Below are 144,179 nucleotides of genomic sequence, written 5' to 3' on the forward strand. Positions count from 1 at the left end.
GCCTCGGGAAGGCCTGGATTATTATCCACCAGCCCCTTCTGTCTCTTCTAGAGGGCTATTTATAGGAATGCCAAGGGGAGGAGCAAAGACCTCCCCCTAGCTCAGCCAAGTGTAGATAGACCCTTCCAATCACCTTGTAACCACATATGTGGTCAAGCAATCCTCTAATGCAGCCCCGCTGGATGAAGCAAGCTCAGATCTCACTAGGAAACCTTTGTGGGCCTCCACAGCTGATAGATGAAGGGATATATTGCAAGCCCTGAAAGTGGTACTCATCCATGTAGGCAGGCTATGGCAGGACACACATGACCCCGGCTGTGGGTGAGAAGACATGTATCTGAGGTTGAGCTATTTGCCAGAAAGAACTTGCCCTTGTAAGGAAGGCATGACAGCACAAGAGAAAGGAAAATCAGCAAGGACTACTGCGGATGCTGTTCTCTGCAACAGCCACTGATGAGGCAGAAAAGGTAAGAGAAGGGAATGAAATGGAGGTGTCTTTGTTCTTACAGCCAATGGGGCCTGAGAGAGAGAGAGAGAGAGAGAGAGAGAGAGAGAGAGAGAGAGAGAGAGAGAGAGAGAGAGAGACAGAGAGAGACAGACAGAGACAGACAGAGAGACAGACAGAGAGACAGAGACAGAGAGAGACAGACAGAGAGACAGACAGAGAGACAGAGAGACAGACTAGTGATTAGATTTGTGCTAAAGAACGCTTCTTCAGGGAGATAAGAACTTGGAACCCAGCGGGAGAATGGGACAGTGAGGGAGAAGAGACTAAGGAAGATGTATTAAAAGATGCCTGTCAGGGAGCTGGGGCTGTTGCTCAGTGGCAGCACACCTACCTAGCATGTGCAGGCTCCTAAATTCAATCCCCAGTACCGCTCCTCCCTGTAAATGATCATTTAAGCCAGGCATGGTGGCATATACCTGTAACCCCAGCACTTGAGTGGTAGAGGAAAGAGGATCCGAGTTCACTGTCACTCAGCTTCATAACGAGTTTGAGGCTGGCCTTAGCTGTATGGGATCTTGTTGATATATGCCCAATCCAACCTTTATTATGGAGAAAGGGAGAAATCTACGAATCAGCATTCAGATGACGGCCCTGATCTTGTCTGGTGCAGGAAACTATGATAATCACGCAGTGTTCTGCTTTGAATTGCTTGAACTACGAGACTTTAAAACAAGAAATGAAAAAAATCTCCCCCGTCCTGGCTTGTGAGACTGTGGGACGTGGGGACAGATGAGATATTTGGAGGGCTATGGAGGTGGGAGGCTAAGTAATGAGACAAAGGCTGCATAATCTAAGGCAATACATGGGAAATCAGTTCTGGCTGAGGTCCCCGTGTGTATCAGGGACTGGAAGACAGTAGTGGAAAGACAGGCATCACTGAACTGGGCATGAGAGAAGCAGTGTTTTAGGTATAATCCATGGTCCAGATAAGCCTGGGTTCACAGGAGAGTTAAGACAGAAGTTAAGTCAGCAGGAACCTCGAGGCTGGTATGGGGCTTCAGGGACTTGACTGAGGCACGTGGTAAGTAGGTGATGCCCTGGCAGATCTGTATGATTTAGACTGGCATGTAAATTGAGCTTATCGTGTCCTGAAGCATGAGCAGGGCATGAGAAGGGAGGAAAGCTAATGATGGGAGCTATTCAAGGTCGCTCAAAAGCAAACCTAGCAAGATTTGTGTTGAGCCAGAGTTCCTAGGGTGTGTGGTGGGGGAGGTGGGGAGAGGGATAATAGAAAGGACTAGCGAGCACTGGAAGGCTTCACATCCGGAGCAACAGTTCCTCAGGGTGATGGAAGCCAGAGCAGTGCTGGTGAAAAAGATTGAGCTTGTTCTGGAGGTGGTGAGTAGATGGCCAGAAGATGCTGGGTGGTATGAGTGGCTGACAGTTTACCCAGCCTAAGGCCCTTTCTGCAGGCAAGTTCAGTCAATAGAGAGTCAATGCACAGAGCACTGCCTGGCGTCTGTCAGACTCAGGGAACCTGTGCCAGCAGTGTGCATGATAGGTGAGGGCATGGCCTGTTCCCAGTGGTTACGGGCCAGAATGAGGAGCATGCTCTGTTCTTCCCTAGTCTGTCGGGGGCGGGGGGAGCATGTGAGAGAGACCTATGGCAGTACCCCAGGATGAGAAGGCCACGTTCATGGACAATGACTGGATTATTGAGTGCTAAATGGGGTCCATCCATGCAGCTAGGCCCAATATTTCTCTCTTGACAGAACAACTGATGTGAATAATGAGATGGTTTTGTGGTAGATTTGAATGGGATAACACTTTTGTTCTTATTTTCTTTAATTAAAATTTTGAGGCAGTATAGGAAGTAATGTGTTTCATTATACAGTTTCGTACATATGTCACTTTATTTATTATTCACCCCCTTCCTCCATTATCTCCTCATGTCCTCTCTCCCCCTCTTGTTGGCTCCCTTCCTTTCCTCAAACAGTTGATTTTTATGCTTTTATATCATGTGAACCCCATCACCCTCTCTTTTACCTCCTCCTTTAGGACTTTAGTAGTTTTCCTCCTTTCTCATGGTGGTCCTTCTATTTTCAACACACACACGCACACACACACACACACACACACACACACACACACACTTTAAATCTAATTGCTGTATATGAGAGACAATATGTAGCATTTTTGAGTCTGGCTTATCTCACTTAACATAATGATTTCCACCCATCTGTTTCCCTGCAAATGTCATGATTTCATTTTTCTTTAGAACTGAAGGACGTTCCTTGTACACATGTACCACATTTTCCTTATCCATTCATTAGTCAATAGACATCGAGGCTAGTCCTGTTTTCTACTGTGGACAGTGGGTGTGTAGAGTATGTACCACATTTTCTTTATCTATTCATCGGTCAATAGACGTCGAGGCCAGTCCTGTTTTCTACTGTGGACAGTGGGTGTGTAGAGTATTTTCTTTATCTATTCATCAGTCAATAGACGTCGAGGCCAGTCCTGTTTTCTACTGTGGACAGTGGGTGCATAGAGCACAGGTGGGTCATACTGCAGTTCTAGTCATTAATTTATTGAAGAACTTCCATGCTGCTTCTGAAGTGACTACACTAAGTTTCCACACCCACCAGCAGTGGAGAAGGGTCCCCCCTTCCCACATCCTTGCCAGCATTTTCTGTCATTTGTTTTCTTCACCATAGCTGTCCTGACAGGACTGAAATTACTTTTAATTTGCACTTCTCTGAGGGCTAAGAGTGTCAAAGACTTTTGAAGTGTTTATTTGCTGTCTGTGTTTCCTCTTTTGATTTTTGTTTTTGTTTTTGTTTTTCGAGACAGGGTTTCTCTGTGTAGCTTTGGTGCCTGTCCTGGAACTCACTCTGTAGCCCAGGCTGGCCTCAAACTCACAGAGATCCACCTGCCTCTGCCTCCCGAGTGCTGGGATTAAAGGTGTGCACCACCACTGCCCGGCCATATTTCCTCTTTTGAGAACTGTCATTAAGTTCATTAGTCTATTTATCGATTTGATTTTTTTGCCATTTACATTTTGCAGTTCTTTATGTACCCTGGCTATCAGTCTCTTGTCTGATGTGTAACATAACAGTAGCAAAATTACAGTTATGAAGTAGCAACAAAATGATTTTATGGTTCCAGGTCACCATAGCAAGAGGGATTGTATTAGAGTATTGCAGCATTAGGAAGGTTGAGAACCACTGTTTTGTAGATATGTTTAGTTCTTTTGATGTATGGTGTACTCAGAAGTGTCTTCATTGATTCTTAAAATGTTTTTGTTTTGTTTGGATGATGTATGTATAAATGAGAGTGGGTTATTGAAATCATTCACTTGGGAGGATGAGTCAGGAGGATTGCCATGCATTTGAGGCCAGTCTGGCTTACAAAGCGAGTTCCAGCTAGGGCTTTAGAATGCAACTCTGTCAAAAAAGGAAGAATAAATGTATAAATAGTAAATGAATGAGGAAGGGAAACTAAAGAGGAAGCAAGGTTAAACGAAGAGAAGGTAAGAGAGTGGAGAGGAATGGTATAAAAGGGAAGAGAAAAGAGCAGGAAATGCCAAAAAAAAAAACCTTAAAAAGAACAAAAGAAAAAATTCCTAATAATAAGAATGTTTGAAAGCAAAATATATATAGATAAATATAAGGAAGAGAATAAAATATAAAAATATAAGTTTAAAATATAATAAAATAAATTAAAAACTAATAACCATTTAGTGGGAGGGGGAGCAGAAACACAACAAAGCGGGGAAGTGGGGGGAAGATTGCCCAATAATGAGAAATACTGCAGAAACCGATTTTGATACATGAAGAATAATTTTTAAAATTCTGGGGACTCCTCTGAGAGATGGCTCAGAGGTTAAGAGCACTGGCTGCTGCTCTTACAGCAAACATGGTTTTGATTCCCAGCACCTACATAGCAGCTCACAACTGTCTGTAACTCCAGTTTTAGGGGATCCAATGCCCTCTTCCGACCTCCACAGGCACCAGACAGGCATGTGATACACAATTATACATACAGGCAAAACACTAATATAATTAAAATAAAATAAATAGATCTTAAAAACTGAAGATATATAACGAAGGGGCTGGAGAGATGGCTCAGTGAGCCACCCACTGCTCTTGCAGAGGACCTGATTTTGGCACCCAGTACCCATACGCAGGCTCACAACCATCTGTACCTCCAATTCCATGGTATCTGACCTTCATGGGCGCCAGGAAGACATACAATGCACATATGTATATGCAGGCAAACATTCATACATATAAAATAAATAAGTAAAAAAAAAAAGTACGGCTAAGATGTAGGGGGTTTTGTTTGTTTTTTTTAAAGCAAAATATCAGTGCAACTTCTTTTTGGTTGCTCAGAAATGGAAGGCTGCATTTTCTGCATGGGCAGGTGGGGATTTTCAGCTGAACTGGGGGGGGGTCTCTTATTTTACTGTGGTTTATGCTGTTGCTGTGTCTGTATTGGGTAAGTGTCCAATGTCTACTCAAGCTGTCTTCACTTTAAAAGGTTCTCTTCTTTTTCTACCGGGGGCCTCTGCAGACTTCACTTAGCTTCCCAGTCTGTTGACTGCAGAGATTCTCCCACCACTTTCCTGTGCAGGTTCTCCCACCTTCCTGTGCAGGTTCTCCCACCCTCCTGTGCAGGTTCTCCCACCACTTTCCTGTGCAGGTTCTCCCACCTTCCTGTGCAGGTTCTCCCACCCTCCTGTGCAGGTTCTCCCACCACCTTCCTGTGCAGGTTCTCCCACCTTCCTGTGCAGGTTCTCCCACCCTCCTGTGCAGGTTCTCCTACCCTCCTGTGCAGGTTCTCCCACCTTCCTGTGCAGGTTCTCCCACCACCTTCCTGTGCAGGTTCTCCCACCTTCCTGTGTAGGTTCTCCCACCCTCCTGTGAAGGTTCTCCCACCTTTTTGTGCAGGTTCTCCCACCTTCCTGTGCAGGTTCTCCCACCACCTTCCCGTGCAGGTCCTCCCACCCTCCTGTGCAGGTTCCTCCACCCTCCTAAGCCTCTCAAGACTGTCCCTGACAGGGTGGCAAAGTGCATTGGGAATGTGGTAAGCAACTGAGCACTGAGGCAGCAGAGACCTTCTCTGCATTTTTGAAAGTCCTCCTAAGTATTCATTACCTTGCTGGAGAGATGTACTTTATAGTTCTTGGTTTAATAAAGAGCTGAATGACCAATAGCTAGGGAGGAAGAGGCAGGACTTCCAAGGACAGAGAGGACTCTGGGAAGAAGAAAGGCAGAGACACTAGGAGATACAGAACAAGCAGCATGTGCAGGAGAGATAACAGCCACAAGCCCCATGGCAGAATGTTGATGAATATAAATGAGTTAATTTAAGTTATAAGAGCTAGTTAGAAACAAGCCTAAGCTATAGGCTGAGCTTTCATAATTAATAAGTCTCTGTGTCATTATTTGGGAGCTGGCGGGATAGAGAAAGACTCGTTTACATCTCATGGCATGTCCTGAGGGCACGACTGCCTCTCTTGTCACCAGAACTAGCTAGCTTACCTTTTGGATGACACTTCTTATGGGAAGCTGTGCTGGCTAGTTTTATGTCAAGTTGACATAAGCTAGAGTCATCTGAGAAAGGAGCCTCAGTTGAGAAAATGCCTCCAGAAGATTGGGCTGTAGGCAAGCCTACAAGGAGTATTTTCTTAATTAGTGATTGATGGGAGAGAGCCCAGCTCATTGTGGGTGACGCCATCTCTGGTCTGGTGTCCCTGGGTTCTATAAGAAAGCAGGCTGAACAAGACACAAGGAGCAAACTATAGCAGCACCCTTCCATAGCCTCTGCATCACTTCCTGCCTCCAGGTTCCTGCCCTGCTTGATTGAGTTCCTGCCCTCACTTTTGAACTGTTTTATGGGACTGTGAGTAAAATAAACCCTTTCCTTCCCAAGTTGCTTTTAGTCATGGTGTTTCATCACAGCAACAGTAACCCTAATTAGGACAGAAGCCAAATGACTGGAGCTGTGTTCAGCTTGGATTCCTCTCAACACACGTCTTTTTCTAAGCACATTCCAGCTATTTTCCCATTGCAGTTGTAGATTTCTCAAGCTCTTGTTCTGTCTCTTTGAAGCAGACTCCAATCTTATACTAACTCTTCTCCTTAACTGAGCTAGACAGAACTATCTTACTTTAGCTGCTGAATCCCAAGGCCAACTGGCACACGCTTGAAATGGACAGTAATCCGTGTAAAAAAGTTTCATTATAGAATTGTAGTCTTTGAGTGTCTTACAGATTTGCTGCTGAGGGAGAAGTGTTGCACATAATACTTTGGAGTTATGGACCAGCATGCTGCACTACCATCTTCCAGGCAAGATGGACCCACTGGTGCAATAGTAGCATGACCATTACTGGTGCAACCAACTATCTTCTGGCTGGATTTAAAGCCCATTCCACAGGAAGGGACTCATGTCTGGTACTGTAAGCCAGAGTGAGGGAGGTGAAAGATCCCAGTAGGGAAGTTCCTGCTATTGTTTTCAGTAGCTGTGATGTGCCTGTTAAACTGCCTTCTAGACAGTTCTTCACAGCCACAGATTTCTGTTGTTGTCAGCCTTGGTCAGCTCTGGGCAACAGTTATTGTGGAAACTTGTAACTGGTCAAACTGCTGAGAATCAATGATTGTTGCCATGCACAGTAGCCCAATGCTGAACATGAAATAAAAGGAAATAATTGTGTTTTTATTACAATTAGCTCAGAGAAACTCAAACCTACTCTTATGTGGTAAGAAGTAAACACTCCCATAATTTCATTTGGCCTTCGTTGGAGATAAGGAAACCAACAAAACTCTTATTTTATTTTTATTTATTAATAGTAACAAAAATCAGAAATTACAAAAACAAGTTAAATGAAATATGGAAGCACACTAAATACAAATGAATTTTCATAACCACATGGGCAACAGAGATGTTGAAATTGTTTCCTGAAGTTTAACTATTTAGATCATAGGCATAGAAGGAATTCAGACTGTTCACATGGACTTGGTTACAGAAGGAGCCTGCTTTCCCAAGACTGACAGTAGTATCCAGAGTCATGGCATATGTATATGGGAAAACCTCCCTCGGCTTTGAATCTTAACAGACACTGTTGTTTATTAAAACAAAACAAATCTCAGAAAGCCCAGGGAGCCTGCAGTCTTGGCCTATAGGCTTCTGGAGGACTGTAGGAACTGAACTTGATGCAATCCTGTTTGTTGGTCCCATGCAAAGCTCTACCTAAGGCTCCCCAAACTAGGCTACTTAGCAGCTTCTCATGAATGGTTTAGGTATCACACGAATCTATGGTGGTGTAGACAACAGCTGCCTTCCTTATACAGAAGTAGCGGGACTCAAGAGGAATGTGAGCTTGCCCTTGTGTATTTAGTGTTACGGGGTGGGATAGTCTTGGTTGAAAACCACTGTTCTAAAGATGACTGGTGAACAGACACTGTAGCTACTTGCTTTGAGCAAACTGATATTCCTGCCCTCTCCCGTCATGTCCAAGAACTGGCAAAACTTTTGATTAAGGCATGCTGCTGTGAGTTCTCCAAGGCACTTGGAGAGGAAGCTGAAATCCGGACTGTACAAGGGGTTCAAGGAGGTGTTGAATGGGGTGGTACAAAAAAGCACAGGCCACTCAGCAATGTGGAGCTGTCTCCTTTCAAATGAGAACAGGAAAAACTATTTAGGAGGAATTCTGCTTCTATCCCAACTTTCCACACTTGCCTATTCAGGAAAATCTCAGTAATTTATTTGGAGGGTCTATAGTTTGAGTTTTGCAAATGAGATAAGGTTTTGATTTTTGTGTGTGTGTGTGTGATGTTAAATGCACATGAAACATGGCAATAAGGGAGTTTAAGAATCAGAGGTCAAAAAAAGGACTGACTTACAATAACTGAGTAGTTCCCCTGCCTTAAGTGCTAAGGTTTAAGATTTAATCTTCATTTTTAACTGCATTCAAATCTGAAAACTTTTATCTTCATCTGTATGGGGAAATCTCTGACTCCAACCAGAGATTGCACTCACGTGCACCATTTCGAGAAGGTTGGAAGTTCTCCTTCACACTCTCTTCTTGGGCAAATTGATCCATAAAGTCCTCACCCCAGCCACCTGAAAAGATCATTTAGACCAAGGCAAAACCTCATCATGCTGTTACTGGCTGTCTTTTCTTGCTATGTGGTTTCATCTATCCTAAGGAGAAAGAAGGGAGTCACAGGACCCTAGCTCCCTCTGGACCAGTTACCCAAACCACAAACTGTATCATTTCTTAAATCCCAAGATGCATTCTTATCAAGTTTACAAAGGAAACTGACATCTAGAAGTAGGAGCAGACCTAGAGGGCCCCAGCCACTCTGCCAGTTAGTCACAGATCACAGATCACAGAGTGTTGGCAGGCTGGGGTAGCCTGGGGTTCTGTCCTTTGAACTTCTTACAGGAAACAAAAATGAATTCTTTGGATCTCAACAACTGTCTATGAAGATGCTTCTTTCTATGGCTTCTGTCTGAGGCACCTCACGCATCTTGGCATGCAGCTGACCTTCTGGAAGCCTGCAGTGGGGTGGTGCAGCTCTGGGTTGCATCTAGTCTAGTGTGTGACAGGGCAAAGGGCCTTCTTTGTTACAGGGCTCCCTGTACCCAGAAAAACTCCCAAACCCTTTCGCTTCTGATATGGAAGGCTATTGAAAAAAAAAATTACAAAAGCTTAATATCTAGTCAAGAAAATGAAATACTAAAAAATGACAATAATATAATGATAATAATTGAGGAATGAAGTCAGCTTGCAAAAAAAAGTTTTTTATAGAGAAATAGCACCTTTGGTAAAAAAAAAAAAAAAAAAAGTCTTCTAAAATTTTGGTTAGGTCTCCATGGCGCTTGAAGTATCTAAGTATCTGCATCATTTAAACACACCCTCCTGAAAAGTCCATCCAAATTTGAGGGACACAGGTAACTAGTGGGGATGGCTGTGCATTCAGGTGATTGTTGGGACCAAGGGGGAAAGCGGATATGCGGCAGTCTGTCATGCTGACAGTGTTTCCCTCTCCACAGAGCTCCCCACCCTTCCCCCAGCAAAGCCAGCTCAGCTCTCCCCTGCAACATCACATGCTTTTCCTGTAGCCTCCGCACAGCTGCTGTGCACCCAGAACGGACTCATTCAGACCTGGGTCTGCTCCTCTGCCAGCCTGATGCAGTTTCCTTCCTTGCTTCCAGCCCCAAAGTGCCCTTTAGTGTCTCTTAAAGCACTCCTAGAAATGGAGGTTGTGGCCTTCCCTCACTAGCCAGCCAGCCTCATTTCCTTCATTGCAAAACAAACAAAATAATATTCATCGCCATACAAGCAAATACTGGTGGTTTGGTGATTTCAGCAGACGCTCGTGTATACTGGACTCAGCGCTGAAGAGGAGGCGCTGGGCTCCAGACACGGTGCTGTGTGCGCTTGTTAGATCTCTTTGGTGTTTACCTTCTTGGCCTTTTCAGCTGTTTCCTTTGAGATGGAAGAAAAAATAATCATTATGCAAATAATAAAAAGTTGGTGGCATCTATTCAGATTCCCCAGACTTTCTATAACATCAATAGACACATGATTATGCTAGATTTTAGTTGTTTACTTATATGGCTCCTCCTTGTGTGATAAATGGCATGAGGCTATATCCAATTTGTAGCATGGTCATTCATGGGTAGTTTACTGAATTAAGAGCTGATCCTATATAAACATCTTATAAGAGATGTTCCGGTTTTAAGGATAAAGGATATTAAAGGGGAAATGTTCTGAATTCATGTCCCACAAAATTACTAAAATCAATAGGTCCCAGAGTCAATAGGTCTGGGCTTGAATTTGGCTTGTTCAGTTTTCCTAGTGTCCTTGGGAATATTTTGAAATCTACACCTTAACATCTTTAACTATAACACTAGGGCAACACTGTATCAGCTCTTACAACAGTGCCTGACATATTTGTCCAAAGAAGATGTACAGATAGCCAATAAGGACACAACATCATGAGACATTAGAGGAATACAAAAGAAAACATAATGAGATACCATGTTGGGGAATATTATTTCAAGGTGTGTTACTTTTGTTTATGTTGCATTTGTTTTAACTCTCTGAAGCTGTGTTACTTTGCCTGTCTAAAATATCTGATGGTCTAATAAAGAGCTGAACAGCCAATGGTGAGGCAGGAGAAAGGATAGGTGGGGCTGGCAGGCAGAGAGAAATAATAGAAAGAGAAATCTGGGAGAAGAAGGATCCAGAGAAGGAGGAGGACATCAGGAGCCAGCCACCCAACTACACAGCAAGCCGTGGAGTAAGAAACAAAGAAAAGGTATACAGGAATAGAGAAAGATAAAAGCCCAAAGGCAAAAGCTTGATGGGATAATTTAAAGTTAAGGAAAGCTGGCTAGAAACAAGCCAAGCTAAGGCCGGACATTTATAATTAAGAATAAGCCTCTGTGTATGATATATTTGGGAGGTGGGTGGCAAGCTGCCCAAGAGAGTCAAAGAGAAAAACCAACCAACAACAATACCACTACACATCCAGTAGGTCAGATGAAATAAAGAACAGTAGTAACAGATGTTGGCATGGATGTGAAGAAAATGGAGTCCTGTTGGGGAGGATGTACCATGAATGGTGTTTGGAAAGCATTTCGGCAATCCCTTAGGGATTTAACACAGCCTGAATTCTATTCCTAAATATATAGAGGGAGTGAAAACATGTCCACATGGGAACTTATACAGTAATGTTCATAGCAGCAGCATCTTTCAGAGCCAGAAGTTACCTAAATATCCATCAACTATTGAATGCATACACAAAATGTCATATATATATATATATATATATATATATATATATATGTCATATATGACTCACATAAAGAGGAATGATGTAGATTCATGCTACAAGAATGAACCTGAGAAGCACTATGTTAAGTGCAAGAAGTCAGACAGAAAAGGAGGATTCTATACGACACGCCCAGATCAGGCACATCTACAGAGTCAGAAAACAGGTTAGCAATTGCCAGGGGCAGAGGGAAAGGGTGGAAAAAAGGAGTTGCTTCTAGTGGGCATGGGGTTTCTTTGCGGGGAGGTTACAACACTCTGGAATTAGACCATAGGGGATGGCTGACAATCTTAGAAATACACTGAAAGTCACTTGGTTGCATACTTGCATATCTTAAAGGGGTAAATTTTATGACATGTGAATTTGACTTCAATTTAAGGACTGACCCTAGGAAACTGCCTACACCATTGGCTGGCACCTATCAGGCACAGTTGGTACTCCACGTCCAGCTGCCTTGCACTGAATGTTTCACAGTGAACACTGGCTTGACTTCTCATGGCCTACACCTGCTTCTCCACCTCGGGGCTTTCTCTGGTCTTAGGCATCCTACACTGCCCACACATGCTGGAGGACAGAAATGCTAAGAATCATTTCCTGGTAGCAGCTCTCAGATGATGGCTATTGGAGGTTTTGTAGAGACACCCCAGTCCCTCCCACCTCCAGCACAGTAACTCCTTCAGGGAACGGTCTGTATCACAGTTTGGTAGTGGAGGTGAGGTAGCATCCTCTGGGATCTGTGTTGAACAAAGCGTGCTTCCCTCATCTCCTGGGGGCACTGGACAGCTTCTGAGTGGTGTTAAGAGCCTGGTAGCAACAGCAACCTTTGAACCAGCACTGTGGCTGCTCACCTGGTGCTTCTGGAGTTCCTGGACATATCTGGTCATCTCCTCCTCTGTCTGGGTCTGGGCCCCCTTCTGATTCTTTCCTGTAAGAAGAATCAAAGTTCAGTGCAGTGGGGGCTGTGGTAAGCCAGGGAGGACTCTACCTAACAGACTTTCCACTTAATCCGTGGAGGAGAGTTGAACTGCCCACCTCTCTCTGAGCATTAAGGCATCCAGGGTAATACAAATAAGCAATCTATCACAATTCCCTGGCTTCTGTTCCTGCTGTTCCCTTTAATTGGAATCCACAAGACAAGCCAGTCCTACAGAATGCAATGGCGACAACCTGAGTCCTGGCTAAGGAAACTCCTCCCGGGTGGTGATTCTCAACAGTTCCCACACCCTCACAATGTCCCAGAGAACAGTTGCAAATATAATTTCCGGCTCAGGATGTAGTTCGTTGGCAGAGTGCTTGCCTAGCATGCAGACCGTGTACCCCACCCCCATGTTCAACCCCCCAGAACTGCAAAACAAAAAACCAAACAAACAAAATTTCAAATCGCCTGGCTTTTAACTGTAGAAATTTTGATGTAATTGATTGGGGTGGGAGGTAGCTGGGTACCAATGTTTTTGCTGTTTGAAGGAGTTTTGTACACCCAGGGTTGATAACTACAACATGTAACAAACATTTCTCAAGTACACAGAAAAAAAAAAAACCAGTAAAAAACAAAACAAGACAAAAACCTCTAACAAAATAAAATAAAACGAAACAACAACAAAACCAAAACAAGCAACCAAACAAAAAAGCAAAAACCCTACACAGGTCCCCAAGATGTTCTTTTTGTAGATTACAGTCTAGAAGGTTTGGAAGGGTGCCTGGGAATCCATTTGCTGAACACAACATTTACCATTAGGAAACAATAGACACAGGTGTCCGTCTGTTCCTCATAGCCAGTTCTCATGGCCCTGGCCCTTTCTGGTGCTACCTCAATAACCTGCTTGTCCCTACTGGTAGTTTTGAGATACTGGCCTGAAAAATGCCTCTTCAATTTCCTCTTACGTCATAGCCTGTACACCAAGATGTGTTGAGGCCCCATAGGCCGAACTGTCCGTGAGGTTGCGCAGTCCACAGCATGGCTATGGAAACTAAGTCTTATGGGAGTGATATGTTGTCTGAAGCACAGTGATTGGCTTGTTACCCAGATGTTTATGTTTAGGGTTCCGTAAGTCAGGGCACACTCACTCCTGCGTCTTAGAAATGGAGGAAGAATACCTTTCCAAAGTGAGAACAAGAGCAGTTAGATACGTGGAAGAGAGTTTGGGGAAGACACATTGCTTCCTGGTTGAGGCGGGCTCGGTCCCATTTAAAGATGCCCTCTGATGGCTTCAGTGGCTATTGCGCGTGTCTGGCTATCAGTTCCAGTGTCTTTTAGAAAATTCTTGTCCTTAAACAGCCTCTTTCGCTTTCTCATCCACCCCTGCGGGTAGGCTGGGCATCTATTCTCTCACACTGAAGCAGACTCGGACCTATGAAGGTCACTGAACCTATGGGTAACACTGGCTCCCACGTACACGGCTGGCATTCTGAGCTCCCCGGCTAGAGAGCTTCCTGGGTCTTTGCTGTCTCTCAGTGGCCATCTTACCCAATCCCCCTGAACATAATTTTAAGTACCTACTTTTTCTTGCCTCAGTTAACTTCTTAAAATACAACCTCAGGGTCATTCCTGCAGGTATAACCTTTAAGTCTGGTTCCACTGTGTGACTCCCACTCTGGACCTGCCTTTAATACCCTTCTCTGATTTGCTTCTATCCGACTCTTTGCTTCAGCCTGACTTTCATGTAAGTTCCCTCTTGATCACTGACATCACTGTAGCTTAGGTCTCTGATGGGACGTGAGTGGTTCCAATGTACTCTTGGACCTCTGCTCTGTCTCCAAACTCCGACACCTATATGTCCCCAACTCATCTTGCCCCTGTCTCTCAATGATCTTAATTTTTAAATTTTTAATTTATTTTTTTACATTTTTTCATTTACTTTTTTTTCCTGCATGGCATGGAAGATTAAGTCCTTCTGACTTCTGACCACCTGACTCTTTTATATAGAGTATTTCCTTAAGTATCATAAGGATTAAGTTGGTTAATAGGCATAGACCGTGGAAGGTTACTGGTACACATTTCTCACCGATCAGCGCTTTCTTTCATGATGATTATTTCAGTCTCATATTGACATTCATTGGTGCTCTGGATCACCATTCTCTCTCCTTTGATGCCTCTTGATTTTCACACCTGAGGCATCTAGAGCAAATGCTCCACCCACCGTGCTCCCCAGGGGGGCTGGGGGGCTGCCACTCACTTCCAGTCCCTGGCCCACCACACCCATGTCATCTCCTCTCATTCAAGTCACGGCTCTGCCCCCTCCTTCTGCCCTCAGTATGGCTCACCATCACAGGTCATTGCAGTGCAGACCCAGTGTCCACAGGAACAGACACAGCGATTACAGTCTACCTCCGTCTCAGCTCCATCTGCATAGGTTTCATCCTCCAGGGCACACTCTGTGGGACCATAGACAAAGGCAACAGTTGGGACACGAGGGTGGGACAGGGTGGTGTCTTTGATACAGTCTGAGCACCCATGTCCCACTTCCCAGACAAGGACTGCCTTGTCCCTCATGGTCAAATGCCCCATAAACTCATGGCCTTAACCTCATCATAGAGACGATGGGCTGATGACAGCCCAGTATCATGGATGGGGACTAGCTCCGTTATCTCTGGAGAATTCTACCAGTTATTTCTGGCTTGCACCTTCCTTTCCCTGTAATGCTTCCATCCCCAACAGCACTCAGTTTCTAGATTAGGCATACTCTTCTCAGGAGGGTTGAAGGATGGGTTGAGGCACTTGAGGAACTCCTGGAAGCTGAGTTTCCAGTCAGCGTTCTCATCAGACAGTTCAATGAGAGCATCAACACAGAGTCCTCTGAAACAAAACACAGGAGAAACACCATCAGCAAGGCCTTGGCTTCTTCCCTAAGAAAGGAATTAAGCACAAGGCTCACAGACAGCTGGAGCCCCAGGCAAGACGACTGTCCATGTCTCTCTCCTTTGACCTGTCACACCATTACCCAGTTACTCCCGGAAACATCCAACCTTCAGCTTCTTAGACTGGATATCACAGCACGTAGGCTGTTCAAATGCCCCCTCCAAGACAAATAAAGTTTTGTCCACCTTTATTAGCAAATGCTCTCACTATTGGCCTATCTTCCTCTAGATTGCCTTTCCCCATGGCATGACTGTCAAATCAACCAATACAGAAAAACCAAAGCAGAAGAGAGATGGTAAATGACATGAAAAGGAATACAGGACTTGAAAGAATATTAACTTCAAGCGAGAATCAACACCATCACCATTCTAAAAGGAGTTCTTTCAGAAGATTTTTAGGACTCTGGCTCCATCACCCCCTCTGTTGACTAAGACTTAGGCCCTGGCTCAGCCACTTCCTACTCAAATGTCCTTGAGCTAGTTATTCAATCTTTTTTTATTTTTTTATTTTTATTTATTTTTTTCTTTTTCTTTTTTTTTTTTTTTTTTTTTTGGTTTTTCGAGACAGGGTTTCTCTGTGTAGCTTTGCGCCTTTCCTGGAACTCGCTTTGGAGACCAGGCTGGCCTCGAACTCACAGAGATCCGCCTGCCTCTGCCTCCCGAGTGCTGGGATCAAAGGCGTGCGCCACCACTGCCCGGCTAGTTATTCAATCTTGCTGAGTTTATTTTCTCACCTCTAAAGGTAGGGGGGAAAGTCCTTCCCTTACTGGGATGTTTTGAGGATCAAACATTGAAATTATCAAATTACCTAAATCCAGGTTACCGAAATATGAGTCGTTAAGGTCAAGGACTATGGTTAGGAAGACTCATAGAAGCTACAATTTGAACTTGTTTTGAACAAAAGAGAGTTAACTTTCCCATGTTTAACTCTTACTGATGTACTAGTGCCATGCCAGAAACTTCTTTGTTTATTAATCTTTATGCTAAGATGATACTAAAAGAAGGGCATACACTTAGAACAATTAGGGAACTCTACATGGAACCGCACTGATCATCTTAAACACCAGGAATGAAATGATTTTAGGTCTACAATGAAAGAATACATTAATACAGTTCCGTCAGAAGATCAATGAGCATCAGCTGCCACACTCAGAAGCAATGTGGGTATGGCATGACCTTGATAATTTATTCCAAAATTAGTCTTTTCTCCTTGCAAGTTCTGACCCCAAACAATAACTGCTTGATCAGATATGAATGTTGTTTGGTATCCCAGTTTTATAATGTTCACAGACTAGATCACGACAGAAATCCTTCTTTTCTGTTTCTTTCACATTGGCACTGGCAGCTTCTCTGCTGGTGGAAGCGGTCCAAACCCTCTCTCCCAGGCAGCCCTCCCTGGGGACCATATGGCCAGGCCCTCACTCCCCACCTGAGCAGTTTGTTGTTCTCCTGATCAGCATAAGTGGTGATGTTGATGGCTGTTTCATTCTGCTCCACAAATTTCAGGAATTCACTGGAGTCCAGGTGAGAGTCACCATTATCAAAGTTCTAGAAGGAGATGAAGAGATCTCTCAGGAGTGTTTAGAAAGCCCGTTTTATTGGTGCACCCTTGGCCTGACCCCCTCAGTTCATCGTGTTCTTAATACACTCCAACCCTGCCCTCACCTAGCCACAAGGAACTACAGTAGTAATTAGTGGCTCAGGTTGGTGGATACCCAAACTAGGAAGTGGTACTCCAAGATGAGCAAGCGAAAGTTCCTGATTAGAAGCCATCAGGGGTGTTCTTTCAGTATGGATCCTGCTCAGGAGGGCAGCATGAACAGATGTCTGCATTACCTAAGAAGACCCTGTGACCCAGTCCCTGACACTGTCCTCCAGGCCATTGATAACGTCATTGCCTCACACCTTAGTGAACACATAACAAGGTGTGGCATTCTAAGCAGTAAATGAGAATCTGGGAGGTGGAGCCCTGGGTGTATGATCCTAACAGGCTGCTCAGGAGAAGCAGCAGTGCAAGAGATCTTTCAGGCTCCCTTGGGACCCACAGAAATCTATCTTGCTGGTTAAGACCAGCCTCCCTCCTCCTCCGCCCTACACTGCAGTGGCAGTGCCTATGTGTGCACAGGTCCTCAGGCTCCACCGTGCAGGCTGATGACCTGTGACAGACAGCCCAAGAACACAACTGAGCAAGGATTGGTAAACAAGGTCGGGCATCATTCCCTCCAAAGCAAGATGCTAAACCAAGACCTCAGCCACCTGGAACCATTCAACATGCTCAGGGTCTAGCCACAAGGGGAGGCATCAGCTCGAAGGCTTAGACCAAATTCCATGTTGGATGCTGCTGCTATCCTAACTAGCTCTAGGGGGACCCCTTCCTTCCCCACACATTTCTTAGGCTGCCCTGGGAAATGGGCAGCATCCCCATGCGTCTGGAGGAAATGTCTGCCTAGACTCCTAGGCTGGGGGCAACACGTAGTCAATTCACCTCTCATGACTACCATGTGTCACATGTGAAATGTCCTTGGCATAGACAATGCGGGGAACACAAGAGACAGCCATTACGCCTTTGCTTAGGACCTGTCTGTCACGCTTGCCCTGATTCTCAGGGACAGGTCTGAGACGTTCTTTAAGCACTCACTATACACTTGCCCTGAGGAAATCTCCCCACAATTCCACTTGTGAGGTTCTGACTAATTAAAGATGCCCAATTTAATAAGCTTGATCAGACAGGGAGCATCCTGGGGACCAATGTACTTTCCTGAGTACAACCAGAACACACCCCATCCCCATCCCCTGTCTGGTGACAAGTGTGAGCGTAGCTACTGACTGGGCACTCTGGACCTGGTACCAAAGTCAGTGCTTCGTGTGCACACGTCAACTACCAGGGAACCAGAAGGCAGGCCTGAAACTCAGGGGACATCCCAGCTCTTGTCAATCTCATCTCTTGAGTCTGATACCTGCCCAGAAATAGCATTAAACCCAGTGGCACCTGGCCAGAATCCAGCATAATTCACTCAACGAACTGCAAAGGTTAGAGATACTTCTGCATGTCTGTCTGTAGTCAGACAAAATGTCGGAGACAGCAACATTTTTCTTTCTTTTTTTTTTTTTCTGATTGTCGGATTGTAGAAAGGAAGGGAGAGGACTGTTTTGAGATCCATGCTAGGGAATCAGACTTGTATGCTGACAGAGTGTTCAGAGGAGATGGGCTGAGCCAGGCATTCACTCCCATAAAGCAGCTGGGGCAATGGGGTCTATGATGCTAGTGTCAGGGAGGTAAGAAGGCTGACTTCAGTTTTAGTCCTACCCTCTAGGAGTCTCCCATCCAGTGCCACAAGGTATGAAGAGCATGGGTAGGAAAGGCTCTCCCTGCCAGGCTCCCCTTTTATTCTGTTTGGAGTTCATCAGAGAAATGGTGACTGGACCATCGGGAGGGGAAAGGCAGGGTGGGCCTTACTTGAATGCTGATTGGATTTGTCATCCAGCTATCTATGCCAGGGTGGGACGGCATCTCTCTCGGATGTCTTGGAAGAGGAGCTTTGTGTTTGTAAGCTGTGAGCAAGCTTCCTGAGATGGGAGAATGCTCCAGAGAAAAGCTGTTTTCCCAAGTGGCCGTGCTGTGGGGTTTTTCCCCCCCTAGGAGCCTGTAAGAGTGTTACTGCTTGGGGACATGGAAATGTGTTGAGTGGCATTGTGGCCTGGATACTTGGCAATCAAATTTAATAGCAGGTATCAGAAGTGCCTGAGGCCAGCTGCCATCTACAGATGGTTACAAGATCCCAAGTGGCCCCTTGGAATTAGTGTTCTCTGCCCAACAGCTCCATACTGTAAGGACAGGACAGAGGGAATGCCTACAATAAATCTTGCAGACATTACTCATTTGGCTTTGGGAAAAATCATTTTCTTAAAAAAAAAATCAAAATTAATTTATTTACCTGTTGTGTATGTATGTGTGTGTATGTGGGGGTGTCGTGACATAACATGTGTGGAAGTCGAAGGACAGTTTGCAAGAGTTGGTTTTCTTCTTCTACCATGTGTGTCCTGGGTATGGAGCGCAGATCTCTGGCCTTGGCAGCCTGCCAGCCCCAAGTCAATTTCTTTGTTTCTCTCTGCTCATATCTGTTTCTCCTGCTCAGCAAAGTGATGCCGTTTTCTAGAGAAGAGGAATTGCCCATGTCTTCAGTGCTCTGTCACGTGGCAATGGCTGAGACACTGCAGAGTGGGAAGAGCTCTGCTTTCTCTCCAGTGTAAGATAAAAAAACTAGAGTGGAGAAAACTTCCATCTAATAAGAATAATAGAGGAGATGCCTTAAACGATCAAATATCCATTTCAACCCAACCCAGCATCTCTTCATCTGTGGGTGTCCATAATGCCAGCTAAAGATTCCATCCACAGACTAGGATGGTGTGAAACATATTTGCGTGGCCTGAGAGCTTCCAGGAAGTCCCCTGTATGTGTGGAGCTCTAAGTCCTGGCTGGCTAGTTGTGGGGACAGCAGGCATTGTGAGCACGCACTGGGATGAGTGTCCAAGGCGCCAACTTTAATATGTGTATCTTGAAAGCACAGGGACTTGGTGCTTCTGTGGGAATGCAGTACCTGAATGTGTGGCTGAGTGTAAGAAGTGTCTGTGATGGGCATGTGTGGTTTGTGTGTCTGGAATAGTGTAGGTGTGTGTCTATGTTCTTGTCAATTAGCTAGTAAAGTGCCCTTAACGACTTTTCCCAATGACTGTCCAGTCTCCTGAATGATCTCCATGTGTGGTACTTATACCCACTGCCAATGATTTATTTCCTTACTCATGTCTCCTTCAAAAGCAGTATCTTTCTGGGCCTCCAAATGGAACTTTGATCTCTCCTACTTAATACAGTAGATAGCAGCACTATTTGGATTCTGGAACAGTCTCCAATCCCACGTACTCCTTGACTCTTCTCAGACGAGAAGCTGTGACTGGCCAAGTTAGTGACGAGGAGAAATGGGTGGCAAGCTGGGCAGGAAAGATGCTGAAGTGGCCTGGTCTACCAAAGGTGCTCTGTTCCAGCCCCTGAAGCGTTACACAGGGCAGATGAGAGCCTGCCAATTCCCATGGCAGCTCCTTGAGACTTTGGTGGTTCTAAATGCTCAAAGGGAACAGCTCATGCATGTTGGACCCCAAAGGTCAACTGCTGGTCCCCACTGGTCAAGCAGATCGCAAGGCAACTTTCTCGGCTCCATAAAATGACTGGTAATGAGGGCACACTCAGGGACTCTAAGGAACTGTGTCTCCCAATAGTCACAAAAAGGGGAAGAGGGCCAGGCAGTGGTGGTGCACGCCTTTAATCCCAGCACTCGGGAGGCAGAGCCAGGTGGATCTCTGTGAGTTCGAGGCCAGCCTGGACTACCAAGTGAGTTCCAGGAAAGGCGCAAAACTACACAGAGAAACCCTGTCTCGAAAAACCAAAAAAAAAAAAAAAAAAAAAAAAGGGGGAAGAGGGAGAACACTGTTGACCTCAACCCTGACTGATTACCTTGAAGTACTTGTCCAGGATCTCACTGTAGTTGCTGCCTTTAGAGAACCAGCCATCTGGAATGATCTCAGCTTCCAGCCACTGGATGATGCGACGCCGGAGCTCATCACGGTTAGCTTGATAGCAGACAACTGTGGGGGTGGGGTGGGATGTGAGGTGGGTGTGAGGAAGAGAAGCCCGGAGTCATCAGCACCCACTGCCCAGTGTCACTCAGTTCTGCATGTGTCATCCTATTCAGTCTTCACAGCACCCAGAGAGGCAGGATTATGGTACCCAGAGTACAGAAATGTGTCTACCCCAGGAAGCACGCCCACATGTGAAAAACACCCATAAAGATTAGAACAGTAGTTCTCAACCTATGGATCTCAACCCCCTTTGGGGCTGCATATCAGATATCCTGCACATCAGAGATTTACATTACAATATGATTTGTTATATAACAATAGCAAAATTACAGTTATGAAGTAGTGACAAAATTAATTTTATGGTTGGGGGTCACCACAACATGAGGAGCTGTATTAAAGGGTCACAGTGTTAGGAAGGTTGAAAACCACCAGACTAGAAACTTGAAACAATGGTGAAACAGAGGCATTGTTATTTAAGAAAAAAAATAAGGAAGAAAAAAATAAAGGATGTTTTCATGAGTGTGAAGGAGCAAGGGAGAAAAAAAATCATTCACTAAAGTAACTCTTGGTTCTGAGATGAGCTGAAAGTATTAACAAATCAATAAATGAAAACATTAGTTATTCATGCTGCTGGATTGCTGAAATTCTCCCTTTCTCACCAACTGAGCCCTTTCAAAACTTTCTCCCATCATCCTTTAAACAACAGGAAACCAGGCCAAGGAAGGGCCACGCCTCAGCCCTGTTCTGAGCAGCTGTTCTGAGCCGTGTAGGAACAAGTGGGAGTCAAGTGGGCAGAGAGGCAGGGGAGAGACAGCTCCAGCCAAAGGAAATTTCTGGAAGACAACACATGCTCGGACATGAAGAGGGCGGGCGCAGGGCCAGGGAATGAACATACGGGCATTTCCCACTCTGTTCTTCCACGCTGTGTGGTTTAGGGGAACTGACTCAATCCTATGAGCCTTTATATCTAACTCTAAGGTAATTACAGCAAGACCTGCAAGGTTACTGTGAGGTCTGGGCCTATAAACCACGTTGACATTCGAATACATTTTGATAGAAAGCTACAGCAGTTGCCATACTGGAATTTCCAACTGTCCTCTTACAAGAAGAGCCGTGTCTTCTGATTTCACTGGGTCCTCTACAGGAGCATGTCTTACAAGGCCCTGAAAGAAGGGCTGATTGGCTGTCATACAGTGCATTCACCTCTCAGCAAAAATGCAGAAGAGTCAACATTTAGACCCGAACACCTGCTTTGATTGGCAGACACCACAACAAATGAACATTTTAAAAATGCAGGCTGGTGGTCTGACTGAGCCGTGTTGTGCTCAGACCAGATCTGGATCAAAAGTCCTGACTCCACAGATGACCCTGGCAGCTCAGTGGGGACTGTGGAAGACAAGACGCTTCCTCCCTAAGATGCACACACACTGCAGAAAGGTCAGGTACTTACTTGGGCTGGCAGATGGACTCACAGACTTCTTTTCTGCAAGAAAAAAGGAGATGTGTAATGCAAAGTGAAGAATAAAATATGTCGATGATTTTAGAATTAAAACTCTGAAGTCTTGCAATCTTGTCATCATTTTTGTCTTAAATTCTTTTTTAAAATTAAGATTTGTTTATTTTTATTTTATGTGTATGGGTGTTTTGCCTGCATGTATGTCTGTGCACTATTGTGCATGCCTAGTACCTGCAGGTCAGAAGAGGGCATCCGATCCACTGGAACTGGAGTTACAGATGGTTGCTAACTGCTATGTGGGTGCTGGAAACTGAACCCAGGTCCTCTGGAAGAGCAGCCAATGCTCTTAACCAGTGAGCCATCTCTCCAGCCCCCACCTCCAATTCTTATATCCTTTTCTTTCTTGTAGGGTCTGAGGCTGGGATCCTTCCTGCCTGTGGACAATGGATTGCCCTTCCAGATTTCTATTTCTTCCTGCTGGGTTGAGCAGTCCCTGGGATTTCAAAACTTCATATAGAGATTAGTTCTGCACAGTGGACAGAGAGGAGACTGGTGTCTGGGATAAAGCTTTGTGTTTTTCCAGGGAAAGTCAAGGATGGAATGGCTGGGCAGGCTTGGAAAGGTCTGGTGCTTGGGAATTCTCATGCTTGGGAATCCATCTTTCCAACTGATCACAAAGACAAGATTGAAAATAAAGGAGGCATGTTACTAAGCTGAGAAATGCCTACATTTTAAAAGCAGGAAATGTAGAAATTGCTCTACTTTTTCTAAAAGGTGTGGAAATCCTTTTAAGGACAGTTATACCATTATTAATTATTGATGCAGTCACTTTATTTTACTCTCTGGCTGTAGGTGACAGTGAGAGCAGACCCAGGTCAGATGCAGGAAACACAGGGCAAAGGCCCTAGCAGGCTTAGAAATGTTAGGAAGGAGCATCTCCAAACGGTTGTGTGGTCACCAGGCCACATTGCCATGGTTTCTGTCTCTGTCTCCCTATCACAGGACCTGCCATTCAGCAATGATAGCATGCCTTACCTTTGCAGTGTCCGTCATAATCAACCTGGATCTTGGATCCAGTGAGGCAGGCATCTCTGTGGAGTTCACAATGGTTGAGGTAGGTCTTGCCATTACTGCCACACACAGGCCTCTTGTGAGGTTTGCATTGCTGAAACAGATCGGCAGGGGGATGTTTGTGCAGCCATGCAGGATGGAGCACACACTCACACAGCCATCTTGTCAGGTGACTCACCACCAACAGAGACGGAGCATGTATATAATCACCAGGGCCCAGGGAACCCCAGCTCTGGTCACCATTGGTGACTCTACTCCACTTGATACAACAGGCATCCCACCACCTTGAGTTCTCCATGCCCCTCCGTCCATCCTGGTCCAATGCCAAGATGCAAGTACACGAACACCCTCCTTTGGCTGAAATATCGTATTACACGTATCCCTAGTGCAATAACACAGAGAAGCTAGGCTTCCGGGAGATGATGATGTCACCAGAGCGCCTTCCTCAGGAATGGAATTAAGGCCTTTACAAAGGGGTTTCACACAGCATTTGGCCCTTTGGCCCTTCTATCATCTGCCATGTGAGAACACTGTGCTCAAGGGTTCCTTTGCAAGCAGAGACCAGGCCCTCGACAGACATTAAACGAATCTGTTTTGATCATGCATGTCACAGCCTCCAAAATGGGGGAAAGTATACTTCTATGATTTAGAAAGTGCCCAGCTCAGGCATTCTGTTATGGAAACAGAAGCAGAGTAATCCTATTTTCCATGATAGGAAAGAGTCAGAGCTGAGAGTTGGGGGCATGGAAACTACATGCACAAATGTATGCAACCCCATGCCCCCCAATTCTTCCAGGGCCAAATGGCAGGGATTTCTTGTGCTCTGTAGTGTTTGGGAGCCGTTCAGCTTTTGATCTAATTTCCTAACCACTGTCGTAAGGCTGACAATGAGGGTGAAAGGTTACAGGAAGTCATTATGGACAGAAATACGGACTAAAGCTCATCTGGCTTGTAGGCAGACTAGGGCTACTGGAGGTACAAGGACAAGAAAACAGATGTTAAAATGGTTGGACCCCCTTCCTGAGTCAGGAAAGAAGTCCAACCCCTCCATTTCATACATGAAGAAAGGAGAACTTCATTTATTCACTCGGCCAACATTTACTATGGAGTGCTTACTATGCTTTGGGTGCTGAACAAAACCAACATGGGCTTGTCTTTACAGCAATTCCTGGGACTTTGTTTGTTCAAAAATTACACAGTTATGTATGGACAAGCTGAGACTATTGCCAGAGTCTAATTTACGTTACCACATGGTGGTCAGCATCCTTCTAGTGCAGGCTGCCAGGGTGAAGGGATCCCAGTGGGATCAGGTTGTAGGATTCAAGCTGGTACACTCTCCATTTGGATGCAAAGAATCAGGGGCCAGAGACTAACAGAATAGTATTTACAGAAAAACCCATTTCCAGGGTATGGAGCGGCTTGATAGAAAGGGAGAAAAAGCCCATGGCCAGTGCTATTTATATTCACATTAAGAATGAAAATTTATTAAAGTCTTGCCTATTTCTCAAAGGCTCATTTTGCCTTTCAAATGCCATTTAGAAAAAAAACTTCAAAGCCCACATTCTGTCTGATAATTTAAAAATTTGCATATCCTTTGACCCAGCAGGCCCCCAGTGGCCTTCAATACTAAGAAATAAAGGATAATGAATACTAAGAAATAAAGGATACTGGCAAAAGGATGCTGTTGTTGTGGGGGTAAACAACCCAGATAACCACTTAAATATCCATCTCTAAGGAAACGATGAATAAATTTACATCACTAAATATTATTCGGCTGTTTAAAAACGTTAAAATCTGTGTTGATCTGGGAGGCTGCCACAGGCACATCAAAGAGTACAATGTACACATTGCACAGACCTATGTGTGGAAATAGTATTTTGTATAAAATAGTGGAAACTCTGGTATGTAGAAAAGCTGTTAATGCCATTTCCTCAGACTAGTGAGAACTGAGAGTTTTTTGGTAGTACAATGTCTAAATACCTATACTATTTGACACATAAAACAATCCTTAATTTAATACCATCCTTCCTCACCTACTACCACAGTTTAACACAACTCTCTCAACCTCATTTTTACCTTTTAGACCACACCCACTCTTACACCTCTTGTATGTTTTCTTTCTGAGTTTGAATCACCTTACTTAATATCACATCTTCCAGGTCCATCTATTTTCCTACAAATGCCAATTTTCTTGACAGCTGAATAATATTTCATTGTGTTCATGGACTACAGTTTTCATCATCTGTCCATCTGGTGGTGGACATCTAAACTGGTTCCATTTCCTTGCATATATACGTGTGTGTGTGTGTGTGTGTGTGTGTGTGTGTGTGTGTGTGTGTGTGTACACACATGTGCACATGCACACATGTGTATAGCAGCCAGAGGTCCATATTGGGTATTGTCCTTGGTTGTACTCTGTATAATTTTCTGAGATAGAGTTCTCATTAAGTCTGAAGTTCAGGATTTGGCTAGAATGACTGGTCAACGAACTCCATGGAGTTGCCTCTCTCCCTCAGTGCTGGGGTCACAGACTCCTGCTACCACACCAGGCATCTGTGTGGGTCCTGAGGCTCTGAATACAGCAAGCATGTTTCCTACTGAGTTAGCTCTCTAGCCTCCCTAAACATTTTTTTTTAAATAAATGAAAAGCATCTCTTTTAAAATTTAATTAAAAATCAGGGATTTCACTCTTAACCCTAGGGGCAACCTTCCATGTGTCTTTGGGATAGATAAGCTCTGCATTTATAGAAATGATGGGGTCCCTGGAACTTTCCACAGTCGCTGTCCTCCATGCCGGATGTCATGACCTACCTCAATGCAGAGGCACGTGGGCTCCCCCTTCTCTGTGACTGCACATTCCCGGCCAGCTCCACAAAACACATTGGCACAGATCTTGGATTTGCTCCTTGGTTCTTCCTAAAATACAAATCATAAGGGAAGCCACATTACTGAGACGAGCCCACTACAGGATAAAACAATGGTGGTGATGACCTTTCAGGCTTGGGACTCTGGTCTGCCTAAAGCTGTCCTCCAAGAATGGACACTGATCTCACAGGCACTGTTCTGGCTCAGGTTCAGGAACCCCAGATTGCTCCCCTAAGAGCAAAGCAAGAACAACTTTCTTGCATTTTCCCTCATTTAAAAAAGATACGCATTGAGCATCTGTGATAAAGCTAGCCCTGTGCTAAGGGCTGATGCAAAGGGCAGTCTTTGACCTCATGAACTCTGTGACTCCCTGCGAGGAAGTATCTAGAACACGTATGGACGTGCCAGTGTAGCCCCAGGGAGCAGGTGTGTATGAGAGAATCGGGTGAGGCTTTCTGAAGTTTCCACACCCTTAACTGATTCTTTAAGCATGAGAAGACTACGCCAGGAAGAAATGGAAACACTGGAGACACATCCAGACATTTTAACACCAAGAGATGTTCACAGCAATACCATCTCAGAGGCCAGGAGGAGGATGGCTAAAACGTGGACATGCTATTGTTTGATATTCAGCCACTGTATGTGCCCAGGCTATAAGATAACAGGACCAAACCACCCCAAAGAGAGTAGAAGGGCCCACAAGCCTTTTGCTGGTCAGGATTCCTGTTCAGACACATGTAACAGAACCGCAAGGAAAGGAAGGCCTGTAATAAGCCACATGAAAATGCGGCTTTTGATGGGCACCGGTTTGTTGGTGGCACACTCCTTTACTCCCGTTCACTGGTGGTAGAGGGCCAGCCCCACCTTTCACCATTCAGCCCTGCAGTAGTGGTGGATAAACAGAGAACGGGATTCTGTCCTCAGCTAGGCTGGGCAGGCTGAAGTGCTACAAGCTTCTGGGCCTAACCCTGCTGGGCTGGAGCTGGCTCCGTAACAGCCTAGGAATGACCAGGGTGAACGCAAAGTTCATGCTTCTAGCCCACGCCGACCGTGTCATCTAAAAACTCATACCCACGAGGTTGTAACAGAAGATTTCTTAAACGGGGAACCAAGAACAGGTCAAAAACAAACTAAAACAAAGCCCAAAAATCGCAGAGCTTGAGATCCGTGAGACCGGTCCAAAAATAGCTGCTCTGCTGCCACCTGGAGGCTACTTTGCAAACTCCAGGTTATTCTTTTCTCCCATAAGCCAGCTTGCCTGCCGTGCAGGGCTCTCATTGGTCTAGAGCTTATTTGCATTTTCACATCTCATTGGTTTTCCTGCTGTTGCTAAACCAGTTTTTTGTTTTTTTCTTTAATATTGCTAAGTAGAATTCAAAAAAGCTAGCAGTGAAGAAAAGAGGAAGTATTTCTCTGAAGGTTGGAGGAATGGATTTAGAGCTCTGTTTCCTAAACGGGGGTGGAGGGTGGGGGTAGGGAGTGCGAGTGTATGTGGATAAAATCCAGACCGGGCCCCCCTTCTTGTGGGAGCTGTGCCTCGGAGAATAAAGCAAAGCTAGCTGGGAAGAGAAAAAGCGATTGCTGATTGTTGTAAAAGATAACTCGGGTGGTCTCTTTCCCCACCCAGAACTCTTTAACCCATGGGCCCATCAAATGAGCAAGAGATGCACAAATGCACACAACAGTGAGCTTGGCCATATGTCTGCACTCAAATGTGCACTCCCCATGTGTCCCTAATTAGTCCCTCGGATTCTTCCAGCCATGCATTTCCTCATCTGTGAAACAGGAGTAAATATAGCACAAAAAAAGTGTGATCAATGGGAATAGCTTACATGCTGCTTGCAGACGAGCCTGGAGCATTCAGAGCATTTTGTCTCGTGTGTGTGCTTATTGTGTATTTATCTGTGTGGGGTAGGGGTGCACCCGTCAGGGTATGTGCGGAAGTCAGAGGACAGCTTGTGGGAGTGGAGTCTCTCTTTCCATCAGGTGAGTTCCAGGGATTGAACTCAGGTTGTCAGGCTTGGCCGCAAGTGCCTTTACCTGCTGAGCTGTTTCACCCCACCCTTTTTTGATAAATACTACAAACAAAAGCTGTTCTGTGGAGGCTGGACTCAACAGAAGTCATTTGCAGAAGTGGTTCTCAAAAATATGTTTGGAGAAGAATACCTTTTTCTTGCACCCTAACAACTAATATTTGAAGAGTTCGACTAAAACTTGCAAAATGTTTTTATACACACAATTTCACCTTACTGCATGACGAACCCAATAAGAACATGGATAGTATTACTAGCCCTATTTTACAAATGGGGACATTCAGGCTCCAAAAGGTCAAATAATTTACCTTAGGTCCCAAAACCAAAAAAAAAGAGGAGCCTGTATTCAGCTCACTGGTGACTAGGCACCCATTCATAACCACCTGGCATCCTGCAAAGTGACCTACCACAGGTGGTGCTACTTAAGCTCCATAAGTCCCTAATTCTGATGCCATATTCTCCCCATTTTACCGGTGAGGAATCTGACCTTAGAGGCCCCGTTACAAAAAGTGACAGAGTTGGATTTTCCTCCAACCAAAGGGAAATGATTCTTCTATATTTAGTTTCTTTTTAAGTCCATATGACTTAAGGTTAGGGGAATTATAGTGGGGGTATGAGTAATACAATAGGAAGGGTAAGGAGACCGTACTGAGTGCATTAGGCATTTGGAGTTGATACCCGACTCTCATATCCAACCCTCTTCCATATCCGTCACGGCCATGGCCATGAGCAAGGCAGTCTCTTGAAACCTGATTCCTCCGGTGCAAATATGAAATGCTGATGGCTGGAACTGTGCTGCGAATTAAATGGGACCTGCTGTGTGCTACACAACAGGAAGTGGCTGTCACTACAGCGGGTGATTTATTTTCAGTTTTCCCCTTGAAATGCTGTCACGGCCACCTTGGACTGTCATATCCTCATCCTTCCCTGTCCTCACGGTGGAAAGATACCGCTGAGAGCACAGGGCCCAGCAACCCCTGGAGGGCCTTTGACAGAGCTCAGGGATCGGGAAGCTGGGAGTTACACAAGCATTCTCTCTGCAGGTGACGCGTCGGTCAATAGGTGGCAATCTCTCTCTTTGTCTCACACAGCCCAGAGCCGCAATGCGGAAGAGCCTTCCTGGCCGCTGCGGCTCTGAGGGAGAAGAGGGTGACCAGGGGCAGAAGGATGATCTGCCCGTCTGGGGAGGCAGTCTAACCTGTGTCCATGTTGTTTTCTGCATGTGCATGGCAAGTCAGACTTGGAAGGGCTAGTCTCACGGCTAATTTTCACACTACAAATTCCTCTGGGCAAACGAATGCCCAACCGTTCCGCCTTTTACCGGTTGAAAACGTTCTCTGTCAGCTCTTGCATGTTAACGCTGCTGTGGGCTTGCACGGCAATTTTTAAATCAGTTTAAACTTAAAACAGTTTCTAATTTATGCATTTGTGTGTGTGCATCCTGTGTGAGGATATGCTGTGGGTACCCAAAGATGCCAGAAGAGGGTATTGGATCCCCTGGAGCTTGAGTTACAGGTGGTCATGAACTAGCAAACATGGGTGTTGGGAACTGAACTTCGGTCCCCTGGAAGGGCAGCAAGTGCTCTTGACCACTGCTCAGCTCAGGTTATTTTTTCTATCCCCACCCCCCCCCCACCCCCCGCCACCCCTTTGTCTCTCTAAAAGGAGCTTGACTCTAGGCTCTTCCAGATTTGAAATCTTGGCATGATGACTATCCTCAGGTGACACTATGCCCTGGCCTCCAGCTCTCAACTTCAGCCTCTTTCCAATGAACCACTTTGTCTACAAATCAAAGCCAAGAAAAAGATCATCTTCAGCCCGAGGTCTTACAGACCTGCAATGATTTTACGTATTTGTGTATTTATTTATTTGCAAGCAAATGAGAAAGGAGGTTATTTGCAAAACCGGCAGAGGTGATCCTGTGTTTGAGTCTCTGGGCCGAACAGCAGAAAACACACATGGAAATGTTTCTGAAGAGCCTTGCAAAGTAAAACAGTTTCTGCAGGAACCATGTGCTCTGGCAAGGATGGAAGCTCATGAGCAAAGCCATAAATGTCAGCTTAATACAGCATCACTTCACTAATTGGAACTGGGTCAGGACCATCTTCTTAGTTCTTTTCCCCTTCCCAGCCCCCTCCCCCCCTCTGTCTTGCTAATGCCAAGGTGGATATCCAGCCCCATTTGCCACTGTTCTGTGGCAGAGCCGCTGTGGACACAGGAAGGGCTCTCCTTGCTTCGCTAGAATTAGCCATGGAAACTTCACGAGACTCTCAGTGCCTCTCCGATGCAGAGTGCCATGGAGCTGGGGTCAAATGGATCTCCAGAACTGGGGAGACGGGGTCGGGGACACAGGGATGGGATGCTGGCTGTGCACACAGCCCTCCTGGAGTACAAGCCCACAGTAAAGGTGGAGAACGTGAGGGAGAAAATGAAACCTCTTCCAGCTGCTAAAATCTAGCTGGAGCATCCATCACATGACCCCATGCAGTCTCTGCTCCCCTGCTCTGAAAAGGAATGTGCTAGAGCACCGTGGACCGAAGAAGTGCAAGAGAGAGAGACGCTCTACAACAGTAGTTCTGATTGGCTTGGCAGGAACCAAAACATTCGTGCCAACTCCACACTTAAGTGTCCTTTGCTTGGGTGCGTTCCCAGCCAATGCCTTATCTCAAGTTTAACATACCAGGGCCACATGCAGGTTTTGAGAAGCCTAAAAGCTTGAATGTTTGGGGAGGGGGCAGGGTTCTGGGAGGGACTTGCCAAGTCAAAGCACTGAAACAGATGCTTAATTAGCATCCAGCTCAATCCAACTCTCCATTTGCTCCATTGTTTCCTTCTTGAACAAGACCTTTCTAACAATGGTTTGGGCCTGTAGTCTGTCAGAGCCGCGCAGAATAGCCTGTGTACATATGGCTTATCTCAAGCCAGGGCTAAGTGGCTTGCATACTTTGGCTCCCACAGACCCAATCTCAGGGAACAGTTTTCACATCAAATGGCATTTGGGAATACAAAGTTTCAATTATACAAGATGAGAAGTTTCTGCAGACTATGGTATAAATATATATATACTTTAAACTACACTGTAATGGCTGTTTTTAATTCGCCGAGAAAAGGGACTTTCAATCTTCTCAGGGCATGCACACAATAGTAACTACTTCGAGGTAACAGATGTATTAATTAGCTTGATTGTATATGAATATAAAAACACTAGACTGGAGAGATGGTTCAGCTGCTAAAGGCTAGGCTCACAACCAAAAATACGAATATAAAAAATCATCAAGTTGTTTATCTCAAATACATAAAATTTTTGTATACCAAAGTTCAGAATGCCTGGGTGAAACTTCCAAGCACAGAACACTTATCTGTTCCAAATTTTCCTAGTAGACTTTCACAAGAGATTCATTTTCTGTTCTTTAGTCTTCAGTCTAAGATTTTTGTCCATTTTAACTACCAATGTAGGGCGTAGACATAGTTTTCCAGGCTTCTTCAAGCAAGAAGAGTAAATAATTTAAATGTATTTAAAATTAGAACCGATGAATGCCCATATTCATTAAAGAATGGTCCATATTCATTAAAGAATGGTAACAGCACACAATTGCAAACCCAGCACTCAGGAGGCAGAGGCAGGCAGATCTCTGTGAGTCTGAGGCCAGCCTGCTCTACAAGGAGAGTTCGAAGCCAACCAGGGCTACATCATGAAGACACAGCTGGGTATGGTGGTGAGCACACCCGAACCCCCCAGCTCTGAGTGAGGAAAATCACCTTAGTCTGGGAGTTCCATACTAGCTTAGGAAACTGTGGGGGACCTGCTCCCACTTTTCCCCCCAGGGTACTCTTGAGCAGGGAGAAGTGAGAACTATGTAGCTAGAAATATAGAGGAGAGAGACAGAAACACAGGATAACTCGGGAGGGCCTGGGTCAAAACCCACTGGCCCCGTCTGTCTCTTCTAAAGGGCTTTTAAAGGAATGCCAAGGGGTGGAGCAAAAGACCTCCCCCACAGCACAGCCAAGTACAGACCATCCCAGACACCTGGTGACCATGCACGTGGTCAAGCCTTTGTGGACCCCAACAGGAAACAAAGTGACACTCTGCCTCAAAAACAAACAAACAAAAAACAAAACAAAACAACAAAAAAAACCTAATCAAGATAATAGTCTGTGACCAGCATGACACAGGGACATAGCCCAAGTCTAAAAGGAACTGAGGATGTGGCCTCCATCTTTGTGAGGTTGCTAATGCAGCTGGGTGGTGAGACTGTCATGTAGACACCTGCAAGGCTGCAAACAGGGGACCCGCTCTGAAGATGGGGCTCATACTACTCCCTACAGGATGGCAGGGTCGGCCCATAGACCCTGTAGACACGTGGAGAAACAGAGGAGAAAGGATTGGGAGCACTCAGAGACCTCCTCAGGGGAGGAGGGTAGAGATATGGTTGAAAGACATCCAGAACTTTCTAAAGAATATTGCGGCCTGGCAATACACTGGATATAGGGGAAGGAAGGAGTGAGCCCGAGAGCTGGGGAGGAGGCTTTTGGTCTTGGGGGACCAGCCAGTAGAGGAATGTCTCTGTCAGAGATGCAGCCTTGGCAAGAGGGTAGGGTGAGCACCAGACAGGCAGTGATGAGTCAGGTGTGGGCACAAGTCTAAGCAGACAGTAGGACATCCCACTGACAGCTAAAACAGGGACAGAGACGCACATCTGGATGTCATCTGTGTAGGAGTGAGAGGTGGGGGAAGAGGAACACATGGGCTCAGGAGGAAAGGGTAGGGTGGAGGGCTGAGGACAGCTGGGGAGGGAAATCGAAAACAGTCCAAGGATCGCGGAGCATGCGCCTATCAGCCCACGAGGGGTCTCTGCAATTAGAAAGGACACCTTCCCTCTGGGCAGATACAGGAGTGGGCCAGAGTACAGGGCTTGGCAAGCAGAGTACAGGTTGGGTTGCAGACTCTTTCATTTCTCTGCAGTCAACAGCGTGCCCACAGCACGGGGGCTCTGAAGGTAAAGCAACCAGAAAAGTGGAGGAGGAAGATTCAGAAAGATGGGGAGAAGCCCAGCTACTTGAGAGCAAGCTCCAAAGATGAATACGATTGCGTGAGAAGTGATTTGGTAAATGGTAGGATGGGACGCTGAGAGCATCACAGCTCTGAACTAGTCCCCAAGAGACAGACCTGAAGTAGGACTCTAGAAATGTGCCTGCCTCCTGGTGGTGTGACCTAGGGAAGAAGCTTAACATCTTCGAGCCTCAGTTTACCAATCTATGATATGCAAGGGTTGGACATGATGCCCAGGTCCCTTATATTGTTTGAACTCGATTAACTAGCTCACACATTTACCACTCCATGTGAGCCGGAATATCAAATGTTTAATCTCCCAAGTAAGCTCACTAGAATGCCCCCACTAAGAGAAAGGTTTTTCTACAGACTTTTTGAGACAGGGTCTCACTAGGTAGCCCTGATTTACCTCAAACACGCCATGTATATAGGTCAGGGTTGGTACTGAACTAGCAGCAATCCTTTTGCCTCAGTCTCCAGGGTACTGGGATTGTAGGCATGTCTGCCATGACCAGCTTGTATACATGCCAACTTGATGGCATTTCAAAGCTTTTTGCTGGAGGCATCAGAGTAGGTCCTTAGAATCTAAGGACTTCATAAGCAATGCTTTTCCACTCCCTCTTGGATCACTCTAGAGCAGTGGTTCTCAGCCTGTGGGTCATGACCCCTTTGCGGTTGACCTATCTTTTCTCAGGGGTCACCTAAGATCACCCTGCATATCAGATATTTACATTATGATTCATAACAGTAGCAAGATTACAGTTTTGAAGTAGCAACGAAATAATTTTGTGGTGTGTGTGTGGGGGGGGATGGGGGGCGGTCACCACCACATGAGAAACTGTATTAAAGGGTTGAAGTCTTAGGAAGGCTCAGAACCCCTGTCCTAGAGGCAAACAACAATGGATACCAACGGGCTGAGTTCCCCCATGAGGAACCTGCTGGAACTTTCTACCCCCCACTAGCATGCTACTAATTGAGTTTTAACTCGACTTATGTTTGCCTTGTAAGAAAGAAAGAGTGGGGGAAGAAAGAGAAAATGGCTAACGGAAATTCACTGGCGATGCAGAGCCTCCTTTCCTGCCAAGAACCTGTCACTGAAGTATGTCTCACGCTGCCAGGCCTCACATTTACTCCGCATTCATGCTCTAATTATTTCCACATGTAGTTCAAGAAAAATGGTTGGTCGAGAGTTTCTTTTAAAAAAAAAAAAAAATTTCCCCACACCTAAATCCCCAATACTCTCAATTCTGGGTGGTGAAGGCTCCAGGATGGGCTGACTGAGCCATCCCAGACAGCCAGTTTTAGAAGCATCCATCCCCTGCAGTGAGAGCCACATCTGGACCTACATCCCTGCTTGCTCTCATTCCCAAGCTGACCCTCCATCTCCCCAGGCATCCCTAGCCAGGAACCAATTAGCATTCATTCTTAAGAATTCTGAGTGGAATGCAGAGTTCTTTGTTCTGATTTGGTGGGAGGGAGAGGGGAGAGGGATAAAACCAAGAGGCATCTTGCTCTGATAGTCAATTCCAGCAGTACCTGGGTGGCAGTTGTTGGCAACACACACTTGCCAGGGAAGGAACTGGCTGTGGCAAAAACCCACAGTAGCTATCTTGATTGGGGAGTAGTGTACTCTACCCCTCACCCCTATCTGCCGCTTAATTCCATTATCCCAATTTGCATACGGCTCCCTGTCTTAGTCAGTGCTGTACAGCTGTGAAGAGACACCATGAGCAAGGCAACTCTTAGGAAAAAAAGCATTGAATTGGCGGCTGGCTTACAGCTTCAGAGGGTTAGTCCGTTATCATCATGGTGGGGAGCAAGGTGGAAGGCAGGCATGGTGCTGGAGAAGTAGCTGAGAGTTAATGAGACTCTCAAAGCCCACCTCATGACACAGAGGCACACTTCCGCTAACAAGGTCACAGACCTTCTAATCCTTTCAAATAGTGACTAAGAATTCAAATCTAAGAGTCTATTGGGGGGGGCACTCTTATTCAAGCCACCATACTCCCCTATTCTGAAGAGAAGCCACTGTCCTGCAGAGTGGTTCCCATGCACGTTGGCTGCCTGACTCTCATACACCAGTCTTCACTTAAGACACATTAACAAGTTCACAGCATGTGGTCTTTCCCTCTCTCTCGTGTGACTTCACTTTGAGGGTGGTCTTGGCCTCCTTGGCCTCATGGCCTTTTTAGACTCCCTGACTGCGGAGAGCAGAGGGAGGGACCTCGGAGTAGAGTAAGTGGCCAGGACAGGTGAAAGGCACAAACCCGGGCTCTTGGGGGTTTCCAAGTCCACGCGAGAGCTCATTACCCTTTGAAAATGTCGGTGCTATGAGAGATTGCTAGGTGAGTCTTTAGCTTTCAGATGGGCAGAGAATGTCCCACAAGACCAGCTAAAAAAACACTATCACCATCTGGGAAGTCTGATTTATGGTCTGGCTTCCTTAAATTCTTCCTGTCCTTCAAGGTTTAGCTCAGGCTTCCTCCTCAACGAGCCTTTCTTTCTGATTGTTATGAATACCGCCTTCCTTGTCTGATCTGCAATTCCCCCTCATATGAACCTATTTGATAATTTATTTAAAACATTAGTTGACTGTATATATTTTTTTCTTTCCAGCTGAGCTACAACCTTCTGGAAGACAAAAGTAAAGCTTTAATGCCAGGCCATGGTGGTGCATGCCTTTACTCCCAGCACTCAGGAGGCAGAGGCAGGTGGATCTCTGTGAGTTCAAGGCCAGCCTGGTCTACAGAGTGAGTTCTAGGACAGGCACCAAAACTACACAGAGAAACCCTGTCTCGAAAGACAAAACAAAACAAAACAGCGTTAGTGTCCTTTTGTCACCCACGTCACTCAATCAACCCGAAGTAATAGTTAAAGGCAAACTTGGGTGGCATCCCTCTGGGTTGGGACAGCAAGGTTCAGTACCAGCTCCTTTCCTGGAACCAACCCAAGGGTGGATTCTTCTGCAGACTGAGACCGAAGACCCCACAAATCTCCACCAGACCATTAGCATTCAGCCTGGAATTCTACCAATCTGAGACTGTCTGAGACCCACAGAAGACGCTGGCAGGTGTGTGTCTCTGTGGGCACATGTGCACAGATGAGGCAGCTGGAGAGGCACTGGATGGCTGGAATGCCTTTCAGTCATGTCTCTTGTCTATGATTCATGTATGCTCCTGCTGAGACATGCTGAACGAAGAAGAAAGGAGAGAAGGAGGGTGGGCGAAGTCTGGTGGGACCACAGGGTATACATTCGGGCAAGAAAATAGCGGCCTGACACCATGGCAGCCTAGTCATGGGGGAAGGAGAGGCCAAGATAAGCAAGTGAGACGAGGTGAGAGACACAGTGGAATGGGTTGGTCCCTTGGGGCAGCTGTTTGGCGACCTCTTCCTAGGAACCCTGCTCCTTCATTATCCTAGGAAGTAGAAGGGAGCGGACTGCTCAATAAACTGAAACCTGAAATGAGGCTTGCCTTGCTTTGTCCCTTCTTTTGGGGCAGAACATTTGGGTCTCCTGGCTATTGGCAGAACATCTGGGTTTCCTAGCACAACCACCCGACCCTGACTCATGTGCTATCCTCACAATGGGCTGTCGTTTACTGGGAAGAGAACTGGAGAGGAAGGTCTGGACTTAAGCTGAACCTATGGAGGGTGTTTTCCCTGGGATTGGGTACTGTCAAAGGGATTGTGATGGCCACCAAGACTGAGGCCTTCTGTCAACAGCAGGGGCTGGGGCTAACAGGGATGTCAGGGAGGTCAGAGATGCTGAGCAAAATGGATCTAGGAGACCTGGTGTAGTCGGGCAGCACGGGTCTCCGGTTTAAAAATGGGGACAGAGCCCTGAGACTCTTTTGGGGGATGTGGGGTTGCAAAACAGCTGGCAAGATTCCCGTATCCCAACAAGTTGTTTTTCTAGTCTAAAAGTGTCGAAGGGGTTAAAACTCAGAAACTCCCAACTAAATGAAGTCTCCATATGTGTGTGGCTCAGTAGGGTTCTAGGAGAAGCAGACAGATGTAATTAGAAGTGCTCAGACACTGGGTTGCCATGGAAACTGCTGGCCAGGAGAAACCTGGAGTTCCAGGAATAGTCTTCCCGGGAATCGCTTGAGGCAGGTGGTACTCCCGCAGCTTGCCGGCTTCCAGGCTCTTGGGTCCTGTCTAGCTTCTCCCTGTCTCCCTATCCTACCCTTCAGTGATGCTTCCCTTCAGAGACATCCCAAGGAAGGGAGCAGGAAGTTGTCGGAGGGAAGTTCTCTGGGCAGTCTGTTTCCGCTTCTGAGGCTGAGGGTCAGGCAGGGAGGCCAGGCCACAAGCCCCGTTTCTGTTTCATTACAGCCAGGAACTCTGGGAAGATAATACAGGACAAGCCGAAAAGGGTCTGTGGACGTGGCTTTCTGTATCTATCCTATCCACGGAGACAACGGAGCTCCACTCAGATGGCAGGCACAAACTAAAACCCTAATCACATTGATCATGAGGTCTATGAGGGAAAATTACAGAGTCGGAACGCTAATCTCATGTCTGTGGGTCACCAGAAACCCAGTTACAGATTTGAGGACTGAATTTCAATGGGACATAGAGATACTAAAAAATCCCAATGGAACTCTCTATGAACTTAGGAACAATGAGAAATCTAAGCAATCACTTCTCAGGATGTGGACTGCCTCTTGTGGCCCCACTTCAACTAGATTCTTAGAGGTTTTGCTACTGGAATGCTGGGAAATTTGGGTGAGGGGAGCACCTATCCTTCCAGGTCTTTGTCATTATAAATCTTCTCACCTGCTTCTCTAAAAAGATAACCCCATTTCATACATTGTCACCAAAGGAAGATGGTTCCTCTGCACTGCTTCCTGGTGATAAAGCAGTTAATCATTCCCAGCAGGAAGGCTTAATGAATCTCCCCTGAAGAGGGGGCATTTCTTGGGGTACATTCTTGCACACTCCTTAACCAAAAGCTCTGGGATCCTGTGGTCAGGAAGTGCAGGGAAAGGTCAGGGTCCCCCAGGAGACCAGCAAAAATGACTATATTTTAGGCATAATAGATCCAGGCTGAATATTATGAGCATCTGGTTCAGCCACAAGCACAGTTACAAAAATTGTAGGATGTTTAGAGGGTAAGGCCCACCCAGGATGCATCCTCTAGTAACGTCCCAGATGCTGGCCATTCCAGCCATCTATCTAATAGGACTTTCTGGCCTGAGTTACTGCGTAACCATGCTGGTGGTAGCTCTGATCTCCACTCTGGCTTGCGATTGGAAGCCCCTGGGCTAACATCGTCGTTTACCTGTACCCATGCTCAGACTCTCAGACTGGAAAAGGAGGGTACAGATCTCTGCCAAGTCTGGAACTTCTCCAAGATTTCTGAGGTAATAAGGGCGCCTTATGACTTATAAGGATCAATGTTTACCCATTGCTCACTCTCTGCTCGGCCAGGTGGGAAGATCTGGCAGTCCCCAGGATTTTAACAATTCTGATTTGAGAAATGTCCATCTTTCTAGAACCAACGAAAAGCTACATAAAACCAGTTCCTGTGGAGAAAGGGAAGACTCTAAACACAAATGAATCTTTGAACAAGCCTAATGGCTGTCCAAGGTGAAATGAGGAAACTCCATTTCCAAGACAGTGAAAAAACAAAAACACAGGCCAAACAATCAAGCACTAAAATGACAAACACATTCAAACACACACACACACACACACACACACACCACACACTCACACACCACACACTCACACACCACACACACGTACACCACATACCCATACACCACATACCACACACATACACACACATACACACACCACACACACCATACATACATACCACACACACACCACACACACCATCACATATACACCACACACACACCACACACACCATCACATACACACCACACACACCACCACATACACACCACACACACCACCACATACACACCACACACACACACCACACACACACACACACACACACACACCACCACCACCACCACCACCACATACACACCACACACACACCACACACACACACCACACACACCATCACATACATACCACACACACACCACACACACCATCACATATACACCACACACACACCACACACACCATCACATACACACCACACACACCACCACATACACACCACACACACACCACCACACACACACCACACACACACATACACACACCACATACACACCACACACACACACACAACCACATACACACCACACACACACCACACCACACACACACACACACACACACACACACACCACCACCACCACCACATACGCACCATCACATACACACCACACACACACCATCACATACATACCACACACACACACACACCACACACACCATACACCCATATCCTTTCTCCCCCAAACCACACTATGTCCATGTACCGGAGGCTCAGAGAAGAGCACAGCATGTTTGAAGAGCTCATAGTTTGGGTGAAGAGTGAACACAGATGTGGGCTTTCAAGGAACAGAAACACCGTGGTCTAATAATGTGATTCAAGACAAGGCAATGCCAATGCAATCTATGGCTAAGTGATGCTGTAGCTCAAATCTGAAATGTCTCCCACCCCAGGCTCACGTTTTGAGTATTTTGCCCTTGGCTTGTGGCACTGTTTTGAAGGCCATGGAGCCTTGATGAGGTAGGGCCTGGCTAGGAAGTAGGTCACTAAGGCAGGCCTTGTTGATTAGACCGTCCCTGATTTGGTCTCTCCTCTGCTTCTTGGTTGGTGGCCACAGGAAGCCACAGGAGCGAGTTCCCAGCACGAGGGGCTTCTCCTCTGCCACAGACGGAACTCTCTGAAACTGTGCGACAAAAGAAGCCTGTTCTCCCTGAGCTGTTGCTGGAACATTCTAACTTGTCAGGTATGTCTGCTGACCAGAAAAGCAGCCAACGTAAGTGACCGTTGTCTGGACCGCTTCTTAACTAACAGATATGGAATACCAGCTTCAGAATGTTAAGTCGTCTATTAATTCAATACTAGCCACTTTTCTGAAAAGGCAAAAGAAGCATTTTGCAAAAACAAATAGAAGCAAAAAAAAAAAAATTAAAGCCACATTTCCCAAATGTTACCATTTCAATGTATTATTAAGAAAGCTTACATATTTTTTATAATGTATTTATTTTTATTTTATGTGTCTCGGTGTTTTGCCTGCATGTATGTCTGTGTGAGGGTGTTGGATCCTGGAGTTACAGACAGTTGTGAGCTGCCATGTGGGTGCTGGGAATTGAATCCGGGTCCTCTGGAAGAGCAGTCAATGCTCTTAACCACTGAACCATCTCTCCAGCCCCTACATAATTTTTTATATTGTCTTTTGACTTCATTTTTAAAAAATTATTTATTTGTATTTTATGTACATTGGTGCTTTGCCTGCATGTATGTCTGTGTGAGGGTGTTGGGTCCCCTGGGACAAGAGTTACAGACAGTTGTAAGCTGCCATGTGGGTGCTGGGAATTGAACCTGGGTCTTCTGGAAGAGCAGCCAGTGCTCTTAACTGCTGAGCCATCTCGCTAGCCCCAATTTTTTTTTTTTTTTTTGAAACAGGGTTTCTCTGTGTAGCCCCGGCTGTCCTGGAACTCCCTCTGTAGACCAGGCTATCCTCAAACTCACAGAGATCCGCTGGGATTAAAGGTATGCACCACCACTGCTGACTGTTAACTGTATATTTTTAAAAGATATTTTTATTACCTTTCTCTTCTGACAATTTCCCACCCCAGCATAATGCATTCAGGTTGTCTCTACCTTCCTTCCATTCTTTCCTAAATCCCACCCATGCCTGTTACACGTCCAATTCCTGTAAGTCCCTTCTGTATAGGTCTTTCTGTTTTGCTTGGTGATCCACCAAGTATAATCAGGGCGAGCTGTGTGACCTTGAGTTTGGAATTGTCTGCTGGAGCCCGGTAGGACCATGGGTACATGACTGAAGACATTGAGTGCCCTTTCCCCAGAATCCACCAGTTGAGCAGGGGTCGAAGGAATACCTCTGCCATCCCTGAATGATGACTGAGACCTAGTCTTCTGCGGGCCCACTGGAGGCAACCTCAGCTGCCTCGATGTCATGACGGTAACCGCTGAATCCTGCCCAGAAGACAGTATTTTCCGGGCTCTACCCCAACTTCTGACTCTTGCGGTCTTCCTGTCTCCTCTTCTACAATGTTCCCTGAGACTTACAGAGGGTGACATCAATGTCCTGGTTAGGACCGGGTACTCAACTGCTCTAGGAACTTAGAGTAGCCATGGATCCCTGCAGTCACCACCACTCACTGCAAAAAGATGACCCTCGGATAAGAGTTGAGAGCGGCATTTGCCTATGTTTGTAAACAAATATCCTGAAACAGCCCGGGATCATGTAAATTCAGCTACACAACAGTAACTTATCATCTTGGACCTCAGGCCTCCTCAACCGTGGATTTTTAACTGGAATTACAACGCCAAGCATGAATTCCCTGCTGTGGAGCACTGGTGGGCCCATCTCACCTGACAGGCTGTCACTGGGGTCTGTAGGATTCACAGTTGGTTAAGACCACTGATGCCTTTAGCAGCCCGTGGAGTGTGTTTTGTTTTGAACTCTGAAAGCTAGACAGTTGGAAGGAAGCATCCATCTTAGTTACAGTCTGATGTCTCTTTATCTTGCAGTGAAAGTGCGTGGTGCCTTCAGCAACAGGATCTTATCAACTAGTTCTGGTGGGAAACACAGATGAACGGCAAGAGCCTGTATCGTTTAGGGGGCAGGGTGGTTCTGGGCTCATCTGATGAATAACTCATAAGAAGATAATTGGATATTTCTCATTTGAACTAGCCACACCGGAGCAGTTGTAGCTACCTGGTGGCTAGAGAAGCCATTCAAACTAAATACAAATAGCACAGCTCTCAACAGTATTCAGTTCCGACCTTACTGAATCAGAGGAGGGGTTTGCAGGGGAAAGTATGATTTTATGAGGCTCTGAATGTTCTAGAACTGTATATATAACTGAAGTCCACAGACGATATGAACATATGAGCAAGGCGGTAGACTGAGCTATGGAAGTACTGAACATCTAGATTTCGCTGTGGGCCAGTGCCATGGGCACACAAGCCTCACTTTGGCCCTGCTTTCAATGCCCATGGCCCAGTTACTTCAGCAGTACGGTTTCCTCTATGAGAAAAATGTTGGGTCCAGTGAGATGATACAGCGGGTAAAGGAGCTCACCACCAAACCTAGTGATCTGTGTTTAATCCCCAAGCCCACACTGCAGAAGGAGAGACCTAACCAGCAAATTGTCTTCCTGACCTCCACGCAGCTTAGCTCCCAATATGAATCACATAAATAAAGGGCTAAATAAACTACATATTTTGAGGTTTCGTGGACATGACAATGAGGTGGATATACCTTGTCAAAACTCTTCCTCCCTATTGTTTTCTTGGTTATTCTCTTTCTCTCTCTCTCTCTCTCTCTCTCTCTCTCTCTCTCTCTCTCTCTCTCTCTCACACACACACACACACACACACACACACACACACACACACACTGCTGTTAGTGTTCTGAGATTCAATCATTGAAAACACACACATCCTCTTATTGAAAAATTTCTGCCTTGCATTCTTCCCTTGGAAGAAAAAGCTGAAAAATCGACATGGGCCAGTTAATCAGACCAGGCCTCGGCAGACAGGGGGCCTAAAGAGAGAGTGTGAGGAATTTAGTTCCATCGCAGTAAAATCCTCCTTTTTTTTTCCAGGGAGTAAAACCTTGCGAGACCCTCGTGTAGTTCCGACGATGCACGAAGACCTCCGTCTCTGTGCAAAAGGGTAACCACAGTTGTACTGGTTCAGCTGCTATGGCCGGATCTGCAATTATCAGGGAAAAATATCCCAAGTACTATGTAACAAGATAGTTCTGAAAACTACCACTTTGTGTTTAACTGACCCACACTGGAGACATGCCACATATTTAACTGCTTTTGGTTACCCTGAGAGACTTCCAACTCCACTGAAAGGTGAAGCAATTGTGCTGTGGTAAGTCAGGAAAAAAACTGGTCTGTGGGTCAAATGTAAGAGTTTGGAAAGCCCAGGAACCAGATGAGGTGGGGGTTGGAAGGTGCAGCTTCCTGACCTCCAGGTCTCCATCCAGCACTGTTCACTGTGTTGTGGGGTGGGACTTTTTCTGGAATAACGGAATTCTTCAGTGAGACCTGAACGTGTCTATCTGGCACTGCATGCTCTTGGTGTCTTTGGAGACATCACACCCACGGTTGGTGTGACACAGGAGTGCAAACACAAGTATGGCTTCCCCAAGGCGAGGGTCTCAGGACACGGCAAAGTCAGGGGAGAGAGAGAGAGAATAACTTGTGGGCTGCAGGAAAAGGATCGCCAACAACAGAATGCAGCACTTTACTCTATATTCCTGGGGGCATCCGCTCCCTCTGGGAATGGTGCCCAGTTATACCAGAACTGCTGAGCTTGTAAGTTACAGAACAGAAATATTTACTCCTCAGCTAGCCTCTGCTAAAATCTCAGCTTCTTTAGGGCCCGAAAGGCTTAGAATCCAGGTGTCCGGCGAAGCGAAGTCAGCATTGCTAGGCTGCTCAAGGGTAAACAAAGAGTTGATGGGCAGGGGCGGTCAACCGCTTTCCTTGGCACAGAGACACCTGCAGACCAACACAGGGATGGGACACACAATAAAAGGCAGGGCACCACGTGACACAGGACCACAGCCTCATCGGTTGTCCAGTCAGTGGGGAATCCAACAAGCACTAACTAGGCACCGTTATTCAGTAAACACAGCTCTAGGAGCTGCGGACTCACTGGTGAAGGGAACAAACAAGGTTCTGTTTTCAGGGGGTATTATTCTAGGAGGAGGATGAGGAGACACACCAAACCGAGCTCATTTCCCACCAGGGTGTTGGAGGACAACATGGTATGGCTGACTCACGGTACGAAAGCTGGCAAAGAAGGAGCCTTACTTTGTATGCTCGTTAACGTTCAAGCTGAAAACAGGGGAGGAAGGCGCAAAGCAGGATGGGACTTGTTATGCTCCCAGAACAGGAAAAAGGCCATTGTGACTGTGGTACAGGGCACAACAGGAAGAGAAGGGGGCAAGGGGCTGGCAAAGGCCGGGGCACCGAGGGCCTTAGAGCCACTGAGAAGATAAACAGTACAGTAAGGGGCACTGGAGGGCATTGCACAGAAAGCGGCATGTGTAGATAGGGGTTTTACAAAGCCTACTAGGGACGCTGCATAGAGAAACAGATGGCCAGACACTACAAACAAGAGCATCTCGGATGCTCCTGTAGTAGCACTATGATGGTGGCTTGGACCGCAGTCGTGACAATGGAGACAGAGGACAGCCAACACAAGTGATCTATTCTGACAGCAGAGCCCGTAGTAGAATTTGCTAAGAGACTGGAGTATGGGTCGTGAAAATAAGATACCAGAGAAGGCCAGATGTGGTGGCACATGCTGTTAACCCCAGCATTTGGGTGGGTTCTAGGTCAGCCTGGACTGAATAGTGAGTTCAGACCAGCTACAGCTGCCCCCTTGAGACCCTGTCTTTATTCAGAAGAAAATTCTTGAATACTTTCGCTGGATAACCCAAATATCCAGAAGTGGGTACAGACAGAATCATGTGGATGGCATCAACCTGAGTCACTTGCAGAAGACTTTTCCACTGGACTAGCCCTGGGCTCCAGATAGGTCTTATGTCATCCCCATGAAATGGGTTCATTAGGAAGCAAGTTCCCCATGACCTGGGGTTAGATACAGATAGGCTCTGCTTGTAGAAATTTGCCCGGATTCACTCCTGGAACACTAGCCTTGAAATATTCACGACGGTTAGGCTTACTTACACATAATCCTAGCATTTGGAAGCTGAGGATGGAGGATGGCCCATGAGTTTGAGGCCAGCCTGGGCTACAGAGTAATAATGTATATCTATATAATATGTGTGTGTGTGTGTGTGTGTGTGTGTGTGTGTAATTCATGCTAGTTTTTGAAATGGTGTTCTGTGGAGAAATGGTTGAAAATGGTTGGAAAACATTGCTTCCTATACCTTCCTCCTGACGTATCCTGATACTGGCAAAGCTCTGGAACCTAGCACAGACTTCAACATCGCACAGCACACAGTCCAGGCTCAGGCTCCGTGCCTTTTCCTGCGGTTCACTGCCTCCCAGAACTCAAGCAGTGACAAGAGCAGCTGAGCATTGACCGTCCACAAGTTACTTTGAACACATCCCTCCCTTGCTACACCCTCTATACCGGTGGTGTTTTAATTTACAGATTTACTCTATCATTTCCCTTGAAGTTTTCTTTCAGACCATACATTAACTTTGCAAAAACAATCCACCCACCCCTCCTCCCACACAGGTATCTGTCCCATCATTCATTTCATCCACAGTGTTCTCTCACAGTTTATTCTCAGGAAACACTGAAGGCAGATGGTAACTCTTCACTCCATCACCCCCCTTCATTTGTTTAGCCACGGCACCAGCGTTTCCCACCTGCTCCAGAGCATCTCTCTGTTCCCTCCCATCTTCCTCCTCACCATTTTCTGGTTTCCTGTTCTGACGACTGTGTAAAGCACTGGGTCTCACTATGGCAACTTCAGACTTTGCTGGACACTTCTTTTGCCCCTCCTTCCTGGGCCCCCATCTCCTCCGGTTGGCCCCCTTCCACCCCCTATGGTGCCCATCCTGCTCTCAGGCTTCTTATCTGCCCCACCCCACCCCCATTTCAGGGACAAGAATCACCGTGGAACAGTTCAGAATACTCCAGCCCTAGAAACTCTTAACCTTTGTTTCTCCCTTAAAGGGAGTCTTACGGCTTTCTGAATACGGCTCCTGTCACATCTGAAGCCACAGTCTAGAGCCTATAACAGTATCCAGGTACCCAGGATCCAAACACACTCACACTACCCATGAATGAACACGCACGCACGTACACACACACATACACACGAGTCAAAAGGCCAGTCCCCCCCACACACATAAAGCCAGCCTCGCCTCCCCCCCAAGCAGAAGCAGAAAGAAGACATTTCCTATAATTAAAAACCAGCCACCTGGGAATAAGGAGGTCTTCACATCCCAGGTCACTGTAACATGAGTAATTAAAGTCCCCAAGATAATTTACACTGAGCAAAATGACAGTGTCACCTGTAAAAATAATCCAGCCAACCAAGGAAACAGCCTGTGTGGAAAGCAGGCTCCTAATTAAACGGCCACTCAGTGGAACAACTTAAGCAAGATTTGAGGAGCCTTCTGTTTGATTAAACGTGCGTGGAAAGGGATTCTGAGGGGAAATGCAATTTCCTAAGCTGTAAAATGACTGCACCAGTTCAAAATCCTCAAACGTTAGTTGTTCTAATAGGACTCCACTATGGCTGTTTGGGGGGATTAAAAATGCCTACAACAAAGATGTCAAACGCACAAACAAACAGTACCATAGCTCATCCCATCACACTATACAGGTTGTTTTGTAGAAGATAAACAGCCTTTTTCCCAGTTGTATTTCTAGGAGAAAGCTGTTAACTTTATAACTATCCTGAAAGTAATATGGCCACTTAAAAAAAAATTAGGAAATTTTATTAAGAAATAAGGAGCTGGCTAGGCAGTAGAGGCACATGCCTTTAATCCCAGCACTAGGGAGGCAGAGGCAGGAGGATCTCTGTGAGTTTGAGGCCAGCCTGGTCTACAGAGTGAATTCCAGGACAGCCAGGACTGTTACACAAAGAAAACCTGTCTCAAAATAAAAAAAGAAAGAAAGAAACAAACAAACAAAGAAGGAAATGAAGGAGAGAAAAGAAATAAGGAGCTGAAGAGAAAGCTGAGTAGTTAAGAGTGCATGCAGGGTGCCGGGCGGTGGTGGCGCACGCCTTTAATCCCAGCACTCGGGAGGCAGAGGCAGGCAGATCTTTGTGAGTTCGAGGCCAGCCTGGTCTACAGAGCGAGATCAAGCAAAGGCGCAAAGCTACACAGAGAAACCCTGTCTCGAAAAGCAAAAAAAAAAGAGTGCATGCAGGTTTTTCAGAAGACCCAGTTCAAACCCTGGTATCCACATCAGGTGACTCACAACCACCTGTAACTCCAGTTTAGGGAACCAATGCCTCTGACCTCCTTGGGCACTACACACACACACACACACACACACACACACACACACACACACACACAAATGAATAAATAAATAATAAATAATAAATGAATAAATGAATAAAAATTTTGAAAAGGAATAAGCCTGAAGTTATTAACTGGAGTTACTAGGAACATAACCCCAGCCCTGGCAACCCCTGAGATAAGCCAGGCTGGGACTCCCATCCTCAACAAACCAATCACCAAACAAGCAATAGTGGAAAGCAGAAAAAGAAGGAGATTTATTCAATTAGGAAGTGTATTACCCACCAAGTCCATTGTCAGGATCCTAGTGATATTTAGGTTTAAACAGAGGACATAAAGTGTGCTAAGCAATCCAGATAAAGGTGGGGTCCTGCCCCCCATCATTGGCTCCGCACACTCCCGCAAAGTGGTCTGACAAATTGTAAGAACTGTGTGAAGTCTCTTCTAGGAGACAAGGTCCTCCTCCGACTGCCACCAGGCCTCAGCCTTTTCCATCATGAGCTTCCTAGAGCAATTCCATTCTCTTAGGGCCAGTTGTTCCAACAGTCTGATAGCCAAAGGGTAGGGCACAAGTGTGGAATATCGTCATTCCTGCCATGACGGTCACACAGGGAAGACCGAACTTGTCACATCAACCCTAGTAAGCAACTGGATTCCAGCCTCACTCTTCTTCCAGAAGGGAACCGAGGAGGCCAAAGTCAGCGGGTGTTCCTTGGCTGGAGTTTTTCTTGGTTCTCAGCCAGCCCATGGTGCATTGCAGAAATCTTGATGAACAAGATGCAGACACCGACCGACCGACCGATGCAGAAAGAGAAAGTCCTGCCTTTCAAATAAATGCCTACCCAGGAAACCTGATTCCCTGCGTGCCTGTCAGCAAGGTTGAGACAACACAGGCTAAGACAGGAAAGAAAGTGGAAAATGAAGGAGCGAAGAGAAGGGGGAGGAAGAGAACAAGGGGCACATTCACATTCTTCAGATTCTTGGGACCAGAAGAGCCCACAGTTTCCGGGGTAGCCTGGCCCTGCCCTAGTTGACCGTAGCATCACAGCTACAGCATTTTGAGAAGCCTGTTCACACCATTGGTGAATGAACTGGTGCACACATATGCCTCACGCCTATAGAAGTTTTTGTGAACTGGGCTGGGTCAGCAAGAAGCTATAGCTTCCCTGGGTCCTCAAGGCAGAGGCAGTGTGTGTGAAGGGGACCTGGGTGTGCGAGCGCCTGCACATCTGCTTCACTCGCTGCAGCTGTTCCAGCAGAAATTCCTCCCATATCAATACCACCCCAGGGTTTAAATGATCCAAGCATCCCTGTGACAGTAACCAGGAATTCCTCAGGACATTCCTCGGGACTGTCCCTGAGTTCCTTATCCATGTTCTTGCTCTCTTACAAATGTTATACCCCAAACATGGATCCCTTGCCAAACTTAGTTGGCTTAACTAATTGCAGGCATTCTGACCATTTTTGGTTAAAGTAGAATGACTGACTGACTGACTGACATGCGTTCACTAGCAGTCAAATTTCATAATCACAAAAATTAGCGCTGTACTTAGGCTTAGAGTGTCGACATGAAGTCACACAGTAACACAGGGCAGTTAAACAGAGGAAATTCCAATGCACACTTGCCTCTCCCCATTAGTTTCCATAGGAATTGGTTGTTGAGGTAAGTCTTACTATGAGATACTGGCAGATGGCTGTGTTCCCCGAGGGATGAAATTTAAGTCAGTGTGCATGGGTGTGCATGTGCAAATGCGTGTACATACATGTGTCCAGTTCTAACCTATACAAGAACCCTTATATATGTGTAAGGACACATACACTGCATGAATAGCCCCTACTCAGGACCAGAAGTCAGGGCAATCGAGCACCTGGCTATCTACTAGGGCTTAGAAACAGGACCAGGGCAAGGCACCAAACACGTCGGTGGGACCGAAGCATCCATGTTGGTCTTGGCTTCCTTACGAAGGTCACTCCAACAAGTCACTTGATTTCTGTGCCTGAGATAGTCACAAACACTCATCGCTGACTCATAGATCAAGGCCAGGGGATCAAGGCAGGACATTCAACACCTGTTCAGGAACTCCTGGATACTGGTCAAGGGCCAGGCAACATGGTGAGAGGTAAGAAGGATTCCAGGCAACTTTTCTACACAGCTATTTTGTAAGCCATTTGCAACATGGCACCATTTTTGAAGGAAAATGTGAACATTTAAAAAGTCAGAAGAAAGTTGCTTTTGTCAAGAAAATCTCACACTGGGCAGTTGGTGGCGCACGCCTTTAATCCCAGCACTCGGGAGGCAGAAGCAAGCGGATCTCTGTGAGTCTGAGGCCAACCTGGGCTACAGAGCTAGTTCCAGGACAGTCAAGGCTACACAGAGAAACCTTGTCTCAAAAAACCAAAACTAAAACCAAACAAAACCTCAAATTGCACTCTTTAAATTTTAGATTGTTTTGCATTTTTTTAAAAAAAATCTTTCCCCAATGCCAAGGGGATTTGGCATCTTCCATTTCTTTCTTGGTGTTGATTCACAGTGTTACCACTTGAAGTAGAAAATCAAAGGATGCCTATCTGTAGAGTAGTCAGGATTAAGGATTCTGGGCCATGAAGACTTTCAGGCACCACACCCTGGACCTCTATGCTGCACTCAATAAGTAAGAGCAGGACCCAGAGACCTCCTGCTTTCCTTATCCTGTTTTCTTACTCCTTAGCCAGCCTCTCTTCCCAGTGGTTCCCCATAGATGGAAAATTAAGAGCTAATCAAATATTGTCTAAACAGAGTATTTTGACAATCCAAAATGGGTGGATTTTAAACTGCAGTTCACTCTCACTCTTTTTGGGAGATGAGGGGCTAAATGTTTGTCTCCGTTTGCCCTTAGGGCGCCACTGGGTCATTCATTCCAGCCTTCTCTGGCCAAAGATGGAGGTTCCCTTGAAGCTAGTTTCCATCAAGGACACTTATCACAGCCATGTTGCCAGCCAGTACTTCTCAGTTCAGAACCTCACAAGGCAGCCGAATCCCTGGGCTCATAATTCACACTCCCTTGCTTCCTACGTGTGTGGGTACGTGCCAGCCCCCCAGCCCCCCAGACAACTCAGGGCTGACTTGGAGAAAGGCAGGAAATGAGCAAGGAGAGGAACCAGAGCGATCACCACTGAGGCAGTCGGGGCTGCAGAGCCCTGTGGGCTGCTGGGAAGGCACGGTGCCAAGCAGACGCTGTCTAGACTTTCGCTGGCCTCTCCCAGTGGAGGGGCGAGTGAGGGAGGAGGGGAGCCAGGCCAGCAAGCCTGTAGCTCTTTGTTCGGCTAATGCAAACACATGACACAACCTCTGGAAGGTTCCAGGCTGGGGGCTCACTCTATCTAAGACATTTCTTCCCAGGGGCTGGAATCCAGCTATAAGCCGAGGAAAGTTCTGGTAATCCATCCATCAGAGGGGAGCTGGGGATGCTTTTCTTAGTTCCCGAGAACTCACAGTTTCTCCACCCAAACTGAAGTGAGCAACAGCCAAAGGAGGCACTGTGTAGGGGCGAAGGACCATGCTTTAAAATTCTTTCCAGTTGTGTTATTTTAGCTTGTCGGTATGAAGGACTGGCTTTCAATGGATGGAGGCCTCAGGACTCTGATGAAACCGGTTGATTAAAACTGGTACAGACATAGAAATGGCGACCACAGTCCAACAAGCTTAAGACTCTGAGGTAATGTTGGCTTTGGGAAGCTTTATGAACCAGTTGGTGGGGAAAGAGGCCTTTTCTGCTGGGTGGCAGAGGGGCCCTGTGCCAGGGCCCACGGCCCAGTGAGTACAGTGCAGGATGGAATTGGCCCCCCTCGGGCCCCTCAGCCAGGCATATTTGTGCAACAGCCATACTTAGCAACTAGATCGGAGCCATTTTGCAGTTTGGCCTTAATGTGGTAAGGAACAGTTGTGAGGACATCTCAAGAACAGAAACTCCCCTTAAAATATCCTGAGTCACTGGCCATTAGCTGCCAATGCTCCCAAATAATAACTGCAGTTCAGCATGCATCAGAGAAGCAGCTGGGGCCGGACTCAAGCGATGATCACATTCACGTGGTTGCAGCGGGCAAAGCTGCGGTATCAACTCAGGTACTAGGACCGTTCAGCAATGACGTACCTTGGAGAGTTAGTGACTAGGTCTGTACAGGGCTGAGTCCATACGACCAGCAAAATCTTTGGTGTGTTTACAGAGTCTGACTTCCGGAAACAAGACACAGTAGCACAGACCCCTGAGCTTTGACGTTGGGGGTTCAAGCCCCGGGTTTACATCCTGCCTCTAGCTGAGGTGGGGCAACTGAATAGTTTCTTCATGAGTAAGATGAGGACTTTTTATCAGTTTGTGAGAATTGCGTAGAAGCTCTTTCTCTTTCTGCCTGAGCTACACAGCAGGCCCCTTTCCAAGCTCAGCTGCAGGCTACTTCTGAAAGGCTTTCCTGGACCTCAGCACCGGGAGATTCTCAGCCCTGTCTTGCTGTTTCTCACACTGGACCGCCATGAGGCTGTGGTGATCCCTGCCTACATCCCCTACTAGATGGAGAGCTCCTGTGAGGGCCTTCTTCACCAGCATTAACTTAGTGCCCCACAGGGGCCCGAGTGGGTAACCTTTGACTCTCTTTCTTGTGGACTTTGAGAGAATAAATTGTTTCAGATGAGTGATAAAAGCAGCCCGTAAGGGTTTGCGGGTTTAAACTGTGTGAAGACAAGCAGGAGTCTGTAGGGATTTGGTCAGTTCCAGCACCCCAGGCATTTTGGGGTGATCGCTAGAAGGGAAGCAGGAAGAATATGATGAGGGGGCAGGTGAGACAAAAGAGGTGAGAGGGAGGGAGAAGAGGGCAAAGAAGAACCCTGGCCTGGGACTGGGTAGCTGTGAGCATATAAAGCCAGAGTCAGGCCAGGCTCTGGATGGACCATGCTTTCCTAACAGGCCCAGTTTCCTTCAGAGAAGCAGGTACTGTATTCCAGTCAGGAAACACTTCCCAGGACCTCCATGCCACGGACTGTTTCATTACACAGTCACCTTTAATAACAAAAGCGCTCTGTAATAGGGTCTGTTTAAAAGACAGGCTTGGAGGCCAGACATGGTGGCACCAGCCTGTCATCTCAGCATTTGAGATGTAGAGGCAGGAGCATTACAAATGCAAGGCCAGTCTGAGGTGCGTAAGCAAGATTCTGTCGCAAGGGCTGGGGGACATGGATCGGTGGTGGAGCTCTTGGCTAGGTTGAGTTAGGCCTAGGGTTCAGTGCTTTCACATAATGAAAAACAGATAGACGACAGGCAAAACAGACTTGGAGGTACCTAGTTTGACAACAAGAGACAATGAAGGACAGCACTCGGGGAAGAACGTCTGAATGACAAGAAAACGGGAAAACATCAGGGCAAAGAAGAGACACCATTTCAGATAAAGTTCTGCACAAAATGTTGCCACAGCTTGTTAGAGTTTAAAGCGGGGGTGGGGGTGGGGGTGGGGGCGTGGGCATGGGGGGGGTCATGCCATATAACAGGGCTTACATGGGAGATTTATTGGAAAAGGAGAAAGAAGGGGCAGAGACCGGTCCCTAGTGACAACAGCGGCGGAAGAGAAAGAGACGGGAGATGGGCAAGTCCCACTTTTTTATAAGTGAACATAGCGAGTACCCACATGAGTGCTCTTAGTGGCTGCAGCTGAGGATGTATCCTGTCAGGACCCCAAGAGCAGGCCAGTTCAGATGCCTGAATGCTGCCACAGCGGCCACGCTGATACAGAAGACAAGGTCGGAAGGCAGAAATGACACTCTCTGCCCAGGAGCAACCTCTGGGATTATGGGTGGGCAGGGGCCACGCATGCCACTGCTGCGTTTCAGAACTGTCTAAACCAGGGGCAAGAGGTGAGGAGGGGCTGGCTACTCATGCCGGGGCTCCCTAATGGCCAGACCCATTTGGGCTGTATACCGTTGGTGACGGAGGCAGCACCTCCAGGAAAAGACCCGTATAGTGAGTGATATCGGTCTCCCACTGCTGCTAATGGGAAGAAATGTGATTGATATCACACCCTAGTAAGGGCCCGAGGCTTCTGCGGATTAATAAGTCATATTATTAAGGCTCATGGAAGGATAAATGAAAAACTGGGAAAAGACATTTTTTTTCCCTCACACACAGGATTTTAATTTCGAAAATAACAAAGGAGCAGAGTCACTTTCCCTGTGTGGATTCAAATATCCCATTACATACACACACACACACACACACACACACACACACACACACACACACACACACCACGCACGCATGCATGAGCCTGCAACACAACATAGCTTTTGCCATATATCACATGATTCGTTTGGCAATGTCCTAATTGGTCACAAACAGTGCCTGGATTATTCAGGACATATCAGGTGGCATAAATTCAGACTTAATCCTGGGAATAGCGTAAGAGCGATTACTTCCAAATGAGGGCATAAAAAGTCCGTGAAGAGATTACACGGAAATCTTTCAACCACAGCAGAAGATGCAAATTTATAGGCTCTATTTTGTATTATAACTACCCAGAGAACATTCTATTAGCAAGTTATGGCCAGACCCTGCTAACGCAGAAGCTGCTATCTGTGACAGCTGCAGCTCTTTGAGGCTTAACCAGAGCCAGCATGTATTTCATTAGGGCAGCCAAGACAACTCTCAATGCCACATCTTCACTGAAAGCCAACGTGAAAGGGTTTGGCTTACTTTGAGGTGTTTACAGTCACCCAAACAACTTAGATGCTTGGGCCAGAAACTGGTCAGTGGCTTCTCTTGACACTTTCAACCTCAGGTCCATCACCTCTTGCTCACTGTGTCAGGCACACCACCCTGAACTCAGTCTTCTTATTATCCTTCCTTATCCTTCTTCTTATATTTCAGTTAAAATTTGTCAGTGCTTGCCAAACTGGATTGAGTGTTCCAGCAGGAATGACAATTAGGCTCTGACTGATTGCTAATGGAATACTGTTGAATAAGATTTCCAAACCTCCCCTGAATTCAGTAGGGAAGAATTCTACAATTGATTAGTAATGTCTGCATGGGTAGGGGCAAGTCAGGCCTGCATGTATACTTTGTTCATGCCATCTCAGCAAGCCATTTTTTCCAGTGTTGGGAGGTACTTGTTTTCACTGCCTACGGTGTTTAATAAGATCATCATATACTACTAATTTGATCAATTCTCTGGAAGTTATAGAGCATTATCCACCATATTCTCTTAAAGCAATCCCTGTTAGTTCTATTCTTTTGATATTTCATCTAGGGCCTTGACATTGTGAGGATTCCTGTGACCTCCAAGAGGAATTTATCCTCCTAAGGTCATTTTACTTAAAGAAAAAGTTAATGCTGGGCTGGGGAGATGGCTCAGTGGAAAAGCACTGGCCATGCAAATGTGAGCAATGGAATTCAGATGCCCAGAACCCACATACATGCTGGATAGACATCCAGCATCAACCTTGGGTCTCCACACACATTCAGACACATATACATGACACCCCATCAAGTGTCCACACACATCAATACCCACCCATACACACAGATCACATGCACATAACGTGAGAAAAAAAAGTTAGTATTATATTCTCATGAGCCATGAAGCTAGGATACACTCATAAAAACTTAGAAAGTGTACGAAAGACTAGAACAATGAGTAAAATTACCCTCAGTCCCACCACTTACAGGTAAGGTTTTGAAGCACAGCCAGAGTGGCACAAATGGCGTGCCCTCCCTTCCCCTATTAGATGTCAGGGCAGTTCTAAATTTACAGCTGTTCTAAATAACATGATTAGCATCTTATGAAGACTCTCTTTAAATATAATAACTACAGATTCAAATACTTACAAAACATCTAAATTGCAAGACTCCTGGGAGAATTAATTAGCCTTTTCACTGATTCGTAAAAATTCATTATTGCTAAAACATGGACTAAAAATTTGCCAAACATTTCTAGACACTAAGAGACTGATTAAATGAAAACCACTGTTCAACAAGGATTGATTAAACGTATGCTGGGCCGAACCCTTTCACACACTATTTTTACTGTGAGTCTTTTTGACCCTGAACTTAACAGTCTTTCTTCACCAACTCCCTGTCTTCACTGGGTAGTGGCTACCTGAGAATGTCTGGGTATAAAAGTTTATCAAGCCACACATTATAGATGTGTATATTATACTAATGTAGAGGAATTTTCAGGGGCTGGAGAGATGGCTTAGTGGTTAAGAGCATGTGTTCTCGCAGAGGATCCAGGTTTGATTCCAAGCACCTACCTACATGGCAGGTTACAACCATCTCTAACTTCAGTTCCAGGGGATCTGATGCCCTTTTCTGACCTCTAAGGGCACCAGGTTCACAGGGGGTGCACAGACATACATGCATGCAGAACATTCATACACATAAAATAAATAAATCTTTTTAAAAAGGAGAATTTTTTTTGAGACAGGGTCTTACCATGTAGGTCTGGCTGCCCTAGAACTCTCTGTGTTGACCAGGCTGTCCTTGAAATCACTTGCTGATAATGCTATTCTAACCTACATTTTATCTGTTAGCACTTAAAGCTCCTGGCCTGCCAGTAGACCTTAAGGAATTGGAGGGCAGAGACCAAGCTTTGCACATCACCCTGGATTCTGCTCCATGCACATGTGCAGGGCGAGCTTGTCCTGAACCAGACAATGCTACGTCTGACGGACACAATCAAGGGAAGCCCTGTGCTGTCCATGGATCACTCTTGGAGAAAGCACCCTTGCCAAAGCCACGGGGTTTGGAATTGGGCAACCGGGAAAGAGGTACGCATTTCACTTTCAAGGTCACTCACCACCTGACTTACAAAATGCACATATTACATTTTTTCTTAATAATATGATATCTGATATTATGAAGCCAATAAAATAGATGTCTGTGGTTCCCCTGGATGTCCAGCTATTTGAAGAAAGAAACTCTCACATTTCCAATCCACCAATGTGGCCCTGGGTATTTACAGCTTATTGCTCACTTTTTCTTCTTTCCCAGGCCTGTGCTGCTGCCTAGCTGCCCAGTTCTTTGGGATATACTTCTGGGGTCCTTATATCCGCCTCAGCCATAGTCCCAAGCCTCTTCCTACGACAGCTCTTCAACTTGTTTGCACGAGCTTCCTGTCACCCTACTCACTAGGACAGGAACTGTAACAGGTCCACCTTCTGAAGACACTGGCAGCCGCGCGGCGCCTCCATCTGCCAGGCGCTTGCCCATCTGTTTTGGCTATTCAGAGGTGTCCCTGCTATGCTTTAACTTCTCAATTCCCAACAGTGCCTTCAGAATCACGGCAAGTGGTTTATTTGCTACAGGATAAACAGGAGATAGTTTTGGTGGCTGATGTGCAAGCCGCAAGTGCTCAGGACCTGCATGCAGTTGGGGGGTGTGGGTTGCATTGTAGGCTCAAGAAGAAGTTCTATAGAATGCAGAGGCATTCCCAACCCTTCCCAGCCCGGCAGACACTGCCCTAGTGCTTAACTACATGCAGGTGGGGAGGTGTAAATGACACTAAGCAGTGTGGCTTCCCAGGGACAAAGCCCCGACAGTCTGCTCGTGTGGGATGCCTACAGCTAAGCACAGGGCATCTGTTGGTAGAACTGTTATTGCTTCTCTACACCAGTCTCAAGAGACGCATTCCCAGCTCACAGCTCAAGTGTGGATCCTCTGCTGGAATGAGTGATCTCCTCTGTAAACCTGTTCCTTGCATATGTGATTTAAAATAATGAGTTTCTAGACCTTGAATGCCGGGAACCACAGCAAAAAATAAGCCAGGGCGCACACACTGAGGGGCATTTGGACACTTCCTAAGACGGTCCTCCTGGAGCTGGCAGTTGGGCTATGTGTCCTCTGTCATGTCAGAGGAACTGAATTACACTCAAGACTCCAGAGGCCCACAAACTGCTGCCTGGAATCCTCTCTGTCACCCCTCTATTGCATTACCAAAGCTTCCCAAAGAACTGTGGTTATTCTCGGTGGGAGGGGCCTGGAAAGAAAGAGCAGGTGGGTGTGATCATTGGTAGAAGCCCCCCCTCTCTGCTGAAGCCCCCACCCCAGCCTAAGTCCTGTGTAGCTAGAGGCGTGCAGCGCTCTGAAGAACCCGTGTGTGTGTGTGTGTGTGTGTGTGTGTGTGTGTGTGTGTGTGTGTGTGTGGTAGAATTCTGATGGAGGCTGGCTGAAGGAATACCCTGGCGGTAAAGTGGTGTCAGTGCAGAGGGAGGGAGGGAGGGAACAACCACAATGTCACTACGCTGAGGTGCTGGGAAAACACCGAAAACAAATCTCCCTTACTGAGCTTTTGCGAATAGTTTTTCAAATGTAACCAAACAGATTTACACACTAGCGTTAAGATCATACTAGCCACCCTTCCCCGAGAAGGAACAGCTCTGATTCTGAAAGGTGACACCCAAGGCTTTGGGTTTTTCAAAAAACCAACAGGAGTTGTAAAACCATCACCATTTTTTTTTAAGTGAATTAAAACCTTGGGTTTGATTATTCCAGTAAAAAAAAAAAAAAAGCACCAAGAAAGTTCATTTTATTGTCTATGTTTCATGTTTTGAGAGTTCAACCATATCTGCACAATTGCAGCAGATCTACATTTTACTAACATGGACTCATGCCAAAAGACCAGAAATACCATATTTGAGTGTTTGCCGAATGTTCTTATGGTTAACAAGGGGGAAAAAATTCAACTGCAAGTATCATTAACTGCAAATACAGTGTTTAAAATGTATGCCAAGTCACGTCTCCCATAGAGAGGGTTAATTTACTTTTTCAGCCATGATTAAAGATGCAGGATTTAACACGTGCACTAAAACTTGCCAAGAGTTACCTGAAAGGTCAGGCAATAAAGGCTGAGTTGATTATAAGATCATAATCCTTAATAAAGTGAGGTCTTGAAATACAGCGTGGCCGGGGCTCACGTCTGAGATCCCTCTCCATGGTGCATGTGTCCTGACTTCACAGTCTCTTTTCTGCACCAGCTCCCTCGGTTTTCATGCCTCAGCACTTCCTCTGCTGCCCCCCTCCACCTCTACCCCTGCAGGTTTTGCCTGGGAACTGAATACTGGATGTTCTTCCATAGAGCTCCAGCAGGAAACTGCAGCTGAGGGCCTTACTACCCGGGGTGAGCTTTTTCCTGTTTCCTGCAGTGCAGTGGGATGAGGAAGCCAGTGTGAAGTGCAGGTTACCTGGGACAGGTCACAGACCTGGGGACACACAGCCTTGTGCTAATGAGTCACTATGACTGCACCTCTTACCTCTGCAAAGATGATCCTCATTTCATGAACTAGTTGGCGCGTCTTAAACTGGCTGTGAAACCAACCAGGGATTCACCTCATCTATCACAGAACAGCAGCTGTCTTTTTTTTATTTTATCATTACTATTATTATTATCGGAGACAGGGTCTCACTATGTAGCTCTGGCTGTACTGGAGAATACACTATGTAGACCAGGCTGGCCTCTCAGATATCCACCTGCCTCTGCCTCCCAAGTGCTGGGATTAGAGGCAGGCATCCTGAGGGCCATAACAGGGATGGAGGAGTAGTCTTTAACCAGGGCTAAACATCGGGGCTACTTCCTCCATTCAAACTCTGAAGAAAAATGGATGCCGAGCAGGCTGGGGCTCAGAGAGGGTTTGCGGGTAGAGGGAGCTGGGCACACACTGATTTACTTGCAGGACTCACCAGTTATACGAACGTGGACAATTTAACTAGTTGCCTTAACTTTGTTCCCTGCTCTGCAAGATGGAACTAACAAAGCCCACTCCCAGGGTTGTTAAGGCTTTAAAAGAAATGATACAAGTGATACAAGCAGTCAACCTCTGATGTCAAAATACTTGGCAAAGTTCTAAAGCCTTCATGATTGCTCGCAAGTGGGGTCAGGCAGTGATTAAGAGTCTGGGGTCTGGAGCTAGAAGGCTTTGGTTTCCATCTTGCCCCCACTATTATAACTGAAGGTATTTGATAAGTTACATAAACTTCTCTGGCTCAGTTTCTCTATGATTAAAAGTAGAATTTTATCACAAGTGATAGCTACCTAATAAATACTTGCTGCTTTTATTTCACTGGGGGAGCTTGTTTCTACCTCGATCAATGATGCAGCGAATGAAAGGAGACATTAGTACAGTGTGTGCTTTTTCTTTTTCTCTCTTTTTTTTTAAAGCAAGAAGACTGTATGCATTTATGAATTCTGGGGCAGACTCATGCTGTGATGTAAAGGGTGGGGCTAAACTGTAATATGAAAGGAAAACTCAAAAAGGGGCTGTAAACCACCCACCAGGGAGCGATTTCTTTTGTAATGTGCATTCCATTTCTTCTTTCTCATGCTTTTTAATTCCTTCCACATTTCCTGCCGTAATTATCAAATGTTTAGTTTCTGACCTCACTTTTTCTGGAGACTGGAGCCCTGGGAATTTAGAATTGTTTATTTTCTGTCCATAAACCTTTGAGTTAATGGAGGGGCTTGTGAGCGTAGGGGTTTGTTGGTTTGTTTGTAGTGCCCCAGGAGGGTCACTGGAGTTGAAAAGAAAACATTGGTGGGTGGGGGGGGAGGGAGAAAGAAAGAAAGAAAGAAAGAAAGAAAGAAAGAAAGAAAGAAAGAAAGCGAGCTGCTGCATGTTTTAACTGGAAACCAGAGGCCCCCAAAGGCAGAGCCGCAGATTCTCACACTTGCTCTACTGAGTTTAAGGGAAAATTTGGACTGTAAAAGGCACTTATGGAGGCCAGATAATAACAAAACAAACAAACAAAAAAAATCCAGGACATTTTACAAAGAAGAAAACGCATTTTGGGGAATCACAGTTCACTCTATAAAAGAGAAAGAAAATTTCATTTTGCTATTAAAAATCTTTTGAATCCCCCCCCCCCCCCACACACACACACACACCAGGAAAGACTTGGAGAGGAAACGTCCGTAACTGTTCGCTGTTTCCTCTGAAGTGAACAGAAGAACTCCAGGCGCCTTTTTGAACTCCGCTGCAGCTCCGGCCGACGCCTCTGCTCCTATCCGCCCAGCCCGTGCCCTCTCCCCACTCCCCAGCTTCCCTCCATATTAGGCGTGGTGGGGCTCCAGCTCAATGGCCCAAACTACTTCAGAATTGAGATTGAAGTTTGTTAAGTAGAATTTCTGCTCGGAGCGCCCCAGACTCCCACTCTATCGCAAGGATGGGGACCCCAGCCCCACCCCCAGAGAGCATCCCAGGGGCGCACGCCGGGCTGCCGGGCGCGCAAACCCCAGAGACCGGTCACCTACCTCGCCGTGGACCAGGGCGACGGCCACCAGCGCTAGCGCCAGCCAGCGTTTCCACATCTGCGGAAGAGAGCAGCGGGTGAGACTGAAGGCTCTGGGCCCCGCGTGGACCCTGGAAACTTCCTCGGGTCCCGCAGACTCGTCCCCTCCTCCCAGCACCCTCGGCGCCCACAGCCACCCAGCCTCCTCGCCGCGCTCACCGTGCTCGGGTCCGGGGCTCCGGAGGAGACGGGCTAGGGCAGAGAGCTGGAGTCAAAGATGGGATCTTCGCTGATCGCCAGGCTCCGAGGAAGTCCGACCTGGGCTCGCCGCCCCTTAAGACCCCTCCTTCCCCGCCCGCCGGCCCCCCAGCTCCTCCCCATTCTCCTCCCCTTCTGCAGCGCAGCCCCCGCGAGCGGCGCTCCCTCCTCCCGGCCCCCGCCCGGAGCCCAGGAGCTTCCGAGCACCGCAGGCATCCCTGCCCTCTCCCGACCCTCACCAAGGATCCTCAGGCATCTCAAGAGAAGGCACGAGGTGTCCATGTCTCGGTGGGGGACCCTGCAACAAAGGCGGGCGAAACCGCGGAAACCCCATCCCCGGGAGGGGCGCTGGCCTGCGGCAGTCCGGGTGACACTAGGAACTAGCTTCGGGCTGCAGAGCCAACCTGGTGGAGAGCACAGTGGGAGCCCATTCCGGGCCTGGTACTGGAACCTAAGCATCCCAGAGCTACCCCCATCTGTGAAAGGGATAGAGAGAGCAGAGGATGCGAGGGTGTTACTACAGCCCAAGTAGAAGGAAGTGGGCACTGGAGCTCCAGAAGGGCTGGTGAGCAGAAGGCTACTTTGCATTCAACTGTGGGTGTACTGGATAGAGGGCATCACTGCCCTGCTCTGCTAAGAGCCTGAGTGCAACCTTTTTAAAACCTTCCCTCTAATTCAGGAACGTGGTCCCCTCTCCTCCATCCACTCCTTACCAGTGTTCCTGTTAGTACCCTTGCCATTTCTGGTAATTTTTTCCATATTTACTCATCCCATAGTGGTCTTCAAAGGTGTGCCGCCTCTATAAGGGTGCTGACCCCCTATGTTAAGAATCTATTTCCTGCCTTCACTTCCCTGTCTCTGGTGACCAGGAATAAATCTATGTGTGACACTTCAGACCCAACATCTGGAGGCTACGCCCCACTTTCCCCCAGTTCAGGGGTTCCAGTTATCACTTCTTTCAGAGCTTGCCTCCAAAACCCCTGTGCTTTTCCCGTACCAGGTTTGTCACCATAACCTGATCGGTTCCCCGCAGAGATCTCCATGCGGCCTGCAGTCCTGTGCACATGTCTGCTTCCCTATCCCAGCCTCTCCTTCCTCGCTCAGAAATTCAAGAAGCCGCCTCTGATAGTGGATTGACTCCAGGCATACTCATTCTTGTCTGCACTGAAAAAAAACATTGACTCCAGGCATACTCATTCTTGTCTGCACTGAAAAAAAAAATTGCCATTTTCTTTCACTCTGGGGTTGAGACACTCAGGTTTCATGTCTTCATCTACTGAGAAATTCCATCCACGTTCTTCTTCACATCAAATCCAGACTTTCTGCCTTCCTTGTGAGCACTCCGTTACTCCGTGTGCCTAACCTTATCTGTCTTCACCCTCTTCACCACACACCGCACTGCTCACATCACACCAGGTTTCATGGTGTCCTCTGAACTTGTCAAATTTGTCTTCTACCAATACCTACTGCTGAATTTTTAGAAGGTTTCAAAATCATGCCTAAATTCCACACTGAGATAGTTGCAGGTATTACATGGATGGAAAAGAAAATGTGAACTCTGTTGTTCCTGGTCAAACTGGAATGTTGGCCGCGGCTCTAGAGCTGACAGGGCAATGGGTCTGCTAGTGCAGAACCCCAGAACTGAACAAACTCCACAGGAACAGGGAGAGTTGGAAAACCTGCTTGCGTAAAATCAGCGGCATGAGGAAGCAAAACCAAACAAAAACAAAAACCACTTGCTATTCTCTAAGAGGGATGTCCTAGTTCACCCTGACTATTGACTTGACACAGCCTGAAGTTGTCTAAGAGAGAACTGCCTAGCTTAGATGAACGGGTGTCTGTAGAGACACTGTCTTCATTAATAAATTGATGTTGGAGGACCTAGCCCACTTGGGCAGCACCGTTCTTTGGGCATGTGGTCCTGGGCTGTAGAGGAAAGCTAGCTATGTATGACCTGCAAGCAAGCCAGCAAGTAGCATTCCTCCGTGGTTTCTGCCTCAGGTTCCTGCTGGGGGTTCCTTCTGCCATGACTTCCCTCAGTGATGGACTGAGACCTCTAAGATGAAATAAACTCTCCCCTAAGTTTCCTTTGGTCCGGAGTTTTATGGCAGCAACAGAAAGGAAAACCAAACAAGGGGAGAGTGACGCGTTCTTTGACGCACAGCAGTCAGATATTGATGGAACAAGATGAGTAGGAAGCAGATGACCCCCACATCTCCCCTGCCTGTCATCGTGCTGGGGTTGAAGGAGGGAGCTCGGATGTACTAGGTTTTGTTACTGTCCTCTAATAGTTAACAATGCTTTGTTCCCTTCTAACCTGGCAAAGCCCTTCCTCTACTGAAATTCGCTTTACTGTTTTCAGAACCCAAAGTGAGTTTCACTGCATCTCTCGAACCTTTCTTGACGACAGCTTGGGGTAGCGGAAAGTACTTGAGTTTGAAGTCAAACCAACCTGGCTTTCTATCCTGGTATAGTACTCGCCAGCTGCTAACTTTTGCTCTGTCCCATCCTAGGTTCCGGCATCTGACGAATGACGGTGATAATGCCCTTTAGGGGCTTGTGAAATTTCAAGTGCAAGGTTATAAAAAGTGCCTGGCAGATAGATAGTAGCCATCTATAAACGGTAGCCATTATTACTTCATCGATCTGCCTTGCATCTAAATTGTACCCGGTACTATGTGCCAGGTAAATGAAAGTATCCGACGTTCCATATTTTTAGTTCACTGTTACAGTAAACTTGGAGGCTTTTGAAAAGTGACTTCTATCTTCCCATAGGAAAACTGAATATAAAAAAAATTCAGATATTTTCCCAAGGTTAGATAGCTTTGCAATTTGGTGTTTATTGTGCATTATTATTCTCTGTTTAATACTTAGGACATAATTGTTCTTGATTCAGGGTATAAATATACAAACAAACAGAGCCAAAAAGAAATAAAAATAACAGCAAAACAAACTATAAGAGGGAGTTGACAGTTGTGTTTGGTGAGGGATATTTTTCACTGTGAGTGATAGATACCTATGTGGCTTCTCTGAAGAAGCCAATTTAAATGAATAGCTGTGCAATTAACTGTTATTTAGTGACCTGTGTAGCTGAGAAGTCCCAGGATAATGGCTGGATTTAGGCAAGTCTTCACCTAGGAGTTCAAACATGTCCTCAAGGACTGATGATGTATTACATCCTTTATTTCTACCTTCAGCCTCTGTTTCTTTCCTGGGTTTTACAGGGTGGTCCTGAGAACTGCAGTCTGCAGGGTGATAAGCTGACCTGTAGTGGTCTCATGGAGGGGAGGGAGGTAGCCTTTTTCTGGAGATGTCATAGAAGTCTTAAGACATGCTTCTACAGTCCAGGGAGTGTTCCTTGTTCTATTTTTCTCTTCCTCCCTCCATCTCTTCTTCCCCCCCCCCCTCTCTCTCTCTCTCTCTCTCTCTCTCTCTCTCTCTCTCTTTCTTGACAGAGTCTCACTTGTTGTAGAATGTTAGTTGAAGATGTGTTACATTTGTTCATGCTGTGGAACATTTGTTTAATGATGCAAAGATGTGTTGCATTCCTTTATGATGCATTTGTTTAATTCTGTGAAGCTGTGTTACTGTGCCTGTCTAAAACACCTGATTGGTCTAATAAAGAGGTGGATGGCCAATAGTGAGGCAGGAGAAAGGATAAGTGGGGCTGGCAGGCAGAGAGAATAAGTAGGAGGAGAAATTTAGGAAGAAAGATCAGGGAGCAAGAAAAGGAGAAGGAGAGGAGAACTGGATGAATTTCAGGCCAATGTACAAAGTGGACAGTGTCTGAAGAATGTCATCTGAGGCTGTTCTCTGACTTTCACATGTACTCACACACACATGCATGCACACTCACACTCATGTACACCTACACACATGCACATACACACAGAAGTAGAGTAGAAATAATTAAATGAAGAACAATATGATAAGAAGATAAAATGCATTCTTTGGTCCTCACGCATGAGTGGGATAGTTGGTCTCCCATGCCTCTAGGTTTTATAGAAACAGATTCCACTAATCACTAACAGAAATATTCAGGAAAATGTTTGCACTGGTAATGAACATGTTACAACTTCTCAACCTTGTCATTGTTCCCTAAACAATGTGGCCTAATGGCTAGTTGCAGTGTTTATATTTTATTGGGTACTGTAAGCAATATAGATATGATTTAAAGTATATGGGAAATTATAAAATAGGATATACATGTAAACACTGCACCATTTTATATAACTGATTATCTATGGATTCTGGACACTTCTGAGAGACCCTGGAAACACTTTTCCAGGATAACGAGGGATAACTGTATATGAATTACTGTAGACAGACAAAAATAAAGGAAAACAGCGACAACAAATACTACAACAAATTTTGCCTTGTGGGAGATTTGATGTAAAGTAAATAAAAACAGGACTGTCTCAAGTGTTCCTGAGATTATCGCACTGGTTACCTCCAGGTTCAGTAGTGAAGTCTGCAAAGAATTGCTATCTGATGAGCAATTAAGGAAAGCAGTCGCAGGATAATGTATTCTTAATAAGGCACTGCACCTTTAGTGGAAACAGTATTTCTACAGGAGCTATGAGAATAGAGCCACACAGGAGAGGCTTCCAGGCAGGGCCTGTGGCCAGGCTCAACCCTGAAACCTTCGCTGTACTATTCAAAGAGAAGGGACTACAGCAAGGACCCCAAGGCTGGAGCTGTGCAGCATGGGACAACAGCCACTGATATGGTTAATGTGACAGATTTCATACACCACCACACGGCAAAGTATTTGTCATACTTAGTAATGACATGAGAAGTGACTGGAAATATTTTATCCGTATTGATGCTCCCAGACGATCTTGGGACAGAGGCTTGAGATGCTGTGAAACTTGAAAATCTGCATCTTTATTTGACAAAAAGACAGCTGTTCCCAATTTGTTATTGTTTATTTATGTGTCAGCATGGTGCTCCCTATCAGATTAAAATAAACCCGCACACAATCCATCATTTCAGGATAGAGGACAATACTAATAAGGACTGCTAAAGAGCAGTCACTTTTGGAAAGAAATATGTTATGGAGAAATATTTTGAAATTGGATTCTTGGATGTATCTTATAATTAAGTGATTTTTGTCCAAATTAAGACTTTCACAGATGCATATTTGTTTTAAAACTCTGGCATAATCTTCTAAGCGTCCCAGTGGCCTGTTTATCCTTTTGATAAAAATATAAAAATGCAACGACTTTTATTTAAATTGAAAAATGAATGGTTTATAGGGAAATTTACTCACCAAATTTCCACAAAAACCTTTGCAAGACTGATTCCTAGGGCGGAGAACTGAATATCTGAGTTTGGGGAGTGAACAGAGGGGACCTGTCTTCACTCAGATCTGTGAGTTTGTGAGTGCATTCATCCTGGAAGGTTACCATAACAGAAAACTGTGGAAGGAGGAGGTGGCATCAGCCACCTAAACTTATTTCTCACCATTCTGAAGCTAGAAGTCCAGGAATCCGGGTGGGCTGGTTGTTCTGAGGTCTCACTCCCAGGCTTGCCCAGCATCCCTCTCCTCAGTGGCCCTCATATGGCCTTTTCCCTGCTGTCTGTCCCTCTTATAAGGAAGGGTACTGGTGGCACCAGATTAGAGCCTTCCCTATGATCTTACTCAATCTTAATTACCCATCCAAATATAATAAAAGTTACCTACGAGTTTGGGATAGATGCACTTCCAGCAACGGCAAGGAATTCACCTCTCCCACTTTGAAGCCTATAAAAACCAAATGTGTAATGAACTGGTCTTAGAAGCACACTTGCAGCATGGCTACAAATCTTCAACAAATATTTCTAAATGGGATGATGACATCACACTTACCTAATTTATTATTATTGTTGTTGTTGTTCCAATGAACTAAAACAATGTTTTGACTGTATGTAGCATGTATGAGGCACTCGGTTCAGTCCCCAGTACCACACATTCACACATACATACTGTGGTGGTTTGAATGAAAATGGCCCCCGTAGGCCCATAGGGAGTGGCACTAATAGGAGGTGTGGCTTTGTTGGAGTAGGTGTGGCTTTGTTGGAGGAAGTGTGTCACTGGGGGTGGGATTTGAGGTCTTAGATGCTTAAGCCACGCCCAGTGTCTCCTTCTGTCTCTGCTGTCTGCTGATCTGGATGTAGAACTCTCAGGGATCTCTCCAGCATCATGTCTGCCTGTGTGCCACCATGCTTCTGGACATGATGACGATGGACTAAACCTCTGAACTGTAAGCCAGCCCCAATTAAATGCTTTCCTTTATAAGAGTTGCTGTGGTCATGGTTTCTCTTCATAGCAATAGAAACCCTAAGATACACACAGACATAAAAACCTTTTTAAAATGTGCATTGATTTCTCTTTAACTCCTGTGTCTCTTCCTGCTGGGATGTGCTGTAATTAGCCCACAGTTACTGGTGGTGGTATATAACTAGAAGCCTGAAGATCATTTGTAGCTGGAGAGCTTCTCTCCAGGTCCTACCAAGCCCCAGCAGTCCGACAGCCCACTTATAAAATAAACATACAGATGCTTATATTATTTACAAACTGTATAGCCGTGGCAGGCTTCTTGCTAACTATTCTTATATCTTAAATTAATCCATTTCCATAAATCTATACCTTGCCATGTGGCTCGTGACTTACTGGCATCTTCACATGCTTCTTGTCATGGCGACGGCTGGCAGTATCTCTCCCACTCAGTCTTCCACTTCCCAGAATTCTCCTAGCTCCTTGTCCCGCCTATACTTCCTGCCTGGCCACTGGCCAATCAGTGTTTTATTTATACAGAATGATATCCACAGCAATCATTGGCTACAGAAAACAGAATCTCACATGCAGGACAAAAGGACTCCTTAAATACAATATTTTCATGGTTAGTCAATCAAACTCATGGTGACATTTTGACTAATCACTGAGAATACCCACGACAAGATTCTTTGATCAGCATCTTGGGGAAAATAAAGTATTTATTCAACATTTACACATTTATTGATATGTCTAATGCAGTATCCGTTCCTAGAGGTCAAGAGTATCTCAAGACACATACAATTACTTCTAAGTTATTTTCGGGAAATTTTACATGTTATTTGTATACATTTTCATAATATAGTTATAGAACTACGATAGACCTGGTAGGATTTTTAAATGTCAAGATATGCAGGACGTGCTCATGCCTTTTTATGTTGTGTGCTTCTGCTGCACTTCAAGTCACAGCATTCACCTTCATTCCCATGCCACTCATCAGCTGCACATTGCACCTTCCCCTAGAGCAACCGTTCTGAACCTGTGGGTCCTGACACCTTTGGCGAACATCTGTCTCCAAAAATATTTACATTGCACTCCATAACAGTAGTAAAATTACACTTATAAAGTAGCCATGAAAATAATTCTATGGTCTGGGGGGAGGGTCACCACACCATGAGCAACTGCATTAAAGGGTCGCAGCATTGGGAAGATTGAGAACCACTGCCCTAGAGGGAAAGACTTGGAGAAAACCAGTTAGTACATTTCATCGCCTTGGCCACAGTGAGTTCAGGCAGGCATCTGACTGAAGTCAGTCAACAAAGCTAATGAAACCCAATTCTAAGACTTGTAGCTGTCCATCAGGAAGGCTGGCCCTCTGTGCTATTGACCTGGGTACTGGATGCCTGAGTTTGGATCTATTGGATTCCTTTGCTAGAGCCTGAAGACACAGACAGGAAGTGGAGTCAGGGGCATCATCACAGCCTCAACTGCGGGTTCGGATTTGGCCCTTGACTTTTGGGGTTCTTTTTGTTTGTTTTATTTTGACACAATCAAGAAAACTGCAGCTGACCACCAGGCCACACAGATTGCTACAGAGTGTCTAAGACAATAAGATACTGTAAGCACCTTTACTAATCCTTTAAGGAACAGTTGTCAGGGTTCTGAACTCACACTCCCGGAAAAGGGAGGTGAGTTTTCTCACACCTCAGTGAAGAGCCAAGGTTCTGTCCACAGCCCTTTGCGCGTCCTCCACTGCCCAGCCTGCTGCAGACACAGACCTGTGTGATTTAAGACATCTTCTACTTGGCTCACGGAGCCCAGATCATGTTCATCAAAGCCAAAAGGAAACTTGCTGGCTTGGTGAAAGGCAGGATCCGTGGTGGCTCCTGGGGGCTAAAGGAGCTGCTGGAAGTAAGTAAAATCTCAGAGATCTGAATGAAATTTGTGATAGGTTAAAAAAAAAAAAAGTCCCTGCAATATACACTGTTGCCTTATATGGCAGAAGAGTGAGGGTGTTCTTACATGTCAAAGAAGTGATTAAGGTCCTGAGCAGAGGAGGATTATCCAAGTGGGCAGCTCTAAAGGCGGCACATGTGCATCACCCGGAAAGAGGAGTGGAGCAATGTGCACAGATAGAAGAGGAGAAGAGAGACACAGAGAAGGGGACAGGAAGATGAAAATGGAGGGTGGAGTGTTGCGACCTCAAGCCAGGAAACGCCAGGGAATAGCTGGCACAGACAAAGAACAAGTTCTTCCTGGAGGGAATTGAACCCTAATGACATCGTGCTGATGTGGGGCTTCCGATCTCTAGCTTTCTGTGAGAATCGATGTCTGCTGTTTTAAGGCATTCACTTTGTGGTAGCTCTAGGAAACCAATGCCAGACATAATGTTGTGAGCCAGTTAGTCTCTCTCTCTCTCTCTCTCTCTCTCTCTCTCTCTCTCTCTCTCTCTCTCTCTCTCTGTCACACACACACACACACACACACACACACACACACACACACGACTCTCATCTCATGCTGCTGTTTTGGTTTTTCCATATGGCTGTAAAGAAGGCTGTCGTGTGGCTGAATTCCCATCTTCTCTCTGCCTTGGCATCCTAGCATGAGGCAAGCTTTTATTCTTCTCAGGCCCGAAGATCCATCCAAGGAAGGGTTCTGATTAGCCCCGCTTACGCCCTGTGCCCACCCCTTGGACAAAGCACACTGCCAAGGAGGAGGTTTTGGGTTTGGCAGTGTTTGGTCTTAATACCATCCTTTAGATCTATCCTTTAGTCTTATCACTAGCTTTACATTACATATGGAATGGAGGAGGAGGGCTTTCCAAAGAAGGGCCATTAGACAACTCAATATCCACTAAGAGGCAGTAGACCCGATGCCTGGACTCTTACTCAGCTTGAGGACACCATGAGGACATGAAAGATTGCAGTAAAACAATAAGAAACTTGTCCTGTGGACATGACAGGTAAGAAGTGTCTACTGGGGCAGCAATGGTCAATCAGAATGGGGACAGGGAGGGTTTACCAGTCACTTTCCGATTGTGTCTGAGGCCTTCTCCACCAGAGGGAATCTACATCCAGTTCTGTAAGCCTAGTGAAAAGCCCGAAGCTGGGGAGGTTATAGGTTGTATTGGGGAAGCTGCTACTTTTGTTTTGCTAAATGGAAATGTGTTCGCATAGTTGTTTTCTGAATAGTTGTGTTTATACCCATAAACCAGTGCTACCGTCTGCTTTGGTCAGAGAAACTCGCTTTCACAGGGGGCAGTGGTAATTACAGAGACTCAGCCGAGGAGAACAACGGGCTATAGAATGCTCAGTCATAAGCCACATGTCCGCGTCACTCTCTTACAAGACCCAGACAGCACTGCGGAAGGTGGGGTGGAGAGAACGTGAGAGTCAGAGGATGGAGCAGAGGGAGGCGAAGTATGACAGAGCCATTGCGTGCCGGACATGGTAGAAGTTGTGATTATTACCATAAGGCCTGCACAAGATTGGGCCTGCTGGCAACCTGCCGTGGTGCGTGTGGGGCAAGGGGTGGGAGAACGAGCCACTCCATGACGACTGGGTAGATATCTGTAGGTAGATAACGTTGGCTAGGCGGAAAGGGCTCACCAAGCCCTGCCCTCCCTGTAGGAGTTAATAGCCAGCAGGAGAGGGAGAGACATTCTCTTCAGTGGTGTAGCCACTGTTGGGAGCCTGTGCTCTAATAAGTAATCCCCTACCCAGGATTTTATAAGAAGCCCTAATAAAAGGCAGTGGGTCACCAAAACAAAAACCAGCAAACAAGCCTCCCATCTCATCCTACCCGCCCCCCCCCAAAAAAAAACAACATGAAAAGAGCTGGGTCAAAGAAGATCAGCAGGAGTGGCTGAGGAGCAAGAAAAGGTAATGTGAGGTAAACATGATAAAATATACATTGGGGAAATGTGTAAGATGTCGTAAAAAACCCATTATTATATATAATTAATGTGCATGCATAAAAGTACAAAAAATATATAAGGAAAGGAGAAGAAACCAAAGCACTTGCTCTGAACACAGAGCAGAGCTCTTTTCCAGAGCAGATAAAAACAACTCTTTATAATCCAGGTGCAGACTGTGAAAGCTGTTTGATTGATCAAAACGATGATTCTGCAGTCCTAAACGCTGCCATCAGAGCAGAGCTGTCCTAGGCCTGTTGAGTGTGGCCCCATGGCTCCTGAGGTCCCTGGCGGTACCGTCTCTCCTGGAGGATTTTTCATGGCCAGACGCCCGTGGCTGAGACAGCCTTTGCCTCACTCTCTAGCAGCTGACTTTTCTTCTTTCTCTCCCTTCCCCCGTTTTAGCCTCCCCCCTTTAATATCTTCTTTCCCCCCTCTTTCCCACTTCCACTCTTGGGGGAAGAAGCAGGATGCTAATATGCCAGCCTCGGGCTTCGTAGAAAGCAATTTATTCTCTGTTTTCCCCACTGAAAAGGAAATGCCTTCGCTTGTCTAGTTTAGGTGGAAGAGTCTGTTATCAGCATAATCACAGACATTGATCATAAAACCTCACTGACTGACAGTCTCTCAAGGGTCTGCACCACTCCCCAGGAGTGAATGTGCCCACGAGCGATGGCGGGGCTTCTGTCAACCTTTGAGGTATCACTTTTAATTCACCACTGAAACGTAAAAATAGATGAGAGTAGATGCAGTTACTCAGAGAAAGTGTCTAGTGCACAAGGGTCAGGTAGGAAAACCCAGCTCATCAGAGAATGTGTGGATGCAGCAGAAAACGCTCATTACCGGTTTTTTTTTGGTGTACAGAAACGCTGAGCCAAGCTGCTGAATAGCCAGCCCTGCGGTGTGAGCCTTTCAGGTAGCAGCCTTCTCTGGCTGGGGTCCACCCTGCCCAGTCTCTTCTTCCCTCGTTAAACCTGGAGTTGCTCACATTTGCTTTCAGAGGAAGCTTTCTTTTTCGTTACTGGAATGAACGAATGCAAGGACGGAAGAAATATTTTTGCAGGGAACACTTAGAGTCCTCTCTCTCTCTCTCTCTCTCTCTCTCGCTCTCTCTCTCTCTCTCTCTCTCTCTCTCTCTCTCTCTCTCTCTCTCTCTCTCTCTCTCTCTCTCTCTCTCTCTCTCATGAGGAAATATGCTACTCTCATTTGAATGAAAATCTCTACATCTGATTGGATGTATACTGAGGGGCCCCCAGGCTACTTCAGATTCAGTGGTTTGCTGGGAGAATTCACGGGACTCAGCATGCAGGACTGTGACTTATTACAGTAAAGGGACGTAAAGCAAAGTCAGGGAAGGACAAGGTGCCGGGACAAAGGACTGGAAACTTGGTGCGCACATGCGGCGTCGGCGGCGTCTTTACCCTTTGAGTTGTATGGGAGGTTCGTACTTACAGACACAAGCTTGTTAGAAACTCAGTGCTCAAAGGTTTTATCCAGAGCTGATCGTTTAACCACATTCTCTCTGCCACATGCCAGACGACTTGAAAGAAGTCAAGTGTTAACATAAGTTTTGTGTGTGTACAAACAGTTCGGGGGCGGGGGTGGGGGGTGGGGGGTGGGGGGTTTGAACCCTTGGTCTCCAGTTGGTGGTACTGTTTGGGAAAACTTAGAAGGTGTGGCTGTGTTGAAGGAAGTGCTACTGGAGGCGCACTAGGAGAATTAAAAAAAGGACACCATTCCAAGGGTGCTCTCTGCTTCCCGCTTGCCATTCAAGATGTGAGCCCTCCGTTTCCGCTCCAGCCACCATGTCTGCGGTTTGCCTCCGTGCTCCCGGTCATGACAGACTCATCCCTCTGAACCTGTAAGCCAAGTAAACTGCTTCTACTGGTTGCCTTGGTTGTGGCATTCTGTCTCCGCAACAGAAAAGCGACTGATGCAGGTACACGTGGACAATGTGTGGACTCTGCGATCCTAGCCACAAGTGGTTCTCACTGAGGCACGGCTAATGGATTTAGGTTGAACAAGACTGAGACCGAGAGTTGCAGAGTCTGACCAATCAGGAGAGTGCTCTAATGGGATGATGAAAACTGGCTCAGTTTGTTCTCTTTGAAAAAAATGAGTATTATCCAGCTCGGTAGAGGTGGGAGTCAAAAGCTCAGACTGCGTGAGAGCCGTGTTGCTGTCCCAGATTCCAATGAAAGATGCCCATGAAAGCTGCTGTGCTCTCCAACCTTGAAATGCCACGGTAAGACACACCGAGACCTCCTTGTTTATGTTCCTCCAATCGTCTGGCAACAAACACATTCCCTTCACGAATATGGGTGTATCTTGCCCGGGAAGACTTGGAAGAGCCTGTTAATGCAGCTCTTAATGTTCCCTTCGCGGAGGGACCCAGAAACTGAAGTGAGATTAGTTCTACTAGAGGGCATTCAAGGAAGTTTGGGGACACATTCTATCCCAAATAAACGAGAAAACGTAAGTAGGTTTAAGAGGAGCTGTGAAGGCCGGGCGGTGGTGGCGCACGCCTTTAATCCCAGCACTCGGGAGGCAGAGCCAGGCGGATCTCTGTGAGTTCGAGGCCAGCCTGGTCTCCCAAGCGAGTTCCAGGAAAGGCGCAAAGCTACACAGAGAAACCCTGTCTCGAAAAACCAAAAAAAAAAAAAAGAGGAGCTGTGAAAAGTATCTGCGTGGTTAAGTCATAGGAGTGACATTGGGAAAAGCTCTCTGTGTCAGGTTATTTCTTTTCCAGCAAAGTGAGTGAGTGAGTGAGTGAGTGAGTGAGTGAGTGAGTGTGTGTGTGTGTGTGCACGCTCGCAAAATCACCCACCACCTAGTTCTGGCACCCTTGTCACACATTCTTAATGAGGCAGGCTGAAGAAGTCAGCATAGTCTGAGACAGGACTCCTCTGTGTAGGGGACTCAGCCTTTGCAGAGGCGGCTGGCAAGGGCTGAGAAGTGGAAAGAGCCACTGTGGAGCTGTTCCTCTGAATCTGCAGCCAGACTTAAGCAATAAGGTGACCACACTGAAGGGCCCCCTGGGAGGCAATTGTTAACTCCAGCCTACTGGACTGGCTCTCAGGCAGGCGTTCAGTGTATTTATCAACTTATGGACTGTGTCTATCTCAAGAGCTAACATCCTCTGACTGTGAGATGAGGTGGTTAGAAATGCATCAGATGGGCAGGGTGTGGCTGTAGAAGGAACCCGAGGACCAGCAGTTGGTGAAAGGGACGGGACCTGGTGGCTGACTCTGGGCCCACTGAGGCTGTTGACTGCTGCCAGACGATGATTGGGCAGGAAGGGTTCATCTCAACACCATCACCTTGTTTCAGAACGGTTTCCTTTATCTGGCGGCATGTGGCCTTTTAGTCTGACTCAAGAGTATTTCAGGGCTTTAGCACCATCTTGGAGATAGTGCTAAATGGCAGAATACTTTTCTCTGTCCTTGAGGAGTCCCTAGGGAGTTTCTGTAGTGTGCATGATAAGGGTTGTGTGAGAGCATCTGGTCATGGTTTGGGAGCCATTTCCATCCTGTGTTGTTTTTTTAAAAAAATGAACTTGAGTTGTCTTTCCCTGGAATAGGGACAAGGCAAAACGAAGCTTCCCTAGTATTGGGGCTTTGAATAAACAGTGCTGGTTGAGCCAACAACGTCTGAATTACTAGTGACCTGCAGCTTGCTAATTCACCTAAGTTCTTTGTTTCTTATTTTCTCTATCAAATGTGACTAATTAGAATAACAGTATCTTCCATGGTTCTTCTGAGGATAGAATTGAATACTTAATAAAACATATATATATATATATATATATATATATATATATATATATATATATATATATATACTGTAATAGTCCTTTTCTCCTGGTACAGCCCTAGACTTGGGGGTCTGGATTATAATTCCCCAGATCTCCTCAGTTATTGTTTATGGCACAGTTGCTTTTAAACTTAGCTTTTCATTCTCACTAGAATATCTGCACAGAAATAGCATGTTCCTCTGTTTAATTATAGAATAACTAAAATGAACAGGAACTTTCTATGCTGCTCCTTTAGAAACATAGGCTCAGAATTTAATACCAAATACTACGGCATGATTTTATGTCCTAAGTCTTCGGCGGCATTAGCTTTCAAGTCTCAGAATCCTATTCTTGCAAAGCTTAGTTTGAAATCCAAAAGTAAAGATTTGACTTCGTTATCTGCCCTTCAGTTGTAACAAACTTATCATGGGGCAATGATGACTTCAGGTCTAGGTCAAATGGAGACTGGTAAGGCTGTAAGGTGGAGTACAGGGACAGAGAGGGAGATGCTTTGAGCTACACAATTGTTGTCTTTCCAGTTGTCTCCAGGTTTCCACAAGGGATCAGCTTCAGGACATCTGTGGACACTTGTACCACATGTGTTCAAAGTCCCTTAAATAAAATACCATAGCATTTGCATATAAACTGTGCACATCCTCACATAGACTTTAAGTCATCTCTAGATTATTTATGAACGTAATAAAACATACGGACCATGAACATAGCTGTTACATACTGCATTGTTTAGCGAACAATAATATACGGGTTAGTTTTTTGTCAACATGCTACAAGCTAGAGTCACCTGGGTAGAAGGAACCTCAATTAAGAAAATGCTTCCATCAGATTGGCTTGTGGGCAGGGCTAGGAGGCATTTTCTTGACTAATGATTGATGTGGAAGACCCAGGCCAATGTGGGTGATGCCATTCCTAGGCAGGTGATTTGGGGTTGTATAAAAAAGCAGGCTGAATGAGCCACGAAGAGCAAGCTAGTTAGGAGCATCCCTCCCCAGTCTCTGCTTCATCTCCTGCCTTTACTTCCTCCAGTGATGGACTGTGATCTGGGACATGAAAGCCAAATAAACTGTTTTATCCCCAAGTCACTTTTGGTCACGGTGTCTTATCACAGCAGGAAGCACACCAGGACAAATGACTATATATATATATATATATATATATATATATATATATATATATATATATATATATATATGACAAGCACTATAGACATATGCATATTGACTGCATCTCCCCATCTATTTTGGTTCAACCCACAGACACAAATCCCACATATATGAAGGACCAAGGTACACCAATATGTTATCCATGAATCTGGAAATTTAAAAAGATCCTAGAATTCCCCTGTCAAAGTCAAGGTTTTCTTCTATGGAAAGGCAGGATGTACATCCTTGCTGAGTTCTACAGGCCTGTAACATCTCATGTCCCAGAGACATGAGTTGGATGGGGCCAGTCTCAATAATCCAAACAGAGCTGGGTCTTGGAGGTATCAATCAGTGCGGCTAAGTCACCAAGATGGTTTTCCTGAAGCCATACACTGAAGAGTTCATCCATAGGTGTGGCCTTCAATCCTTCAAATCAAGTCTATTTGTTTTTATTTACACATCCACACGCTCCAGTTATCAGATCCTGGGCTGGCACAGAGTTGGAGAGTAACAGAGGGATCTGACTGTATCTTGTAGACAGAAAAGCTACTGATAGCATAATGGCCATGAAGGAGCCAGATGAATAACAAAAATCGGGTGCAAATATTTCAGGCATGAATGCTGCCGGGGACTTTTATGTACATAAACTTCCCTCTTGCTCCTGCTTCTAAGTCTTCAATTGATCACAGTGTCTTAGAGATCAGTGGGATTTCAGAAGAGGCCAACTGAATCAAGATGTATGAAAGTTATAATTTCACAATCTGACATCATAGTAATAGGATTTTGTGCCTTAGGGGCATTGGATTTTGATAACTAAAATTCAGCCTGTGCTGGCTAGTTTTATGTCAACTCGACACAAGATAGAGTCATTAGGGAAGAGGACCTCATCAGAGAAGAATGCCTTTACCTGAATGGCTTGTGGGAAAGAGTGTGGTGTATTTTCTGAGTTCGAGGCCAGCCTGGTCTACAGAGCGAGATCCAGGACAGGCACCAAAACTACACAGAGAAACCCTGTCTCGAAAAACCAAAAACAAACAAACAAAAGAAAAAAGAAAAAGAAAGCAGGCTGAGCTAGCTTTGGGGAGCAAGCCAGTAAGCAGCTCCCTCCATGATCCATGCTCCAGTAATTGCCTCCAGGTTCCTGCCCTGCTTGAGTTCCTGCCCTGACTTCCCTCAGTGATAGGCTATGGCATGGAAGTACACAAAGAGATAACCCATCTACTCCCCAAGATGCTTTTGGTCATAGTGCTTCATCACAGCAGTAGAAACATCAAATAGGACAGGAATGATCTCAATATTTTGATTTTCCTTCGGAAGATCATAATGGTCCCTTCTAAATTCATGTTGAAGCTCTGACCCCCATGTACCTAAAGAAGTGATCAAGCTAAAATGAAATTGTTAGGGGTTCTAACTCAATGTAACGTGTGCCCTGTTTATAAGAGGACATTCGGACACAGAGACACCAAAGTGTGTGCCTACAGAGAAAGGACCATGAGAGGCCACAGGGGAGGAGAGCTGCCTCAGACCAGAGGAAAGGCAATCGGCCGACTGTAGTTGGTTGTTCTGTTTTGTTGTTGTTGTTGTTATTTTGTTTTGTTTTTACTTTTCACTCTTTGGAGGGGCCTGCCACCCAACTCCCAAGTAAATACACACAGAGACTTTTTTTTTTACTTATAAATGTCCAGCCTCAGCTTTGCTTGTTTCTTGCCAGCTTTTCTTAACTTAAATTATCCCATCTACCATTTGCCTCTGGGCTTTCGTCATTCTCTATTTCTTTTCTTTTCTTCTTATTCCATGTCTGGCTGTGTGACTCTGTAGCTAGCCCCTTCTTTTTTGACTCCTTGGTCCTCTTGCTTTTCAATTTTTTCCCCCCAGATTTCTCCTCCTATTTATTCTCTGCCTGCCAGCCCCACCTATCCTTTCTCCTACTTTGCTATTGGCCAGTTCAGCTCTTTATTAGACCAATCAGGTGTTTTAGACAGGCAAAGTAACACAGCTTCACTGAGTTAAACAAATGCAACATAAAATAATAGAACACATCTTTGCATCATGAAACAATTGTTCCACAGCATAAACAAATGGAACACACATCTTAAAATAATATTCCACAACAGCTGACCTCTTCATTTCGAACTTCCGGCAAATTTTTTTGTTGTTTAAGCTACCAAGCCTGTGGCATTTTGTTATGGTAGGCCTAGCAAACCTATGCAAAGGTGGTTTTTTTTTAAACCCACACACTAAGAACAGACTTCTTTGTCATTTACACCATGGGATGGAAACATCTGGAGGGTTTGCAGTTTCAAGGCTGTTCAGTGTGTTTCAAGGCTGTTCAGTGTGTTTGCCGTGGTCTCTGGGAAGACACAGGATTGAAGTTAATGCGTTTCACCTGGGGGCATGGTTTGATACAGCAGGAAGAACACAGGCTTCATGTTCAAATCCAGGCCCTGCCATGCACAAGATGGGTTGGGCTTGGAAGGGCCTGAAGTTCTCTGAGCCTCAGTTTGCACAGTTATGAGACACAGATGAGCTGTACACGTGATATGAACTTATGCTATTTCAGGTTACACACCTAAAGTCCCTGCACAATAGGCAGGTAACAAATACAAGTCTATTATTTCTGTGGAGCACTATCTGATGTGACCTCATGTCCTAGAGAAAAGTTAAAGTGGCAGCTTCCTCTGTCTGTTAAAGGTCAGGAAGCTAGTTTAAAAATAGATTTTTGGCCTTATGTGCTGAGACTCCAGTGTCTTGGTGATGACAGGGACACACATTTGGTATTCACAATGCTTGTTATCTAGAAGTATTCTCCGAAGACTGTCAGTGGCTGAGATTACAGTGTCAACATGCTCTGTCCTCCAAACTGTTTCCAACTTCTATTTTAGTTCGTTCAGAGAACCCTAGTTTTCCCATACACACCCTTTAAGGTGACCTTTCAAAAAAAAGTGTATTTTACTATTTTCTATGTTTTCCAAAATGTCAATGACGTGTGTGTGTGTGTGTGTGTGTGTGTGTGTGTGTGTGATTTTTAAACCAAGAAAAAATTTTCATAAATCAGAAGATATTCCAGAATAAGAGAAGTGCACAGTGAATTAGGTCACTTGGCCACCGCTGGCTGCAGGGAAGACATCTAATGATAGTGGTAGATAACTGGATGGCAGAGACACTGAGGAGTGAGAAAGTGAGTGTACACAAAGACCAATGTACGAAGAGGAGCTGGGTCTGTGCAAGCCATGAGGGAGCTTTATTTATAGGTAGAGAGGAAGTCAGTCCTGAAGAGCTGAGACTAAAAATGTAGATGGGAGAAGTGTCGGCCAAGCGGTAGGAGGGACCAACTCTCGAGGTCCACACAGGTGATGGGGACAGGACTGGAAACTCTTAGTTGGGACAGGCAATTGGGAGGAGAGTTAGTGTTGCTGGAGAGATTCTCTTCAGGTCCCACCAAGCCTCGCAGTCCCACAACCCACGTATAAAATAATCACTCAGACGCTTATATTACTTATAAACTGTATGGCCGTGGCAGGCTTCTTGCTAACTGTTCTTATATCTTAAATTAATCCATTTCTATAAATCTATACCTTGCCACGTGGCTTGTTGCTTACCGGCATCTTTATATGCTGCTTGTCATGGCAGTGTTTCCCTGACTCTGCCTTCCACTTCCCAGAATTCTCCTCTCTCCTTGTCCCGCCTATACTTCCTGCCTGGTCACTGGTCAATCAGTGTTTTATTTATATAGAGCGATATCCACAGCAAGTTAGGATCATTTAGGTCAGTTTAGAGGAAGAGAGGGGAAATGCTGAGGAGCTCCTGTTTGTTAAACTATTTTCATGGGAAGAAATGATTTCCATTGCTGGGATGGAGGGGCGGGGTAGAGAATGGGATGAAGGAGACTACACAGACCATGCTGGGATGGAGGGGTGGGCTAGGGAAGGGGATGAAGGAGACTATATGGACCAGACACTGAACAAGGCCATTAAATTCGGACCTAGTGAAGCCATGGTAGGTCAGGGCTGAAATGCAGAGAAAATGGACATATAGGGACAATTTTTTAAAAAGAGAAATATGAAGAAGATGTATTTTAGAGATTTTTTTTTAAATGGAGGCAGAAAGATTGTAAGAGCAGAGGACCGGGGAGTTTGCTGTGAGACTATATCTCCTAGTAATATTAGAAGCTATACCCATAAAGTCTCATTAACATGGCTGCCCAAATGTTAGCTGAACACCAATGGACACGCTAAAGTGGATGGGGAAAAGCCTATGTTTCAAGTCTACATAAAGAAGTATAGGTAACCAAGGAAAGCTGGCCTTCCCCAGGGAAGAGTATACAACTTGTTGCCCTTGCAGAGAATCTGTGTTTTGTTCCCAGAACCCACACGGTGGCTCATAATCATTTGCAATTCCATTCCAGGAACCCTTTCCCGGCCTCTGCAGGCACCAGGCATACATGCAGGCAAAACACTCATACATATAAAATAAAATAAATCTGAAAAAAAAAGAACCAGATGGGCGAGTGAACTTTGTTAAATTCTCATTCTAGGATGATTGCTAAATGCAAGGAGTTCACATCTTGGTGAGTATAGAATGAAATAACAACAACAACAACAAAAACCCCTGCAAAACATAACTAAACAGTAAGAGTGGAGCCAGACATGGCGGTATTTGCCCTTAATCCCAGCACTCTGTCCGCAGAGGTAGGTGGAGCTTTATTAATCCTAGGGCAGCCAGGGCTACACAGTGAGAAGAAGAAGGAGGAGGAGCAGCAGCAGGTAGAGGAGGAAGAGGAGGAGGAAGAAGAAGAAGATGAGGAAGAGGAAGAAAAAGAGGAAGAAGTTACTTATTTCTTATAGTTGGTAAATAAAAATGGAAATGATCTTCAAAGCAATGTCCTCTCTGAACAAAGGAAGCTTGGGGACTTCACTGGCAAGTCTTCACATACTCAGACGCATACTTAGCTCAAGGTCACGGACAGGAACATGTTCATGGTGGATAGAAATACTTTAGGGATATTCAGCCTGCTTAAGCTTGTTATAAAGGTGGCAGGCATGAATGCCTCCAGGCATGCTCAGTTTTAGTTGAAATGAAAGAAAGGCATTCTGAAGGGGCATTAATGCAGGCATTTGCCCACAAGGTGTCTGCTTCATTGCTAGCAGGGCCACTAGCAATGAGGCCCAGCAAAGGATGCTATGTGGGGTCCTCTGGAAGGGTTACCTACTGCAGTGTTTATAAAAAAGGAAGCGTCAGCAAGTTGTATCTGTCTGTCCCAGGCTGGCTCCTTGGGACACTCTGACCACAGATGTGAAGGGGACACTGGAAGACTGCAGGAGAGCCTTCAGACTTTTGTATCCTGTTCCTGTCAGGGTGTTCAAGGAAGGATTCTGAAGAAGACCCGTGGTTCTGGTTACCATGCTTTTCCCACACTTCTGAGCTGAAGCTCCCAGCGTCCCCCTGGAGACAGGCAGCCCCCAGGCTGGACCCTACTCAGCAGACCTTCCCTTCTGACATCTTGGATCCAGATAACCCTGGCCTCTCCTTTTCATTCTCTGTCTCTGGAGAATTCTGTAGCTGCTTCCTGCAATGTTCAGTATATGCCAGCCTTCTCCTGGGATGTCCTCCAACACCGCTCAATTGGTTTGTTAAGGCAATGTCTTCCTGAAAAAAAGGAACTGGTATGGCTTTTGGTTTTCTCCTTTTCTTTTTAAAAATTAAACCCTTATCAGAGTGTCAATTAGTCTCCCCGCCCCCAGGGCTGCCATAACCAAGTGCCACACACTTCGTGGCTTAAACTGCAGACATTTGTTGCCTCAGCTCTGGGGGCCATAAGTCTGAAATGAAGGTCCTCACTGGGCTGGCTTCTCTGAGGGTTGTGAGGGAGGAGTATGGTATAGGCCTGTATCTTCGATTTTTGGTAACTATTTCTGTGGTGGTATTGTGTTCCCCAAAATATTGTGTACCCTAATAAACTTATCTGGGGTCAGAGAACAGAAAAGCCACTAAATACTTAGGATAGGCAGTGGTAGCACATGCCTTTAATCCTAGCATTCCAGAGGCAGAAATCCATGTGTTCAAGGATACAGCCAAGCATGGTGACTCACGCCTTTAATCCCAGAAAGTGAGCCTTTAATCCCAGGGAGTGGTGGTAGAAAGCAGAAAGGTATGTAAGGCGTGAGGACCAGAAACTAGAAGCTTTTAGCTGGTTAAGCTTTTAGGTTTTGAGTAGCACAGTTCAGCTGAGAGCCATTGGGATGAGGACACAGAAGCTTCCAGTCTGAGGAAACAAGATCAGCTGAGAAGTTGGCCAGGTGAGGTTAGCTGTGGCCTGTTCTGTCTCTTTGATCTTCCAGTGTTCAACCCAATACCTGGCTCAGGTTTGATTTTATTAATAAGACTCTCTAAGATTCATGCTACATATTTCCTTCCTTGGTTTACTCACACAGTCTTTTAATTATTATTATTATTAAGAGATTTTCTACTCATTTTACATATCAATCACAGATTCACCTGTCTTCCCTCCTCACCCCCACCAGCCTTCTTCCCCCCAACTCCCCCCCCCACCACACAGTCTTTACAGCTGGGTCTCTCTCCAGATTTCCCCGTCTGTAAGGATACTAGCCACATCGGATTAGCCCTCACCCTAGCTATTTCAGTTCAAGTGGATTACGTCCATAAAATAAGGTAACATTCTGAGCTAGAGGGACTTGGGTCTTGAACACATAAACACCGGGAGCAGGAGACTGGTTGTGAGGTCATAATCCAGTCTGTTCCAGTCACCTTCAGCCTGGTGAACAGCAGAGAGAACACTGCTTAAGTCTTAGCCAGCCTGCTCGTAGGTCCTCAAGCCAGTCACCAAGTCTCTCCAAGTCTGGATTTTTTAGGATCCATGAAATGGGTAGAGCAATTTCTAATTCAAAGATTAGATACTATAAAGACATCTGTTTCTCCATTTCTTCTTTCTGTTCCTTTCTCTCCCCCAGCTCATTCTATTTTTCTTACTTTATTTAGGTGAAAAAATGGAGTTTGTCTGCTCACAATCACTCTGAGACCTTGATGCTGAGGGCCGCACTGACCACTGGAAATCCACACCTCCACTCCCAGTTATTTGCAAACGTTTGCTCTTCTGGACTTCCTTCCAGCCTGCCTTTGTTCATCCTAACTCGTTTCTCCCCTCACTTTGACATGGTGGTCTGGGTGTGCCTCTGCTAGAGACTCTACTTCCCCAAGCAAGTCTCAGCCAAGTTTCTCACTGTTGACCACACCCCTGTGTCTTGGAGGAGAGAGTGCTTTTCCACACACTACTCAGTTAAGGAAGACTTGTTCCTGGAAGCTGACAAGCTGGGAGTTGCTTAGAATATAAGGGCATAGTCCTGTAGTAGTCAGCATTTGGAAACAGAAAAGCATTATTTAAATGACATTTTGAACAGTTTCCACCATGGAGGGGTAGAGTGAATGGCCTCTGTAAACCCGCATTTTGTATTTTGAAAAGAAAGAAATAGGGGTTTTCTTTTTTAAAAGACAGAATTTTGAGCTCTTCTGCCTCTTCAGTGCTGGGATTACAGGCATGGGCCTCCACTGTCCAGATCTTCTCCAACTTTAACATGACTAGGAATCACCCGAAGATCTTGTGAAGTGTGGGTTCTAGTTCCCAGGGTCTCCTAAGGCATGATGAGATCCTGCAGTTCTACACTGGTTTCACATTTCCTGAGGTTCCCCAGCTGGCCACACTTAGAACTATCTAGAGAGCTTTACTGGATATCTGTGCCTGGCAACCAGCAGGCAGACCTTCTGGTAATAGGTGTTAGGTAAAACTTAGGTGTCACTACCTCTTTTAAAAGCACCGAGTGATTCTAAAGTGGAGTCTGAGCTAGAAGGCATTGCTCTGGCCCATTTTAAACATCAGTGTGTATTGGAGGCACCGCGAGATGTTGTTAGAAAGCATCTCCTGATTTGGTTCCTCTGGTCTGAAGCCTGGGATGCTGGACATTGGAAGTACATCCAGGAGATGCCAAAGCTGCTATTCAAAGGGTCACAGTGACAAGGAGTGGTCCATTCAGTGTTTCTCAAAGTAACTTTGTGTAAATGGAGTTTCTCTGTCCCACCCTGTCCCACATCTGCTTCCAAATAATCACTCGGGGGCTTATAGTAATTATAAATGCTTGGTCAATGGCTCAGGATTATTACTAACTAGCTCTTACATTTAAATGAACCCATTTCTATTAATCTATGCATCACCACATAGCCCATGGATTACCAGTCCTTTGGCATCTTGCTCCATGGACAGCTGGCTTGCGTCTTTCAGTTCCACCCTCTTCATCCCAGTACTCAGCTTGATTTTTATACCTAACCTTATTCTGACTGGCTATTGGCCAAAACAGCTTTATTATCAACCAATGAGAGCAACACATATTCACAGAGTACAGAAGGACCATCCCACAGCAACTTTGGGCCAGTTAACTGCTCGTGGTGGGGACTGTCTTGTGCATTGTGAAATATTTAGTAGCATCTCTGACCTCTACCTACTAGATGCCAGTTGTGCTCACCCACCACTGTCATTTGGGGTAGGTAAATATGTCTCCAGACATTGTCAGATATCCTGAGTGGTCAGAGAAGTGATGGTGGGGCAAAGTTACTGTCACCATGAACATCACTGTAGTGACCTAATTCAACATGCTTATTGTGCTGGCTAGTTTTTACATCAGCTTGATACAACCTAAAGTCATCAGAAAGGAGGGGTCCTCAATTGAGAAAATGCTTCCATAAGGTTGGGCTGTAGGTGAGCATGTAGGACATTTTCTTAATTAGTGATTGATGGGAGAGGGCCCAGCCCATGGTGGGTAGGGCCATCCCTGAGCTGGTGGTCCTGGGTTCTATAAGAAAGGCTGAGCAAGCCGAGAGGAGCAAGCCAATAAACAGTACCCCTCCATGGCCTCTGCATCAGCTCCTGCCTCTAGGTTCCTGCCCTGCTTGAATTCCTGTCCTGGCTGCTTTTGATGGTGAACTGTGATATGGAAGTGTGAGTGCAATAAACCCTGTCCTCCCCAAGTTGCTTGTGGTCATAGTATTTCATAACAACAATAGAAACCCTAACTAAGATACTAATTTATTGGAAATGAGAGACCAGAAAATCCAGTGTTGCAATGTCCTTATCTTCTAAGAAGCTCCTAACCTCCACATATTGGAAGCCTGACAAATTGCAAAGCTAACCATCGCCTTAAATGGCTAGTAGATAATTACATCCCTTGGAAGGTCTGTATTTGAATTCTCAAAACCTATTTTATGAGTCTGTTTCTCTGTTTTATAATGTGATATCTGAGGCAACTAGCTTAAAAAGAAGTAAGATTTATTTTGATTCACAGTTTTGGAGATTCCAATCCAAACTTAGATGGCCCTATTCTGCTGTGGGATGTTCTGTATGCTAAATGTGTTGCTCTGATAAATAAAACACTGATTGGCCAGTAGCCAGGCAGGAAGTATAGGTGAGACAAGGAGAGAGGAGAATTCGGGGAAGTGGAAGGCTGAGGCAGAGAGACGCTGCCAGCTGCCGCCATGAAAAGCGAGATGTAAGGTACCGGCAAGCCATGAACCACGTGGCAACTTATAGATTAATAGAAATGGGTTAATTTAAGATATAAGAACAGTTAACAAGAAGCCTGCCACGGCCATACAGTTTGTAAGCAATATAAGTCTCTGTGTTTACTTGGTTGGGTCTGAGCGGCTGTGGGACTGACGGGTGACAAAGATTTGTCCTGACTTTGGGCCAGGCAGGAAAACCTTAGCTACACTATTCTTTGGGCCTCTGAAGATGGGCTGAACATCATAGTGGACACACGTGATTGAACAAACAGCTTGCTTCACAGTCAGAAAGCAGAGGTTCCACAGTACTCACCAAGGGTGAGTATTATCTCCTAAAGGACACAATACCTAGCAATGTTGGTACCCAAGGGACGAGTCCTTAACACATGGACTTTTGAGGGACACCATCTTTATTTAAATTGTAGCCCTTCCAAACACGTCTCTCTTCTGAGTGTCAGTATGTGAGGTTTGTTTCAATAAAGCTGTAATGTTTTAAATAAACCTTTAAAAATTTGCAAAGAACATTCATGTATGAATTGTTATATGTATATACATTTTAATTTTTCTTTGACAAGTAATTGAATAGCTGGGTTACATGATGGGTTTGTATCAGTTTTAGGAACCAGTCATAGTTGGGTGTTTCTGCCCCCCCCCCTTTATCTATATGTCTTTACTTTCAAGTGTTCATTGCAAAGAGTCATTGGTCTGGTTCCAGGCCTCTGGTTTCTGCTAAACTATGGAGGCTGGAGCTTCACTGGAACTCCTCTTGGTTATCCTGCTGTTGCTCTGTGTTGTGGAGATCCTGCAGCTTTGGGTCTGCAGGACTGGTCCCTTCACATGCTCCAGAAGATCACAGATGGGGTGGATGTTGGGATACCCTAACTCATAACCTTGGTTCTGGGCCTGGGTAGTTACAGGGTAGGTCAGCCCACCAGCTCTCCCTTGTCCTCACCACTGGGGCAAACTCTCTTTCATTGGCCTGGGTAGTTCACCCTTTGAAATGATGAGCAAGGGGTGGGGCCTGTTCTCCTGCTTTCCTGTCCTCAGGGTCGGTTCTACACTTTCAGGGCCAGCTCTCCTGTGTTGCCTGGTATGGTGTAGGGACCAGCTCTCCCATCTGCCTCAGGCATTGATGGGTGGGGAGGTGGGGTGGAGGAGGGCATCTCTCCCCTCCCATGCCATCACATGAGAGATGATTAATGGAGACAGCTGTCCCATGCTCACAACTTTGAGGCAGGCTCACCCACACCTTCGCCAACAGTATTGGCTCTATTATGCTGCCCAGAAAAGGTGCAGGGCCTGCTCTGCTGAGATTTGCAGCTGGTAGGGGACAGGGGCAGCTCTCCCCCTCTTATGGCCTCAAAGCCAGTTCTCCTACCTGTCTCAGGTGTTGCTGGGTGCATGCGGGGGTGGGGGCATCTCTCCCCCACCAATGCCACCATATGGCAGATGAAGGGTGGGGCCAGTTCTCTCCTGTTCACATTCTGGGGCTGTTCACCCACTCCCTAGTCAATAGGGTCAGCTCTACTATGCTGCCCAGACGAGGAACAGGGCCTGCTTTTCTGAGTGCTGCGGCTGTTAAGGGGGAGGATTAGTTCCCTCATCTGTTGCAGGTGGTGAGGGATGATGGGTAAGGGAGGGCATCTTTCCCCCACCACAGCATGAGAGATGAGTTGCGGGGACAGCTCTCCCACTCTCACAACTTTGAGCTGGCTCACCTACACCTCTGCCAACAGGGTTGGCTCTACTGTGCTGCCCAGGTGAGGTGCAGGGCCTGCTCTCCCAAGTGTTGCAGCTGGTGGGGGGCAGGGGCATCTCCCCTGTTCTTATGACCTCAGGGCCAGCATCTCCCACCTGTTTCCAGCATGGATGGGGAGCATCTCTCTCCCACTAATGCTGCCATATGGCAGATGAGGGATGAGGCCAGGTCTCCCACATTTCCAGGGCTGGCTCACCTGTGTGCTTATCAACAGGGTCAGCTCCACTGTACTGTCCAGACAAGGTCCAGGGCTTGCTTTCCTGAATGTTACATCTGGTATAGGGGTCAACTCCCTCACCAGCTGGAGTCAGTGGGAGCAAGGGGGGAGAATCGAATGTTCTTAATGGGGAAAAAGCAGCTTTGAGATGAGGACTGTGACACGAGGAAATGGTTCTCTATTATCTCAGTCGACCCAGTGTAATCCTGAGTGTTTGTAACAGGGAAGCAGTAGTGACAGATTTAGGATAGAGCTGAAAGTAGAGGTTGAAAAGAAAGGAAAAGAAACTGGAAACTAGCACAGAGCACTTTGAAGATGTCAGAGGAGACTACCGGTCAAGGAATGCAGGCAGCCTGTAGAAGCCAGGAAACGAAGAAGGCAGATTGTCCTCGGAGACTTCAGGAGAAACACAGCCCTGCTTAGTTGAAGCAAAAGCATAGGGAATAGTTTAGCAACCTGGGAATCCACTTGGTTTAGGCTGTATACACAACTGTTTTCTAATAACGAGCAGCCGGAGCCTCTTAAACACATACACTGCACATACACAGTCCACTCTGAACGATGCAACTGCTAGCAACAGAGGACCCAGCTAGCACAAAGCTGTGGGCATGCCTCTGTCTAAACAATGAAATAACGTTCTCTTCCCCAATGACCCTCAAACTTAGAGTCTGTCCAGTCATACTCTCCTCATGTCCGGGTACAAGAGCAGAAAGACAAATCTGGCCTGAACTTGTCTTGGGTGCATGTGCAATAAAGCAAAATGGTATCCTCCAGTGATCTTTCAAGAAAAAAAATCCTACTTATTTTCTTATGCCTATGCATAATTTTAAACTCTGAGGCATTATGAGAAGGGACATGCACAGCATAGAAATAATTATATAACCCAATCTATGCATTAAAGCAGAGAACCCAAACTATGTCTCTTAGTTACCAGCACCCCCCTCCTTCCTTTAGATTGCATATAGAGACTCTAGGCAGTAACTTGGGCCTGGGAATATCTTCAGTCTGTGGCCTGCTGCTCTGCTGTGGTGTATTCTGATTCACCCTATAGCCTCCCTTCTAATAAAATGTCCTTGCTATTTTGTGATCTGTGTGGGCTTTTATTTCTTTCTTGAATAGGCGACCAAGAACCTAGAGACGCAACACCACAAGACCACAACCACCAGTAACAATACTGAAATGCATTTCAAAAGTTTGGCTTTTAGGACTTTAAGGAAATAGATTTCTATGTTGATTAAAGCCAGTGACTTTGTAGTAAGTTGCTATAAACAAATACACAGGAGAAAGGTGATCAGCAAATTCTTAGTGTTTTCTTGTGGAGGAAGCAGAGATCCGTTTACTTCGGAGTAGGATGGAGTGGACAGTAAGGCAGCTGAAGGATGTGGACAGATCAGTTTTGGAGGAAAAGCCACTAACATGTTCCAAGTGAGGAATGATGAATGGCACCTCTATGAAGACCAAGGAAGGGCTGATGGGTGCGGATAGGCAAGGCAAGTGCCTAGCAAATCAGAGCGCCTTGGTGCACGTGGGGGAGCATCAGCTGACTGACTCTGTTCACCGCTTCTGCGCTGGAGGCCCAGCGTGCTTGGAGAAGATTTCACAGCCCTTACACTTGGATGCATATTAAAACCACTTGGGAAGATTTATAAAATCTTACTTCTGGGGCTGCACCCACAGTAAGTCAGAACCTTCCTATGATGGTCCTGGGGGGCTACCATTGAGAACCTGTGCTGTAGGAGATGGGTGGGTGAGAAAGCAGCCAACACTGAGTTTAACACTAATTCACCTGCCTCTGGAATGCCAATCCTTTGGCACATGGAGGTGCCTATTTCTTGGAGGGGATGATGTAGGTAGGGAACTTGGCACCACCTGATTGCCTACAGTTGGTATGCGGTGGGACAAAGATGGAGACTCAATCAGGCCATAGGTAGAGTGGGGACATGTGACAGCTTATAGTCACCATCAACTTGAAAGGACCTCAGGTCATTTAGGGAAAAGCAGCTTGGCATGTCTGGAGGGATTATCTTGATTAGGTTAATTGAAGGAGGAACCATGACCCTAAATGTGGCCAGTGCTGCTTCATGGTTGGGTCCTGGAATGAATAAGAAGGAGGAAGGGAGCTGAGCATCACCATTCATCTCTCTCTGCTTCCTGACTGTTGGTGAGATGTGACCAGCTGGCTTCCCGTTCCTGCTGTAATGCCCTTTTCTGCGCCATGTCTTCCTCGCCATGGTAGAACGATTGCTAACTGTAAACTGGAATAAATAGTTCTTTCCTTAAGTTGATTTTGCCAGGATGTGTTATCACAGTAATGAGAGAAATAACCAAGTGCAGACCTTAGCAAGAGTGCAGGAAACACAAAAGAAAAGGAAGTGAGGAATATTGGCTGAGCGTGGATGAGGTTGTTTGTCTAAACCTCGGCATCCAGAGAAAGTCACAAAATTCACACTTTTGCTGGACTGAGATCAATATTACAGAAAAAAGTGGGAAATCTCCAGGAAGCTGTGAGAGAATGCTGCCCACATCCGATGGATTTCCTGAGTGTTTCAGGGCAGATCTTGAGACACATCTCCCAGGAAGCTCTCCTTATCTCTCATCTTGAGTTGAGGTTTCTCGTTAAGTGCTCCTCTACTTTATTTGGAGACAGGGTCTTTCTATGAATCCAGGCTTGCCTCACACTCATGATCCCCCTGCCTCAGCTTCCTGAGTGCTGAGGTTACAGGCACTATGCCTGGCCTTAAATCGTTTTAATACTTTGAGCTCTACCCCTAGATGCCAGTGCAAGTTGTGAAGACCAAAGGTGTCTTGAGACTTTGCCATATGTCCACTGGGGACAAGAACTCCCCTAGATGGGAACCACTGATCTAGACTAGCACAAAGTATTGGAAGGACAGCACATATGCCTGTAGAGCGGACACCCTGGGCTCTGTAGACCGAATGGTAGGTTCTTCCTCGTTGTCTCACAGCCCCTCCTACCTTCCATCCTTTATCCATCCAAGCACACAGATATTAAAAGTTCAATGTCTCTGTTGCTCAGTAAGAAATTCTTACTTTCAGTCCTACATCCTGGCTTCTTCCCTGGGCCTTGTTCTATATAAGAAGAATGCCTCTTTCCAGGATGACAGCCATTCCCTAAGGGGCTTCATGGATCTGCAAAATGCCTGGGGTCTTGTAGAATAGCTGGGGCTCTGCAGAGAGGATAGGTCTGCCTGGAGCAGACGTGACCCTGAGGAAGCAGTTGACATAGGTATCATACTTTTAAGCCCCCACACATCAACTCACTTTTTTTGCCCCTACTTTGGAAAGCATGGGCTGAATGAACCACACTATTGTCAGGCCACTGAGTAGTGTTTCTCTAGGTGGATTTGATCACTGGAGTACTATACATAACTTAATATCTCAAGAGGAATCATTGTGTTTTCCAGTTTGCAGAAAGCTGAGAAACAAAGCCACACAAAGAACTTGGGGTGTGAATGTGTCAATGCTGAAAGAATGTTTCCAGGCACCCCTTTACGGTCCAGGTCAGAATGCAGAAGGGCTGGTATCCCATCCTACCCTGTATCCCTTCCTGTATTAGGGCCCAAAAGCCAGCTCATCTAAGACAACATGGCTTCCTCTGCATTTAGAAGACTAAGCATCTGGTTTTCATTAGATAAAGAAATAGTAATCATAACAAGAATGGGATCACAGATGGAAAGTAGGCATCCTGAGAGGGGACCAGGGGGCTCTATAAGAAGAACAGTACAGTGCAGATGTGTAGATGGGCACCTGACATCGAGGCTGCTTAACTGTCAATTTGACACAACTTAGAATCACTTGGCCAGAGAGTCTCAGTTGTGAGATCTCCTAAGTCAGGTTGGCCAATGAGTAAGTCTATGGGGGAGTGTCTTGATTACCCTGATTGACCCAAGAAGACCAACCTGAAAGTGGGCGGCACCATTCCCTGGTTCAGGCCCTGGACTATGTAAGAGGAGAGAAATCTAGATGAGCATCAAGTACATATGTAATCATCCTCTCTGCTCCTGGATGGGATGTGACTAGTTATCTTGAGTTCCTCCCTTGACTTCCTGGCAATGATGGACTGTAACCTGGAATTATCAGCCAAATAAACCCTTTCTGTCCTACATTGTGTTTTAGGGTGTTTTTATCACAGCAGCAGAAATGAAACTAGAATAAGACCCTCATCATTCGGCATTTGTGAGACTTATGTCTTCCTCCAGGCTCTGTGCTAAGCACATGAGATTTAGAACGAAAAGATGTGAGTTAAAACTACTGGTTGGTGGACAGAGGCAAAGAAATGAATGGTTGGCTTTCCACTAGAGTAACAGAGTTAATGACTGGTGACAGGTGATGTAGGTATACATAACGAGCTCTCAAAGGGAGATGTGGTCAGGGTAAAGATCTCAAAGAAGGTGTCAGTAAATGGAAGCCCTCCTGGTGGAGGATGGTGTTGGTAGGAATGGGAATAGAGAGTGGGCTCAATTTGGAGGTTTGGGGGGCATAGACTGGGAGCAAATTGAACTTGGTCTGGGTGGAATAGAAAGGGTCCTGCGGCACATGTGTGAAGGAATCTATGAAAGGTGTGTGGCTGTTGTTGTTTTCATTAGGGCAAGAGCCAGCGCAAGGCCAGATCTGCTGACAGATACCTCTAGTTTGACCTCATCCAGAAGGCCCAGGGCTTCCTGTTGCCTCAAATCCCAGTGGTCAGACTCAGTGAGAAGCTGGCAGGCCAAGAGTGGGGCTTTATGTCTTGACAGATAGCAGAGTTGAGTTTGTCGAACTCTTCATGGGCACAGATGTGTTAGTCACACCGTTTGGAGGGACAGACTGTTCTGATCTCAAAGATACACTCTGGGGTAGTAGACTTGTGGGCTGGGGCAGTAGAATTCATTTCCAATAAAACAAAGAAGGCTTCTTTGGTAAAGTCAGTGATATTAATATTTAATTAGCTAGATAGGCCTGACAAAGCTGGAGTCTCTATTAGCCATCAGGGCATACATGGGTGGTGCCAGCCTTAGGGGGCAGAGCTGTTGACAGGTGTGATCAGCTCTTCAGTTTGACCAGGCTCAGGCTCTCACCAGAGTCCTCAGAGAGTCAGCTCTGTGCTACAAGGGTCAGTCAGACACTGTCCCTGCTGTGCACTGGCTTTTCCCCTGTGTGCAGTGGCCTGCTTTCCCCAGCCGTGGATGCCTCCTGGTACCGACCACCTATAACTCTTTGATTTTAAGGTAATTAAAAAGTTCATTGTGTTAGTGGGGGTTGCACAGATAAAGAACTAAAAAAAAAAAAAAGTCAAAAACAACAACAACCAAACCAAACAGAACTAACGACCCTTCAAAAATGTACCTGCATTCTAAACACAGAGTTCTCAAAAGAAGAAATAAAAATGTCTAAGAAATATCTCCAAAACTGTTCATCATCCCCAGCAGTTAGGAAAATGCAAATCAGAACAACTTTTGAGATTTCATCTTACTCAAGTCCGAATGTTGAAGATCAACGAAATAACTGACAGCAAATGTTGGAGAGGATTTGGAGAAAAGGAAACCCTCACTCACTGGTGGTGGTGGAGTTGCAAACTAGTCCATTCACTCTGGAAACCAGTGTGGAGTTTTTTTCAAAAAGCTAAAGGCTTTTCAAAGGCTAAATCTGCCACATGGCCCAACTATACCACCCCTTGGCATATGCCCCAAGGGCTTTGGATCCTATGCCATAGATAATTGCTCAATCATGTTTACTGTTGTTCTATTTACAGTAGCTGGGAAGTATAAACAGCCTGAGTGTTTTATAACTAACAAATGGATAATGAAAATGTGGTACATATAGACTATGGAGTACTATTCAGCTGTAAAGAAAAATGAAATCATTAGCTTGGTAGGTAAGTGGATGGAACTAGACAAGATCATATTGAGTGAGGTAACCCAGACCCAGGAAGACAAACTTCACATATTTGGATGATTTATCATCTACCACTACGCTCTCAACCTGCCCGTGTCATTATAGAGGGAGTGAAATTTTTGTAGATAAACATGAGTTGTGTTTTTCAATCCAGTTTGCCAATTTCTATCTTTAAAATGGTGAGTTTATACTGTTCTTTTCATTAGAATTTATGACATGTCTATCTTTGTTTCTTTTTCTGAAACATTTTGACGAAAGCAACTTAGGAGAGGAAGGGCTTATTTGGCTCTCGGTCCCAGGGTACAGTCTATCATGTCAGGGCAGTGGCAGGGGCTGGGGGCAGCTGGTCTTGATGCATCCCTAGTCAAAGAGCAGAGAGTGATGTGATCTGGTGCTCAGCTCTCTTTCTCATTTTAATACTGTCTATGATCCCAACCCAGGGAATAGGACCACCTACAGTGGGCTGATCTTCCCACCTCAATTCACACAATCAGGATAATCCCTCCACAGGAGTGCCCAGAGGCCGGTCTCCTGGGTGATTCTAGACCTCCACAAGTTTCTGACTGAGATAGAAAACCACACTGTCTTCCATTTTTTATTTTCTTCCTTCCCTTCCCTTCTCTTCTCTCTTCCTCCTCTTCTTTTCTGTCTGTGTCTCTGTCTCTCTTGTTTTGTGAGTGGGGGTGAGACAGTCCCTTGTTGTGCAGCCAAAGCTGTCCTGGAACTCACTATCTAACCAGGCTGGCCTCAAATTCACAGCAATCACCTGCCTCTGCCTCCTGAGTGCTAGGATTGCAGACATATACCAATATGCTCGGTTCTTTGTGTATTATTTATTTGTTAACTAATGTGACATTAAATAATACATACAAAGACGCAAATAAGTTTGGCCTTTTTTTTTAAACCATATAGTTTCATCGATTTGCATCTAGACTGAATTCTATATACAATTTTAGTACTAAAATGTTTAGGATGTGTTAGCTGATATTTTTTCTGTGTTTATAACTTGGGCATTTTAAAATTGATTGAAAAACACTAGTAAGTAACAAAAATGCTTAAATGGCACAAACACAAAATTGGGATTGGTTAACAAAAAGGGACTGTTACCAGTTTTTATTAAAACAGAATTCTTAGAATATATTAGCTTATGAGAAAAACAACAGACAACTTGATTTCATAAACATATTCAAAAAGGGTTATAGCAATACACTGATATCTTGATATCTTGGAGGCACATAATTTGCTCTAACATAGACAACTCTTATACAAGCTTTAAAATCAATGCTTTAAAAATACTTGAGTTGTTCCTAGCTATTTATAATACAAACTCTAATCAACTGAAAATTTTTGCTATAATTTCAGAACGAACTGAACCATTAGGGAAGAAATAAGGAGGAGAAATGACCCTGTTACCATTTTGGAATGAACTACAACCAGAACGCTCTCTCTCTGTCTCTGTCTCTCTCTGTCTCTGTCTCTGTCTCTCTCTCTCTCTTGTATACCTGAAAACCTGGGGTCAACCTGAGGTGTTGTTTCTCAGTAGCCATCCACCTTGTGTTTTGAAACATGGCCTCTCATCAGGATTCAGGGCTCATCAATTTCTCTAGGCTGACTGGCCAGCAAGCCACAGAAATCTTCCTGTCTCCCATTTCCCAGCACTGGGACTGCAAGTGCACATCACTGGACTCAGCTTTTTAAAAAATGATTTATTTCTTTTTATTTTATGTGCATTGGTGTTTTTGCTTGCATGTATATCTATGTGAGGGTGTCAGGTCCCCTGGAACTGGAATTACAGACAGTTGTGAGCTGCCATGTGGGTGCTGGGAATTGAACCCAGGTCCTCTGGAAGAGCAGCCAATGTTCTTAAGCACAAATCCATCTCCCCAGCTCATATCCTGCTTTTTATATGGGTGTTGGGGTCCAACCCAGGCCTTTATGATTGCATGTAACTCCGTTGCATTTGATTAAGGACTCCTGAACCTGCTCTTTAGCACAAATAATGTTCTAGTATTTTCACTGGACCCTTGTGGCTAAGGAACATGGGTCTGATTACTTCAACACTCCATGAGAGCCAGCATTTGGGGGGCACCTGGCTCTTTCAAGTTCCCTGGCTATAGATTAGGGGTGGTGTCTCACAGTTACTCAGCCCTGCTGGGCCTGTGAGGACAATGCCAAGAATGTGGAAAGATGTCACAGGCATTTGTGAAGTCGTGTTTAGTTTGAGGTATATACTCCTCAGTGGCAGCTTCAAAAACATTTGCAGGTAGACTGGTAATGTAAATTAGTGAGCTGTGGATATCCCAGAGGCTGTCTTGGGTTTTAGTTCAATTTTAGATTCAGTTTTCGAGTTAAAAGTAGACAGTTACTCTGTGCATCAGACTCTGAGTGGGATCAGGTGTGCCACGTTCCTACTCTGCACCTAGGGAATAGAGCAGATCTGTGACTCCTTAACACATATATTTGTTGTAGAATATTATTTTAAAGTATGTTACATTTGTTTATGCTCTGGAACATCTGTTTAATGATGCAAAGATGTGTTGCATTCCTTTATGTTGCATTTGTTTAACTCTGTGAAGCTGTGATTCTTTGCCTGTCTAAAACACCTGATGGTCTAATAAAGAGGTGAACAGCCAATAGCGAGACAGAAGAAAGAATAGGTGGGACTGGCAGGCAGAGAGAATAAATAGAGGGAGAAATCTGGGAGGAAGAGAAGAAGAAGGAGCAAGAGAACAAGGAGAGGAGGACTCTAGGGGCCAGTCACCCAGTCAGCCAGCCAGCCATGGAGTAAGAGTGAAAGTAAGATATACAGAGGTAGGAAAAGGAAAAATACCAGAGGCAAAAGGTAGACAGGATAATTTAAAGTTAAGAAAAACTGCCTAGCAACAAGCCAAGCGAAGGCCAGGCATTTATAATTAAGAATAAGCCTGTGTGTGTGATTTATTTTGAAGCTGGGTGGTGGGCCCCCCAAAAGAGCAAAAACAACCAGCAACGTTTTGGTGTTCCAACACGGGGCCGTAGAAAGCTGAACAATACCACACACACACACACACACACACACATTGTAACACATTTGAACTAGGCTAAGAGGAAAGTGAATGAAATGCCTGGAATATCCAAGAGTATATGAGTAATTAGAGAGTAATGACATGAGACAAAGTGACCATTTGTCTACTGTCCACATGTATCAGATTCACTATAAATATCCTGTATAAGTACATAATTCCTTATTTTTAATTAACAAAACATTATAATTTGTGGCATATAACATAGATATTATAGGATGATTAAACAGAGATGATTAACATACACAGTACTTCATGTATTTGACCTTTAGTTGTCTGTCCTGAGGACTCTGAAAATTAACTTTGTTAGCAATTCACTGTTATCGTCCATTGTCACCATGTGGTACAAGTTTCTTGAATCCTTTAATACTTAAAGGTGATACATTATTGTTCCATTTTTATAATAAATTGGGGCTTACAGTGGTTAAACAAGTTGTTTAGTATCATATTTAATAATTGGCAGAACACAAATCCAAACCCTAAATTGTCAAATTTGTAAGTCTGCTTTGGTCCTTGTTTCTTGTGGGAGGGGGTGAGGCTGGAGGACAGTCATCCGAGGGTACAGTAATAAAGATCCTAAGGTGGCCTCAGAGAGTGGATAGGGTCGGAGTCTCCTCAAGTCTTCATACTCTCACAATTTCAGTGTGTATAGGCCTTAAATCTGCAGTCTTTCTTCCCTAAGATGCATTTTTATTTCAAGGGCAAAAGCTGGGCTGGGTTCCGTTCTCTGCTGGGGTCTGAAGGGAGTTGGCTGGGTCTCCTTCCTGAGTGTATGTGACTAAGAGAGGTGGGAGGGCCCACAGCAGGAGACCCGTCGCCAAGAACATCTTGGGTGGAGAGACTTCTGGGACATTTTTTCCACTCTGCATCAGACAGAGTAAAATTGATTAGCATCTAATTGGTTTCAGCTGCGCTTAGAGTGTTGCATAGAAAGCTTCGATGTACTTTACTGAATTCAATTCCCTATGGTTAACAGATAGAAAGAAAAAAATAAAACTAAAACCCTCCAAAAGAGAGAAACCAGTGCTTTGGGTCACATTTCACCCATTTGAATGTGGACTATCTCGAGTAGAATATGAAAAAAACAAACCAAAAAAGAAATATCTGTCCTGGAGATTCTTGGGTAGTCGGCTGCCTAGAAATCACAACATTGGTGTTGGGCTCCAGCTTTCCATGAACAGCCACATGGTCTTGGTTAAACCTTTGTATGTCCCTGTACTGTGCTTCGGTCTCTAGAAATATGGAGAAATTAAGGAGTTTGATCTCAGTGATCTCCAAAGCTCCTTCCTTCTCACATTTCATAATCGTTTTCCATCGATTGTTCTCATGAGCCAGAACGATCCCAGAATAACATTTCAGTGTAACTGCTTTCATGAATTAAGGGCCAGAAGGGCTGGGAAAATCTGTTTTACTGGGTGTTTGGGGGCAAGGATACCTCTGTCCCTGTCCTTCATGTCTCCATCCATGAAAGCTGACGGAGGACACTTTCTATGAATGCAAATCCTTTTGTTAGTAGGTTTGGACGTGCTAGGTGTATAGTTCACTGATCCAAGAGTATGCTTAGCACACATGAGGCCCGGGTTCAATTCCCAGCATCCCAAGCAAAAAGAAAATGTAATTTGTTTCATAAAGGATGGTGCAAATCGTTTATATTTGATACAGCTTGCCAGCTAAACTTCCCGTTCAATCCTCCTTTCTGCTTTATCTATCATTTCCTTAATTTGTTCCTACTCTTTCTTTGCCCTTTATTTCCCACCCCCACGCCCATTTGCTACATATGTCTGGCTAAGTCATTTTTTTTCTGGGTGTTTTTGCCAAAACTCATGGATGACCCAGATGGAAATTTGAAGTATAAAACATCCTAGAAAAGTTTCACCCTGTGACTCAGCTGTCTAAGAGCCCCCAGAGGGAGCTCTGTGAAGCCCTTTGTACCACCAACATTTCTTGGTCCTCCATTACCAAATCTCAAGTTAGTTTTTAGCTAACTTGTAAGATCAACCCCAAGATCTAGGAAACTTCTGACCCACCTCTTGTGGTACCTACAACTTCCCCACTTACCCCCAGGGCCATGAGGCTTAGAGTAGATTTGCTGGCAGAGAAATGAGAAGCACCTTGTACTGGCTAGTGTTGTGGGATACTGGTACACTGTGTGAAGATGTACTGTGATTTGTGTAATAAAGAGCTGAATGGCCAATAGCTAGGCAGGAGAGAATAGGCGGGATTTCCGGGCAGAGAGAGGACTCTGGGAAGAGAAAAGGCAGATTCACCAGCAAGATGCAGGGAAAACAGGACATGCAGTTTATGAGGTAACAAGCCATGTGGCAGGACATAGATTTTAAAATACAGGTTAATTTAAGTTATAAGAGTTAGTTGGAAACAAGCCTAAGCTGTAGTCCAAGATTTCATAATTGATACTAAGTCTCTGTGTCGTTATTTGCAGGCTGGTGGTCCTGATGAGAAAGTACTACTACAGGCTAGTTTTATGTCAATTTGACACAAGCAGGAGTCATATGGGAAGAGGGAGCCTCAAGTGAGGAAATGCTCCCACCAGATTGGCCTGTGGGGAATTTTCTTGGGTGATGATTGATATTGGAGGGCCCCGGTCACTGTAGATGATGGACTGATGGCTCTGAGTTCTATAAGAAATCAGGCTGAGCAAGCCACGAGGAGCAAGCCAGTAAGCAGCATTCTCTATTTCTTCAGTTTTAGTTCCTGCCTCCAAGTTCCTGCCCTGACTTCCTTGGATGATGGACTCCAAGCTGTAAGATGAAATAAACCCTTTCCTCCCCAAGTTACTTTTGGTCGTGGTGTCTTATCACAGCAATAGAAACCAAACTAAGACACACTGTTTGTCTCCCCAAATGGGCTAGTGATCCAGACAGCTCAGATTACTAGACCCAGGGTTGATGCTGCTGCATCCTGGGTCCAGGGCTCTCAGGACACAGGCTTCCACTGTGGGTATAAGAACAGAGCCTTGCTGGAATCCCACTAGAAAGAGTAACACTGAAGAACTGTTGGCCTTGACTGCAGGGGCTTGCTGGGAGCTGATGGGGTAGGTTTGTTAGCAATGCAAGGAGCTGTGAGATTGAAGGTGAGATAAGATTCAGGTTCCAAGTTCCTTGTAAACCCAAGCAGTATTTTCCCAAAGTAGAACTCTCTTTCTTAAGGATAAATCATGCACTGGAAATCTGAGGTCTGGGAGAGTTTGGTTTCAGGCATCACCGATTTGACTGACTCATGGATTTGGGAATGGCAGCCTTATTAGACTGGAAAATTTCCCTCTGGAAATGGCATGTGCCTCCCTGCAAAGAGAAAGAAGGCTGGCAGGTAGCAAATGCTTCTTAACACTTCTGGCATTTCTTCTCCATCTGGGCTCGAGACTTGCCTATTCACCCGTGATTCATGAGAACAGTACATCTCGCAAGTCTCCCTTTCTCCAGAAGTAGTTACGAATTCTGTGTCCCTGTACACTCCTTGGGCCTCAAAACAGAACATAACCCACAGAGTGAGCCCTGCTCATCAGTGAAGCTCACAGGGCCACACACCCATAACCTTCTTCACTCATGGTTTTATTTACTGGACCCTGTACCTCAGGGACTGCACTCTGTTTCAGACGCCATTCCTCTTGGGTTTGCATGTGCTTAAGAAATGTGATGGAGTCCCTGAATAGACACAAAGAAAGGACGATCAGGCTGGTGTGACAACCCTAAATATTGGTGCTCTTTATTACTGCTATGAGTGTATAAGCTCCCTTGGTTCTGTATAGGAGACTATATGCTGGCTTAGGGAACAGGGTCCTATCATCTGGTGATTTACACTCCCTACAAGTCCAACCCCATTCTTTCAGCCTCGCTAGTCTTGGCAATAAGCCCAGACTCCCTTTATAAGGTCTTGACCCTGTGCTTTCTCCCCACAGCTTAAACAGTACCCAGACACGGACCCCGGGCATTTCCCCTGACTTCCCAGCTCCAGTTCACCTTGAGTGAACAAATGGATGCTGGAAAGCCATTTACTTTTAAAACTATTACAGCAAAGGGACAGTGAGGGAGTTTAGTCTCTTGCAGTGCAATCACGGTGCTCCTCCAGCGCTGTTCTGGCGTGGCTGTGGAAGATGAGGGTTAGACTTGACTTGTCGTGTCCACCCCCACCCTCGCCCAAGCCCTCCACACAAGCTCTGTTTATCCTCCAGGTCCCTCTCCGAGCTCTTTTGAAGGCTGTTCTTTCTCTGGCATCCTGAGGCTGAGCTCCAATGAGCTATTTAATGAGCTCAGGCGGCCTTATCTGACTTTTATAAATTGAGTGATAGAGCATTATGAGAAAACAAGCCATGATTATGAAGAGTGCCACGAATAACAAGTTCTATGCCACCGCTCTTGAATCAACCTTATTAAAAACTTATTATAATTTTTCTGGAACCAGGGATGCTAAATGCATTGGAAATCGACTTGGACATCTTAGACATTCGAGTTTGCCCATTTCAGTTTTATTTTCAGCCAGGAAATCTGATATATCTTAAGATCTGCTTTCGCCATAGGCCATAAACTATTTTTAGTTGCTCCAGAGGAATGCTGTTTATTTGCAGAAAAGATTTGCTTTTAATCAATCAAATTTACTTTATTGGTAATTGGGTCATCTGTGAAAAAGTCATACCCCCCTTAAGTGATGAATAAAACCGTGAGAACTCTAGTGTATTATAATTCTGCGTTTGTATATTATTCTTCTAGAACATGTCAATTAAGAAACTCTACCCTCCCCTCGCCTCCAGCTCTGCTTTGCTTATTTGAATGTGAGCCCTTTCATTATTGTCCAGGAGGGTTTGCATTTCATTTTTTTTACGAAGAGAGACGATTAGGCAATGCTATCTAACTGGAGGTTTTGTGTGCTGAGGTCACTGAGTTCTTGGGCTTTGGTCCAGAGTGACTTCATTTCTGCCTGCTGAGATTTAAGTGGGACCGTTCACAGAAGGGCCGTAGTTTGTCAGGCAACCATGTCTTTTCCTCTGACTCATGCTAAGTAAGACTGCACTGTATGTTGAGATGCTCATCAGGTTTCTCTAAAACTTAAGTATTGCAGAACTCTACAGGGTCAATCCTGGGGCTAATTAAAACACACATCCCAGATCTGATAAAGCCTAATGAGTCGACCTTGGGATGGCAGAGGCGTAGCTATTGAAAGTCCTGAAATAACAGCTCTCAATCTCATGTTCAATGCACCAAAATGGATTTCGGCTGTAGAACAGTTCACATGAGAGTCCTGTCAGGGTGTGTTTTTTAAAACTGGTTTGATGGAAAGGGTAAATACAACTCTAGAGTTTCAAAGGGGAAACAAAGTGTTCATTGATCACAAGCCTGTCCATTAGGAAACGCAGCCTGCTCACCCACAAGCATGCCATTCAAGTAACTGACACTTCTGTGAACCTGAGTGGGAATGCAGAGACTGTGAGAAGAAAACTGGTACTAAAATTATCCCCCCAGTTAGTCCCTCTAGCCTTCAGGAAGAAAAACACGCTTCAAAATTACTTCAAAAGATTATCCAAGATGTGCACAGGGATTGCAGAAGAATGGCATTTGCAACGCTAGTCAGAGTGAAGAATTGAGCCAGTCAAATTTCCCTAACGTGGAGAACTGGATAAACAAGTGATGCTACATCGTCACCATGGAGTCCTACTAAAATAATGTAATGCTTTTGTGGCTCCACTTTTCCTGGGATTCTATCTCCATTTGCCCCAGAAAGAGAGGCCTATGGCAACAAAGAAATGATGCTCTGCAACCAGTTTTGCAAACCATGGTGGTTACTCACAGGACTGTGGTGGCAGCTACGTCACCAGTCTCCTCCTCTCAGTTTGGTTATCATTTATTTGTCTTTGGGAAGTGGGGAGCAGTGCCACAGGAGCTTCAGGGGATCGGGAGCCTCACTCCTTCCATAAGGGATCGTAGCAGCTGTGCTGTGAGTCAGCAGTGATCACATCCACCCTGAGGAAACAGCCACCGGACAGCTTCAGCAACGAAGTCCATAAGAAAACTGTGTATGATCTCACACATTTTCAGAGAACAAATCAGGTTACAAAACTGTAGACTCTAAAGCTTGCTATCATGCAACACAGACCTGTCGGGACAGACATGCCCTCTGGTACAATAATGGCATGATTGTTATGGGTTAACTGACAACTTTCTGATTGCATTTGAGGCCAGCTCCATAGGAAGAAATGTATGCCTGGCATTGTAAACCTGGGATGCCAAAGGCTGTAAGGGAAACCCATTACTGTTTTGTTAAATGAACACGTTGTCAAACTGCCTTCTAAATATTTATGTTTATACCCGTAGATGAGTGGTTTCCTCAGTCTTAGTCAGAAACTTCTTTCTGCAGTGGGCAACAGTTCATGCAGAGTTTCATAACTGTCAAGGTGCTCAGAATAAGGGTCCATTTAGTGCTCAGCACTAAATGGGACATCTATCTCAACTCTACCAAGTTTCAGGAAATATCACAGAAGAGGAGGGCAGAAAGAATGTAGGTGCCAGAGAACGAAGAAGAGTGTGAAACGCCTGCTAGACATGGCATGGGTGCCGTGTTCATGAACTCAGTGCAGCTGTGGGCACTAGCATAATTCATAAGATCAAGTCAGTGAGATCCATCAGCGTTCCAGGAGACAACAGTAATTGGACCCAGTGTGTTACATTAAAAGAAACTGTGGTGGGGTGTGTTCGGGGGGAGTGGAGGGGAGAGATGGTGGTGTTAGGTAGGTTATGAAGATACGTCACATGCATGCATGACATTGCCAAAGAAAAATAAAGAGTATTCTTTAAAAAATTAACAGCAGCTATCTCCGGGGTGATGCTAAAATGTTTGAAAATTTTTCTTTGTTCTTTTGTGTATTTTCTTTCCCATCAAAGAAAAGAGCAACAATCACCACAATGTCTGTTAAAATGTATGCATTTTAATTAAAAAAAAAACTAACTTTCAAGTTACTTGGCCTGCCATAAAAGAGCCCTTTATTATTACAAATACCTCCACGGACAAGCTCCATCCCCAAGGAAGCACACAAACCCAAAACAGATCAGAGATGGCCATCCAGGGTGTTCCTGCATGTCTGGTGCAGAGCAGGTTTCTGGATTGAATGCAGAGAATTCAACTCCCACCAGGAAAACTATGTGCTGGGGAGACATTAGTCCTTCAGGTTAGCACATCCTTATGGTGGGATGCCCTCACCATGGTAATGTCACAGCACAAGTGAAAGTAATTCTTGACTAGATGGGACATTCTATTAAAGCTGTATTATCCAAGCACATTAGAGAGCAGTATCCTTGTACTAGCTGCTCCTGAATCCAGACAGGTGTAGATGTAACCAACCGTCTTACTAAATAAGAAACACAGAATCCAATGCAAAGAAGAAAGCCAAGAGATCAGAGCTAAGAGCCTTAACCACCTGCTGCAGCTAGCCTCTTCAGCCAAGAGAGACCTACTTCCTGTGTGTTTGTCTTTATATAGACTTTCTGTTCTGCCTTCTCATTGGTTGTAAAACCAAACACATGACTGCCTCGTCACTGTCTGTTGGCTATATCCTTGAACACACAGAGATCTACCTAGCTCTGCCTACCAAGTTCTGGGATTAAAGGCGTGCACCACCACTGCCCAGCTTTTGCTATGGCTCTAATAGCTCTGACCCCCAGGCAACTTTATTTATTAACATACAATTAAAATCACATTTCAGTACAAATAAAATACCACCATAGACACGTGCTGAGGGAAACCACATCTGAGCAACTGTGAACTCTTGGTGACCACATTTTACCTTCTCTCTGTGTCTCTGTTGTCTCTGTCTCTCTCTGTCTCTCTCTCTCATACACAGTAAGAGAAAGAGACATTTTAAGATGGTGAGTTCTTGTGGTACTTTCCAGAACTCTGACCTACCTTACATCTCTTTGCCTGGGCCATAGAACTCTTCTGTTGTTGTCTTTTATTCTTTTGGCTTTTCTCTTTTATATTACTTTTACTCTCTCTTTAAAGACTGTATTATTTTTATTTATTTATTTATTTATTTATTTATTTATTTATTTATTTATTTGGTGATTTTGAGACAGGGTTTCTCTGTGTAGTTTTGGTGCCTGTCATGGATCTCACTCTGTAGACCTGGCTGGCCTCGAACTCACAGAGATCCACCTGGCTCTGCCTCCCGAGTGCTGGGATTAATGGCATGCACCATCACTGTGCAGCCTTTATTATTATTTTTAAACTATTCATTTTTTTCTATCAATATACAAAAATCCTTTAAACAAAAGTAGAAATATATATATAGGGTGTTGTAACAAAAATTCCTTAAATTTGTATCAATATACAAAAGTCTTTACAAATACAAAATATTTGAGATCAATAATTGTCTCTTAGTTTATAATAGATTCAACAGTCTACTCTATTATTTAAAGTGGATTCAACAATGTACCCTTCCATCCTGTCATTCCTATATCCTCCTCCCTTTCTTTTCTTCTCCGCCCCCCCTCCTTTTTAAAGCTTTCTCTAGCCCTATGGAAATATGGCCCACATTGGAATGCCAAAATGTTGTTGTTTCTTTTGGCTCTTTTTTCTCTTCTACTCTTTTGGGGGGGCCCGCCACCCAGCTCCCAAATAAATCACACACAGAGGCTTATTCTTAATTATGAATGCCTGGCCTTAGCGTGGCTTATTTCTTGTCAGCTTTCCTTAACTTAAATTATCCCATCTACCTTTCGCCTCTGGGCTTTTCCTGGTCTCTTACTTCTGTAAATCTTACTCTTACTCCATGGTTGCTGTGTAGCTGGGTGAGTGGCCCCTAGAGTCTTCCTCCTTCTCTGGCTACTTCTTTTTCTCCTTGCTCGCCTCTTCCAAAAAGCCCTCTTGCTTCTCCTCACTCCTCCTTAAAAGCCCTTCTCCACTGGGCTCCTCCCTACCACTTCCTGTCAGCTAGTCGCTGACTCAGCCTCCTGACCACAGGTGAATTTTATTTAATCAAACACATCTTTATATCATTAAACAAATGTTCCAGAACATACACAAAAGTAACACACTTTAAAATAATATTCTACAACATTTTTCCTCTCCTCCCAGGCTCACATCTTTCTTGCCTCCACCCTGCCCTGCACAAATTGAATTGCATGAATGAAAATGATGCAGCCCTCCACCAGGAGTAGACTGCCCCCATGTTATCTACTGTGTGTAAAGAGCAACTTGAGCAGACACTCTAGTGGCAGCAGGCCTCAGGTAGTGAGTTATAAGACATTACAAGTGCTTGATGCCCACAACATGAGGCTATGGAGACCCAGGCCTGCAAGCAAAGGAAGACGGGAAAGGAAGGGTTAACAATGTGCCAAAGCATGACCTAGGCAAGGTGAGAATGTGGTAGGCTGGTGTAGGGGTGGGGAACTGCTGAAGAATGGACACCAAGTAAAGGCAGAGATGTCAAGGCAGAAGGCATGTTCCAGAAGTAGTGGTTGGTTCTTTCGATGGCAATCTGTGTATTATCAATAATAATATAATAATAATAAAAGCCGCTGGCAGCCCAAACAAGATAGACCTAGCTACTTGACCCGATAACATCAGGTAAGAAGATAAGTAATGGTGAAAAGCAGAGTCAGCCTGAGGGCCTAGCAACAGGCGCTGTCAGAGGTCCTGATCATGCCCAGCCAATGAGGGATGACCATGCAGTGTCACTGGATCAGGATGCAGCCTGGGTGCTGAGAGGAGGGTATATAAGGCTTTCCTCCTTATTGAATAAACAAGTCTGCTGTTTGCCTTTCACCTGACTCCCGGTGTCTGTGTCATTGACGCTGTGCCTTCTCACTCCCCGCCCCCCCCCCCCCCCGGGAGTTGTTAGGACCCAGCAACAACCAACCATGATCAACTTGAAGAAAGAAGGGTTTATATGGCTGGCACGTCTAAGGGACTGCACATCATTGAGGGAAGCTGGCTAGGAACTCAACCAGAAGCCTGGCAGCAGGAACTGAAGCATAGGCTGTGGAGGAACACTGCTTACTGGCTTGCTCTCCACAGTTTTCTCAGCTTGCTTATACAAACACCTGCCCAGCATTGGTAATGCCCACAGTGCTCTGGACCAACTAGTATCCATCTTCAATCAAGAAAATGCCCTACAGATTTGCCCATGGGACATTCTGATAGGGACATTCCTCTATTGAGGCTCCTTTCTCTCTGGCATCTCTAGTTTGTGGACAAAAATTGACCAGCATAGTTACCTTGGGGACCAAGTGGGGACTCAGTGCTGTGGAGTAAAAGCAGCTTCCAAGTGCGTGTTCCAGTCTTGGTCTTATGTGTCCCTTTCTTTCATGGTCACTTAAACTATTTCTTACCTAGACAAGACTCTGTAGTCTCATTCGGTACATCGGAGACTGTTTTCTCCATTGCTTTGGAACACTTAGTGTTTTGCTGAGTTCAGTACCTGTTCTCCTCCTCCTCCTTCCCCTCCCTCTCTTCTCCTTCCCCTCCCCTCCTCCTCCAACCCCCCTCCTTCTCCGTTAATCTGTTTTCTTTCTGACACATTTAAGATTTCATTTTATTCTTTGTATTCTAAGTCTCACTACAGTGCTTCCAGTGGGGTTTGTTTTTATTTGTCTTTTGGAATCAAGAGTGAACTTCCAAAGTAACTCTTTCAGTCTTTTGCTCTGGGAACTCTTGGCTGATGCCTTTATTTTCAGCACTTTATGTTGCTTTTCTGTGGTTCTTTCCATTCCTTTTCTGGGGTGCGTATTATGTGCCTAGGACAAAGCTTGTCTATTTGAACTGTTTTTCTGTGCTGCATATGGAGTGAATTCTTCCCTAGGATTCCCCTGAGTCATCTGTTTTCTCTTTAGTGAGTTTAAAAATCATTCTGTTTATTAGCATTTTAAAAATAACCAGTGCTGCATTCTTGTTTCCAAGCGTTCCAGTTGCTTATGCTGCATATTCATCTGCTTTTGCCTCATTTATGCCTGTTCTGTCCCACAATGGCTCCTATTCTCTTGTCTCTTTGGGCTTTCATATTTTAAGCAATTTGTCACACTGCATTAAAATTAATTTCCCTTTGCAGCAAATGTATGTTCTGATTTCATGTTTACTGCCTGTATATTTTAAGCTTAGGCTTCATAATTTTGATTTGCAGGCTTATTTTAAGTGGAAATTGTTTCGTGGTTTGCTTGTGGCCTGCTTGCTTTCTTTCCTCTCTGCTCTCATTTTATCTGTTTCTCTAAATCTAATTGGTTCTTGGCTGTGGGGTCCCATTTTTTTTGAACCCAGCATTGTAAAGGCAGCATAGGGCTGTGCTAGTTAATGCTGATTATCAACTTGACAGGAGCTAGAATTACCTAAGAGAGAAATCTTTGATCATGACTGTGAGGGATTTCGTGGATTATGTTCGCCTCTGGCCAGGCCTGTGAGGTATTATCTTGATTAAGTTAACAGAATTGGGAAGACCCATACAAAAATTGGGCAGTATCATTCCCTGGAACTGGGTCCTAGAATGCATAAAAAAGAGGGAGCTCGCTGAATACACACATTCATTGCTCTCTGCTTCTTGGCTACTGACAAAGTGTGACCAGCTCCTCAGCATCTGCTATGATGGTTTCTCTGCCATCTTAAACCGTACCCTTGAACTGTGTGCCCAAACAGATCCTTCCTCCCTAAGTTGTTTTAGTCAGGTGTCTGTCACTGCAATGAGACAAGCAACTGATACAGGACTCACTCGGTGATGCTGCAGACATCTCAGGTCTGCACCCAAGCTGGCATGTGGCACATGTCTTTTCCTGGTTTCAGGTCTGTGTTTGTGTCTTCTCACCCTCTGTGAGGCCACAGAGTCCCCTGAATCATAGCTTAAGTAGCCTCTGGCTAAGGAAAATGATCTGAATTCAAGTCCCCAGTTATCAGTTGGAGAAAACATCCACCCTGCCCCCATCCCATCTGATTCCAGGCTAAAGTCTGTGGCCTTCCCATAACTTACCATTTTGTATTCTGTTGAGTTTTTTTTTCTCATTTGTAGATATAGTAAATCATTTTCCCGTCAAATGAGATAATTTTTCTTTCATGTTTACACCTTTACTATGCATCTGGGTAATAATAGCAATGCCACAGTGTGTTTACTTATGCTGTGTTGGAGATCCACCCCGACCCTGTAAACTTCTGCTTACTTGCATCAGACATTCAGCAGCCAGGTTTAAACCTTTACTTTCCATGCATTGTTTTCTGTGACGAATGTAACCATCAGTTAGTACATGGGCCATCAACTGCCGTGCTAAAGAACTGAATGGGAATTTTGATTTGGCCAAGTTAAGATGACATGCTGTGTTGAAATAGAATGGAGCATAGATTTCCATCAAAGATAAATTTATTCTCACTGAAATAAGAGCTTTCTATCTGAACTGATTTTCAATGTCTGTGGTTCCTAAATTGAGGGGTAGCTAAGGACATTCCCTAGAGATTTAAGATGGATACAAAATCATAGGACTTAAAAAGCTTAAAGGAATACCAAAGATTGTGCATTCATATGTCCCTCATTTCTGCATCTGGAAGGGATGCTAAGAGAAATTAAAGGTTTTCTTCAAAGTTTCATACTAGACAGGCTTTGTGCAACTGGATCCTCTTAGGTTTGTATTTCTGCAACAAAGTTGTCTATAGCGTATATCAGAAGTGATAGAAGAGGAAGGTTTGATACATAATTTCTTCTCTGATGCTTAATTATTTACAACACAGAGGTACTACACAGAACAAATCACATCCAGTTTCCTTGCCCTCTCAATTTTAATCCACTCTGTGTTTTTACTTTTTTTTTTTTTTTTGGTTTTTCAAGACAGGGTTTCTCTGTATAGTTTTGGTGCCTTTCCTGGAACTCACTCTATAGCCCAGGCTGGCCTCGAGCTCACAGAGATCCGCCTGCCTCTGCCTCCTGAGTGCTGGGATTAAAGACATGTGCCACCACCGCCCGGCTCCACTCTGTGTTTTTAAAATGTTGATGTGTGCATACCAGCTTTCCTTGCTCCACAGAGAAAATTGCACTGATAAGGATGCTCCTTTCTCTCCCAAGGCCATATCCTGTTAAATGTCTATTTGGATAAACATGGGAGAAAAATGAAGGGTAGTTGTGAACATAGAAACACTGTGTATTTATTGGCCAATGGTCACAACCATTAAAATATGACTCTGGATTAAGCAGAAAAGCAATTTATTACAGGACCTTTGTGTAGCTCATGAACTTGTTGAGAAGGCTAGAGGACTAGACCTGAGAGTGAGTTTCTAAAAGTAGTCCGAAACTTTAGGCACATGCTCTGCCACTGATCTATTTATTACTCTAACAGGTCCTGAATAACAACATGGAGACTTTTTTATTAGTTATGAAAGCTTGGCCTTAGCTTAGGTTTGTTCTCAGCTAGCTCTTAAAACTTCAATTAACCCATTTATATTAATCTACCGCCACATGGCTCGTTACCTCCCCTCAATATCAGTATGTTCAACTTCCTCCTTATGTCTGTCTGGTGAATCTCTCCTGCCTCCAGTTCTTTCCCAGAGTTCCCTTCTCTCCCTGGAAATCCTGCTTACCCTCTTCTGCCTAGCTATTGGCTGTTCAGCTCTTTATTAAACCAATCAGAAGGTGCCTTAGGCAAGTGAAGTAAAACAGAGACACATCTTTACACAGTATACAGAAAGATTATCCCAACACAGTACCTCTGCCCTCGGCCAACACCTTAGGTCTGGCCTACAAAGGTACGTCACTATTGCTGTGAACACTGTGCACTAGAGTGAAGTAGGAACTCAAGGGATCTGCTTTTGCTGAAACTACAATTGTCACCAGCATGGCTGCCACTTATTTCTGCTATAGATAATACCCTCTGGAGTCCTGGAGTTCAAGTTGTGACCTCTGCCAGGCCTGAAAGTTAGCAGCCTCCCTCCGCATCCTCAACTTCATGATGGTCCCATGCAAAGCCTCCTCCTACGAGCAGGATCGTTATGCTTGGTTATCTCTAATCAGTAAGACCTGGTTCACATCCTAATAAGCTAACTGCCAATGAGGAGATGTCTTCTGTCTTGAAGAGACAGTTCAGGTATACTGTATAATGAACAGGTTTGCCAGTGTTTATTACATATAAAAGGTCAAACTTGTCAAAGTAATGAAGTCATTGAGGTAATTATAATGTTGCATTTAGGGAAAGATGACCTACTGTGCTAGACATTCCCTATTCACACCTCTAAATTCCCTCCTTATCATTCGCCACCCTGCACGGTCCCCCATGGGCTGATGTATAAAGGGCAGTATTAACTAGCTTCCTGTGTGGGTAGCCATTCCAGCTTTGATCTGGAAGTTCCAACCCCCATTGAGGCTTTAACTGTCACACCTACAAGGCAGGGCCAAGAGAGGACCCTGAAGACCCGAGATCCGGATGCACCACCTCTCTTGGTTCCTGGACCCTGGACGCTGGAGGTAGACTGAGCAGAGTTCTCCAGAGAACACCGCTGGACTGTGCCACACCTTTCCCAGACCCTGCAACCTACCTATCCTTCATTTGTAAGTTACGCCACTAAATAAACCTCCCTTTTAACTACGTGGAGTGGCCTTAATAATTTCACCAATAGCTTCCTTGTGTTCTGTTTCTAGATGGGTTTAGCCAATGAGAAGGCCTGACAGAATTTGGGGTGGTAGCAGCAGACTGAGGTCCGGGCATGTAGATCCCCCCCATCACCACCTGGCTGGCTTGCAGGATGGTTTTTTCTCTGGACAGAGAGCCCTGTTGGGTAGTCCTATCCTACAGCTGTGGTTCTGGCCACCACTTCTCCCTTTTGCCCTTCCGGTCTCGTGGTTCCCACTAGGGAGTCTTGGACCACTTCCTCTCTGTGTCTGTTTTCCTGGTAATATCTTTAAACTCTTCTCAACAGCCCCATTTTCATGTACTATCAAACCTTGCTCGGTTCCTGGAGGATGCACCTGTCCTCACGGTGATATGCAGATCTAATTGTTCTCATCTCACCTACCAAAGTGCTAGAACACACTGTTTTCTTCCAAAACACAAGCCTCTGATGAGTTGAATTAGATGAAGAAAACATTTCTAGAATGTGACTGTAAGAGAAATCTGTCATCGAGATTTTAACATTTGGTTTTTCAACAGCTCTAACAAATTTCTTTCCAGTCCTAGACATGTATCAGGAATGCCCCTCACCCCACCCCAAAAGCCTGAGCTTGGAGGACCATTTCAGACCAAGGGAGACTAGAACACACACACACACACACACACACACACACACACACACACACACACACATGCATATTTAAAGGGTGCTGGCTAGTTCTGAGGCAAATCACAGATGTTGAGGAAGATGAATTCACAGACACAACACAAAATGATAGCTATTTATCCTGTCTGTCCACATATATGAATAGACATATTGCCTCCATTTGGCACAGAGTGCCAACATTAGTGCTTTGAATGTTTTTTGTTTTTTGTTTTTGTTTTTGTTTTTAATGCAGAGGAAAATGGTATGTGCTTGAATCTTCATAAAACTCTAACTGGCTTCTTGCTTAATAGCTGCTTCCTTTAGTTCTTTTGATTGATGGACAATTTCCTCTTACATCCTAACAGATGCCTTGGTCACTCTTGCCACACGTAACATAAAATACTCTGTGCGTGAAACTCTTACTAATGTGATCCAGCAATGAATCCAAGAATATTTCTATTGCCTTTTGCTCTCTATGCCAAGCTCTTCCCTGGCACACACACACACACAAAACTTCATCATAAAGTAACAGTAAATGAAATCAACTGGCATTAGAGGTTCAGTGCATCCTTATTTGTCCTTTTAGAATTGAAATGGAATAATCAAATTACTGAGCTTCATAATGATGAGCATAGGAAGGCATTGTTTCAGTCTTTAAAAAAATTACTTTTTTTTAGGGATTTTTGAGACAGGGTTTCTCTATGTAGCCTTGGCTGTCCTGGAACTCGTTCTGTAGACCATGCTGGTCTTGACCTCATAAAGATCTGCCTGTCTCTGCCTCCCAGATGCTGAGATTAAAGGCATGCGGCACCACCACCCGGCTAAAAATCACCTTATTTTTAATGTTTACCAAGTGCCTTTAATTTACCTATGCTCCTCGGAGAAATGTGGTATGTGGTGTCTGCTCCCAAGCTGCTTGCAATCTAAATGGGGGTGATGGTGAAAATGATTTAAATCACATTTAATGCTAAGCTTCATAGCATTTGATGGGTAGATGTTTAGGGACACTGGGTGTGTTCCTGTATGGTACATAACCCACAGTTCTAACTGGGCTGAGTGGCTTGAAGCAGTGGTTCTTGTAGATGACCCACTTGGAAACTGTGCTCATGTTTCTCTTCCTAAGCCTTATCTTAACACAGTTGGAAATTGTGTTCCATTGGTAGCACCCACATCATAAGCGATTTCTAAAAGGTTCACTGTAATGATCTAACACTTGTGTGTGTGTGTGTGTGTGTGTGTGTGTGTGTGTGTGTGTGTGTATATAACCTGTACCTAAGCAAAATTCGTTTTTGAACCTGCAAATAAAACTCCCCCTCCTATTCAGTTATTCTGACCATTTGAGGCCCATGGTTCTAATTTATTAAGATAACTTGGATCCTGGTTCTATTATTCAGTTGTTAGCTGTTTCAAATATGATTGTTGAAAGTTTCAACCTGAACAGGCCTATAAACTTCCTGTAATTATAGGAAGTTTAGTGTCCTGTGAAGTTGGTGGAATGTTGCTGTCTGTCTTAATTCATGTCATCATTGACGTCTCAGAGCATGGAGCTGGGAAGATGGTTCAGTCAGTAATGTGCATGCTATGCAAGCCTGAGGTCCTGAGTTCCAATAGTTAGAATGCACCAAAAACCATGCTTGGTGGTGTGTACCTCATTCCCCCTGCTGAATAGGCAGACATGGGAGGATCCCTGGCCAGCCATTTTCCAGTCCATGAGCTCCAGGTTCAGTAAAAATCTCAAAACAATAATATTAATAACAATAACAACAACAATAATAAAGTGGAGAGTGATGATAAAGACAACTGACATCAACCCCTGACCTCCACATGCACACGTATTCGCAACCCCCACATGAACATGTACACACACACACACACATAGATAAATGAGTGAATAAAGTCTCTGGGCAGTGGTTGTTCCCATTCTTATAGGTGAGACCATTGATGTCCAGGACAGTGAGCAGACTCAAGGAAGTGAAGATCCAGGAAAAGGACATGTCTTCAGATTGGTGCTGAGGTATTCTCTCTCTCTCTCTCTCTCTCTCTCTCTCTCTCTCTCTCTCTCTCTCAATTAAACAAACATATTTAAAGGAATCTTTTTGTTTAACTTTAGTTTTACAAGTATATGTTAAGGTCACTAATGCTGTGTGAAATGATACATTATCTCTAAGTGATAGATTTAATAAGCCACCCCCAACCCACCCCCGGCTTAACCTGGAATGCATTTCTCTTGCACTTCTTCGGAAACAGTTCATTTTGTGGGCCATCATACTGTACTTATCCTGAAGTTTTCCCTTTTCAGACCAGAATGTATTTCAGGGTTCTTCCCCTGTCAGGATTTACCTGTATCATTCATCTCTTCATCTAATGCATGGTGTTTTGTTTTAAGGGTGTACACAGGGATTTATAAATTGACTTAAGAGGGCTCAATTTATAGTTCCCCGGTGAAGGATAGTGTGAATATACTATGTGCTTAGTAAAACCATGGGTATCAGTTACTTTCTTACTACTATGACCAAAAACCTGGCAAGAAGTAACTGAAGGATGGAATGATTGACTTTGGCTCACTGTTTGGCAGTACAGTCCGTTAGGCAGGGAAGGCATGGCCGTGGGACAGCTGTGGCTACAGTGGCAGGGATGCGGGGCTGCTTCCTCATGTTTTAATAGACCAGGAAAGAGAGTCAGGACAGGATTTGGGAGCCCGGCTGTAAATCTCAATGATCCCCTCACAGAGATCCACTTCCTCCAGCTTGGCCCCACCTTCTAAAGAGTCTGTAACTTAGAATCACCCAATAGAACCACAAGAAGGGGACTCATAAACCTACGGGGGGCGCGGGGCGGGGGCATTTGACATTTAAACCACAGCACCACATTTTGAGGTTTGACCTTTTTCCCTCAGCAGCAGTCAGTATGAGCAGTACTGTCTCCTGATGCCAGATGAACCTCAGTTCCCGGTCAGCCAGTGATCAGGAAGATAAGCAGGCCTCACTCCATAGTGTGCTACGTCCATAGCCATAATGTGTATTTAGCTATGACATGACATGATATCTTTTATGACATGACATGATATCTTCAACTTCTGATAGATTTCCAAGGATGTGGCCCCAGGGAGATTAAAGAAGAATCTGTAATTGATTTAACTTTCTGTGGACAGAAGAAAAGTTTTGGTTTTTGTTGTTGCTGGGTTTTTTTGTTTTTGTTTTTTCAGTCTTTATTACTAGCAAAGTGTTGTAATGAAAATCCTGTGTATGACTCTTTGGATGAGGCATTTCCCTAGGCTGGATCTCTAGAAATGGAATGGCTGTTTGAAAGATATATTCATTTTTTTCAATAATTATTACTGAAACTGTTCCAAAAGGCCATAGTAATGTGAGTGAAGACAGCATTTCCCCATACTCTCAGTAATATTGAGTTACTAATGAAGCCAAGCTTCATATATATCCTAGTCAAAGAACAGCTTATCCTTTTGATTATATCATCGCCACTATATTCTTCTGAAATGAGTATCTCTGTGTGTCTGGGTATACAAATGTACATAACCCACATGAGTGATGAAGTCAGAAGTCAGAAGAAGGCATCAGATCCCCTGGAACTAGAGTTACAGATCTGTGAGCCACCATGTGGATACTAGAATGGAATCTGGGTTTCCGGGAAGGGCAACAAGTACTATTATCCTTTGAACTATTTCTCCAGCCCCTCCCACTATGCTTTTTATTGTGCTCCACATACACTTCTAAAAGGGTCTTGGAGAAGACAGGACTATGTCCAGAGCTGTAAATAGCCTTGGGGACATTATTCTATGATGGACATGGATCTACTAACAAAGGATTGAATAAAGTTATTTCCAGCAGGAGATGTCCCTAACTAGTACGCAAACGGAAGAATGCCTCTCTATCTTGTTCAAATGCATATTACAAGCATCTTTGTACAACACTGAGCTGATAAAAATGAAAGATTCACCGCATCTAGTGTTTCCACATCCCATCTATCTTCAAGCTTTACTAGAAAATGAAATGCAGGTAGTGTGACTTAGCGGTCAGCTTCCAAATGTTCACACAAAATGCCTTCCAGAACATTGTAGAAAGTGATGCTACATTCATGCTGTAGATTCCAAAACCCCTTTTCTTTAAAAAAAAAAAAAATCAATCTGTATTCTTGCTTGGCTCTGATTCCTGGCCCCCCTCCCGGGTTTCAGTTTCTCTGAGATGAGAGGCAGTGGTTCTGAAGCCTGTAATCTTTCATGCTGTCTGCGGGGCCTGTGCGCAGACTGTGCTCAGACTCCCTCTTCACTTCAATTTACTCCCTGTGCTATCTGGGTTACTGGGCTCAGCTTGAGGATCATGTTCCTCACCAGAGAAGAAAGAGGCGAATGAATGGCTCTGCCTTTGCTCTGTTATCGTTTAACGGGATCTTCTCCCAGCCGCAGCTTCACTTCCCTTCATGGTCTTGCCTCAAGCTGCGTGTGTGTTTGCAAAGCTCTTTCTGGGGCCCCCTCGCTTAGCACTCCTCGGCTCCTGTTTGATTTCTGCATTCTGTCGCCTTCTTTCTTAGAGGGTTTGTGGCATTGGTCCGTTCACCCCGGGTTGTGTCCTCTCCTTCGTTTCCATGTGTGTCTTATCAGAACACCACATCACAGAGCACTTTGGCTTCTGCGTGGACTGTTAGGTACCAAGTTTAATTGTTCAGTTTTACAATTAAAAAATACATTTATTTTCATTGTCCCCAGCCTTTGGGTCATATTTGTATTTTAGTGAGTTTGTTTCCTGAGGGCCTCAAGTTAATGTCTTATTATCTCCAAGATTTCTCTGGTCTGACACAACTACCTTCATCTTCAGGGAGGCAAGGACTACTTTTGATTTTGTGTGTTTGATGAAATGAAAATTCCTATTGTATAAACGTTGACAAGTCCTGCTGATTAAAACTGGGTGTAAAGTTTTCTGTAACTCCTTTTTTAAATTAAAAAAAAGTGTGCATATTTGCATGTGTGTGTGTTTTTTCCTGTGTGTGTGTGTGTGTGTGTGTGTGTGTGTGTGTGCACATGCATGTGTGCATGATATGTGTTCGAGTGGACATGAATGCTACAGCACATGTAAAGTTTAGAGAACCATTTTGCAGACCACAGTCTCTCCATTCTCTCTCTCTCTCTCTCTCTCTCTCTCTCTCTCTCTCTCTCTCTCTCTCTCTCCAGTCTCTCCATCTCCTGCTCTTCAGGGGACTGTACTCAGGTCCCTATCCCCTCTGATGATCTTGATGGCTCTCATCATTTTTTCCTTGCATCTTTTGAGAAATGGAATCATCAAGAAGGCAAGTCCAGAATGTATTAAATTCTAAGATTGTTGTAGAGATTCAGAGCAGATGTCTAGAGAGTCGAAGTAACCCATCAATATTGCATATTTCCTCTGTGACATTTTTATCCTGTGCTTTACAAAGGCATCTTCCAGCACCTCTGTTTAGTCTGGCATTCTTAGCACGTTCCCACAAATAACAGCACTTCCTCGCTCTTGTTCTAAGTCTCTCCACATGCTGAGTGCCTGGATCCCACAGTTTAGTTTTGACACATGGTGGTACTATATGCCCATTTTTCATCAGATCTGTCTAATATTGAAAGACGCACACCACTGAGTTGATGGAACCAATCCCGTTTTTTCTAGTTACATAAAAAATCATATTTATCTGTACGGTCAATGCTACAGTGCCTAATCTATTCCTCTAAAGGCATTTTTAGAAAACTGTTACTCCAGCTGCTGTGGGTGCCACTGAGGCTGGCCTCTAGCTGCCAGTCCCTTTGGAGATGGTCACGATGAAGAGCGTGTCCTCGGCCGGGCGGTGGTGGCGCACGCCTTTAATCCCAGCACTCGGGAGGCAGAGCCAGGCGGATCTCTGTGAGTTCGAGGCCAGCCTGGGCTACCGAGTGAGTCCCAGGAAAGGCGCAAAGCTACACAGAGAAACCCTGTCTCAAAAAAACAAACAAACAAAAAAAACAAAAACAAACAAACAAACAAACAAACAAAAAAAAAGAGCGTGTCCTCAGTCCCCAAAGCTATGACCTTCCGGGGTAGTCCTCATCCATTAGTTGACTGGTAGGCATGAGAGTTTAGGCTTGGTGGCCTCTTGCCCCAATTCAGGACAGCTCAGCAGAGTCAATGCCTCGGCTGCCTGCTCAATCCTGCTTCTTCCCTTCCCCTCCATGGATCTCCACGCCAAGGCTACTACTACCTAACGAATTTACTTCATGCAAATCTCTATCTTGGGCCTTGCATCTTAGAAGACCCAGCCTGGAGCAATCTGCTTGTTTAAAAAACTCCTCAGTTATACAGTGTTCTAAATCATCCACTGAAGTATGAACAATCAAGACATGTAAATTACTGCCAACCCAGTTCTCTGCTATGTTCCCGGAATAACTGAACTTCTCTTTCTCCCTGTGTGAATTGTCCTTCTATGCCTCTTATGCTAACTCCTGTTTATGGATTTAGATGTTTCTTCCTGACTTCTTCTGTCCTCCATCCAGACTTCATGTAAAACCCCATTGTCACTTCCAAAGCATTTCCCCGCTACTTTTCCTAACATGTAGGAGATTATTTGCTTTGTTCGGTATCTGTTATTTTGGTATTAGAAATCAAAGTTGAGAAGGAAAACATACTAGCCACATCTTCTGAGCTACCTTTTTATGTCAACAGTCATTCTGCCCTTTCAAAGGCACAACTTCTAACTGGAAGAGCTGAGAGCTGGAGCAGTTTGTCCTTCATCTATAATGTTCCCTGAACAGAAGTTCAGAACCCTCTGTCTGAATCTGAAGCAATTCCAAGAGAGTTACTTCCGCTCAGGGTGGCTCAGGGGTTCAACCCTTGGAGTGGCTCTTCAGGGAAGCGTGTCAATGAGCCTTGTGTGTCAGTTGGGCCTTCTGGGAACATGGCAGGAAAGACTTAGGGTTCAAGAACCAAGGTCAAGGGAGAGAGGAAGCAGGCTAGGGCAGAGGAAGTTTTCAGGTCATAATTTGAATCTGATATCAATGAAGAACTGCAGACAGAAGAACTGCAGACCATACTGGAGGTTTAATAAGAACTTGGCCAACCCATTGGAGAGATCTGGAGCTTATAGCAGGAATGGCCAGGCCTTTACATGCCTGCTGTGGGCTGCTGGGAAGAGCATGGTGTGGCCTTGAAAGTTGATGTGGATCCGGATAGCTGATGGATACTTGAACCACCTTTCTTGTGGAGAGATGCACATGAAACATACCTCAGGGTCTGTACTGCCCCTCACTTCTAAAACATCATCCTCAGACACGTTTTAGGTTTCAAATCGTTCCTCATAAAGGGCTTTACTAGTTACAGTGGCTAACACTGAAGTAATGATGAGCATCCCGGGACCAGCCTGAGCATATCATAATTATACATTAACCCAAGTTGCTTTGCAGTAATGAGGTAGGTGCTATTTTCTCCATTGGGCAGATGGTGATTATGGTAGTATAATGTAATTGCCCCCATAATCTCATAGGGACTGGCACTATTAGGAGGTGTGGCCTTGTTGAAGTAGGTGTGGCCTTGCTGGAGGAAGTGAGTCACTGTGGGGGCAGGTTTGGAGGCCTCCTTTGCTCAAGCTTTGCTTAGTGTGATGTGTAGTCCAGTTCCTGTTGCCTGTAAAATGTAGGACTCTCAGCTACTTCTCCAGCGCCATGTCTGCCTGCATGCCGTCATGCTCCCTGCCATGATGATAATGGACTGAACCTCTGAACTGTAAGCCAGCCCCAGTTAAATGTTTTCCTTATTAGAGTTATCATGGTCCTGGTGTCTCTTCACAGCAATAGAAACCCTAAGACAGTGATACTGGGCAATGTAGAAATGTGGTGACTTTTGTGAGTTCATACTCCAGTAGGTGGAGAAACCAGGTATTCATCTGTTATGTAATAGCTTCCTCCCAGACTAAAACCTTCCATTTTGGAGGGAAGATTAAGATGTAGGACATTAAAAGGGAGATGAAACAATAGGAAGAGGAACTATGGGGAAGTGAAAAACATCCTCTCTCAGGGAAGCTTTTTAAGTTCAGAAAGTAAAGGACTCACAACAGATTCAGGAAGTCCCTGAAACTGACCAGATTCCCTAGGCCCCTCCCTCTCCATGAATATATTGGCACTAAGGACTGAGACATCCTCAGCCCGGCCAAGCCACCTGAAAGAGATAGAGACCTAGCCAAACTACCTAAAAGATTCCCAGACCAGCCAAACTTCCTAGAAGAGGCAGAGACCAGCTGAACTGCCTAGAAGGGGCTCAGACTATCCGAGCAGCGTTGAAGAGACATTCTCCAACCAGCTGAGCTACCTGCAGCTATGAATGTGCTCTAGGTTTCCAGCTTTCATGAGTCACCACCCATGCTGGGGCGGGCTTTGGTGATGTAGCTGTCTTTGAGTCATTTCTGTCCCGTAAGTGACCCATCACTGATACTGCCGTAAGTAGTCTCAACCAAGTTCCTTTGTTTACCAATTAGGACTTTAGTCCAATCCTTACTTTGGTCTGTTGTTGGGTCCCTATCTGGAATAAGTAGATAAAATTGAAGCCGCAGGTGAGTTGTTGCTAGGTCGTGTCTGCCGCTGTCTTCCCCATGGGTGGCTAGTACTGCTGGACTCCAGTCCCTGGCTGCAGATTCTCTGACTGTGAGGAGGGTCTTTGACGTCTAGGGGTCACTCATACTCGATGTTGCTGTTCTCTCATCCTTCCTTTCTAAATAGACTTGGCCTCTTTGCAGAACAATTGATACCTGAAAGGGGGATCACCTCCCTACCTGCAATCCACAAAATAATTCATTGTCTCTTCCCACCTGTTTCCCGAGACTATCCCAAGAGCCGCTTGGCCTGGAACCTAGAAGAGGCCTTTCAATTCACTTTCATCTTTTCTATGTTGCTGTTTTCCACCCGTTGGAAACAAGCAAAGCGATGAACACTTAGTAATAAATTCAGAGGGAAAGCAGTCTAATCTATTTTAGAAAGATTTTTATACTGGGAAGTTGTTTTTTTTTTTTTTTCAGTTAACTTCCATCTCCCACTACCCAGAAAATTAAATTAAAAGGATGTTTAATTCCCCGAGCAAGCTGGTCAATCCATATTTCAGTAGAAAACAAGGTTAATATTTATGATCATAAATCTGATTTTTCTCTAGAGAACTTAAACATTTGATTAATGTTTCCCTCTCCCTCCCTCCCACCCTTTTTCTTACCCCCCCTTGTTAATCTCTCCAATAATTCTTGTTTCAGAATGGTTTAAGAATTCTGCTCTTAGTATAAGAAAATTGATCTGTGAGGATAACCGCCAGAAGGTTTCTATGGGAACTGGAAATCTACGCCAGCTTTTTTCATAGTCTACACTGGACAATTAGTCATCTGTGGGTTTCTGTGTTCCGTGCTAGCACAGTTAGGACAATCCTGACTTGCCATTATATTATGAGACACATTCTTGCCAGCTTTTAGGAATAACCACGCCTAATGCCATGCCCTTCCATTAATGTAATGTTATAATAGTTTTCACACCCTGGGAGCATTTCAAAGAAGTGAGGGGGCAAGTGTCTCGACTCTTGTTCTGTGTCCACCCATATCAGCTCGCTTTAGGAGCAGTCTAAAATGGAGCTGGCTCTGTAAGAACTGCTGGGTCAGAATATTCACACCTGGGCTAGAGAGACGGCTCAGTAGTTGGGAGCAGTGGCTGCTCTTCTGGTAGACCTGGGTTCAATTCCCAGCACCCACAGGGCAGCTCTCAACTGTCCCTTGGAAAAAGACTACTAGACTGTTTCTCTCTAGTTCATTAAAAAAAAAAAAAATTCACACCTGAGCCCAGGCACATTTTTGTAATTCTTGAGAGCCTCAAAGTTTAAGAACTGTGCCTAGCCAAAGAGAATAGGGCAAACTAAAAATTGGCCAAAAGTGGATTTTTTTTTTTTTAGCTAGCCAGAAGTGACTCCAAAATTTAGTCAAAATAATCTATAAAAGAATAAAAGGGCTGGAGAGATGGCTGAGAGGTTAAAAACACTGACTGTTCTTCCAGAGGTCCTGAGTTCAATTCCCAGCACCCACGTGGTGGCTCACAAACATCAGTAATGAGATCTGGCTCCCTCTTCTGGCCTGCAGGGATACATGCAAACAGAACATTGTATACATAATAAATAAATAAATCTTTAAAAAAAAAAAAAAGAATAACAGTGTGATGAATATTACCTAGCTTCAAGACTTACTAAAAAGCTACAGTCATCAAAACTGTATGGTTTTAGCAAAAAGGCATATATATGAGTGAAACAAAATAGACTTTAAAAGTAACATACACAAATACTGTTAATTGAATTTTGTAAAAGTACAAATGCAATTTGAAGAAGAAAGAGCACCCTTTCCGACAAATGGTGCAGCTATAATTGGATAATTGGATGTCCTTAAACATGAAAATGAACCTCAAGCCATACCCCAAAATGACATAACTTAGGTCAGTGGCATAAGCATAAAGCATGAAACTATAAAACCTTTAAGCCTTCAGAGTGAGATGGCATGCTGGGAGCTGCCTCTCAGTGGCTCAGTGAAAAAGAAGAGAAAGAGAGAGAGACTGCATTCCAAGATGGGAAAAAATCTTTGCCAATATATATCTGATAGGGGATTAATATCAAACTATATAGAGAGCTCCAAAAATTAAATGCCTAGAGTCATCTCATCAGCAAATACTCCAATGAACTTAACAGGCACTTCCCAAAGGAAGAGATACAAATGGCCAATAAGTATGACAAAAAGTGTTAGACATCTTTAGTAAGCAGGGAGATGAAAGTGAAAACTGTTTTGAAATTACACTTCACATCATAGTGGTTGCCATGGAGAAAAGCAGCAACAGATGCTGGGGCAGACGTAGAAAAAAGAGGCACCTTCACCTACTACTGATAGACTCCAAACTGTGCAGCCACTGTGGAAACCAGAGAGGAGCTTCCTCAACGAAATCGAAAATAGAATCACCACATAATCTAACTGTACCACTCAAGACTATTCCTGAAGGACTCCAAGAGATGCTTCTGTATGCATGTTTACTGATGCACTGGAGTGAAGCCACAACTCGGAACTATGTTTCAAAGAGCATGAATTTTACTTTCTTGAAATAATTATTTTTAATCAGTTGAGGTGTATCTGAATCAAAACTACCACTAGAGTCCAACCAACTTTCACTGGACACCTATCATGACCATGGCCTGGAAACAAAGCCATATAATAGGATTCCCTTGCTCATCTTCCCACCATCTCACAAGTACGAGGAAGGGCACAAGCAACTGTTGTGGAATATTATTTTAACTAGGCAAAGATGTGTTGCATTTGTATATGCTGCAGAATATTACTTTAACTGTGTAAGAGCGTGTTATTTTTGTTTATTCTTCATTGTTTAACGTGGTAAGGGTGTGTGTTTAATTATGTAAAGATGTGCTGCATTTGTTTCACCTTGCCTGCCTAAGGCACCTGATTGGTCCAATGAAGACCTGAATGGCCAATGGCTAGGCAGAGAAAGGATGGGTGGGGCTTCCAGACAGGGAGAATAAATAAGAGGAGAAATCTAGGCTCAAGAGGAAAAAGGAAGAATGAGAGAATGAGAGAAAGAGGGGCATGCCCAGGGCAAGAAGCCAGGCAGATGCCAGCCAGACATAGAGAAGCAGGGAAAGTAAGATATACAGTAAGAAAGGTAATAAGCCCCAAGGCAAAAGGTAGAAAAAGAGAAACAGGTTAATTTAAATTTAAAGAGCTAACCAGAAACGTGCCTAAGCTAGGCCAAGCATTCAAAATGAATAAGGCTCTGTGTCATGATTTGGGAGCTGGTTGGTGGCCCAAAAGAAAAAGCCTGGTACAAGCAACTGTGATGGAGAGGAGGACGAGGCTCTGCAAAGGATGGGTGGGTTCAGAGCACTGGATTCTTACAGAGAACAGTGAGCTTGGAAAGTGCTAAGGCTGAGTCTTAGCAAAAGTCACCCCGATTGTGAACCGAGCAAAATAAAATGGGAGAAGGTAACAGCATGGGAAAAATGTAGTATTGATCAGGGAAGGCAAGGTAATTAAAAGAAAGCTCTAAATGTACCAAGGTTGAATCCACGATGGTATCCTATTTCTGTAAAGGCAAGCCAAGTAATTCAGTATCGATTTCCTCCAAGGAGGGAGCATAAACAGAGAAAGAACACACAGTTGTGTTGACTTTAGATGCCATGAGAAAGTTCGTTATACTTTTTTCACCTTCCGTAGACACAGTTTTCTGCTCTTAGAGCTCCTGTTGAAAGCGAAGGAAGAGCTTCCCTAAGTGGAACATGCTGGTGGATGTCCAAGGAGACCCCTGGCCTTCCTGGGGTGAAGAAACCACCTGGGACTTGGCCTTTGGTGCCATTATGTGTCTGGGAGGGTGCTTCTCAGACCATGGACCCTGAACTGGCTACTAGGTATCATTTAGCACTTGGAAATGATGCAGAGTCAGAGGCTGCTGCCTTGCCAACTGAATCAACCCTGGCACTAGTTAGTGTGTTAATAAGTTCTCAGGGTGATTCTTCCTATCTCAAGTTAAGCACCAAGAGATCAAAACCGGATGTTGTGCTTGGCTATTACAACCTGCTAACTCGAATGAAGACATGGGATCGCCTCCAGCAGACTCTATCAGGCCTGAAGAGTCTACTGATGAGTAAACACCAGCACTTGCTTTGACCAATCAGGTAAGATTTAGTGCTGGAGCCTGTCCTTGCCAGAGCATTGCTTGCCATTGATTAATTAGAATCACATGATGAATAGTGTTCCTGAAGATGAACCCCCAGGCTGTCCTCGGGCCTCTACATACAAATACATACATACATGAGCACATACATGTGCTCATGCAGCCCCCACATACATGCATCACACACTCACACACTCACACACCCACTCACCCACTCCCCACCACACATTAAAAAAGTTAAAAAAGATAGAACTGCTTTGAATACCCAACTCCTTTCTATAATTTCCAAAATTTTAAATCTTTTCCTTAATAAAAGAGTCAGTGAATTTGGTTTATAGCAAATGTGTCTTCTTTTCAAAGACATGAACTTTTAAGTGCCGCATGACTTGCATGGCTTTGGGTGATGAACTAGCCTGCCTCTATCTTAGGCTTAAAAACCATCTTATAGTAAAGACAAATAGGTTCATTCCTGTTTATGATTAAACTTCCATTTCTTAAGGATTGGGCTATGCCCCACCTGTAACCTTAAGTGCAAATGGTGCTGTACTGTTGTCTATTCCAGGAAATGGGAACCAGGCCTTTGTTTCAAAGGGTTATTAGGACCACTTACTGTTAGAACCGCCTTTCAATCATGTCTTTGTTTCAGGAGGTCGTTATGATGAACTTGTTATGTTTACATTCTGCTCCTGTAACCCTGCCCATTTTGCCTATTGGAAGTCCCCTACCCCTGAGCTGTAGAAACCTTGTCTTCCCTCATAGTCAATGCTGACTTCTTGAACCCTGCCTTATGGGGAGGCAGCCTGTATACATGGATAAAAAAAGCTTGTTTTAATTTGGCCATGGTGGTTTGGGTTGGTGGTCTTTCTCCTCGCGTCTCTGGGATTAACATTGGCTTGACCTGAATAAAGCAACGAGGAAATGGAGAAGGGACAGACAGAGACACGTGTACAGACAAATTGGGATAGGGTGGACCATGAGCTCTGATGGAGACTCACCAGCAGCCCAGAAACTCAGTGGGTTTATTTTATACACCTGATTAGAAGAGATGCGTTTCTTGTACATAGCTGAACTGGACGCAGGCTTAGGTAGTCTCAGTAGGTGGTCTGTCTAGGGGAACAGTCTCAGGCTGTCGACATCAGGGAGGAGGAAGCTGTGGTCCATACTTTCTGCACACACACACTGTCAATGTGCACACAGACAGGGGAAGGCTTTGTCATTTCTCTGAGCCTAACCCAGGAAGGGCCTTGCCATTCCCATGAGTCCGAGGCATTGGGATCTTTGATATGATCATGCTGTGTCAATAATACACATGCTCTCAGGACTTCATCCACTCCCCACACCTAAGTCTGTTTTCGTTTTTAATGTGAAAAGTCTGGTAGATTTTGTTCTTTTGCAAATGGCACACAGCCATCAACTGAGTGTGAGAGATTAAGTACATAAATTGCCTCTTTTATCCTTGGACGAATGATTTAGGAGAACTGTCAGAGGACCATTCCAAGCCTTGTGACAACTTGAATTGCTGGGCAGCCTTGGGCAAGCTACAGAACATCTCTTAGAGTCAGTTCACAGATTGTACAGAGCAAGGGGCTAATTATCCTTGTCCACCTCAGTCCACACGATGAGTGTGAGGTTAGTACAGTTGAAACAGATACATCTGGAAGTGTGGTTACCACTCAGTGGGTCTTTCTCAGTTTTGAACTTGATAGCCTCCATTTTTCTTTCTCCCTATCATTGGAGCATGCCCAGGAAAAGTCTGCAGCCTGGGTGTGGCCCAGACTCTTCTGGAAGCCTAAACAGCAGCAGAACCATTATTATTTTGGAACTACTCTGGGCAAAGGGAATAGCAGAAAACATTCCAGCCTGGGGGGATAATGGATAAAACATTAGACTGTTACAGGAATGCATTAAAGATTTTCCATCAAAACTGGGAAATAACATTGCAAATTAGTGTATGATTCCACAATACAAACTGCTCTAATCCTTGGGGTGAGCAATTGGTTTAAAGCAAATCTTCTGAGCATCCCCAAATGTCGATCCCATGAAAGCATCCTGCATGCTGAGTGTATTATCACGGGCAAGAAACCGATCGGGAGCAGCTGATGTCAGTATCTCACTGTCCTAGGAAATGAACTGCTGCCTCTGGTAAATGGAGGAAATTCATGCTGGATCATTTGCTGAGGGTCAAATTGGTCCCTGTGGTATATGCAGCATTTCTGAAGAAGGAAAAGTGTTTTTTTTTCTAAATAATTTCCTGACTTCAGGCAATTATTTCTATAATGCATCCACTGTTGGGATGATCTGACACGTCCCCAGGGCCTGTAGGAATAAGAGGATTTTTCTAACGTGTGCCAACACTGAAAAAGAAGGTAGGAAGGAATCTTGGCTCCAGTTAAAAGAGGGCAAGCGGAGGATAACTTTTATGTCAGAGAAAAGATCATTTTTGATTTACCTAACACCCGCTGTGTGCCAAGTGCCTGGGTAAATGCTATACATGCTAACCTTATCCTTACAGGAGATCTGTAAAGAGGATGTGAACCCCCTTGTTCCTGCCCAAAAGGGCACTATGGCTCTGAGAAGTTCAGCGGTGCCCACAGAGCCCTACAGCAGGCAGCTGACCAGAGAGCTGGTACAGACTCTGCTCTGGACAGCGGCAGCGACGTCCTGGGTTAGGGAGCTCCCCGTGCCCTTGTCATTTCCTTTGCATCTTTCTCCATTTTCCTTTGTATCCCCGCAAGCTGGCCCGACCCACCTTCTGGCTTTCTGTTGTGTTGGGCCGGTGGGGACTCCAGGCAGGGGATCGGAGGGCAGGGGTGCCTGAGATGAGAACGGAAGTGCTCCCTGCAGCTCTCCTCAGGCTCCATCCTTGTTGGTTTGAGCTCCCCACACAGAAAGCTTACTGTAAGTCTTGAGACCTCTCCTCTCCTCTGAGGTCCCTGCATGCCACCCACATCTCCTCGGGTCCCCAAATTGAGTGTGCTATGAAATTATTAATGCATTTGAGCTGGCTTCGAAACAGTCTCCTCTCCATATTGTTACTTCTAATTTAAGTAAAATTGTTGAGAAACAGATCAAGTCCTGATTCTCCTTCAGTGTTCCATCTAAATAGCTCTTGGTTCAATGTTGGGGGCGTCTCCATCTCTACTTTCTGCTCCCTGAGAAAAACAGGAGGGTTTTCAGGACCAGAAGCACCCTGCTGGGCCGTATGTGGTTTCTGAAAGATGACATTCAGAGTTGAGGGAAAAAATACCAAGCTGACATTTGTATAAAATTCTATAGCTTTACTTTGATTACTTTTCTATTTAAAGACATATTAGGAGATGGATGTGCATCCAGGAAAAAAAACCAGCTGAACACGAATCAACAGTAAAGTTATCTTTTAAAAGAAAAGGTAATGACTGAGCTCCTCTTAAGGCACAGTAGCCGCCCCCTAACTATCTCGTACAGCTAGTGAGACAGGTCTACTTTGGCACAGCCTGCTAAATCCTGCTTTCTGCGTGACTCATCACAAAAGCTGTCAGGACAATGACGAAGAAATGGAAGCTGAATATTAAACAGGACAGATCTGAGGGGGACTTTTTCACATATTAATTATACTGGAAGGAATACGACCTTTGACGATCAGCAAATGTAACAGTCCTAACATTGTTGAAGGTGTCTCTCTGAGAAGTCTAATGCCATGCATAAACAGGCAATAATTTTTTTTTTAAAAGATCCGTTTTGTCGTGCCTTTCAATTTGAGTGACAAGACATTTTGGGATCACATATTTCCAGAAGGTTGTCATTCTATTATTAGATAATTACAGTACTTAACATGAAAAAGGATGGTAGAAGTGATATTTTAAATATATTTCCATGATTATGAGATGTCTCTTTTCATCTTTAGGAAGCTGTCTTGCCTTGATGTCTACTTCAGCTGGTATTAATTTTACCACACCAAATTTATTTCGTTATCTGTACTGGGAAATCAGCCTTTTATTTTGACCCTTTCTCTAATGCATAACTGGAGAGGCATTATAGGCGGGTTTTACTTCTTAATCAGGCTAACAGATTTTGTCTTTTCATTGGATTGCAGATATGTTTAAAGAAATTATGGACGCAGTTAAGTCTAATATCTTACTATTGGGTGTGGTTCCTCTTCTTTCCATTTCTTGCCTTCTCTTAGATTATGAAAGTATTTTTTATTATTCCTTTATATTTGCTTTTTTTGGTTGTACATTCTTACATAATTCTTTTTATAGTTACCATAGGGATGACAATATGCTTTTTTTTTTTTTTTTATGCATTGCAGCTTTACCTCACATGATCGATTTGGGGCTTCCTTGCTTCCTGACTATGGCACGGTCCTCTGCAGTGGTCTTACTGGGCTTGCCCTGTTCTCACGGCTGACACTGCTCCAATGATCCAAGTCAGTCTTCTTCTCCATGAAGTCACACCCTTGCCTTTGCAAGTCTGTCCAGGCTCCGTGTGAGACCCTTCTCCTTCAGCCTGAACAACTCCGGAGCGTTTCCTCTGGGTCTCAGCTGCTGGCATTGGCTGCTTTAAGGTTTTATTTGTCTGAAAACATTTTAAATGTAAACTTTTAAGTTTTAACATCAGTACTGTAAAATGATTTGCATAAAACCTAATTCACCCATTTTTGTTGTTGTTGTTGTTGTTCAAATTCACCCATTTTAAATGTGAAGTTTGATGAGTTTGGGGGTGTTTTCATAGCCTCGTAGCCACCTTCCCACCATCTAGGTTCCCATCACCCTGTGTAAGTTCCTTTCCACCATTTTACTGTCCATTGCCTCTGGGAACCACTGAGCTGAGGTTCAAGGTGCCGTCATCTTGCCCTTTCAGAACATCTTTTCCCTGGGAATGATATGTCAGCCTCCTGTGACAACTAGTTTCTTTCAGCTAGCATTCAATTTCTGAGATCCATTGGCAGCTCATTCCTCTAACATAAAAGTAGCCTGGAAAAGGTCAGGAATAGGGGCCTGCTTAGCATGTTCAAGGCATCACCAGCCCCTCAAACAACCTCTACCACCACCGCAACAAGTTTCCTTTGTATGGATGTACTATATTCTGATTTTACTCTTAAGAATGCTTCTGCTACGAGTATTTATGTACAAACTTTGTGTGAGCATAGTTTTTATTTTCTTATGTATTTACCTAGGAGTGCTGAGTGTATATTTAACATTTAAAAATGAAATTCCAAACTGCTTTCAATGTGACTACTATTTTGTGTCCCTACTTGCAATGCATCAAAGATTCCAGTTGCTCAGCGTTGGCCAAGGCTCGAGTCCCACAGCCATAGCCAAGACTTGTTGATCTCAGTCACTCCAGAGGGTCATTTGAAAGCCTGATTTGCGTTTTTCCACGTAGCAAGGGTGTTGGGCATCTTTTCATGTGCTTCCGAGCTATTAATCTATCTTCTTTGGTAAAATGTCTGTTCAAATCTTCCATCCAATTCATCTTTGTCAAGTCTTGAGAGTTTTTCATACATTCTGGATACAAATCCTTTGCCAGACATTTTGGTTTGCAAATGTTCTCTGTTACTTGTTTGCTTTATAATTTTCTATTACTGTTTATTGTTTATTGTTAATAGTAGTAGTAGTAGTATTTGTGTGTGTGTCTGAGTGTGTGTGTGTGTGTGTGTGTTATGACTGAGTGTGTATGTGGTATGTGTGTATTTGTGTATGAAGTATGTGTGTATTTTTGTATATGAGTCTGTGTTTGTGTGGTATGTGTATATTTGTGTGTGTGTGTGTGTGTGGTATGACTGAGTGTGTATGTGGTATGTATGTATTTGTGTGTGAAGTATGTGTGTATTTTTGTGTATGAGTCTGTGTTTGTGTGGTATGTGTATATTTATGTGTGTGTGTGTGTGTGTGTGTGTGTGGTGTGTGTGGTGTGTGGTGTGTGAGTGTGTGTGTATGTGTGTGTGTGTGGTGTGTGTGTGTATGTGTGTGTGTGTGGTGTGTGTGTGTGTGTGGTGTGTGGTGTGTGAGTGTGTGTGTATGTGTGTGTGTGTGTGTGGTGTGTGTGTGTGTATGTGTGTGTGTGTGTGTGTATGTGTGTGTGTGTGTGTGTGTGGTGTGTGGTGTGTGGTGTGTGTGTGTGTGTGTGTGTATGTGTGTGTGTGTGTATGTGTGTGTGTGTATGCTCTTGCATGTGGAGGTCAAAGGACAACTTTCAGGAGCCTGTTTTCTCCTTCGACCAGGGGATCCAGACACTGAACTCAGGGCTCCCAGCCCGGGCAGCAGCACCCTCGACCCGGAGTCATCTCTCTGCTGTTTATTTTTTTTATTCTCGTAATGCTATCTTTTGATATTAATATGGGATCATGTTTAATGATTTTCAAACATTGAACCAACATTGTATTGCCAGGCTCCTTTGCTTGTAGTATAGTCTCCCTTTTATGTCCCACTACATTCAATGTGCTAACATCTGCTTGGAAATTTGCGTGCGTCTTATGAGGCATCTTGGTCTCATTTCTGCTCTAGCACTGTCTTTAGTTTTGGTATCAGAACAATCTTCCTTAAAGTAAGCTAGAAAACGTGCCTCCTCTTCTGTTTTCTGGAAGTTCCCTCTCTCCCTCCCTCCCTCCCTCCCTCCTTCTTCTCTCTCTCTCTCTCTCTCTCTCTCTCTCTCTCTCTCTCTCTCTCTCTCTCTCTCTCTCTCTCCAAAAATACCATTTCATTTTTAAACATCAGGCAAATTCCCACATAAACCTCCTGGGGCTGATCTTTCTCAGGAAACATTTAAAAAATTATATTAATTGCTTATTATGTCTCTCAGTTTCTTCTTTGCTAGGGTTTGTAGTTTGTAATTTTTGAGAAAAGGGTCCAGGTCATCTACGCTGGTGAAATTTCCCCTATAGAGTTGTTCGTGATATTCCTTTATTATCCTTCTCAGTGTGGCCAGGTCTGCAGTCACAGTGTCTCATTTCTAATCTCAATGTCTTCCTTCCCTCCCTCTCTCCCTCCCTCCCTCCCTTCCTCCCTCCCTCTCTCTGTCTGCCTGAAGGTTTGTCAGTTTTATTGAGCTTTCAATTACACTATTTTTCTCTCTTCCTATTTTTGATGTCATTGACTTTTACACTACTATTTTCCCTACATTTTGCTGGTTTGGGTTTTATTTTGAGCTTCATCTTTTAGTTTCTAAAGTGCAAGTATAGATTATTAACTTGAGGAATTGCTTCCTAGCTAATATAAATATCTAATGTTGCAAATCTTTTTTTTTTTTTTTGACCAGGCCGGCCTTGAACTCAGAACTTTGCCTACCTCAGCCTCCTAAATGCTGGGACTACATTGTGCACCACCATGCTCTACACATTCACAAATTTTGATATGTTAAACATTCATTTTTTGTTTGCTTCTAAATATTTCCTCAATTTGTGTTTTCAATAGTCAAATACACCTTAAAGAACTGAGAAAGAAAATACTCATTTCTTTTATGCGTCTTTGTACACGCCATTTTGTCCCTGTGTCTTTGTCCTTGATGTCTTACTTTTCCTCCTGGTGTCTCTGAAGTTCTTCTTCCCATCATTTTTTTTAAAGTGGGTCTGTTATCTTTTTAGCTTTTCTTTATCTGGAAATATATTTACTTTATCTTCTCTCCTGAAAGATTTTTTTCCCTGAGTATAAACTTTTGGTTTTTCTTTTCTTGCATTTAAAAACATTGTTCTCCTCCATCTGTCTTACATAGTTCCAGTGGGTGTCCTGCGCTTGTTTGAACTGTTGCTTATAAATCATGCATCTCTCCCCGTGATCGCCTTTGTTTTTCCTTTGTGTTGTTTGTAAGTTTTCTTAGAATGTATCTGGGCCCGGGCTTCTTTGAGTTCAATTGTGGATTCTTTGGGTCAAACATCACCAGTATTTTTCTAAATGATTCTTTGTTCTTCGCACTAGCCTCCCATCACAGGTCTTTAATAACATTAGCCCTAGACTTCGCGGTGTCGTTCCATAGGTTCCCTGAAGCTGTATTCGTTTTTAGAAACTTCGATTATCATGGAGTTCTAGATATTTGTTTTGATTTAATGGACAATCAATCTAGCTGGGGTCGGGTATAAATGCATCTGGCCTTCTGTGATTTAGAAATAATTTCTGATTTCAAAGTTTTACTCAAATCTGTCTTGCATGCATGTGTACTGCCCAGTAGCTCGTCTGGGATCTTGGCAGTGATCTCTCTATCCTGTAAAGGGTTAATGGTATCCTGTCTAGGGTCAGGTCCATTCACATGCCACTTGGAGATGGAGACCAGGAGCAAGGTCATAAGGCTGCTTTCCTCATCTCCCTGGAAACAATCTCCTCTGTATTTTTTATTTTCCTTGGGCTTCTTTTTTCTTTCCCAGCCTGGGAGTTGTGGCTATGTTTATCTTCTCTCTTATATATACTTTTTCCTCAAAGACGTTGGTGTCTAGGGCCAAGAAGCAGGACAGATTGCAGAAGACAACAATAAAAATGTGGCTCCATCTACCTTCTGAGGATTTATCTCCTTTGACTGAAAAAGTGAGCACCTTGTCCACAGGTTAGACTCTGGAGGTCTCTGTTGTTATTCTAGTGACCCTTCCATGCCATGGAGGGATCTCCCAGGGGCTGGGTGTAAGTGAATAGGGAGAAGAAAGTGTTTGTCCACTCCCTCTGAGCATTAGGAGACCCTTCCATGCCACAGTGGGATCTCCCAGGGGCCCGGTGTAAGTGAAGAGAGGGAAGAAAGGGGTTTGTCTACTCCCTCTGAGCATTAGGAGACCCTTCCATGCTTTTGAGCTAGAACTAGAGGTGTTTCGTCTAGAGCTCTGTGTCAAAGATGCCCACATTGAAGCTTCTGGTAGCTTGGAGTTCATTACAAGTTTTATCATACTTCCAATCCTTATTTTTCCCAGTCACCAGCCACCATTCAATTTTTCAGGATCCGTAACATGAAATACATCTGCTCCACTTTCCCCAGAACTGGAAACTTGTATCAAGCTTGGGCCACTGAAAAGCTGGGATTTAGTTCTAGCTGTTGGGCCTGCCCTAACTTAGTGCACCCCACCATTCCTTCATTATTACACTTTGTTCTTCTCGGGACTAGCTTGACCTCAGATCAACTGTAAGACCTCTCTCCCCCTACACCTGGGCTCCAGTGCTGGCCTGGAGAAAACTGATGTAACCCCGAGGTACTGTGGCCATTCCCATGTTAAATGTCTCCTCTCCCTTTCTTCATGGATGTTACCTTTATGTTTGTCTTTTCCAGCAAGACATCTGCTGGCATCTTCTCATTCTGTTAGAAAACGTCTCCATGGGTCTCTCTCTCTCTCTCTCTCTCTCTCTCTCTCTCTCTCTCTCTCTCTCTCTCTCTCTCTCCTCTGAGAAAATACACGGCACTAGTAAGCACCACTAGTCACCTATGGATGTCTCTCTAACCACCTTTTTTTTTGTTGTTAGTTTAAAGTAGAGACATTCTCCCCGCTCCTCTGTCTAAGAGCTCCTGCTTCCTGTGCTCTGTAGCCTGTCTTCTGGGATTTCTCACAGATTGTCACTCCCTACATTCCATCTCCCACTCGCCTTTTCCAACAGCTCTGTGATGATGGTTAATTCCCGAGCCAATTTGACTAGATTAAGGAATATTTAGGAAGCTAATTAAAGCACTGTTTTTTAGCTATCTGGCATCTCTCTATTGCCAATTAGTTCTGTATCTCAGAATAAGTCTGAATAATACAAGGTTCCTGTCCTTCAGTGTGGAGCATAGAAAGTCTAGATTTTACTTTGTATGTCATAACATGCCTACCGCATTAGGGGGAGCTTAGCAGTGATGACAGTATTGGGCTCAATACAAAACAATTTTACTTTTTCCCAGAGAAAACCTGATATAGGTGTTCTCGGTGCTCTTCCGGTCACCTTTCTGACTCAGAATCCAGGTTTCTTTCATCTTGTCCCACAGCCACCTCCAATGTGAAGCTGCAGAGTTGCTGTAGGTAGAGTTTTCCTGCCTGGCCCACGGTCAGGGCAAATCTCTCTCACCCGCCAGTCTCACAGCCTCAGACCCGACCAAGTAAACACAGAGACTTATATTGGTTACAAACTGTATGGCCGTGGCAGGCTTCTTGCTAACTGTTCTTATAGCTTAAATTAATCCATTTCCATTAATCTATACCTTGCCACATGGCTCGTGGCTTACCGGCATCTTCACATGCTGTTTCTCATCGTGGCGGCTGGCAGTGTCTCTCTGACTCAGCCTTCCACTTCCCAGCTTTATTCTCCTCCTTGTCCCGCCTACACTTCCTGCCTAGCCAATGGCCAATCAGTGTTTTACTTATTGACTAATCAGCAACACATTTGCCATACAGAACATCCCACAGCACTTCCCCCTTTTTTTTTCAAAAAGGAAGGTTTTAACCTTAACAAAGTAAAATTACATATAATTTGGGAATTTGGGCATAGCTTCTCTTACTACTTCCTGCTGGAGGGGGGCGCTGTATCTTATGGGGAAACAAAGAAAATTTTAGAATTATGGAATAGTCCATGAGGCTGTATTGTCTGAGCCAGATGCCTTCAAACCATTCTGGATGTTGGATCATCTGGGCCATGGTGTCATCGGAGACCTTTCAGGGGGTCTTGGCTGGTCAAACCTGATGTATCTTATTCTTGAACAAATCCATAGTCTCTGGCTTTCTGTGGAAATAAAAGCAGAGTCTCCCTTCCAAAACAACATATCCTTATATCCAAATTTTGAAGTCAAGGTACCTTTAAAATATATATTTTGGCATAACTCAACAGCTTTTACAATCAAATGTTTTTCTGCAGTTAGAAATCCCAAAGACAACACAATCCAGATTCTCTGTGTAATATCCATTTTTACGTGGCTTATTTTTTATACTACCTTTACTGTCTCTTTAAAGACTTTATTTTTAAAAACTATTTCTTTATATAACTGTATATATTCCTTTTTCTCTCTCTTTCAAGCCTACGTACATTTTTACACACATTGTAAACTATTACATCTGAATCTGTCTTATTGTGAATCTATTGCTTAAACTGCAGCAGCTGTGGCTGCTGGCTCCGCCCACCTCAGCTTCCCAACATGGCTACGTTTACCGCCAGCTCTGGGAGCTATCGTGGGTCTATGCTTTTATCCAAGCAGCATGTAGTCCAGAAACCTCTTTTTTTGTTTTGTACCTGCAAAGGCAAATCCACCATGCAGCTTAATGTGCCACTTGCAGAGGCCTCATTCCCGCCAAACTGCAGGTCGAGCGCACACGCTAGGAACCCGCCAGCAGCTCAAACCGGCAGCTGCCGCTCATTTGAGAGAGACAATTAGGAACTGTTTTTAGCTCCATTTTAGAATCTTTTTTTCTCAGGTTTTAGGTAGAAACTCTTGCCACCACGTTGGATGCCATTTGTAGCTAGAGTTTTTCTGCCTGGCCCATGGTCAAGGCAAATCTCTCTCACCCACCAGTCCCACAGCCTCAGACCCGACCAAGTAAACACAGAGACTTATATTGGTTACAAACTGTATGGCCGTGGCAGGCTTCTTGCTAACTGTTCTTATAGCTTAAATTAATCCATTTCCATTAATCTATACCTTGCCACATGGCTCGTGGCTTACCGGCATCTTCACATGCTGTTTCTCATCGTGGCGGCTGGCAGTGTCTCTCTGACTCAGCCTTCCACTTCCCAGCTTTATTCTCCTCCTTGTCCCGCCTACACTTCCTGCCTAGCCAATGGCCAATCAGTGTTTTACTTATTGACTAATCAGCAACACATTTGCCCTACAGAACATCCCACAGCAAGTTGCCATGGCTGGGAAGACAGCATGAATGTGTTGTCCAAGGAACCTTGATCCCAAGTGACCTGCATACTCTTACTCACAATCCTTCAGCCAAAACTAGTCCCCCCACTTGGAGAAACCTGGATCACAGAACAAATGCTTCCCAGCCTCAAGTCCACACTACAGAGGGAGCCACAGATCTTCAGTGGCCAGCCAGCTATCTCAGTCACATTTCCTGCCTCTGGTCCTACCACACATCCACTTACTTGGAATCCATACTGATCTTTCTTCACTCAGATTTGATTGTGACACTTTCTCTTGCCCACTGATCACTAAGAGAGGTATAACCATGTAGCTGGAGTTTTCTTCAGTTCTTCCCCGGGCCCACAACCGCTCAGACCCAAGTAAACACACAAAGACTTATATTACTTATAAACTTTATGGCCATGGCAGGCTTCTTGCTATCTAGTTCTTATATCTTAAATTAACCCATTTCTATTAATCTATATACGGCTTGTGGCTTACCGGTACTTTTATATCTTGCTTCCTCTGTGTCTGGCTGGCAACCCCTGACTCAGTCTTCCTGTTCCCAACATTCTCCTCTCTGCTTGTCCTGCCTATACTATACTTCTTGCCTGGCTACTGGCGAATCAGCATTTTATTTATCAATCAATCAGAGCAACACATTCACAGCATACAGAAAGACATCCCCAGCATAACCCCTTAACCAAGGCATCCTAGACCATTTTGGATATAGTCCCTCCAGCCCCATCTTTTGTTTCAAGCCCCAGCTTCATCTGACTGTTTTCTGAGAGGTTACACTGGCCTGATTCACTGCTACACTTTGGCACACAGTCTTCTGCTGCTGCTGCTTCTCCTCCTCCTCCATCTCCTCCTCCCTGAAATGTTTCTCCTTGCTATGTGTGATGGGCAAAGTTCTACCTCTAAGACCCAGTGAAAGCATCTTCATTTCACAGATCCTTGCTTAAGCATTGTTAATCATAATCCTTTGTTACCATTGATCTCCTAGTGAACCTCCATGTAAGACTCCAATGCTGAGTTGCACTTATACTTTTACACACGAGTGAATCTCTCTTAAACCAGAGCTCCTTGAGAAATGGTCCCACAGCCTGCTGTCTTAGTACCTCCAGTACCTAGGGCAGCATCTGCCCCATGAGGGATGCTTAATAAACATTCATGTCATAAATACCTAAGTAAATAAGTAGATGAAATACAATCTAAAATATTTCTTACACTTAAATTTCAGTTCAATATCTATTCAGCATCTGAAAATTCTCAAAACATTGGGCTTGTGTTATAGTTACCATGCCTTCTGAAGAAAAAGAAAGCCATTAAATCACACCTTACAGAAGGGTGCTTACACAAGTTCTTGGTTTGATGAGAGAAGCATCTTCACACTCGGCGAGCTAACTTCATGGTGCTTCAAGGTGACCTGGAGCTGCAGGCAGCTAAAGTGTGTGGCTTCTTACCGATACAAAAAGAACCATGGAAGCTTCAATCCTGGGAGGTCAGAGAGAACACCATAGCAGGGACTGAGAATGCGCAGGCACTTGAGCTGAGAAGCTTAAAGAAACACTATTTCAGTCTGTAAAGTCCTAACAAAGGTTGCAGAAGCCAGCCATGCTTCCCTGAATGCTTCTCTTCTGAACTATCCAAATACTACTAAATCATACTAACACAAGTGTCTTCTCAGCCCACACTTTAATGCCGAAAAAATATATATACAGGTGCAGAGTTTCCAACTTGTTGCAAGATATTTGGTTATACTGTGTGAAGATATGTCACTGTGGTTGGTTTAATAAAAAGCTAAACAGCAGGAGGTATGGGCGGGACTTCTGGATAGAGAGAGTTCAGGGAAGATGGAAGGGGGAGCTGCCAGCTGGACGCAGAGGGAGTGGGACACACAGGAGGAGAGGTAAAAGCTACAAGCCACGTGACAGCATGTAGATAATAGAAATGGGTTAATTTGAGTTGGAAGATCTAGTTAGAAAGAAGCCTAAGCTAAGGCTGAGCTTTCATAATTAGTAAGAAGTCTTCGTGTCATTATTTGGGAGCTGGTGGGACAGAGAATGACTTGTTACACCAACTCTCACAACAGTTTCATTTTGCAAGGGGTCAAATTTCCTCGAAACTCCCAAAGATGCATAGCTGAGGAAGCTGCCTTGTGTAGTGCCTCACACACTCAGTGAAGGTCTTTTAGCATCATCTCATACACCAACAGGGCAATGGCGTGTACACGGAAGAGCAAGTGAACATCAGCACCTGGGCTTGGAGGACAGGAAATGAACTATTCTCAAGTAGAGTATTTGAATATTCTTAATCTTTTAAATTATAGGGATGGGCATATTTAAAGTTAAGATTGATGGCCGGCTGAGAGAAAAATTGTCTGATCCTTAGGGTGTGGGTGTCAGTGCTAAGAACTGTCCAGAGCTACACCCTAAGCACAAAAGCATATTTTAATTAAGGACATAACATACCATCGCCAAAGACCTCAAAATATTTTCAAATAATCAGTAATCACAACTCTATTCTGACTTTAAAGGAGTTTGGAGGTCTGAGCTCTACCAGATATCATAATGACATTTGGCTTTCCTGTGTTATTTGAATTTCCTCTAGTGGACTGTTAGGAACAGCATTTTAGAAGGACTCTGACCTGATATTTTTATTGGTTGGCAGATGTATCAGTAAGTGACAAAGAACATTTCTATTCAGGATACATCTTGCTTCCTTAATACAGGTTTTGTAGGACTTGGAGTAAAATAGAACTCTGCTTTACTGTCCTAAGATATGAATCAGGGAAATGGGCTGGGATGATGGCCCAGCAAGCACAGGGACTGGAGTTCAGACTCCAGGACCTATATGAAATAAGCCGGATGTGACAGCACCTGTTTGTAATCCAAGCACTGAGAAGATGGAGACATGTGGGTCTCTGGGGCTCTCTGGCTAGCCAGCCCAGCCTAATCTGCAAGCCCCACATGCCACAGAGAAACACTAACTCAAAAGCGAAGTGGATGGTTTCTGAGGAATACAACCTGAAGTTGACTCTGGCCTCTACATGTATATTTACACACATCTGTGTGAACCTGGACACATGCAGGTATACATACACACACACACACACACACACACACACACACACACACACACCACACACCACACATGAAATCAGAAAAATTGTCCCAGCTTTAGAGACTGATGCCAAGACGGAAAACAGTCTGAAACTGTCCCAGCCCTCTTTCTGACATCACCTGTGGCAGAGCACGGAAGCACCAATGGGAAAACTCCACCTCCCCCAATTTGGAGATCAGAGACATGAGGTCACCTTCTGAGTTGAACTCATGAAATTCATATACAGTGAATGTAATCAATCGGCCATCTGTTGGATAAATGGAAGACTGTCTGAAATGGGCAGACCAAACAAAGCCATCATCAAGGTAGGAGATCTGCGTGTAATCAGAGAAAAACAGGTCCAGGGTGCAACTGTCCTTTAGAAGACTTTAACCGGTTGTATGGTACATGCCCTGTGTGGCAGTAGCCTGAGTAAACATGGTGGTGGTGGTGGTGGAGGTGGTGATGGTAGGGTTAGGTTACAGAAAATAAAAGTCCAAAGAACCATAGCATGGCTGTGCCTTTCCAAGCACTGTGTGGAAGAGACCCCTGCCTGTGTCCTCCTGGCTGCTGGAGAAGGGTGCTTTTCTGTGGGACAGCAGTGCCTGGGCCGGGCTCTCCACCCCAGTGCCCTGGCACAGCATCCGTGTTCATCCACTGTTGCCCTCCTTCAGGTGCTCTGAACAGAGGACAGTAGCTTCCCAGACCCTGAGGAGAAACATGTAGTAAACTAGTGAGATGAATCCCATAGACGCTACTGATTTGAGAGACCCTGGATTCTGCTTTGAAAGTTTCTAAGGTCCTGATGAAGCAAAATGTTAGAAAGTGGTTGGTTCTGCAAGGGGATACCACCCACCCAGGAGTCCTCTTGAGAAGTAGCATAGCCTTTGCCTAGAACATAAAACATTGTCATGGGGCCTGTGTGATGTCAAGAGTGAGCCCTACAGTATTCCCTTAAGTCAATGATGATCAAACCTATCAGACATGAATTTTAAATAAATGCTTCATTCCACCCTCTCAACTATTGAAATTCACAAATAATACAACTTCCCACTCGTTCCTATTTTTAAAAACTCAATACTCTTGAAAAATAAAGAGAACACTGGTAACAAGGAATAATTTGTAATAAAATAATATGTATTGAAGTATGTTAATGCATGGGCATGACTAACAGGAAGGCATAATTTGAGAACAGAAAGAACATGACAGAGACAAAATGTAGATGGGGACAGGTGACTGGGCGACCAAAATGTCAAGAGTGGTACTCCTGGGAAATGCTTTTCTGACATCGAGGTCACTGTTGGTAAAGCTTTTAAATGTTGAAAGGGCATTTACTGCAAAATTTTATATTAGAACTTCACAAAGGTAATTTATGTGTCCAAATAAAACGGGATTGGATTTCATACCCGGGAAATTATAAGCAATGTGTTCAGAGTCATCTCTGTGTGGCTTTGGAAGACTACATGGGATACATGACATTTCTTGGCTGTGGTGCCTGTGCTGGGCGTGACAGAGCAGCTAGCATTGTTGGTCCCCTCTTAGTAAATGCCCTCAGTGTCACTACCAATAACTGTGGTGATCAAAAGTGCTTCCTCAAGTGTCTGATACTTCCCCATGGGGAGTGATGTCGATGCTCTTTCAGGGGCTCTGAACTGAGTAGGACTCATCTGAGGGTCCCACCAGACAGACATGCCCTGTCCCTACAGCACAATCATCGTATGGCCTGCCATAGCAGAAAAATCCAGGAAAGGGGATAAGATAGACAAGATGGGACAAGTGTAGAGTAGTTTGGAGGGAAAATTGAGTTCCAGGTGGGGTGATGAGTTGGAGCTTGAGAAGGGAGGCCAGGGTATGAGTCGACTCCAGGAACCTGGGCCGACATATGGTGAGCACTGACCTAGAAATAACTGTAGCCCTAGGCCACATGGATACCCAGGTATTATAGATTAGATCTTGAATGTCCCCCAAAGGTCATGTATTAATGTCCTGGTCATGAGCCTGTGGGATGGCTGGGAAGTAGATAAAACATTAGTGGGTAGAACTAATGTTCAGTCATCCTTGAATCAGAAGTATCAAGACTGACCCCTGCTTCCCTCTCTTTACTTCCTGATCACCATTGTGTGTTTCTACTGCCACATACATGAGGTACTGGGCTGTCGAGGGACCGAGTGCTGAGACCATGAGACAAAATAACCTTTTTCTCTTCATATATCGATTCTCTCAGGTCTTTTGTCCCAACGACAGAAAACTGGCTGATACACCAGACTTGTTCTTGGTGCCTAAGGATCCAGATCTACAAGGGAAGAATTAAAGATTCACAGGAGCCTGAAAGCATTAGCTTTCTTCCTGGAACTGGAGCCTGGAAATGTGACTTAAAGTTCCTCATACACAGCTCCATTAAAAAAATGACTCAGTGTCAGGCATGAATCCAAGCTGTCTCACATTGCAGCCGAGAACAAAGGCAACAGACAGTAACAGCCTCAGTTCATCAGCAACAAACCTGAGCCTGGATAAGGGAAGTCCACAGAGCAGCATTCTAGTTTCTTATGTTATTTTGACACTACTAATTAAGTCACCATTCCAACAAAAGTAGGTATTAGAACCAGATTGGAATGTCGCTAGCAGCATCTCTCACGCACCCACACCCAGTTATCTCTTAGCTTCCTCTGGGTGGACACAAAACAGCTGTTTGGAACTCAGATTCAGGGCCCATTTCCAACATCAGGGGAGGAAGGCGCGGCTCTAAATTCAGGCGATGTTTAGACTGAGTACCACAGTTTACAAGAGTGAGTCCATCCTTCTGCGCTCTGCCTGGAGTCCTGACTGAGCTCAGTCCTACAATCCACGCTTTGTGACTCTGAAGTCAAGCAGCGTTCACACAAACCTGATATTCCCTGCAGACCATCTGAGCAGGAGAATGCCTCGCCTCTTGTCATTATGTTCTCACACTCCCAGAGAAGACAGCTATTTAACCTCTCCGCCGTTTTAGAATTACTTGATCTTTTTGTTCCAAAGGTTTTAGTGGGCGTCTTGGTGCATACAGAGAGTTCCTGGAAATGATTCTGTTTAGAGCTCTTATTTCAATTATGGCTCTCTTGGAGGTCTTGTTTCTTCATCTGCTCCACACTCAGTATGGTAGAGGGTCATATACAGCGGGTAACGTGGAAAGAACAAGCCTATCTTTCATAGTCCTTGATGGGATGTATCAGCAAGATCGAATCTTACAAAAGCATTTGGTACAAGAAGAAAAGATTTTCCATTTCAGCAAGCAAAATAGGATAAGAAATAAAAAGACATTACCTGCCATTACCAAGCAATCAAAGCAATCATTTTTTTCTTCCAAAAGCTTAGATTCAGTCCTGCCTAAGATGTTATTGAATTACACACCGCAGTTCCAAGGCATTTTGTGACCTGTAGTGTGCCCTCTCTACTCCTTCCAATTCTCACTTATCTCCCATCTTCAAATACACAGCATTCTCCAAGCCTAGTTCTGCCCCTGCTTCTGAAGCGCTTGCCCGAGTCAAACTAAGAGCCCCCTACCTCTCAGGAGCTTCCACTTTGTCACCAACCAAGCACCTGATTCCTTTGCAGCTCAAAGTCCGAGGAGCAGGCAGAGGTAGCTCTGGACAAAATACTTACGAAAAAGCAAGGTGATCTATAGACATGTGCTATTAAATTTTGCTGTGTTCTTTTCTAGGTGAATGTGTCTTTTGGATTCTCCTCCCTTGTGTATCTCAATTTAATCAAGAACCATTTCCATGCTTGGGAATCCTTGATGGGTCTCCTAGTGCCTCCAAAGTCAAGTCCGACTTTATGAACAGGGTTCAAGATGCTCAATGTTGATGCCTTTCTAACAAGTCAACTTCACTACTCAAGGCGAGAAGAGCTGTGTTAAAAGCCCCCCAAGACTTAAATCTTTGCTCAAGTCACGATGCCTGTATCTTCCGCCTTCTTTCCTTTTCTTTCTTCTTCTTTTTTCTCCTCCTCTTCCTCTTCCTCCTCCTCCTCTTCTTCCTCCTTCTTCTCCTCCTCCTCCTCTTCCTCCTCTTCTTCTTCCTCCTCTTCTCTTTTTTTGAGACAGGGTCTCCTTATGTACTCTGACCGGTTTGGAACTCACTGTGCAGAGGCTGGCCTCAAACCCAGAGATCCACCTGCCTCTGCCACCCGAATGCTGGGATTAAAGGTGAGTGCCACTACACCTGACTCTGCTGAGTTTCTCAAACGTCTCTGTGCCTTGGTGTCCTCAACAGTAGGAGGATAAGAACAGTAAGACTTTGAGTTGAGGGAACCAACTCGACACTAGGAATTGAGAATAGACTAGGTAACTGCCAAGGGCTGCTAGCCTCTGTGCTCACCACACACTGCCTTCCTGTTGGCTTGAATGCTTCCAGCAGCTCTGTGCTCTTCCTCAGTTACTGACTTCTGAACTGCTCTGGCTTTCTCTCAGCACTCTTTCTTTTTTTTTTTTTTTTTTTTAAGTCTTCATTGAATTCTTCCTCTTGCACAAGCTCCCCTGGGCTGCTCGACTCCAGTCTTCCCTTTTGATTGCCTGTTGTCCTCATGACCTTTACTTGTAGCTGTGCAAATAGTCATTGGTTGCATCACAGAATTTCTCCTATCTCTGTTCTGTGGTAGTCATCATGAATGCAGTTTCTCCTGGCCTTCCCTGATAAGCTTGAGGGTTCTTTGAAGGTAAAGATTCAGGCTTTCATCCATGGCTCAGTATCTGCCACATTGCCTTTCCAAGGGTAGCTCTCTAGAAATGTATGCACTTGGATCGATTTGATTCATGGGTTGAACGCAAGTGCCCTTGGAGTGGTGAACTAAAGGTGTGGTAAAGGAATTTGCTGATTGCTTCTGGGGGTTGTGGTGTTACCTTTGAACAAGAAGCTTCATTTCTCTCTCATACCTGATGGGCACACCATCC

At 44.9% G+C, this 144,179-nt stretch overlaps 1 protein-coding gene across 1 annotated transcript; it reads right to left on the bottom strand.

Annotated features, from left to right (window-relative positions):
- Window positions 1-7,275: 7,275 nt before the first annotated feature.
- Window positions 7,276-60,947, bottom strand: Fstl1 (follistatin like 1). The gene is made up of 11 exons (XM_059277468.1): window positions 60,826-60,947; window positions 60,629-60,685; window positions 26,123-26,227; window positions 23,276-23,405; window positions 22,235-22,267; window positions 20,660-20,790; window positions 16,583-16,701; window positions 14,979-15,091; window positions 14,560-14,670; window positions 12,147-12,223; window positions 7,276-9,947 (listed from the first exon to the last, which is right to left on the bottom strand). The coding sequence occupies exons 2-11, from the start codon at window positions 60,683-60,685 to the stop codon at window positions 9,903-9,905; spliced, it is 921 nt and encodes a 306-aa protein (XP_059133451.1). The 5' UTR covers window positions 60,826-60,947; the 3' UTR covers window positions 7,276-9,902.
- Window positions 60,948-144,179: the final 83,232 nt, after the last annotated feature.

This window comes from Peromyscus eremicus, chromosome 12 (genome assembly GCF_949786415.1).
Source record: "Peromyscus eremicus chromosome 12, PerEre_H2_v1, whole genome shotgun sequence".
NCBI lineage: Eukaryota > Metazoa > Chordata > Mammalia > Rodentia > Cricetidae > Peromyscus > Peromyscus eremicus.

Bases quoted from the DNA above. Each gene is read 5' to 3' on its own strand.
- Fstl1 (XM_059277468.1), bottom strand. From the start codon at position 60,685: ATGTGGAAACGCTGGCTGGCGCTAGCGCTGGTGGCCGTCGCCCTGGTC. The intron at 15,092-16,582 runs GTGGGGAGTGAG...GTTTTGTTTCAG, and splicing joins GAGAACAACAAACTGCTCAG to AGGACTCTGTGTTGATGCTC. The intron at 14,671-14,978 runs GTATGCCTAATC...ATGGTCCCACAG, and splicing joins CTTCAACCCTCCTGAGAAGA to AGTGTGCCCTGGAGGATGAA.